This window comes from Oncorhynchus tshawytscha, linkage group LG14, assembly GCF_018296145.1.
Source record: "Oncorhynchus tshawytscha isolate Ot180627B linkage group LG14, Otsh_v2.0, whole genome shotgun sequence".
Lineage (NCBI taxonomy): Eukaryota > Metazoa > Chordata > Actinopteri > Salmoniformes > Salmonidae > Oncorhynchus > Oncorhynchus tshawytscha.
This window is the reverse complement of record NC_056442.1, coordinates 28,500,452-28,644,630: the sequence shown is the minus strand read 5'-3', so window position 1 is coordinate 28,644,630 and position 144,179 is coordinate 28,500,452. Positions and strand designations below refer to the sequence as shown.

The following is a 144,179-nucleotide window of genomic DNA, read 5'->3' as shown; positions in this document are numbered from 1 at the left end:
ATTTGCTTATCTTGCCAATGAAAAAGTTATTTGAAGTAGTTTACAATATCAGTGGGCTTTGTGATGAATGAGCCATCTGATTCAATGAATGAAGGAGCCGAGTTGGCTTTTTTCACAAATATTTCATTTAAGGTACCCCAAAGCTTTTTACTATCATTATTTATATTGTTTGTTTCATAGTGTAGTTTATTTTTATTTTGTTTAGTCACAGATTTCTTAATTTGCAGTACGTTTGCCAATCAGTTGGGCTGCCAGACTTAATTGCCATACCTTTTGCCTCATTCCTTTCAACCATAACATTTTTCAATTCCTCATCAATCCAAGGGGATTTAACAGTTTTTACAGTCATTTTCTTAATGGCTTATTAGTAACTAAGTTGTATTCGGCGCATGTGACAAATACCATTTGATTTGATGTGTGCATGCGTGCATTCTTTCTGGTTGCCTCAGTGGGGTCTTTACTCCACAGTGTGAGAGCTACTGCACAAATAGAGCTAATAGCGTCAGTGGACAGTTGTGTTCCCAGCCGTGTCTCCTGAGATGTGGGTGTGATGGTCACTACAGCAGAAGTGCAAAGGGCTCTGATTACTCCCTACTCCCTCTGCTGCTTCACGGTTATGACAAGCTCTCTCTCTAGACCGTGAGACCCTAACTTCCTTCTCTCTGCGGGCCCACAGGAGAAAAACAAAGGCTCTGAGAACCAATTACACCCACAGAGAAGCCTTCTCAAGTGAGATAGCAATCCTCTATCATACAAAACAGTCAATACTTTTGTCACATAAGAGAAAATAACAGAAAGACTATACCAGATACTAGCAAGCCCATAAGACCACAAAAACACATTACCAAACACAATTCATACCATTCCACTTTTACATGCCTAACAATAAGTCAACTTTTCCAAATACGTGATGTCGAGGCAGGCAATTCAATTTGAGGTAAAGAACTTGTCCCCCTCCACCAACCCACTAGAGTGAGATAATAATTTATCAATCTGCCCTGATAGGCAGTCTCTGTCCAACTTTACATTAGGTTATTTGGTCAAAATGGGTAAATAGTTCCATTAGACCCACAGGGGAGGCATTTCTCAGGCTGCCTAATTGAGGAGTGACAGGGCAAATGACTCACGTCCTGTAAGGGGTCCCAGTGGTGCCATTAACATCCTCATTACAGTTGGCAATGCTTAGTGTTTCAGTCCTTCGGTTCTGTAAGCATGTCCAACCTCTGCCCTGTTTACATGGGACATAAGGAGTTACCTTGTTGTTCACTTAGAGACATTCCTAATAGTACTGTAGGGTATAGTCAAGTCAAATATCGGTATGAGCAAACTGATATACTGTGTAGGCCTATTTGCTTGACGTTTGTAAATATATAAATCAATACTAAAAACAAGAAAATCAATACATGTCAAAAGCAGAAGCACAAGAGTTTCTCAACAGCTTTTACAGTAACCTGCACAGATACAAGACAAACACCAGACACGAGAGGGAGTTAAAATCCTGTGAGAAGTAGAGATTATGGGGAGAGAGGGCGTGAGAGGAGAGTCTCCTACTGTCTCACTGTTTCCAATGGGGTTCATTCATCATCCTGAGAATCCACATGCTCAACATGTTCGTCGTGGAAATGTAGCCATGTCTGGATAGATCTTGATGGATTACCTGCATACTTCAGATCTGGTCCAAACTGAGACAGTTCAGTGAACCCCGGCAGACCCGGGTTCAAATACTATTTACATCTTTTAAAAACTTTTTTTTGGGGGGGGGGTTGTATTGCACCAAGCTCAATTATTGCAAGTACTATTTGAACCCAGGACTCTTCACCGGCAGTTGTGTTTCACTCAAAGTGTGAAAAACTCTCTGGACACACCCTGAATACACTGTTTCAGTAGGAATGTAGATATGCCATTAGTGAATACAGTTCTGGGATTCTATTATGGTAGCATTCTGTATTCTACTAAGCAACTAACCCATCAGTGTGCCTCATCGTAGGCTACCTCATACAAATACCCATACAATCACAATGTCTTTTAGTCAACATGTTCAATCAAACAAATCTTGCCCAACAAAGTGCTGTTTATGCAAGAGTTTGACAGACGTGTGCTTGTGTTGTCCAACAAGCTTTTTACATGCCTGCAAGCACCACTTAAGTTATCTATAATAACAGTCAAGAGCTGTCATTACAATGGGCACTCAAGATCATGTGCTGTGAAAATCACAAGGGTGTGAGGTAATATACAAATAAAATGTTATGTCACATGCTCCGAATACAACAGGTGTAGTAGACCTTACCTACAAGCCCTTAACCAACAATGCAGTTTTAAGAAAAATAAGAGTTGAAAATATTTACTAAATAAACTAAAGTTTAAAAAATAAATAACAATAACGAGGCTATACTATATACAGGGGATACTGTGAGGGGGTACTGGTTAGTCGAGGTAATATGTACATGTAGGTAGGGGTAAAATTACTATGCATAGATAACAAACAGCGAGTAGCAGTAGCGTAAATCTTGTTTTTTAAATCATTGATATGTTGGATTTACATCTCTATCTCAACCAAGAATATAATTAAATCAAATCAAACTTTATTTAAAGTGCATTTAAAGTTTGATTTGATTTAGTCCTATTTTTTTACTCGGTTGAGATGGAGACATGAAACCAACATATAAATTATTAAGCTGTAGACAAACTGGAATTAAAGGCAGATTAAGTCACTGGCACAGATGTAACTATCCAAGCAGAAGATACATCTCCTTCAAATGTTGATACTTGGCTGCATGGACGACCAAACACAATTCAATATCCATTTAGTCTACAAATTAATATGTTGGATACGTGTCTCCAGCTACACCAAATATCAAAGTTAAAGACTAGGACTAAATCTAAGCAAACTTTAAATGCACTTTAATTAATTTAGTCCTATTATTTAACATAGATTCTTGGTTGTGATGGAGATGTGAATATTAAAGACTAACTTGAACTCAACCAAACCTTGAAACCCAAGGGCCTAAGCATATACAGTGCCTTTCGAAAGTATTCAGACCCCTTGACTTTTTCCACATTTTGTTAGGTTACAGCCTTATTCTGAAATGTATTTAAATGGTTTTTCCCCCCTCATCAATCTACACACAATATCCCATTATGACAAACCAAAACCAGGTTGTTAGAAATATCACATTTACATAAGTATTCAGACCCTTTACTCAGTACTTTGTTGAAGAACCTTCGGCAGAAATTGCAGCCTCATACCTGTTGGGTATGACGCTACAAGCTTGGCACACCTGTATTTGGGGAGTTCCTCCCATTCTTCTCTGCATATCCTCTCAATGTAACGGCGTTCGTCTGTTGAAAGAGAAGCGGACCAAAATGCAGCGTGGTGGTTACTCATGTTCTTTAATGAAGATGAACAAACGAACAATACAAAAACAACAAACGTAACGCGAAAACCTATACAGCCTATCTTGTGACAACTAACACAGAGACAGGAACAATCACCCACAAACACACAGTGAAACCCAGGCTACCTAAATATGGTTCCCAATCAGAGACAACGAGAATCACCTGACTTTGATTGAGAACCGCCTCAGGCAGCCATAGACTATGCTAGACACCCCACAAAACCCCAAGACAAAAACGCACCACAAAAACCCATGTCACACCCTGGCCTGACCAAATAAATGAAGACAAACATAATATTCTACGACCAAGGCGTGACACTCAAGCTCTGTCAGGTAGGATGGGGAGCGTTGCTGCACAGCTATTTTCAGGTCTCTTAAGAGATGTTCGATCGGGTTCAAGTCCGGGCTCTGGCTGGGACACTCAAGGACATTCAGAGACTTGTCCCGAAGCCACGTCTGTGTTGTCTTGGCTGTGTGCTTAGGGGTCTTTGTCCTGTTGGAAGGTAAACCTTCGACCCAGTCTGAGGTCCTGAGCGCTCTGGAGCAGGTTTTCATCAAGGATCTCTCTGTACTTTGCCCGTTCATCTTTGCCTTGATCCTGCCTCGATCCTGGCAACCCCGTAGGGATGGTGCCAGATTTCCTCCAGATGTGACGTTTGGCATTCAGGCCAAAGAGTTAAATCTTGGTTTCATCAGGCCAGATAATCTTGTTTCTCATGGTCTGAGAGTCTTTAGGTACCTTTTGGAAAACTCCAAGCGGGCTGTCATGGGCCTTTTTACTGAGGAGTGACTTCCATCTGGCCACTCTACCATAAAGGCCTGATTGGTGGAGTACTGCAGAGATGGCTGTCTTTCTGGAAGGTTCTCCCATCTCCAAAGAGCAACTCTAGAGCTCTGTCAGAGTGACCATCGGGTTCTTGGTCACCTCCCTGACCAAAGCCCTTCTCCCCAATTGCTCAGTTTGGCCGGGTGCCAGTTCTAGGAAGAGTCTTGGTGGATCCAAACTTCTTCCATTTATGAATGATGGAGGCCACTGTGTTCTTGGGGACCTTCAATGCTGCAGACATTTTTTGGAAACCTTTCCCAGATCTTTCCCTTGACACAATCCTGTTTTGGAGCTCTACTACAATTCCTTCGACCTCATGGCTTGGTTTTTGCTCTGACATGCACTGTCAACTGTGGGAACTTGTATAGACAGGTGTGTGCCTTTCCAAATCATGTCCAATCAATTGAATTTACTACAGGTGGACTCCAATCATGATCAATGGGAACAGGATGCACCAGAGCTCAATTTCGAGTCTCAGAGCAAAAGGTCTGAATACGTATGTAAATAAGGTATTTTTGTTTTTTATGTTTAATACATTTGCAAAAATGGCTAAAAACCACATTTTCACTTTGTCATTATGAAGTACTGTGTGTAAATTGCTGGGGATTTATTTTCATTTAACCAGTTTTAGAATAAGGCTGTAACGGAACAAAATGTCGAAAAAGTCGAGGGGTCTTTCCGAAGGCACTGTATGTATTGTCTATTTGTAGTTGAACCTTGGATTTTTATTTATTTTATTTTATTTCACCTTTATTTAACCAGGTAGGCAAGTTGAGAACAAGTTCTCATTTACAACTGCAACCTGGCCAATATAAAGCAAAGCAGTTTGACACATATAACAACACAGAGTTACACATGGAGTAAAACAAACATACAGTCAATAATACTGTAGAAAAATAAGTCTATATACAATGTGAGCAAATGAGGTGAGATAAGGGAGTTAAAGGCAATAAATAGGCCATGATGGCAAAGTCAATACAATATAGCAATTAAAATACTGGAATGGTAGATTTGACAGTAGATGAGTGTGCAAAGTAGAAATACTGGGATGCAAAGGAGCAAAATAAATAAATCAATACAGTAGGGGAAGAGGTAGTTGTTTGGGCTATTTATAGATGGGCTATGTACAGGTGCAGTGATCTGTGATCTGCTCTGACAGCTGGTGCTTAAAGCTAGTGAGGGAGATGTGTTTCCAGTTTCAGAGATTTTTGTAGTTCGTTCCAGTCATTGGCAGCAGAGAACTGGAAGGAGAGGCGGCCAAAGGAGGAATTGGCTTTGGGGGTGACATGGGAGATATACCTGCTGGAACGCGTGCTACGGGTGGGTGCAGCTATGGTGACCAGTGAGCAGAGATAAGGCCAGACTTTACCTAGCAGGGTCTTGTAGATGACCTGGAGCCAGTGGGTTTGGCGACGAGTTTGAAGCGAGGGCCAGCCAACGAGAGCGTACAGATCACAGTGGGGGGTAGTATATGGGGCTTTGGTGACATAATGGATGGCACTGTGATAGACTGCATCCAAGTTGTTGAGTAGGGTGTTGGAGGCTATTTTGTAAATGACATCTCCAAAGTCGAGGATCGGTAAGATGGTCAGTTTTACGAGGGTATGTTTGGCAGCATGAGTGAAGGATGCTTTGTTGCGAAATAGGAAGACAATTCTAGATTTAACTTTGGATTGGAGATGCTTTATGTGTCTGGAAGGAGAGTTTACAGTCTAACGAGACACCTAGGTATTTGTAGTTGTCCACATATTCTAAGTCAGAACTGTCCAGAGTAGTGATGCTGGACGGGCAGGCAGGTGCAGGCAGCGATCGGTTGAAGAGCATGCATTTAGTTTTACTTGTATTTAAGAGCAGTTGGAGGCCACGGAAGGAGAGTTGTATGGCATTGAAGCTCGTCTGGAGGGTTGTTAACACAGTGTCCAAAGAAGGGCCAGAAGTATACAGAATGGTGTTGTCTGCGTAGAGGTGGATCAGAGACTCACCAACAGCAAGAGCGACATCATTGATATATACAGAGAAGAGAGTCTGCCCAAGAATTGAACCCTGTGGCACCCCCATAGAGACTGCCAGAAGCCCGGACAACAGGTCCTCAGATTTGACACACTGAACTCTGTCGGAGAAGTAGTTGGTGAACCAGGCGAGGCAATCATTTGAGAAACCAAGGCTGTTGAGTCTGCCGATGAGAATGTGGTGATTGACACTGTAAAAAGCCTTGGCCAGGTCAATGAATATGGCTGCACAGTATTGTTTCTTGTTTCTTCTTCTTCGATGGCGGTTAAGATATCGTTTAGAACCTTGAGAGTCGCTGAGGTGCACCTATGACCAGCTCTGAAACCAAATTGCATAGCGGAGAAGGTACGGTGGAATTCGAAATGGTCGGTGATCTGTTTGTTAACTTGGCTTTCGAAGACCTTAGAAAGGCATGGTAGGATAGATATAGGTCTGTAGCAGTTTGGGTAAAGAGTGTCCTTCCCCTTTGAAGAGGGGGATGACCGCAGCTGCTTTCCAATCTTTGGGAATCTCAGACGACACGAAAGAGAGGTTGAACAGGCTAGTAATAGGGGTTGCAACAATTTCGGAAGATAATTTTGGAAAGTAAGGGTCCAGATTGTCAAGCCCGGCTGATTTGTGGGTGTCCAGATTTTGCAGCTCTTTCAGAACATCATCTGACTGGATTTGGGAGAAGGAGAAATGGGGAAGGCTTGGGCGAGTTGCCGTGGGGGGTGCAGTGCTGCTGACCGGGGCAGGCGTGGCCAGGTTGAAAGCATAGCCAGCCGTAGAAAAATGCTTATTGAAATTCTCAATTACAGTGGATTTATCAGTGGTGACAGAGTTTCCTATCCTCAGTTCAGTGGGCAGCTGGGAGGAGGTGCTCTTATTCTCCATTAACTTTCCGATGTCCCAGAACTTTTTGAGTTTGTGTTGCAGGAAGCAAATTTCTGCTTGGAATAAGTTAGCCTTGGCTTTTCTAACTGCCTGTGTATATTGGTTGCTAACTTCCCTAAAAAGTTGCATTTCACGGGGGCTGTTCGATGCTAATGCAGAACACCACAGGATGTTTTTGTGTTGGTTAAGGGCAGTCAGGTCTGGAGAGAACCAAGGGCTATATCTGTTCCTGGTTCTAAATTTCTTGAATGGGGCATGCGTATTTAAGATTGTGAGGAAGGCATTTAAAAAAAAATATGGGATGAGGTCGATATCCTTCCAGGATACCCGGGCCAGGTTGATTAGAAAGGTCTGCTCGCTGAAGTGTTTCAGGGAGCGTTTGATAGTGATGAGTGGAGGTTGTTTGACCGCTGACCCATTACGGATGCAGGCAATGAGGCAGTGATCGCTGAGATCTTGGTTGAAAACAGCAGAGGTGTATTTAGAGGGCAAGTTGGTTAGGATGATATCTATGAGGGTGCCCGTGTTTACGGCATTGGGGTTGTACTTGGTAGGTTCATTGAACATTTGTTTGAGATTGAGGGCATCAAGCTTAGATTGTAGGATGGCCGGGGTGTTAAGCATGTCACAGTTTAGGTCACCTAGCAGCACGAGCACTGAAAATAGATAGGGGGCAATCAGTTCACATATGGTTTTCAGCTGGGGGCAGAGGGTGGTCTATAGCAGGCAGCAACGGTGAGAGACTTGTTTTTAGAGAGGTGGATTTTTAAAAGTAGAAGTTCAAATTGTTTGGGTGCAGACCTGGATAGTAGGACAGAACTCTGCAGGCTATCTCTGCAGTAGATTGCAACACCGCCCCCTTTGGCCGTTCTATCTTGTCTGAAAATGTTGTAGTTAGGGATGGAGATTTCGGAGTTATTGGTGGTCTTCCTAAGCCAGGATTCAGACACGGCTAAGACATCCGGGTTGGCAGAGTGTGCTAAAGCAGTGAATAAAACATTAGAAGGCTTCTAATGTTAACATGAATGAAACCAAGGCTTTTACGGTTACAGAAGTCATCAAAAGAGAGCGCCTGGGGAATAGGAGTGGAGCTAGGCACTGCAGGGCCTGGATTCACCTCTACATTGCCAGAGGAACGGAGTAGGAGTAGGATAAGGGTACGGCTAAAAGCCATGAGAATTGGACGTCTAGGACGTCCGGAACAGAGAGTAAAAGGAGCAGGTTTCTGAGGGCGATAAAATAGATTCAAGGTATAGTGTACAGACAAAGGTATGGTAGGATGTGAATATAGTGGAGGTAAACTTAGGCATTGAGTGATGATGAAAGAGATATTGTCTCTAGAAACATCATTGAAACCAGGTGATGTCATCGCATGTGGGTGGTGGAACTGAAGGGCTGGATAAGGTATCATGAGCAGGGCTAGAGGCTCTACAGTGAAATAAGCCAATAAACACTAACCAGAACAGCAATGGACAAGGCATATTGACATTAAGGAGAAGCATGCTTAGCCGAGTGATCATAAAGGTCAAGTGAGTAGTGAGGTTGGTTGGGGACACGACGATTCAGACAGCTAGACGAGCCATGGGTATCAAGCTAGCAGAAGATGGAGGTCTGTTTTTAACCACCCTGTGCATTTCCGTCGGTAGATTAGTGGGTTCCGTGTGGTAGAGGGGACCAATCCAATTGTCAAAATAGTTATAGTTATAGTGGCACAAGAAGATTGTTTGATAGACCTGTTCAGATAGCAGCCGATATGCTCAAGACAGCTAACGATTAGCGTGCAGTTAGCAGATGGGCATTCAGGTTACGTCGCGATGGACGGGCCAGTTGAACTCCCTCTGGCAGATAACGTCGGCATTCCAGTCGTGAAGCCCGGTGGGGCTCCGCATCGGCAGTAAAACGGGTCTGGATAGGTGATTGTAGCCCAGGAGTGGCTGATGGAACTCTTCAGCTGGCTAGCTCCAGGATAATTGGTGTTTGCTCCGGAATCGACGTTAGCCAATAGTCACTCGGATAGCAGCTAGTTAGCTGCAAGATCCAAGTGTAAATCTCCAGAGCTTGCGGTAGAAATACGGTAGATATGGAGAGAAAATAGGTCCGGAATGCTCTGGTCTGAGTCACGTTGTACAAAACTGGCGATAGCTTTCCGAGCTAAAGGATAGCTGATGACCACTAGCCGTGGTTAGCTGAATACTAACGTTAGCTAGTGTTTTGAAGTTGAGTTTCTAGAAAAAATATACAAAAAGATATGCGAAGAAAAAGACAAAAATAAATAAAATACATACACATGGGACAAGACGAGGACAAAGGACGTCTGACTGCTATGCCATCTTGGAGACCTTGAAGAAGCTATAGAAATAGAATATAAACGCAATAGAAGCGTTGTTTCTTGTACGATTGTCTCTTGTGTCTTTAGAGGACTGTTTCACTTTGATGTCCTTGTTCTTCTGTCCTTATTTTGTCTTTAATTTCTTCTGTTAACTAGATATTCTTTGTTATTCATTGTTAGCTAGCTAGCTATAGGGTTGAATTGAAACAATAGTTGTTGAAGACTTGTAACTGCTATAGGCCTAAATAGTATAACTGATTATACATGACTTTTAAACTATGGTTACATTTCATTTGCTCTGTTAAACCTACCCTTTGGAATGACTTCAGTAGCAAAAGTGAAAATATTGATTTAGTAGCCCTTTCCCGCAGTCAAATGACCTAGTGGCCTCATGGATGGAATGTTAACATTTATCATAATTAATAAACAATATATATGTTTTAAACGCTGGAAATCCGCTGTTGCTATGTCAATGTGATGTGTAAAGTGTAATGCAAACTGGGATGCAAACTCAAAATTGAATATATTTCAACTCTATGGCATGGCACATATTTATTTTTGTTAAGCCCATAACCATGTGTGTGGGGTGTATACTTTTGTTTCAAAGTTTAAAAAAATAAAACTACCAGGAAACACTCAGTGACCCTGGTTCAACCGACTGCAGTAAAAGGTTAAGAGATCTCTCAATAATAATTCTCATGATAGCAGATTGGTAGTAGTCAGTGAGAAATAACCAAACAAAGCAGGGCTTGGTTTAAACCTAGGATGAGAGACCAAGTGAATAGCTGTAGATAGATCAACTCTCCAGTAGGAGGTGCTTCCCAGACTATTACATTTTCTTCCTGATAGTGGAAACAAAGTTGAAAATCTGATTTAGTTTTAAATGTACAAATTCAACACATTTTATACAACGTACAGTACCATTCAAAAGTTTGTAGACACCTACTCATTGAAGGGTTTTTCTTTATTTGTACTATTTTCTACGTTGTAGAATAATAGTGAAGACATCATAACTATGAAATAACACATATGAATCATGTAGTAACCAAAAAAGTGTTAAACAAATTCAAATATATTTTATATTTGAGATTCTTCAAAGTAGCCACCCATTGACTTGATGACAGCTTTGCACACTCTTGGAATTCTCTCAACCAGCTTCACCTGGAATGCTTTTCCAACAGTCTTGAAGGAGTTCTCACATATGCTGAGCACTTGTTGGCTGCTTTTCCTTCACTCTGCGGTCCAAATCATCCAAAATTATCTCAATTGGGTTGAGGTCGGGTGATTGCGGAGGCCAGGTCATCTGATGCAGCATTCCATCACTCTCCTTCTTGGTAAAATAGCCCTTACACAGCCTGGAGGTGTGTTGGGTCATTATCCTGTTGAAAAACAAATGATAGTCCTACTAAGCGCAAACCAGATGGGATGGCGTATAGCTGCGGAATGCTGTGGTAGCCATGCTGGTTAAGTGTGCCTTGAATTCTAAATAAATCACTGACAGTGTCACCAGCAAAGCACCCCCACACCATCACACCTCCTCCTCCATGCTTCACGGTGGAAACCACACATGCAGAGATTATCCGTTCACCTATTCCGAGTCTCACAAAGACCAACAAATGCACATTTGGGCTCATCAGACCAAAGGACAGATTTCCACCAGTCTAATGTCCATTGCTCGTATTTCTTGGCCCAAGCAAGTCTCTTCTTATTATTGGTGTCCTTTAGCCGTGGTTTCTTTGCAGCAATTAGACCATGACGGCCTGATTCACACAGTCTCCTCTGGATAGTTGATGTTGAGATGTGTCTGTTACTTGAACTCCATGAAGCATTTATTTGTGCTGCAATCTGAGGTGCAGTTAACTCTAATGAACTTATCCTCTGCAGCAGAGGTAACTCTGGGTCTTCCTTTCCTCTGGCGGTCCTCATGAGAGCCAATTTCATCATAGCGCTTGATAGTTTTTGCGACTGCACTTGAAGAAACTTTCAAAGTTATTGAAATTGTCCGCATTGACTGACCTTCATGTCTTAACGTAATGATGGATTATTGTTTCTCTTTGCTTGTTTGAGCTGTTCTTGCCATAATATGGACTTGGTCTTTTACCAAATAGGGCTATCTTCTGTATACCACCCCTACCCTGTCACAACACAACTGATTGGCTCAAACGCATTGAGGAAAGAAATTCCACAAATTCACTTTTAACAAGGCACCCCTATTAATTGAAATGCATTCCAGGTGACTACATCATGAAGCTGGTTGAGAGAATGCCAAGAGTTTGCAAAGCTGTCAAGTTTAACACTTTTTTGGATACTACATGATTCTATGTGTTATTTCATAGTTTTGATGTTTTCACTAATATTCTACAATGTAGAAAATACAAAAAAATGAACAAAGACCCTTAAATGAGTAGGTATGTCCAAACTTTTGACTGGTAGTGTGTGTTGAAACCATGTTGATTCAACAAGTTTGTGCCCAGTGGGAATACTCTCAGGCCATTCGTAACCATGGTACCAACACACCAACACAGTCACTGCTGAAGTCATAGTACACAGAAACCTTGATTCTTCTATTATGAGATGAATATCAGTGTTCTCTGTGTGCTCTGTTTTAATCTCAATGTTATGTTTTGGTTTACAGGGATTGAGTCACCATAAAAGACTGGGCCTAAAGAGCTGTGGTCTTTGCTCAGCTCTTCAGTTGCTTAGAACAAAAACAAACATCTATGATGAAAACAAAACATTGACACGTACAGTATTTCATCATCCCCCCCAAAAATGTGTCCCCTGAGATCGTCTATGACAAGACAGGCAGTCTACAAAGAGGGCTGTCAAGTGCAAAGGATGTAGACACTACGTTCTTCTGCAAGCTTGTGTGGTTATATTCTCAACACAACATTTGTTTTTGGAAGATGTCAAAGCATAGAAATCTCGTTGGTACTGATTGTTGAACCCAATAAACCAATGATTGGCAGTCTTGAGTTGCCAGTGCACATACATTAGGAATTTCTGAATTGTCTTGGTAATTTTGATATAATTAACTAATGGCAATCAACAGAGGAAAGGATATCTCTCGCAACCATATAAGAGGGAGCATAGCACCAATCATGATAAGGCATAGGCGGGGGTTAAAAAGCCATGATTCTGTTTGAATGTGATTACGCAACAAGGAAATGAGCTGAATTCTACTGAATTTAAAAAATGATGGTGCATAATGCCACTGCTCATTAGAATGACTTCAGAGTGAGCTATGTCAACAAGGCTGCACACAATTGATGCCCAGATAAAATATTTATATATTTTTTAAAGTGAATTTGGAACAAGCCTTGAGCTTCATCCCACATACAACATTCTCAGTCAGCAAAGCTGTGCCACAGACAGCAATGGGGCAGGAAATGGAAGAGCAGCTTATGAATCATAGGGACTATACAGCCATATGACTATCTTTCATAGCATGTTCAGCCAATTAATTGGACCTCGAGGCTCATCTCAAGAATGGGCTTTGATGTATGACCCTTTGTGATCTGCATTAAGACTTTAAGGATCAAGTCATTATGAATACACTAATATTGTCACATGCAGTATTTTTCACATTTTGCATGTAAACGTATTGTTTTCCCGTTAAATCAGATATGGGTCAAAGATATGAATAGCTAAACTGTTAAACTATAGGAGTACTATTTGTGCCGCACATGTGTTCCAAATAAGCTCGACACCAATGACATCATACCAGAATGCCTGTGTTGCATCCCATACGGTTCCAACAAGGTTCTGCCCAAGAGCAAAGGGGTGACACTTCATCCGATGGAGAAAGAAATATAGAAATATATTTTCTGTGAAATACATTTCCTGTGTTAAATTGTGTTAGTTCACCGTTTCTATCAAATCTTAGGTCAATGTCTTGTAAATCTTCCACAATGAATATTTAATGTGAGTGTGACTTCCTTGAACTTGTGCAGATGAGAATGTGGCCTTCGTGTCTGGACATTATCCAAACATGCATGAGTGACCCCACCTGGTACCGCTTACAAGCCTTAAACCAAAACATGAATTTATAATTGGGTAGGCACTAACACCTGGCATAACCAGTTCAGCTTATAAACAGCAGGGGAGAACTAAGCGATCAGGTTTTTATTGCTAACACCTGCCCCTTATGTGCCAGAGGTGCAATAAAGCACAACACAATTAACCTGTGAAATATGAGCCCTGTTGTGGCAACTATGTTACGACTCTGATACCTCAACTCCTCATTTGTGAGTAGAATTATTGTAATGTACAGTAGGTTCATTTTTCTTCTCAATAAAAAATGAAATATAACAAATTGACCTACTGTTTTATATGGTGCATTACTTTTAACTTCATCTAATCGATTGGTAAACACTATTTTATACATGATAGTACATTGATGTACTTCGGCAATTTCAATAAAATTGCATAGTAAATGAGTGGTTTTTGTTATTATATACTGTATATACTGTATCAATGGAATGGGGCTGTCCTCAACTGAAGTACAGTACTATGTAACTAGACTGAGGACTCACACTAAATTCTTCAACTGCTCTGTCGCTCACTACACACTTTAATCTGAGACTGCCATCATTGAAGTTATTTGTGGTGACGAAGGGCGTTGTACATAACAAAGTCATCAGCGATTGGATAGTCTAACCAATCAGAGCACCACGTGTGTTCTGGCTCTGGCCTAACTGCCAGGTCGCAGTTGTAAATGAGAACTTGTTCTCAACTGGCCTACCTGGTTATATTTTTTGGACCAGTCAGACGTCCCCGAATGTGTTCGCAATTCAGTGCAGGGTCGGGGAGGTACACAGATCCATACTCATTGCAGAGAAGAAACTAATGTCTGTGGGTGTGGCGTAGCGTTGGCCAGAGTAAGGAGTCTGAGTGGCCAGGCAACTATCAAACAACATGTTAATACAAAACTGTTACAGTGCTAAAGTGTTACCCAATTACCATACCATGCACTTTCAGTCAGTCTTGGGGGGGATCTAAAGATCTTCTAACAAAGCTTCCTATCGTTACAGGGAGACACTACTTCTTCACTCTTAGAAAACATTTGCTATCTAGAACAGATAGGAGAACCTTTTGAAGAACCCTTTTTGGTTCCAAGTAGAACCCTAATGAGTTCCATGTAAAACCCCAGAGGGTTCTACATGGAACCCAAAAGAGTTCTACCTGGAACCGAAAATGATTTATCAAAGGGTTCTCCTATGGGGACAGCCAAATAACCCTTTTGGAACCCTTTTTTTCTAAGAGTGTACTGCCAGAAGTGAGTGGCGAAAGGAAGGTAAAATAAATCATAGCTCGAGGCGAGGCCATTCTTAGACTTCACAGAACAGACATTGAGGGAGTGTGTGTGAGATTGATCCCAATTGCAAGCCTTAGCATACCTTTAGTGTTCAGTCAACAGTGAGAGCTCAGAATCCCACTGAGAGGAGGAAAGAGAAAAAAGGCTTTGGTTTCAAACAGTTTGTTAAAGGACGGCTAGAGCATACACAACCTCACTGATTAACCAAGACAAGAGTTGTATTAGTGTGTATAGTCCCACTATGGTTCTTTAACGCTACAAAGCTTTAGTCTCTAGGTTTGAAGTCCTGAATTCATCCAAGCCCAACATCAAAACCAGAACCATGTTTACAGAAGCACATTGCAATACAAATTCCAGGATATATCTTTTGGTACAGTATGTTGAACAGAATATCATAAATTGTAAAGAGGGATAACATTGTAAATAGGCCTATATGAATAGACAAATATAATACGTTTTTTTCCAAATATATAGTATTCAACACACTCATAAGTGGAACATTATGAAAAAGGATAAGACAAACTTTTAAATTCAGACTGTAAACAAGATGTATCTTGGATGTTGAGGAGTATACTCTTAAAAAATGGTGCTATCTAAAACCTAAAAGGGTTGTTCAGCTGCCCCCATAGGATAACCCTTTGAAGAACCCATTTTGGTTCCATGTAGAACCCTTTCCATTGAGGGTTCTACTTGGAACCCAAAGGGTTATACCTGGAACCAAAAAGGGTTCTACTTGGAATCAAAAAGGGTTCTCCTATGAGGACAGCCGAAGAACCCTTTCGGAACCTTTTTTTCTAAGAATGTAGGCCAGTGGAAGGTTTTAAAGACACAGCGATGACTACAGTCGACACAGTTTCCACTCTGGGCTTTTCCATTTGAAGAGAACATGATAAATGGGTGGCATTTTGCAACACTTGGCCCATACATCACTGACAAAACTTATGTTACTGTATTTGAGTGTTACCTGAGTGTGGGCACGTTCGGGATGTTCCATCCCATTACTTTGAAAAGCTTCAACTTACATTTCTCAAAATGACAGTCCTGAGAGTGAGAAATGGTGTCCTGGAGCAGATCCAGAGGGAGTGTTGTTTCAGGCTGGTGGAATCTTACTGAACTGTGAAATGACGTACAGGGGTGTACATGCCTGATAGGACGTCACTGGTGGCCAAACTGTTAAAAACATTCACATAAATGGAACTAGCTCACAGGAGGCTCAATCAACATATTGGAGCCGAGACAATACTGAGAAATGTTCAACATTCCAGGATGCCCAAGTAATTTATCAAACCTGGTGAGCTGTTCATTTTAAATATGGGGATCTGAAATGTGTTTTCAAAGAGATGTGAGCACTTTGAAGATGATTTCATTACCATTGGAATTTGTTCCACGTCAGCAAAGATTTGAGGACTCAACAGGCCCTCACTTGCTGTACTCCACTGATACTCCACTGATACACTCACAGATTCCCATGTACTGTACTGTTTCGCTTACCAATAATCTTTCAATTTCTCTCCCCTCCGAACACGGGCCAGATTCCACTGTCCGAGCCAAACAATGTTCCATACAGAAATTAGATATTAGTTTGGCCTCCAAAGACAGTGTAATGTTGCTTACATCCCCATATGCCTGTCAAAAGTTGTCATGGATCCCCCGGTAATTGCTGCTCGTTCCGTTCATCAGCTCTGGAGGTCTACGTCACCGGCCTTCTAGGCGTCACTGAACTAGATTCATTACCACCAACCCCGGACTGTCTTGTCTTATTACGCACACCTGGTTCCCATTCCCCCTGATTAGTATGTGTATATATGTGCCCTCTGTTCCCCATTGTCGGTTATTGTTACCATGTCCGTTGGTCTTGGGAGCACCTGTGCTGTTGTAGCGGCTTCCATGCTACGTGTAATTGTGCACTTGCTTTACGGGTCGCGTCCCGTGTATTATTTAAAGGTTTACACCTCGCTCTTTTGTTTGGGTGGAGAATATAAAACCCCCTATTACGTAGCATCAAGAGGACTGTCTCTCCAGACTCGGCAGCGCCATGGACAGCATGCTGGCAACCATCCTGCATTTGGAGGGGAATGTGCAGTCCCTCCAGTCTCCAGCACCGGTTCCGGGACCAGCCCCCACTACCTGCCTCCATCCCATCTGAGCCGGTCTTCAGAATACCCCTGTCTCTCCCGGGGGTTTTGATAGCGCGCCAGTGAAATGCAAGGGATTCCTTCTGCAATACAACCTGTACCTCGCTCGCTACGTCAAGGGTGTCTCAGGGAGAGACAGGGTTGCCACCGTCATCTCAACACTGACCGGACGGGCCCTGGACTGGGGTGCCACGGTCTGGGAAATGGGCGGACCCACGGTCGAGTCCTACGAACACTTCACCCTCCTCTTCCGCTCGATGTTTGATCATCCTGTGAAGGGCCGAGAGGAGGGTGAGCATCTACTCCGACTACGCCAGTGATCTAGGACCGCCTCAGAGTTCGCTCTGGAGTTCTGGACCATCGTGGCCTCCACGAGTCAGCTCTGGTCACTGTGTTCCGCAGCGGACTGCGGGAGGAGGTACAGATGGAGATAGGCTGCCGTGATGACAACCTGTCACTTGACCAGCTCATCAGCATGGCGATTCATTTGGACAACCTCCTGCGGGCCAGACGTAGACCTGCGCGGGAAACCAGAGCCCGTGGCTACACCTGCTCTATGGCCAGAGTCGATGGAGGTGGGTTCTGCACGTTTTCCCAAGGTAGAGCGTAGGAGAAGGAGGAATCTGCTCCTATTGTGAAGAAAGGGGTTATTTCTGACCGACCTGCCCTCTATCAAATAATCGGAGAGGAGGTGACAAGCCAGGGAATTCTCCTGCTCCACCCCAGGTAGGATGCAAGATCTCCCCTCCTTTTCTGTCAACTCAACCAGTGTGTTTTCCCATAAAATTCCCTGAATACCCTAGCCACTCACTTCCGTTAGCTCTGATTGACTCCGGCGCTTCCGGAAATCTTTTAGAAAGTGCACTGGCCACTGCATTACGCATTCCTTTGGTTCCCCCAGTCAACCATTCCGGTTCAAGCCCTGGATTATCGTCCAATAGGGACAGGGCTCGTACATCAATTCATTGTTCCCGTTTCTCTGCTGACCCATGACATTCATTTAGAACAGATCACCTTTTTGATTATAGGCACCCCGTTGTGTTAGGTCTCCCCTGGTTGAGTTGGCAGACCCCTGTTATTTCCTGGTCTGAGAGGAGACTGCTGGGTTGGTCGCAGGAGTGTCAGGGGAGGTGTCTCGTGGTGTCTATCAACACCACTATGGTGGAATGTTCGAACCACGCCCCTCAAGTGAAGTTATCGGATGAATACTAGGATCTGCATAGGGTTTTCTCTAAGACCCAGGCTACACGCCTGCCTCCTGGGTCTGTGCCATTGACTTGCTGTCTGACGCAGCCCTCCCGAGAGGACACGTCTATCATCTCTCCTATGCGGAGACCAAGGCCATGGAGACATATTTACAGGAGAGCCTCCAGTAGGGTTTTATCCGCCCCTCTATGCCTCCTCAAGCTTCTTTTCTGTTAAATAGAAAGATGGGGGACTGTGCCCCTGCATTGATTATTGAACTCTGAATAAATCCACCGGTAAGTTCAGTTATCCTTTAACCCTCATCCCAACCATCGAACAAATTCACGGGGCGCAGTACTTCATGAAACTGGACTTGAGGAGCGCCTACAATCTAGTGCGCATTCGTGCAGGCGATTTATGGAACACAGCCCTTTCCACGACCACGGGCAATAACTAGTATCTCGTAATGCCTTTTGACCTGTCTAATGCTCTTTCAGTCTTCCAGGCCTTTATTAACGAAGTGTTTGTTTTGCCAGCAGTCCGTGTTCTTTTATGGGCTACTTCATATCCACGGGGGAGTGGAGATGAAGCAGCAACGCGTCAGCGCAGTCATGGCCCATCCCCAACTCCGTGAAAGCAGTCCAGCGATTCCTGTGGCTGCCAACTATTTCCGGGGCTTCAGCACGTTGGTTGCGCCTCTTACCTGAGGAGGTCCTCAGCTTATTCGTTGTACGGCAGAGGCGGAGAGTGCGTTCGAGGCACTGAAGGCATGCTTCACCACTGCTTGCTGGCACATCCCGTCCCTCACTTCTGTCTCAGCGCACCAGAACCCCTCAAAGGCTGTGGCCTTGCTCCTTTTACTCCAAGCAGCTGAGCTCCGCCCAGAGGAACTACAACGTAGGGGGACCGGGAACTCTTGGCTGTCAAGAAGGCTCTGAAGGCGTGGAGGCACTGGCTGGATGGATCCAAACACCCTTTCCTGGTGTGGATGGACCACCACAACCTGGAGTACATCAGGGCAGCGAAGAGGCTAAACCCAAGACATGCCAGGTGGGGCTCTATTCTTCGCCGGGTTCCAATTCACGCTTTCTTAAAGGCCAGCCTCGAAGAACGTGAAGGCGGATGTCCTGTCTCGCCTCTATGACGCAGAGGAGAGGGAGAAGAGACCCCATCATCCCTCCATCCCATATCATAGTGCCAGTGGTGCGGGACATGGATGCCAACATATGGCAGGCCCTGCACACGGAACCCACACCTGCATAGTGGCCGGAGAACTGCACATGCATGCCCACGGGTGTGCGGGACCGCCTCCTTACCTGGGCAGATGGCGCCTGTGTCGGGTCATCCTGGGATAAGTCATACCATCGCCTTCCTGACTGAGAAGTACTGGTAGCCTACCTTGGTTAGGGATGCCCGGGTTTACATCTCTTCCTGCTCCATCTGTGCCCAGTCAAAGACACCCAGACACATCCCTTATGGAAGATCCTTCCCCTGCCGGCTCCACAATGACCCTGGTCTCACCTCTCTGTGGACTTAGTCACTGACATTCCCCATTCCCAGGGGAACACCACCGTTCTCGTTGTTGTGGACCGGTTATCCAAATCGCTGCCTGGGCTCCTGTCGGCCATGCAAACAACGGAAGCTCTTTTTACGCACGTCTTCCAGCACTACGGGATCCCGGAAGACATTGTGTCAGATTGTGGCCCTCAGTTGACATCATGCATATGGAAAGCGTTCGTGGAATGCCTGGGGGTTATGGTTTCTCACCTCTGGGTACCATCCTCAAGCTAAAGGGCAGGTGGAGAGGGTCAATCAGGAAGTGGGCAGGTACCATTATTATTCCTTCCTGTATTATTATTTGACCCTGCTGGTCATCTATGAATATTTGAACATCTTGGCCATGTTCTGTTATAATCTCCAACCAGCACCTCCAGAAGAGGACTGGCCACCCCTCATAGCCTGGTTCCTCTCTAGGTTTCTTCCTAGGTTCTGGCCTTTCTAGGGATGTTTTTCCTAGCCACCATGCTTCAACACCTGCATTGCTTGCTGTTTGGGGTTTTAGGCTGGGTTTCTGTACAGCACTTTATGACATCAGCTGATGTAAGTCGGGCTTTAAAAATACATTTGACTGATTGGTTCCTGAGATGTTACTGTCAGGACCGGCTGGGGGAGTGGGATTTTATACCTTTAGCTGAGTACGCACAGAATTCCCTCTGCCACTCCTCCTCTAACCTCACTCCTTTCCAGTGCGTGTTGGGGTATCAGCCGGCCCTGACACCTTGGCATCTGAGCCAGACCGAGGCCCCTGCAGTGGATTAGTGGTTTTGGCGTGCTGAGGAGACCTGGAACGCTGTGTACTAAGGTCTCCAGGGGGCTGTGCGTCGGCACAAGGAACAGGCCGACCGCCACTGAAGTGAGGCCCCTGTCCTCTCTCCAGGCAACCGGGTCTGGCTCTCCACCCGGAACCTGCCCCTCCGCATGCCCTGCCGGAAGCTGAGACTGCAGTTTGTGGGGTCGTTTAAAGTCCTGAGGAGGGTTAATGAGGTAAAGTACCGTTTTCAACTCCCTACTGATTACAGCATTAACCAGACTTTTCATATGTCTCTCCTCAGGCCAGTGGTGCCTGGTTGCCTCGCTGAGGCTGGACCCAGTGATGCCCCGCCTCCTCCTCTGGACATCAAAGGAGGTAAGGCGTACTCGGTCCGTGAAGTTCAGGATTCAAGGCATTGGGTGGGGCGTCTCCAGTGTGAGCTCCTTTTGATGTTGTAGCGGCTTCCATGCTACGTGTAATTGTGCACTTGTTTTATGGGTCTCGTCCCATGTATTGGCCACCCCACATAGCCTGGTTCCTCTCTAGGTTTCTTCCTAGGTTTTGGCCTTTCTAGGGAGTTATTCCTAGCCACCGTGCTTCTACACCTGCATTGCTTGCTGTTTGGGGTTTTAGGCTGGGTTTCTGTACAGCACTTTGAGATATCAGCTGATGTACCAAGGGCTATATAAATAAATTTGATTTGATATTATTTAGAGGTTTACACCTCGCTCTTTTGTTTGGGTCGAGAATATAAAACCCCCTATTACGTAGCATCAAGAGGACTGTCTCTCCAGACTCGGCAGCGCCATGGACAGCGTGCTGGCAACCATCCTGCGTTTGGAGGGGAATAATATTACGTATTCTTGCGCTTGTCTCCTATCATTATACAGCATGACAAAAGTATTGCCTACAGTGCAATTGGAAAGTATTCAGTCCCCTTTGCTTTTTTACACATTTTGTTACCTCACCTATTCTAAAATGTATTAATGTTTTTCCCTCATAAATCTACACACAATTCCCCATTATGACAAAGCAAAAACAGGTAATCATTTTTTGCAAATGTATTACAAATAAACTGAAATATCACCTTTACTCATTCAGTATTCAGACTCTTTACTCAGTACTTTGTTAAAGCACATTTGGCAGCGATTACAGCTTCAAGTCTTCTTGGGTATGACGCTACAAGGTTGGCACACCCATTCTTCTCTGCAGATGATCTCATTCTCTGTCAGGTTGACTGGGGAGCATCGCTGCACAGCTATTTTCTATTTTCGATCGGGTTCCTGATACGGCTCTGGCTGGGCCACTCAAGGACATTCAGAGACTTGTCCCAAAACCACTCCTACGTTGTCTTGGCTATGTGCTTAGGGTCGTTGTCCTGTTGGAAGGTGAACCTTCACCCCAGTCTGAGATCCTGAGCGCTCTGGAGCAGGTTTTCATCAATTATCTCCTTGTACTTTGCTTCGTTCATCTTTCCCTCGATTCTGACTAGTCTCCCAGTCCCTGCCAATGAAAAACATCCCCACTGCATGGTGGTGGAAGCATCGTAGGGATGGTATTGGCCAGGTCATGAGCAGTGCCTGGTTTCCTCCAGACGTGATGCTTGGAATTCTGGCTAAAGAGTTAAATTTTGGTTTCATCAGACCAGAGAATCTTGTTTCTCATGGCACTTCTCCCCCGATTGCTCAGTTTGTCCGGGAGGATAGCTCTAGGAAGAGTCTTGGTGGTTCCGAACCTCTTCCATTTATTAATGATGGAGGCCACTGTGTTCTTTGGGACCTTCAAGGCTGCAGACATTTTTTGGTACCCTTCCCCAGATCGGTGCCTTCGACACAACCCTGTCTCGGAGCTCTACTACAATTCCTTCGACCTCATGGCTTGGTTGTTGCTCTGACATCCACATCCACTGTCAACCATGGGACCTTATATGGACAGGTGTGTGCCGTTCCAAATCATGTCCAATCAATTAAATTAAGTTGTAGAAACATCTCAAGGATGATCAATGGTAACAATACACACCTGAGCTCAATTTTGAGTCTCATAGCAAAGGGTCTGAATACTTATGTAGGTTTTCTAAAAAAACTTTTTTCACTTTGTCATTATGGGGTGTTGTGTGTAGATTGAGAAATGTTTTATTTAATCGATTTTATAAGGCTCTAAAGCAACAAAATGTGGAGAAGGTGAAGGGGTCTGAATACTTTCCGAATGCACTGTATGTACACCCACAATATTATGTGGTGGAGGTCCTGAATTCAAATCAACAAAACAGTTAATGATTCCCCAAAATAAACTTTAGGAACACTTTATTTTAGGTCAAAATGTTTAACCTTAACTAGGTTTACAGGCACAAGGAAAATATGAGTTATTCCGTCATAATATACTCACTGCCAACAAAAGGTCTTTCCCATTTTGCAGTTGTGGATGAAGTCATGAGTAAATGTAGTGGGGCATTAACTAACTTAATATTAACACTTTCTATTAACCAGCTGTGTAAAAAAAACCCACATAGCATCATAATTAAAAATGTGTTTAATTGTATTGCAACACAGTATTGTAAGGTTCTGTATTTATTTTCTTAGTCAACAATGTGTTCTGTTTCGGTGTATTCTTGAATGTAGCCCTGTTCCTTTGTGTTCTTGAACATAGCCCTGTCTTTCATTTCTTGTCATTGATTTCACCTGTGTTATTTACTCACCTGGTCTCATCAGCTCCTTATTTAGTTCAGTTCATGCTGTTTGTTCCTCTGTGAGGTGTTGTTCGTTTTGACTCTACTAAGCCTTTTCCTAGCTCGTTTGTGAGAACCAGTTATAGCCTTCAGTCCTAGTTTTGATTCACGTGCCTGTTTGCCTACCTGTGTATGACCATTGCCTACCTGTGTATGACCATTTCCTACCTGTGTATGACCATTGCCTACCTGTGTATGACCATTACCTACCTGTGTATGACCATTGCCTACCTGTGTATGACCATTGCCTACCTGTGTATGACCATTGCCTACCTGTGTATGACCATTGCCTACCTGTGTACGACCATTGCCTACCTGTGTACGACCATTGCCTACCTGTGTACGACCATTGCCTACCTGTGTACGACCATTGCCTACCTGTGTACGACCATTGCCTACGTGTGTATGACCATTGCCTACCTGTGTATGACCATTGCCTACCTGTGTATGACCATTGCCTACCTGTGTACGACCATTGCCTACCTGTGTACGACCATTGCCTACCTGTGTACGACCATTGCCTACCTGTGTACGACCATTGCCTTCTGCGAAGGTGAAAAAACACCTGCCGCGCTCTGCGAGTGAATCTACACATTTTTCTACCTGAGTGTTCATTACAAGCATTCATATAACAAATGCAATTTTTATACTTTGATATGTCAATCTCCATCAGTTTCAATTTCAACCGTGGAAAGTATCTACTATCCAGTGTCAAGGGGGTTAACCTGAGTACACTAGGAATGCTACACTAATACATGCAAGAAGTTGGTGTATGGAGGAATGGTTTCTCTGTCCGCTATGGGATACAGAAGGTCTCAATAAATTAACTACATTAATTTACCCTAAATCGCCTTGCGTAAATATTGTAATACCCTCTGTCAAAATGTACCATGAATAAGTACAGTTGAAGTCGGAAGTTTACATACACTTAGGTTGGAGTCATTAACTCATTTTTCAACCACCACAAAATTCTTGTTAACAAGCTATAGTTTTGGCAAGTCGGTTAATTGTGCATGACACAATTAATTTTCCAACAATTGTTTAAAGACAGATTATTTCACTTATAATTAAACAGCTTGGAAAATTCCAGAAAATGATGTCATGGCTTTAGATGCTTCTGATAGGCTAATTGACATGATTTGAGTCAATTGGAGGTGTACCTGTGGATGTATTTCAAGGCCTACCTTCAAACTCTGCTCCTTGGGAGCAATTTCCAAACGCCTGAAGGTACCATGTTCATCTGTACAAACAATAGTATGCACGTTTAAACTACATGGGACCACGCAGCTGTCATAGAGCTCAGAAAGGAGATGCGTTCTGTCTCCTAGAGATGAACGTACTTTTGTGCGTAAAGTGCAAATCAATCCCAGAACAAGAGCAATGGACCTTGTGAAGATGCTGGAGGAAACCGGTACAAAAGCATCTATAGCCACAGTAAAACAAGTCCTATGTCGACATAACCTGAAAGGCCGCTCAGCAAGGAAGAAGCCACTGCTCCAAAACCATCTTAAATAAAAGGCAGACTACGGTTTGCAACTGCATACTCCTCTAGTCTGATGAAACAAAAATATAACTTTTTGGCCATCCCAATCGAGAAGCACAGGGGTGGCAGCATCATGTTGTGGGGGTGCTTGGCTGCAGGAAGGACTGGTGCACTTCACAAAATAGATGGCATCATGAGGCAGGACAATTATGTGGATATATTGAAGCAACATCTCAAGACATCTTTCAGGAAGTTAAAGCTTGGTCGCAAACGGGTCTTCCAAATGGACAATGACCCCAAGCATACTTCCAAAGTTGTGACAAAGTTACTTAAGGACAACAAAGTCAAGGTATTGGAGTGGCCATTAAAAAGCCCTGACCTAAATCCTATAGAAGATTTGTGGGTAGAACTGAAAAAGCGTATGCGAGCAATGAGGCCTACAAACCTGACTCAGTTACACCAGCTCTGTCAGGAGGAATGGGCCAAAATTCACCCAACTTATTGTGGGAAGCTTGTGGAAGGCTACCCAAAACGTTTGACCCAAGTTAAACAATTTATAGGCATTGCTACCAAATTTCTGACCCACTGGGAATGTGATGAAATAAATAAAAGCTGAAATAAATCATTCTCTCTACTATTATTCTGGCATTTCACGTTCTTAAAATAAAGTGGTGATCCTAACTGACCTAAAACAGGGAATTTTTACTAGTTTTACTCTGACTTCAACTGTATGTCTGAAAACATTTTAGATGCTTGCACAATTCTGTGTCATACAGTACATTCAGAAAGTATTCATACCCCTTCCCTGTTTGCACATTTTGTTACATTACAGCCTTATTCTAAAATGGATGATTTAAAAAAAAATCCTCAATCTACACAATACATAATGACACATTTTGCAAATGTATTAAACATAAAAAACAGACACATTATTTACATAAGTATTCAGACCTTTTGCTACGGGACTCAAAATTGAGAATGTACTATTGATCTGGTGAATTAAATACATTCTTACCCCATTGATTGGGTTATGCCCCACCAATATGCATTGCTGTGTGCTCTAATTAAGCAATAAGGCCCAAGGAGGTGTGGTATATGGCCAATATACCATGGCCAAGGGTTGTTCTTACGCAAGACGCAACGCAGAGTGCCTGGACACAGCCCTTAGCCATGGTATATTGGCCATATATCACAAAACCCAGAGGTGCCTTATTGCTATTATAAACTGGTTATCAGCGTAATTAGAGCAGTAAAAATAAATGGTTTGTCATACCCGTGGTACACGGTCTGATATACCACGGCTGTCAGCCAATCAGCACTCAGGGCTCAAACCACCCAATTTATGATAACAGATCCCTAATGTTTGATTACAACTCTTCAAGCTGATGTAAGAGTGAGAGGAGACCTTTCCTATTCTTTTCCCATTGGACGATATACTTAGAGAGTTAGGCTCTGTTAAAGTTAGAGTAGAGTTAGGCTCTGTTAAAAAAATATAAAAAAATCCCCCCAAAGTATTAAAAGTGTGCTGTTGAACAACAATCAGCAAGCAACAAAAGTTAGATTTTCCTCCAACATACAATGTGTGATTATACAAAACACATAAGACAAAAAAAATTTTTTTTTATTAAACAGACATCAGCGAAGCCAACCTGGCTGCCAAAATGTGAAGTTAATGCACTCTCTCTCCACTCAGATTGAAATACACAGTCACATTCATATTCATTTAAATCTCACCCTCCTAAATGTAACAGCACGAGTGAAAATGCACTGTATATTATTCAAAATATCTAAGATCCAACACCGCCTACAAACTTGTATCAGGAAACAGATGCTTACTAGCTGGAGTGATTTTCCACCAAACCCAGGAAAAAACAGCCATGCCAACTCTTCTGCTCTGCTCAGTGAAATACAATGAATTCACTTCTGCCCATTGCAAGCCAGTCTATTTAGCTGTTCTGAGAAATCATTCTGTGGTGTAGTCAGCTGTTAGCCTGTTAGGGGTGCGTGACTGAGGGGTAGCAGAGAATTGGACGAGATGTACAAAGCTGCACTGTATGGTGCTTAACACTGCCAAGCCAATGTAGGCAAGTTAGAATTCGGGGCAGCTACAAGAGAAATGAGAAAGGAGATGAGAAGACCCTCCCTCTACAGACCACCATGGGCCATCTACAACAGGTCATCTAGTCATTTGGGGAGGGCAGGAACATAATTCCAGTTGGATAAAAAAATACAAAGAGCCTTCATTTAGGGATTAGTTGTATACAATTATTTAATTGTGGAAACATAGCGAAGAACAGCTTACATTAGCTCTCTAAATGTATGCCTTGAAGTCAAATATGCAGAGTGTACTAAACATAAGGAACTCTTTCAATGACATAGACTGACCAGGTGAAAGCTATGATCCCTTATTGATGTCACTTGCTAAATCAACTCCAAAACATGTAGATCAGTGGTCACCAACCTTTTCTGAGTCAAGATCACTTTCTGAGTCAAGATCACTTTCTGAGTCAAGATCACTTTCTGAGTCAAAATGCAAGCCGAGATCTACCGCTCAAAAAGTAAGCCTTTGCAACATCAACCTATTAAAACCAGTACTGTAGCAATGAAGTTTCTGCAGTAGGCGATAGGCCCAATATATTATCACCGCATCTTGGCTTTGCTTGAATTGCCCTGCAAATGCATTGTAGTTCAGCCCATTTTTAAAAAGCTATATTTAAACATTTGTGGTAGCCTATATGATCACAAAGGTAATGGATCAGTTGTTGTATTACTTGTGAGCCACAGAGTGAGCATACATTTAAATTGTATTTTTATTTTACTGGGCTGATGGAGCCTACATCTGATGGTCAGTCTCAGCGAGGGAGAGAGCAGCAGACTGAGGGTCCGCCTCTTAACGTCCCTCCGCTCTCCCTTTCCTCCACTGACACTGACCAAAAAGGGACACAGTCTTCCAGCTGATGGCGAAACCCGAGTCGCACCGCATTGTTTCTGTTATTCCTATTAACAGAGAAAGTGAAATATTCTTCAATATTAAAAAAGATCCATGCCGCTAATAATAACAACACAAGCCTATAGATAGACTTTCCTACTCATTCATTATATCTGCAGTGCTGGTTGTAGCGCTGAGGGGAAGTAGGAAGAATGTGCAGCCTTATAAAAGTGTTAAATAGAAAGTGTTGACAGTGGTGCGTAAGAACTTAAACATGAACTCACTCAATAAAACAGTAGCTCTTTGCTGTATTTGTTGACAGTCTCTCTAGTCATAGTTTAAAACGTTTTGAAATCTCACAGTCTCAACTATGTTACTCCAGACATGGTGATCTGAGCCATCCGATTGGCTAACGGTAGGCCTATAGTGCTGGTGTAGATGAAGGGAGGAGAGAGGATAAAGAATATTTTTTAAGCCTTGAGACAATTGAGACTTGGATTGTGTATGTGTGCCATTCAGAGGGTGAATGGGCAAGACAAAAGTGCCTTTGACCGGGGTATGTGTTACATCTAGCTTAGCTGTCAAAGAACGCACATCTGCACAGTTTCACATTGCACATCACTCTCTTGTTTAATAACGTGCCACTCATTCTGACAACCCATTCATCCGTAAAGCAGCTCACTGTCGTAAACCATAACAACATACAGTATGACGAACAGCACATCGTACCATACATAACACCCGCCCCCTTTCCAAAAACAGGGACTGGTACCATATAGAAAAATGTCCATAGGGCAAGAACCTCGAGTGAAACCTGTAAGAAAGTTACATTAACCCTTAAACGGAAGAGGTAAATAACGACTCTCCGGGCCTCCCGGGTGGTGCAGTGGTCCCAGAGACTCTGGGTTCGAGCCCAGGCTCTGTCGCAGCCGGCTGCGACCGGGAGGTCCATGGGGCGACGCACAATTGGCTGGTAGGGATATCCTTGTCTCATCGCGCACTAGCGACTCCTGTGACGGGCCGGGCGCAATGCACGCTAACCAGGTCGCCAGGTGCACGGTGTTTCCTCCGACACATTGGTGCGGCTGGTTTCCGGGTTGGATGCGCGCTGTGTTAAGAAGCAGTGCGGCTTGGTTGAGTTGTGTATCAGAGGACGCATGGCTTTCGACCTTCGTCTCTCCCGAGCCCGTATGGGGGTTGTAGCGATGAGACAAGATAGTAACTACTAACAATTGGATACCACGAAATTGGGGGGAAAAGGGGGTAAAATTCAATAAATAAATAAAATAACCCCCCTTGGGGAGCCAGAGGCTGGGGCTCAGGTGGTAGTAGTGGAGGAGGTCCATCAGGTGGCATCTCTGGTCTGGAAGTCAGTTTTGTGGGCATTTGTGTTTCTTGAAGAGCAGGGACTTTTCCGAGGCGGCTGGCGTGCCAGCGTGATCCATTGCTCAGCATGAAGGTGGCGAACCCCAGTTCGCGAACCCATGCAAGGGGTCCGAACAGAATGGGGCCATTTTGTTACACCGCTAAGGTCTTCAGGCTCGGACCCAATCTGACACTTGGACTATTGGCTTCTTTACCCTGTGTGCCTTGTCTAAACACTGTTTCAGTCCTCTTTGGTGCCTGGTCACTGCCTGCTTTTCTTGGGTGTGGTTCTGCTACTCTCTGTGTTCTGAGTCTGTCCAGTGGCAGTTCCATCTCACAATCTAGCATGAGAGATGCCGGGGAGACGTGTGTTGTTGTGTGTTTGCTTGTTCTGTAGTGCATTAGCGTTTGGTTCAAAGCCGTTTGGAACGTGCACCCCTGGACCAGGTGCACTCTGATGCCGTTCTTCAGCGTTTGGTTGAAGCGTTCCACCCCTCCATTAGCTTGTGGGTTGCAGTTGGCTATGCGGATGTGCTTGATTCCCCTGTTGCTGAGATAGGAGGAGAAGTCGACAGAGGTTAGTTGGGGCCTATTGTCCGTGGTGAGGCTGAAGAGTAGGCCCCACCTTGTGAACAGGCTGTCTAGGATGTCCACAATGGCCTGTGTTGTGACAGTTCTGACAGGAACCACTTCTGGCCACTTAGAGTGGAGGTCATATGCCCCCACCAGGAAGCTCTGATGGTGAGGGATTGCGTTCCCATGGATCTCGCCACAGATGTCCAGCTGGATGTGCTCCCAGGGGCAGGACGGTCTCAACACTTGTTGAGACCAACACTTGTCTTTTCACATAACGTCCCCTCTATCAGCTGATCCCTGATGATCTAGTCCTGAAGTGTCCCATAGTTACAAGAGCTAGCCAAATCCCTCAGATTAGCCACGTAAACTTTGAATGGACTCATCCAGGCGTTGGTGTCCTTCCCGTAATCGGTAGCATCAGAGGAGCACTCGCTCTTTCCCGGCGAAGTGGTTCCATAGGAGGCTGACTGCAGCGGTGAATGTTGGAGCCGATCCAAGCGCTCTGAAAATCCTTTGCCCCTCTGTACGGAGGCAGTGACGGAGCAGTGCTGTCCTCCACTTGTCGGAGACTGTAGAAAAATCTATAGCTTCGAGATAAATGTTTAAACTTTCAAACCAGTTATTCCACGGGACTGGAGGTTCGCCAGGCACGGCGAGGAATGGTGCTGGTGGTGGTGAGCTGAATTCAGCTATCTTCGTCGCCAATGTTATATCTATCTTAGCTGTCAAAGAACGCACAGTTTCACATTGCACATCACTCTCTTGTTTAATAACATGAGCCACTCTTTCTGACAACCCATTCATCCGTAAAGCAGCACACTGTCGTAAACCATAACAACGTACAGTACAGAGAACAGCACGTCGTACCATACATAACAGTATGGTAGTAGGTGCCAGGCGCACTGGTTTGAGTGTGCCAAGAACTGAAACGTTGCTGGGTTTTTCACGCTCAACAGTTTCCCATGTGTATCAAGAATGGTCCATCACCCAAAGGACATCCAGCCAACTTGACACAACTGTGGGAAGCATTGGAGTCAACATGGGCCAACATCCCTGTAAACTGCTTTCAACACCTCATCGAGTCCATCCCCCAATGAATTGAGGATGTTCTGAAGGAAAAGGGGGTGCAACTCAATATTAGGAAGGTGTTCCGAATGTTTTGTACACTCAGTGTATGTGGGCTTTCTTTACGAGGTAAAACTGTATAGTTACCATTCTAAAAGTCCCCAAAATAATCTCCTGCCAGCACTATGAGTCAATGGAACACTCGTTGCATAATGGGGTTGTGAAAGTGAATCCCATATGATGGCATGTGTAAATCGAATTATGATTTTAATGGCATCACCACTAAGAGTATGTAAAAATGTGCTCACCTCTAACCCTGACAAGCACATGGACTAAGTTATGAGAGAGTAGGATACATTGAAGCTATTGTGACGGAGGTGTTAAAAGGTAACTTAAAATCTTTTCAATGTTAACAAAGGGTGTCCTTTTGAATAGCATTAAGACAGTGTCTTTCTGTTTTACTCCAAGGGTTAATTGGGGTGAAAGGCTATTTATGATTTGTAAAAATGTAACTAAATGTATTGTATCATTCAGAACAAGTTTGTAAGGTTTCATGTGCTGAAGTCACAGAAATGTCTTCGTAAAGTCAACAGAAAGAAATCTATATGTTCTTGCATCAACTATTACAATACTAGTCATATACAGCAGTTCCTTGCTCATGGACTACATGCAGTTATTCAGATGATCCACTTCTTTTTCCATGATAGATGTTTGTTCCACAACTCCACTCAGGTTCGCCCCTCCTATAGAATATCTCCTGGGTGGACCTGGAGGTGCGTGAGTGTCTGTCTGCCAGACACACTGAAGAGGAGTTTCAGACATCTTTTCTAGAACGACTTAAAGTGAACTATTCATCAAGGAGGGGGGTGGGTTTGGGCAAAATGAGTGTTACCCACCAGATAGATATCAGGATCTGTGATGCAGCCTAAAATGGATGCTGTTTACATGTAGGTCCTCAAGCCGTCATTGTGTAATTGAGCACAGTTGGTGATATTCTGGGAAAAACCACAACTGTTTCTTCTCGTAAGTAGGAGCTCATTGTTCATTTATTGCCGTACATTGTTTAGCTGGATGTCAACATATTACATCATTTGCGTTTTCTGAGGACTTTCTTTTGTATTATTGAAACAATTGAACATGTTGCATCCCCCAGATTTGTACGTTTTCTGCTGAAATTAGGAATTGAAAGAAGAAAACACTCAGACCATCAAACTTTACAAAATAATATGACAATGTTTTGGTCCTCTCAAGGATTGAAAGTGAGTGTCACACCCTTATCTGTTTCACCTGTCTTTGTTATTGTCTCCACCCCCCTCCAGGTGTCGCCCATCTTCCCCATTATCCCCTGTGTATTTATACCTGTGTTCTATGTCTGTCTGTTGCCAGTTTGTATTTTTGTCAAGTCAACCAGCAGTTTTGTCTCAGCTCCTGCTTTTCCCAGTCTTTATTTTTCTCACCCTCCTGGGTTTGATCCTTGTCTAGCCTGACTCTGAGCCCGCCTGCCGTCCAGTACCGTTGCCCCAGCTCTGGATGATTGACCCCTGCCTGCCCCTGACTCTGAGCCCGCCTGCCATCCAGTACCGTTGCCCCAGCTCTGGATGATTGACCCCTGCCTGACCCCGAGCCTGCCTGCCGACCTGTACCTTTGCCCACCTCTGGATGATTGACCTCTGCCTACCCTGAGCCTCCCTGCCGTCCAGGACCGTTGCCCCAGCTCTGGGTTACTGAACCCTGCCTGCCCCTGACCCTGAGCCTGCCTGCCAACCTGTACCTTTGCCCCACCTCTGGATGATTGACCTCTGCCTACCCTGACCCTGAGCCCGCCTGCCTGACCACTCTGCCTGCCCCTGACCCTGAGCCTGCCTGCCGTCTGGTACCGTTGCCCCACCTCTGGGTTCCTGACCCCTGCCTGCCTTGACCTGTCGATTGCCTGCCCCTGTTGGATTATTAAACCATTGCTAATTTGACGTTGTCTGCATCTGGGTCTTACTGTCATACCTGATAGAGAGCCACAGTAGATTGGCTACTTACTTAGATTAGCCCCCAAAAAATCCAGAGACACCATTATCAGGCCTCAGAAATTGCATCAATAAGAGTTGTGGGGATCTTTTTTCGTCAAATGTTGCCTCTGGTTCTATGTTGATAGCTTACTGTTTTGTTCAAGTGTTCATGCACCAAGTCAAAGTCATATCCTGCTTGTGTGAAGACACACCAGCAAATCCCAAAGCTGAAACAGACATCCTTCATAGCTGAAGTGTCCACTTTATTATATATTATTTTTTCATGTCTGATATTAATGGACAACAGAACCATACCAGGAATGTGTCCCAGTGGCCCTTGATTCCTTTATGGTAAATGATGTCACGTTGTGTGATAAACCTAGCAGATGCTGCTGCCTTGTCAAACCATTAAAACACTCCGCTTTGCAAAGTATCAAATCTCCGAAAATATTGGCATTTTCTCACCATTTCACAAACACATTGAATACAAGTATAATTAAATAATGTGTTTATATGCACTTGAGACTAAGTAAATAATTGAGTGCATTAAAAAATAACAAGTTGTTCAACTTTCGGCTATCAAATCAAAGTTTATTTGTCACGTGCGCCGAATACAACAGTGAAATGCTTACTTACAGGCCCTAAACAACAGTGTGATTTTTAAGTAGAAAATAGGTATTAGGTGAATAATACATAAGTAAAGAAATAAAAACAACAGTAAAAAAGACAGTGAATAATAACAGTAGCGAGGCGATAGCAGTAGAGAGGCTATATACAGTAGAGAGGCTATATACAGTAGAGAGGCTATATACAGTAGCTAGGCTATATACAGTAGAGAGGCTATATACAGTAGAGGCTAGGCTATATACAGTAGAGAGGCTATATACAGCAGCGAGGCTATATACAGTAGAGAGGCTATATACAGTAGAGAGGCTATATACAGTAGAGAGGCTATATACAGTAGAGGCTATATACAGTAGCTAGAGGCTATATACAGTAGAGAGGCTATATACAGTAGAGAGGCTATATACAGTAGTAGAGAGGCTATATACAGTAGAGGCTATATACAGCTAGAGAGGCTATATACAGTAGAGAGGCTATATACAGTAGCTAGAGGCTATATACAGTAGCTAGGCTATATACAGTAGCGAGGCTATATACAGTAGAGAGGCTATATACAGTAGGCTATATACAGTAGAGAGTAGCTATATACAGTAGAGGCTATATACAGTAGAGGCTATATACAGTAGAGAGGCTATATACAGTAGAGAGGCTATATACAGTAGCAGTAGAGGGCTATATACAGTAGAGAGGCTATATACAGGCTATATATACAGTAGCGAGGCTATATACAGTAGAGAGGCTATATACAGTAGAGGCTAGGCTGATAGTAGAGAGGCTATATACAGTAGAGAGGATATATACAGTAGAGAGGCTATATACAGTAGAGAGGCTATATACAGTAGAGAGGCTATATACAGTAGGGCTATATACAGTAGAGAGGCTATATACAGTAGAGGCTATATACAGTAGCTAGGCTATATACAGTAGAGAGGCTAGGCTATATACAGTAGCGAGGCTATATACAGTAGCGAGGCTATATACAGTAGCGAGGCTATATACAGTAGCGAGGCTATATACAGTAGCGAGGCAATGCTAGCAAACACTAATTGTGTGTATGTAAACTCGCCACTGGGAATGTGATGAAAGAAATAAAAGCTGAAATAAATAATTCTCTCTATTATTATTCTGACATTTAACGTTCTTAAAATAAAGTGGTGATCTTAACTGACCTAAAACAGAGAATTTTTACTAGGATGTATTTGGCTAAGGTGTATGTAAACTTCCGACTTCAACTGTAGGTATGGTTAAAGTGACTATGCATATGTGATAAACAGAGAGTAGCAGCAGCGTGAAAGAGGGGGGAGACAATGCAAATAGTCCAGGTAGCCATTTGATTACTTGTTCAGGAGTCTTATGGCTTGGGGGTAAAAGCTGTTGAGAAGCCTTTTGGTCCTAGACTTGGTGTTCCGGTACCGCTTGCCATGCGGTAGTATAGAGAACATTCTATGACTGGGGTGGCTGATGTACAGTATGCAGTGGATCCTTGTGTGGTTGAATTGTGTTTTTTTATTTGTCAATTCAATACAAATTTGATGGTATTAAACTGAATGTTTCAGTGTGAATCAGATAAACGAAATGTGCCAATCATTGTGTAAGTGATTATTCAACATATGCCTTCATTTCTTTTACTGCTTATATGCAAAAGTGTTCTCATTTTGACTTTTCAAAATACAAAAATGTATTAAACTATTAAAGAGAGTGCAAAAAAAATATGTACTGAACAAATATGTACTGAACAAATATGTACTGAACAAATATGTACTGAACAAATATGTACTGAACAAATATGTACTGAAAAAATATGTACTGAACAAATATGTACTGTGTTTGGTACCCAGACCAAATACGTCAAGACTAAAGCATTGCTATTGACGTATGGAATTCACTGACAGGCTCCTTCAAAATACAGCATGTGTTGAAACATGACCATGGCGTCAGTCAAACTGCCGAGAATGGTCAAGCCATTTGTCTCAGAGCATACCATGTCATTTCACTTGCATCCTGTATAGCTACATATCTCGGTCTAAGAATTTGAGATTGGTTACATTTAACCAGCCCCATCCCTCACCACTCACATTAAGCATCTCCAATCCAAAATTAAATCTAGAATTGGCTTCCTATTTCGCAACAAAGCATCCTTCACTCATGCTGCCAAACATACCCTCGTAAAACGGACTATCCTGCCGATACTATAATATAGCCTCCAACACTCTACTTAGCAAATTGGATGCAGTCTATCACAGTGCCATCCGTTTTGTCACCAAGGCCCCATATACTACCCACCACTGCGACCTGTACGCTCTCGTTGGCTGGCTCTCGCTTCATATTCGTAGCCAAACCCACTGGGTCCAGGTCATCTACAAGTCTTTGCTAGGTAAAGCCCTACCTTATCTCAGCTCACTGGTCACCAGAGCAGCACCCACCCGTAGCACACGCTCCAGCAGGTATATTTCACTGGTCACCCCCAAAGCCAATTCCTCTTTTGGCCGCCTTTCCTTCTAGCTCTCTGCTGCCAATGACGGGAACAAATTGCAAAAATCATTGAAGCTGGAGACTCATATCTCCATCACTAATTTTAAGCATAAGCTGTCAGAGCAGCTTACAGATCATTGCACCTGTACATAGCCCATCTGTAAATAGCTCACCCAACTACCTCATCCGCATATCCCCAATTATTTTGCTCCTTTGCACCCCAGTATCTCTACTTGCACATTCATCTTCTGCACATCTATCACTCCAATGTTTAATTGCTAAATTGTAATTATTTCACCACTATGGCCTATTTATTGCCTTTACCTCCCTAATCTTATCTCATTTGCACACACTGTATATAGACTTTTCTACTGTTATTGACTGTATGTTTGTTTATTCCATGTGTAACTCTGTGTTGTTGTTTGTGTCACACTGCTTTGCTTTATCATGGCCAGGTCGCAGTTGTAAATGAGAACTTGTTCTCAACTGGCCTACCTGGTTAAATAAAGGTGAAATATATCTATATATTTTAAAGTTGTTATTCAAATCCCAGATTGCCCCTCAAACAGCTGACATAAATGATCAAAATATTCTGATATCTATGTTTATTTAGAGGAAGTCAGTATAGTATGTGGATTTATCCATGCATATTATCAAGGTAAGAATGAAAATCTGTTCCACTTTATTTGTAAAACACATGTGAGAGTCACATTTATCAGTTCATGAATTATTCATAGCTTAAAGCTGTATTTTTTGAATATTACATGCATTTTAAATAGCCACTCTAATTTAATAAAGTACCAATGAGACATTATACCCTTGGGTAACTTTTAGAATGAACTAAACAGTCTTATTTGACAGTAAAGCTAATGTCCATGACTAAGTTTTGTCAAAAAAATACCATGCTGTTTTAGGCCCTGTCGAGATCATATTGTTAGATTTATAGATGGAATGTTTGGATTTCGACCAAAGGCCTTTTTCCAACTAGTCACGACCTTGCTCACATGAACAACAAGGCTTCAAAATGTTATTGTCCATTTGCACTCTCTTGAATAACAACTATGTTATTCACAAATGTATTTATTGCTGAACACATCCACAGATAAGTCAATGAGAAAATATATTCTCATGTAAGGTTCAATAATCGGTAGTCTTTTTGTTTCTCCACAAGTTATTCTTAGTTATTCTTAGAACATCCAAAAGAAAGAGCCACAATAGCCCGGATCTACAAACAATGCTCAAACCCTCAATCCCAATGGCTACATTTCTTTGAACTGAAAGAAATATTCTTTGAACTGAAAGAAATACATTATTCTTAAGAATTCATGCCCAAAGTGAATACTGAGAAAAGAAATTGAGAAAATGTATTTTTTTCTCTCTTCACATTTTTGGCGAGGACTCTCAGGCCAGAGCACCCTCTTGTTTTGTCAACTGATAAGGATCAGTCAAAAGCAGCAGACCTGCCACCCTCTCTCCAACATAATAGGCTCCATGGAATGAGAGGTCAGAGAGCCACGGGTGACTTTAAAACAGTGGGAAAAATCAGAAGATATCAGCAAATATCATATTGGTTCCACTCAAGGTGTTTTTAGAGTATGGAGAAGGAATTTGGAACTTAGGGTCTCACAAGAACTTCGTGAACTACAACTTATTTGTTAAAGTTGTCATCAGCACGTGTGCTTCACAAATCATCTACATGAAGCAAAGTCATGCTACATAAAGGATGATATGTAATGTCATTACATATGGTCGTTTGCCAAATCGGGCATAGCCCCATTGCCACCCATTGCATTTGCTTGTGAATGATTTCTCAAGCATCTAAATAGGTCTTATAAAGGGATTAGGAAGGCTTCCCTAAGCCTCAAAAGTTGTAAATTGTGTAAAAAAAAACGTTTACAGTAGATAGCTAGTTTTTCAAGAAATAAAACCGCTGACCTATGGCGATTGGTGATTCCACGTTAGTATAAAACTTTCATTCAGTTTCTCCAACCTTCAACCTCCTGAAGAAATTGGATGAAATTCCAGGGACTGTGAAAACAATTTCAGAGTGTCATGACCCCAATGAACATGTGTTTTCACAAGAGAGAGAAAAAGTATCTCCATTTACATGATTGGGGTGTGGTATTTCTGGGTCACTGTCCAGAAACCAAATCGTAAGCGTGCAAAAAAATCATTAAGACAAGACATCCATCTTCATCTAAATTACAGTGTCTACCACTAGCAGACATTCATTGACCATCCCTGGAGGCTCCCTTGACTTTTCCTCCTGATACTCACTGCACCATCTGCTACTCCTGAAGGAACATATTTTATGGGTTTGTGATCATTTCCCCAGGAGCCTCAAAGCCTACCAATTATCAAGAAAATAGTGTTCTCACTGTCTCACCTTCATCAGAGCTAAGCACCACACACCCTAAGTGCAGCCCAGTAAAAAACATGAAACAACTGGCTTGAACAATGCAGAGAAAATGAATCTGAATAAGCTTCTCTTCTCTATAAGCTTAAAGGCTGGAGCTATGGGATGCCTGGTTAGGGCGGACCTATTTCCCCTACAGTGTGTTGTCAATGTCATGGCTACTCACCATTCTAGAGGTTGGGGTTGGACACTTCTGCTGACAGTGGATGTCTTCAGAGGGAAACTGTGGAGAATTCAGTTAGTGTCTTCAGAGCGAAACTGTGGAGAATTCAGTTAGTAGGATAGATCAGCTGCCTTGCACACACAGGCTTTTTTACTCACAGCTTTCAGGGTAGAAGCTTGACATGTTACTACTGGACATTTATAAATGGAAATTTAACGTAGTTTGCACTCTTGAGCAAATTGTTTTCGGTTTTGGCCATTTTCGCACTTGTTGCTGAGGTGACAAAATAGAAGTAAAAGATGTTGTAGTTTTTACTTTTAACAATAATAACAATATATTACAGAGTAGATGAAATGACCTCACATACATGTATCTCTCCCTCTTTTCATTTTGAAAAATAAACAGCCACCCGCCAACCTTGCCGGGATCTTTCCTAAATGATCTCACCCTTGTGGCATTTTTGTGGCAATTTTTTTCTAAGTCACTAAAACAAAAACCTCTGTCACTTGATACTTTATGAAATAACTTACAATGTTTTTCATAGATGTTCATAGTGGGGTTAATACGCATCTGGGTGTGGTAATGCAACAGTCATATCGTGATGTCATCCGGGACAAATTTACTGGAGAACAAAATGTATTCAGAATTGTATTCCGATGTCTAATGCGCCAATAGCCTATTAATGTCTATAGCGTGTTGTCAATTTAACAATAGCTTGCAGTTGAGTAAGACAAGCACTGTTGAAGAATTGTTGCAAGAAGTGTAAGCTGAGCAGGTATGCTCTGTTGAGAAAAGACCAATTGTACTGTTTGTTGTCATTCCTGCCATTTTAAGAGTGTCCCCACTGGGCACAGACGTCAACTCAACGTCTATTCCACGTTGGTTCAATGTAATTTCTTTGAAATGATGTGGAAACAGCATTGATTTCAACCAGTGTGTGCCCAGTGGGTCTCCTCAAGGGTCACGTAAAAACATGGTAAGTAAGAGCAATTTCAGGATGTTTGCTGAAGCGCTTTTCTTTGGAGAGCTGTTTGTGGCTGACGTGATACATGAAGGTAATGCAGAAACGTTGTCATGGGGTGATTGACAAATGAGGACATGGTCACTAGTTGTACGCTAACCCCTTGTAACTGCCAACACATACGTAGTATGACTAATAGTTCAATGAAGGGGGGGGGGGATCTTTGATCGTGGGAACCCCCCCTCTGTGAACGTGATGGATGGAGAGGAACATGTACAACACATCAAGAATAAACATGGACATGAATCACTTGATGTCAAGGGAACCTGTGGCTGAACCAAACTCACTCTTCCAGTTCTGTCTGGGACAACAAATTAATGCATGTGAGCATTTGTTTATTTAAACCAGTCATGGCTGGTAAGTTAGTGGGAGGACATGTGGGAAACAAGGACTATTTTTTACAATGTTTTTGATGGTTTTTAATGTTTGAAAAATGCAGTGGTGTAAAGTACTTAAGTAAAAAATAATTTAAAGTACTACTTAAGTAATATTTAGGGTGTCTGTACTTTACTATTTATATTTTTACCAACTTTTACTTTTACTTCACTACATTCCTAAAGAAAATAATGAACGTTTTACTCCATACATTTTCCCTGACACACAAAAGTACTCGTTACATTTTGACAATTCACACACTTATCAAGAGAACATCCCTGGTCATCCCTACTGCCTCTGATCTGGTGGACTCACTAAACACAAATGCTTTGTTTGTAAATTATGTCTGAGTGTTGGAGTGTTCCCCTGGCTATCCATCAATAAAAAAATAAACAAAAAAATGGTGCCATCTGGTTTATACTTTTAATATTTAATTACATTTGAGCAATTTCATTTACTTTTGATACTTGAGAACAAGTATTTGATACACTGCCGATTTTGCATGTTTTCCAACTTACAAAGCATGTAGAGGTCTGTAATTTTTATCATAGGTACACTTCAACTGTGAGAGACGGAATCTAAAAATCCAGAAAATCACATTGTATGATTTTTAAGTAATTCATTAGCATTTTATTGCATGACATAAGTATTTGATCACCTACCACCCAGTAAGAATTCCGGCTCTCACAGACCTGTTAGTTTTTCTTTAAGAAGCCCACCTGTTCTCCACTCATTACCTGTATTAACTGCACCTGTTTGAACTCATTGCCTGTATAAAAGACACCTGTCCACACACTCAATCAAACAGACTCCAACCTCTCCACAATGGCCAAGACCAGAGAGCTGTGTAAGGACATCAGGGATAAAATTGTAGACCTGCACAAGGCTGGAATGGGCTACAGGACAATAGGCAAGCAGCTTGGTGAGAAGGCAATGACTGTTGGCGCAATTATTAGAAAATGGAAGAAGTTCAATATGACGGTCAATCACCCTCGGTCTGGGGCTCCATGCAAGATCTCACCTCGTGGGGCATCAATGATCATAAGGAAGGTGAGGGATCAGCCCAGAACTACACGGCAGGACCTGGTCAATGACCTGAAGAGGGCTGGGACCACAGTCTCAAAGAAAACCATTAGTAACACGCTACGCCGTCATGGATTAAAATCCTGCAGCGCACGCAAGGTCACCCTGCTCAAACCAGCGCATGTCCAGGCCTGTCTGAAGTTTGCCAATGACCATCTGGATGATCCAGAGGAGGAATGGGAGAAGGTCTGATGAGATAAAAATATTTATTTTTGGTCCAAACTCCACTCGTCGTGTTTGGAGGAAGAAGAAGGATGAGTACAATCCCAAGAACACCATCCCAACCGTGAAGCATGGAGGTGGAAACATCATTCTTTGGGGATGCTTTTCTGCAAAGGGGACAGGACGACTGCACCGTATTGAGGGGAGGATGGATGGGGCCATGTATCGCGAGATCTTGGCCAACAACCTCCTTCCCTCAGTAAGAGCATTGAAGATGGGTCGTGGCTGGGTCTTCCAGCGCTGACAACGACCCATAACACACAGCCAGGGCAACTAAGGAGTGGCTCCGTAAGAAGCATCTCAAGGTCCTGGAGTGGCCTAGCCATTCTCCAGACCTGAACCTAATAGAAAATCTTTGGAGGGAGCTGAAAGTCCGTATTGCCCAGCGACAGCCCCGAAACCTGAAGGATCTGGAGAAGGTCTGTATGGAGGAGTGGGCCAAAATCCCTGCTGCAGTGTGTGCAAACCTGGTCAAGAACTACAGGAAACGTATGATCTCTGTAATTGCAAACAAAGGTTTCTGTACCAAATATTAAGTTCTGCTTTTCTGATGTATCAAATACTTATGTCATGCAATAAAATGCTAATTAATTACTTAAAAATCATACAATGTGATTTTCTGGATTTTTGTTTTAGAGTCCGTCTCTCACAGTTGAAGTGTACCTGTGATAAAAAATGACAGACCTCTACATGCTTTGTAAGTAGGAAAACCTGCAAAATCAGCAGTGTATCAAATACTTGTTCTCCCCACTGTATATTTAAAACCAAATACTGTTAGACTTTTACTGAAGTAGTATTTTACTGGGTGACTTTTACTTGAGTCATTTTCTATTAAGGTATATTTACTATTACTCAAGTATGACAATTGAATACAATTGAACCACTGGAAAAATGTTTGAGGATGACTGTCTCCCTATTTTCCCCAGGTGGAGCCTTCACTAAATGAAACACATAAAATATGTGCTTTGTTTCCTAATCAGTTAAGTGAAAAATCTGATTAAGAGAAAGTTAAACAAATAAAATCTAGCTAAATAAATATATTTTGCACATGGCATCCACGCTTTGTCCACACGTAAAATAGCGGCACAGAGGGAGAAGGCATAGAAGACTGTAGAGAAATACAAGCCTTTCTCTGTATATCAACACCCACAATTAAAAAGCCATATCAAATCCGAGAGAACACTGTACATAGCTTCATCATGTTGTGATGCATATTTGAGAGGAAATGTCACTCAATCAAGAAATTGCGCCAGACACAGCATTGTGATGTCTTTAGAATTTGCCAAGGAAAATAACTCACACAGGAACTGATCAAACATACAATAGAACGATGCCAAGCACTTTGCAGTGTTTGCATCAACAACAGAGACATCAGATCCACTGGAGACGAGGTCCCTGCAGTATTAAGGAATCTGAGTTTAGCTGTGGACTGTGGTGTAAACGTGATGGGCTGGTGTAAACAGTCCCCATGTGGTTCTGCAGCTGTGCAAACCAATCGCGCTACCATCTGTCCAACTCAGACAATCTCATGATGTCATCGCAGGTGAGGTCACTGCTGTCACTAAGCAGAGTGACCGGGAGTAGCGTGCTGTCAGTCAGTAGCGGACACAGGTGCGGGGACATGCTCAATGCTCCAGCCCAGCCGCCTCACTGCAGTCTTTACCGACCGGCCAAAAGCAACAGCTCACGGCTGGTTGGGTTTTACTCTCCGTCAGACGTCCCCCCACCCACCACTTTCCACAAAAAAAGCCAACATTTCCCCTTTCTGTGTCCCAGGTGAACAAATATCTGCACACAGGATTTAGTGGAAATTCGATTACCCTGAAACAGTGGAGGAAAGAGAATGTCTCGTAGGGTCATGAGGTCAAAGGCTCTTGTTCGCCCAATCATCACAAAGCAGTGTCATTATTATCATTCCATTATTTATCCTCAGATGTTCCCAGTTGAACGTGACATCAAAAATACATTATTGTGTTTGTAAACTGGTGAATAAGTCATTATAGCTAGATCACTTCTTTTTTCATGACGACATCAAGTCATGTTTTGGTTCTTACAGTTGAAGTCGGAAGTTTACATGCCATCCAGGACCTCAATATCAGGCAGTGTCAGAGGAAGGCCTGAAAAATTGCCAAAGAATCCAGCCACCCAAGTCATAGACGGTTCACTTTGTTGCCGATCGTCAAACGGCACCGGAGCTTCTGCTCTCGGACCAACAGCTTCTACCTCCAAGCCATAAGTTTAAATAGCCGGACTGCTAAATAGTACATTTATGGTCCCCAAACTATCTGCACTGACTCTATCTTGTACTGACCCTACACACACTCTGTAGACTATATACACACACCATATACACACACTCTGTAGACTATATATACACACCATATACACACTCACTAGACGATATATACACACACTCACTAGACTACATATATATACACCATATACACACACTCCGTAGACTATATACACACACCATATACACACACTCTGTAGACTATATACACACCATATACACACACTCTGTAGACTATATATACACACCATATACACACTCACTAGACGATATATACACACCATATACACACACTCCGTAGACTATATACACACACCATATACACACACTCTGTAGACTATATACACACCATATACACAAACTCCGTAGACTATATACACACACCATATACACACACTCTGTAGACTATATATACACACCATATACACACTCACTAGACGATATATACACACCATATACACACACTCCGTAGACTATATACACACACCATATACACACACTCTGTAGACTATATATACACACCATATACACACTCACTAGACGATATATACACACCATATACACACACTCCGTAGACTATATACACACACCATATACACACACTCTGTAGACTATATACACACACTCACTAGACTACGTAGATGGTCAGACCGGATATAAAGACGTATGTTTCTGGTCGCTAAAAAGACGTTAACAAAACTTCCTTTCCCAACTAATATACAACGTGGCCTGGACTTCACAAAAACTGTCCTAATGACGTCATTGCAACCAGTTTGGCCCGCTAGGGTTAAAGTATTTATATTTTCTAAATGTGGAAGGCAATAATCCTCAGCAGCTTTGCATTCCAGTTTGTCCCTCCCATACAAAATCAGTTGCTTCTCCTACGTAGTGATCACATCTTGTGTCGTTTCCAATACGCCAAGGGCTAAAGGAGACCCTGAGCAATCCGCCCCAGGCATCAGTGACTGTCAGCTCAAGACCTTTGCACACTTCCCACTGCATGAGCCACAGCCAGAGTCTGATCAGTCAGGGAGGAAACGTGACTGACTACTGAATAATCTCATCCTCCAGATTAAACTAACTGTACACGCATCTGAAAAGCTGCTTTCTGAAGCCCAGCAGGTACAGCAGATATTAATAGTCGAATCAGTGATCTTGTTGGAGGTTGGTTTGGAAGGCAGTTAGTTGAGAATGGCCAAACAGGCTGATGTCAACATTTAAGGTATATATTGTATTACGATAACCTGATTACTACTACCAATATTCAATGTTATGTACTGTAGCTACATTTCTATGAGCTGGGAGATTATTTACATTTACCCTCCTATATAAGAGTGTTGATAAGCAGCTATGAAGCCACATAAAGTACGAGAGAGAGAGAGAGAGAGAGAGAGAGAGAGAGAGAGAGAGAGAGAGAGAGAGAGAGAGAGAGAGAGAGAGAGAGAGAGAGAGAGAGAGAGAGAGAGAGAGAGAGAGAGAGAGAGAGAGAGAGAGAGAGAGACCTATTTATTAGTTTATTTTAATATCAGAAGCCCCTGGGCCAGATACAGAATGTGCCGTGTTCAAAGGGGAGAGAGAGAGAGAATTGTTGAACTACAGTATACTGAACTAGTACTATTGAAAACCATACAATGAAAACATGTATGGGACACACACATTGCTTAGACGTGTCCACTGTGATATTCCCTCATACAGTGAAATGATCCATGCTTCACATGTCCTGCTTTGTGTACCTCTCTTCTGATTGGAAATCAATATGATAATAACTGACCTGACCTTAAGTCCTTAACCCTTAAGTCCTCTAGGGACACTGACCAAATATACCAGCATTTTCCCACCATGCAGCTGGGGGCCCTCAGCAGGTGCAGCTGATTAACAAATCCTACTCTCTTAAGGATAGTTATGAGAGGGAAAAACTCCCTTCCCACTGAGAACATTTGCTTTTCGTCCATTTGGTTTTAATCCAGGAGGAATAGAGAGCTCAGCTCAGCTGGGTTGGACCCTATCAGTCATCTAACCTCCTGGCTCAACCAAAGAGGAAACTATACTTTCCATCACAGGCTGAAGAGTTATCAGCTAACTGAATTAGACAAGCTTTACCTAAGGACTTTATCAGACCATGACAAGTGTAATGTAAATGAGAAATGTTGAGCACACTACATATTTCAATTGAAACAGAGCTATGGAGTGTAATTCTAGTGTTAAAGCTCATGTCATGTGTCATGTAGCATAATGGTCAGATCTAGAATCCCATTGGAGATGTATACTGTATGTGCTAAGATGTTGTTGAAAATGATTTAACATTTCATTATGAACAAACGTGTATGCGGAATTGGTTGAATTCTGAGGTACTCAACAAATCGTCCACGAAAGAATGGTATAAACACTGGACGTGGACCCTGAATGTCTTGGTTAAGAGGGCGGTCTAGGCTGCTTATCTCTGTGGTCTGTTTTTAAAACCCTCTTTGGTTTAAAAGATCTCTCTAGATCTCTGGAGATGGCCATTGTCACTGAAATGAAATGCTGATAGTTGCTTTAAGAAAATACTGATAAAAGGGGAAGCCTTTTAGCTCAGCGCCACGTCCCAGAGCCTGTGTAAGAGAGCATTGCTATATATTGAGAACATGCATTACACTCTCGTAAACACAAAATGGCATGACACATACAATGATTAAAAAGGCAATCTGCAATTGATACATCATTTTTTTTAAACTTAAATTAATGACATGTACCCACTGATTCTTGATAACTTATAAAATGCCTTAGAAATGCCTCACGGGCTTAGTTCAACTGTCGTACCCATCAGAACCCAAAATAGAAACTTGTTTAACTCTGATGTTTGTAAACAAAGTAAATGTAATGGTTAAAACTATCATTTTGATATCATGGATGGTCAGTGCTTACATCCATAACTCTGTTTATGTGGTTACATTTCTCCAGCGCCATCCCTCATCTTTTTACCGAAACCGGGGCGGAGAGATGCTTTGTTATTGTTTCAACTGCTGATTGAGGCTTTACGGTGAGCAATTTGGCATGAGTATCAATATGAACGTATAGTGTTATTTGACCCGTTTATGGCAAATGGAATTACGTTGAGCATTGCCATATCTACAGTCTATTGCCCAGCTGTCACAGCTGCATTTTAGCTGATGCCTACGGTCTCTGACTCCTGTGAGACCACAGTTTAGTTATGAATGCGTATACATGTTGTAAGTAGCCTCTTCATTTCCTATTCCGTCCACCAATGGTAATACAGCAGCAGTCATCCTGATATAGGAAAAGTCCATGATATGACTTTTGACTCAATATCCTCTCCTTATTATGTAGGAAAGAGTTTGAGGGGGAAGCGTATGCTTCCTAAAGCTACGGCAGCTACAGCATGTGATGTGTATGGTGAAGTAGCTTGCTGGAGCCTTGTAGCATTAGGTCAACTGACTTGGTGGAAAAGTCAGAGCATCACCTCATCAGATTGGGAAGCCAAAGGATCCAGTTTGTCTTGGCCCTGTATAGTCACAACTCAACTGCTAAGGAAAAACACTGCAAATATGGGCTGGATGACACAACAGAGTTACATGTCATGAATATTGCAGTAAATCAGCACACAATGGACAGATGCAGGAAAAAATGCTGGACACATGCTGGAAATACAGGATTCAAGCATTTTGAAGAATCTTTATTAGCTCCTCCAAGCTAATAACTAGGCTTTGGCTTTGAGGGCTAAAAGAGACCATGGTTCGAACCCCAGTCAGTTATACAAGGACACCCTAATTGACCTATTGAGTGAATATTCCAATAGTATTTCATTCCGTTTCACATTGACGTTTCTTTGCGATTACTAAGACTACAAATAAAGCTTTTGCCATATTGTCTGATGAATATAGAGGATTTTGAATGATTCTTTTAATGTCTTATTCTACGGGAGTGACAAGAAAAACAGCATCTGTGACCTTGCAAATAACTGTCTAATCAGTCTGCTACCCTGTCATTCATCAAGTGTAACAAGAGTTTAACTCTTTCTCTAAATACTTACCTCATTCCCTTCATTACTGGCCCCATTCATTTTTTTATTTAACCTTTATTTAACTAGGCAAGTCAGTTAAGAACAAATTCTTATTTACAATGACGGCCTACCAAAAGGCAAAAGGCCTCCTGCGGGGACGGGGGCCTGGGATTTAAATAAATAAATAAATACAATATAAATACAGGACAAAACACACATCACAACAAGAGAGACACAACACTACATGAAGAGAGACCTAAGACAACAACATAACAGCAAAACATGACAACACTGTTAACACAGTAAATGGATCAGCTGTACTGTTCATGACACTAGAGCTGTCACCATTACAATCTCTCAAGAACATGTACTTTACCTACTGTAAACTGTACATGATTAGTGGTCATTCAACAGCTTTTCAGCTCTCCTCCAACTCAAACAAGCACCTCAAATCAGACCATCGAGGATGTTGATGACTTTTGCTGTCGTTTTATGTTTTGCTCCTCTTCTCCCCCTCACACACGTCTCAAAATTAGCAGAAACGTTCACATGACTGCCACTGTTGATGTGTCTAATGTGCCTGTGAACGGATCGGTTCACTTTCCCAGAGAAAACTGTCTCTCTGTGACTCATTGCCTCACTGGCCAACAATGTGATATGCAGGAGCTGTGATGGAGCAGCATCTGTTTAGGCCACTCAGGATTAGCAGGAGGGGGAGAGATCAAATTGTACTTGTCACATGCGCCGAATACAACAGGTGTAGACTTTACCGTGAAATGATTACTTAAGAGCCCTTCCCAACGATGCAGAGTTTTTAAAAATCTGACAAAATAAAATAGTAGCACAAAAGGAATAAAATACTATATACAGGGGGTACCAGTACCAGATCAATGTGGAGCTATATACAGGGAGTACCAGTACCAGATCAATGTGGAGCTATATACAGGGAGTACCAGTACCAGATCAATGTGGAGCTATATACAGGGAGTACCAGTACCAGATCAATGTGGAGCTATATACAGGGAGTACAGGTACCAGATCAATGTGGAGCTATATACAGGGAGTACCAGTACCAGATCAATGTGGAGCTATATACAGGGAGTACCAGTACCAGATCAATGTGGAGCTATATACAGGGAGTACCAGTACCAGATCAATGTGGAGCTATATACAGGGAGTACCAGTACCAGATCAATGTGGAGCTATATACAGGGAGTACCAGTACCAGATCAATGTGGAGCTATATACAGGGAGTACCAGTACCAGATCAATGTGGAGCTATATACAGGGAGTACAGGTACCAGATCAATGTGGAGCTATATACAGGGAGTACAGGTACCAGATCAATGTGGAGCTATATACAGGGAGTACCAGTACCAGATCAATGTGGAGCTATATACAGGGAGTACCAGTACCAGATCAATGTGGAGCTATATACAGGGGGTACCAGTACCAGATCAATGTGTAGCTATATACAGGGAATACCAGTACCAGATCAATGTGGAGCTATATACAGGGAGTACCAGTACCAGATCAATGTGGAGCTATATACAGGGGGTACCAGTACCAGATCAATGTGAAGCTATATACAGGGGGTACCAGTACCAGATCAATGTGGAGCTATATACAGGGAGTACCAGTACCAGATCAATGTGGAGCTATATACAGGGAGTACCAGTACCAGATCAATGTGGAGCTATATACAGGGAGTACCAGTACCAGATCAATGTGGAGCTATATACAGGGAGTACCAGTACCAAATCAATGTGGAGCTATATACAGGGAATACCAGTACCAGATCAATGTGGAGCTATATACAGGGAGTACCAGTACCAGATCAATGTGGAGCTATATACAGGGAGTACCAGTACCAGATCAATGTGGAGCTATATACAGGAGTACCAGTACCAGATCAATGTGGAGCTATATACAGGGAGTACCAGTACCAGATCAATGTGGAGCTATATACAGGAGTACCAGTACCAGATCAATGTGGAGCTATATACAGGGAATACCAGTACCAGATCAATGTGGAGCTATATACAGGGAGTACCAGTACCAGATCAATGTGAAGCTATATACAGGGGGTACCAGTACCAGATCAATGTGGAGCTATATACAGGGAGTACCAGTACCAGATCAATGTGGAGCTATATACAGGGAGTACCAGTACCAGATCAATGTGGAGCTATATACAGGGAGTACCAGTCCCAGATCAATGTGGAGCTATAACCATTTAATGAACTATTTAGCACTCTTATGCCTATTTAGCAGTTTTATGGCTTGGGGGTAGAATCTGTCTCTGAGCTTGTTGGTCCAGGAGACGATGCTCTGGTACCATTTGCATGACTGTAGCAGAGTGAACATTCTATGGCTTGGGTGGCTGAAGCCTTTGGCAATTTTTCGGGCCTTCCACTGACACAGCCTAATATCGAGGTCCTGGATGACAGGGAGCTCGTACCCAGTGATGTACTGAGCACTCACCACCTGCTGTAGAGCTTTGCATTCGAGGTCAGTGCGTTTGGCACACCAAGCAGTGATGTAGCCAGTCAAGATGTTCTTGATGGTGTAGCTGTAAAACTTTGAGGAGCAGAGGGCTCGTGCCAAATCTTTTCAGCCTTCTGAAGGGGGAAAGGTGGTGTCATGCCCTCTTCACGACGGTGCGGGTGTGTATGGACCATGTTAAGTCCTTAGTGATGTGGATACCAAGGAACTTGAAGCTCTCGACCTGCTCCACAACAGCCCTGTCGATGTGGATGGAGTGTGCTCTCCTATAGCTCACGATCAGCTCCTTGGTCTTGCTGACGTTGAGGGAGAGGTTGTTGTCCTGGCACCACACTGCCAAGTCTCTGACCTCCTCCCTGTAGGCTGACTCATCGCCGTCTGCCTGCCACATCATGCCATCAGCAAACTTGATGATGGTGTTGGAGTCGTTAGCTGCCATGCAGTTGTGGGTGAACAGGGAGTACTGGAGGGTACTATGCACACACCCATGAGGGGCCCCCTTGTTGAGGGTCAGCGTGGCGGAAGTGTTGTTGCCTACCCTCACCACCTGGGGCCGGCCCATCAGAAAGTCCAGGATCCAGTTGCAGAGGGAGGGTTTCAGTCCCAGGTTCCCTAGCTTGGTTATGAGCTTGGAGGGGACTGTGTTGAACGCTGAGCTGTAATCTATGAACAGAATTCTCACATAGTTATTTCCCCTCTTGTCCGGGTGGGAGAGGTCAGTGTGAAGTGCAATTGAGATTGCGTCGTCTGTGGATCTGTTGGGGCGGTATGCGAACTGGAGTGGGTCTAGGGTGTCTGGGATGATGGTGTTGATGTCTGTCATGACCAGCCTCTCAAAGCACTTCATAATTACAGATGTGAATGCTACAGGACGATAGTCATTTAGGGAGGTTCCCTTGGAGCTCTTGGGAACAGGGACAATGGTTTGAAAGTTTTTGGGATTATAGACTAGGGCGAGGAGAGTTTGAAAATATCAGTGAAGACACTTGCCAGCTGGTCTAAGCATGTTCAGAGAACCTGCTCTGGTATTCTCTCTCCTGGTGTTCAGAGAACCTGCTCTGGTATTCTCTCTCCTGGTGTTCAGAGAGAAGGAGAGAGAAGGAGTGAGAAGGAGAGAGAGAAGGGAGGAAGAGGACACACACCAACACCCACAGTAGATGGAGAGAAAACTGGACAAGAGAAACAGACATCAAACATCCATCAGAACAGGGAGACAACTACACTTTATGACATCAGAGGGCTAGTATGGCTTGTTGACCAAACTTCCCCACGTAGGTGTGCCAGAGAAGATAAGACATTATTCAGTTATCACTGAAACCTTTGCCCCGCCTCTTACTGTATATTCCCCCATAGAGAATATCACTGGCTTTTGACTGCTGAAACACGTATGGTACAACTTCCAAGCTGTTCAACATTGTGTTATTCCTGAAGTCTGTATTCCTACGTTTATCTATGATCATGATGATAGTACAACTACAAGTATCATCAGGAGTGCAGTGAGTGTAATAACACTGGCAAGGTATACAGTTCGTAACGGCTTTGCTCATATTGTCTGCGGTACTGCTTTGGGTAACTGTCAGCTACGTATTTCTCCAGCAAATAAAAGAGGGAAAGAAGGACAGATGAGGTTTCTGTTCAGGTTTTGTTTTCAGTTATGGGATGGGAAACAATCCAAGGGGAAGATTGGAAAACGTTATGTGGCGAATCAGTTTGATTTAAACTGATATATGAATCCCTCCCCGTTATGGATCCAGAGATGTATAACAGATATTACGTTAGACAACTGTCTTCATTCAACCTGAGGTCCAAACTGTGGGGGGAGAGAATGGAGTACTGCCCAGAATGGGTGGTCTGTCCATAGAAATAGACTACCCATTGGTCAAGACACAGTCTGAGGGGCTTTGTCCCTTCTAGTAAATATTTTCTAAGGGTCTGTTTTGCTCAACTGTCTCGACCAACGATGTATATAAACCCTAGACTGCTGATCTTATGTATTGGCCATTGATACGCTTTGAAGCAGCTCTCCATAGGAATGAATGGAATTCTACAATATTTCAATTAAATGTTTCAAGGACAAAATTACATTTATTTAAGTATTATTTTGCTATAGTGGCAACAGTAGTAGACATTAGTCATCTCGAATATTATACTTTAAGGATTTTTACCAAACATATTTAAAAAAAACGTCATTTGTATGTTTAGCTCACATAATATAATTTAAAGTATGCATTAAGGTGTCTGTAATAGAATACATGTTTCAAAAATGAATGTAGACATGAATAAATGCATTTCTATAGCTTCCAAAATGTTTTTTACAATGGTGGGGGAGTGCCAAGATGGAGGCTTCGACACAGCGCCCAATACAGTCATCTAGTATATACATAAACCATTGATCTCAAGTCAATCTAACTTTAACATTTTAAATAAGGACCCAAAACTTCCAATTATTTTCTGTGATTGAAACTCCTAGGCCAGCTGAGCCTGTCCTGACCTGTCTGTTAGAGAAGGATGATTGAAAAAGACAGCCGCTGCCGCTGAGAGACAAGAGAGTGGAATTAATTGGGAATTCAACAAACACATAGCAGACTCCTGAGAAGCAGCAACTCCACTCTTGCAGATGGTCTTGTCAGTGGCACGACTATATCCATACAGTGATGTACCCTTTGGAAGTGGAGATCATTTAGCCTGGTCCCAGATATGTTTCTGCTGTCTTGCCAACTCCTGGCATGATCAATGGCAAGACAGCACAAACAGAACTGGGACTAGTCTAGGTATCATTTTGGGGGTAAATGATGACTGATGCTTCGGGTGAAGGGATAAGGGTTACTTTGTAGGATGATATGGGAAGTAGAGTGGATTTCAATGCAGCAGGTTAGGTTTGATCAGGACATCTGTCACCAGAGGAAAGGCAGATGCAATACATGACTGTGCCTCGCTAGAGCTTTTGAACTGCCAGAACCAAATATTTCCCATTTTATTTCATCAATTCATCACTTCTGCCAAAAAGTGGCAGCATGCAATTTAATTTAATGTATTTTTTTTTACTCCATCTGAGGGGGAAGATTTCTACCTTCTACAGAGTAAAATGTATTAACTTCTACATGAAAGTGTTTTTCCCCCTTATCATGCAACTCAGAACCAAGTATCAATTGTACAAAATGCAACTGACTTATATAGAAAGCACATCTTTGCTATTCTTCCATAACAACTCTAGACCAAGCACAGTATCATAGGATATAGCGTCTGCCTGAGGACATGCCAATAGGATTTCACTTGTGCAATAAACTCTTAACATGACAGCGCTGTGCAGTATCTGCTCTTTGTCGTCAATTGGCAGTTACCAGTTAACGCTCTGCTCAATCTCCCTTTAAATGGCCCTATGTAAATCTTTCCTGAGATCAAGCTGCAGCCTGATAGAGTCAAACAAGGTTCAGGCTTTGATCATTGACCAATCAGGAGCACCATAAAGTCAGTTGCCATCTAAGAAGTCTGATAGCCATCAGGTCTCCCAATAAAAGAGCCATTTTTATAGGAACAAATTCTATCCAAATAAATCCTGTTTTCTTTCTTTGGTTTGGCTCTGGGGTCAGAGTCATTTGGGGTCACGGTAATGGCACCAGTCATTCATGAGTTAACCCCTTCTTTGCCTTCTACTACCCATGCACTGATAGCTTGGCTTGGGGAGGAGCTGCACAGTGGAGCAAAGGTAACTACATTTTGTGAAATGGATGTCAATTTTGAATCCGTGTGTGATCATTAATGTCTCCATTTTTTTTAATCCTAAAAGGTCCCTTACGAGCAATAAAGAGATGGACCAGAGATGAAATGTATAAGTCTTCTCTATGACAAATGAACTTGAATTTAGATGATCATTTGCCCAAGATTCCTATCATGGCTGATGCATTTCTCTTTAATTGACTAAAGAGCAACAGCTGAGACATCACGAGGAGTTAGATTAACGTGGTATCATAAATCAACAATTCACTTACCTTGATTTTAAGTGTTAGTACAAAGGCACAATAGTATAGGCAGGTACAATTGGATAATACCCTGAACGGAAGTTGTCACACAAATATGCAAACATCAGGCAATACTGTGTCAGTTCCAGCTGTATTCAATCTGATCTATGAAATTGTATCACATGTAAAGTTCTGTTGTGTTATATCTCTAGCTAGCAATAGTGAACACTAAACTTGTCAGTTAGAGGACACATTCTTCCAACACAGGCAACTACCTCTGAAAAATCAAATAATAGCAATAATGAAGACCCACAGACCTGCAACGAGCAGTCGCGGAATCCTGACACTGTATTCTTCCACTGTGTTGTGCTGCACATGAAGATAGCATTGATTGTGGGTTTCTGGACTGTCTTGACTATTGCATAATTATTTGAATTTTTATTGGCTGCCATTTTGAATTTCCTATTTACTTAAACAAACAACCCACTGGGCACACACCGGTTGAATCAACTTTGTTTCCATGTCATTTCAATGAAATTACTGCAACCACAAATACAAAGATGGATGAAATGAGTCAGGTACTTAGCTTTTCAGGAGAGCAGTAGGTTGAATAATGAGTATGACTAATGAGCTGCATGATCATCGGCCAATACAAAGTTCTGTGATCTGTTTGGGCTTTTCTCAAACATGCATTACATTCTATGCACCTGTTAGATTTGGCAGCAATAGTGATGGATTCCATACCAGACCACCACTGTTCAGCCAAACCTAATGACTGAAACTAAATTACCATCTAATGATCTGTTATGAAGGAATATTGAAATTGCTAAGGGCATTTTCAATATCGCAGGCATTAGCCCTCTCATTATGTTGGAGCAATCAAATCAAATATTGTCCATTCGAAAAGACAGGTGCAGTCAATTATGGGAAGAGAAGAGATTGTGGTCACAGCTGTGAGTGAGAGCATTTTCTCAGTCTATGATTTCCGGCCGCATTGCGACACAGTCAAACTGATATTTGCATCTGAATCCTCTGAATGAAACGACTGCATTCCTCCCATCTCTCGGCATCAAATAAAGTACAACATACAGAGTACAGTGATGCTTAGCTGATTTGTAGGCCCAAGGAGGGTAAAACTGCTTTCTGAACGGATTATGAGTATTTAAACATTCTAAAAGGAGGTAACTGACTGCCTGATAGAAGAGATGAGAAGATAGGGTCACAGGTGGATCCCAATGTTTTATGTTTTATGATACAGCCTCCCTGTTGTCGATACATAAGTCATGTGGAATTGCACTAAAACCCAACTATTTGACCAGAGCTCCCCCTGGGGGGAAATGTGCTCACTTACAACCAAGAAAAATTATATGAACATAAAGAGGGGCATAAGTCATTTATTTTTGCGTAAAATATTGTGCAGGTGTACATAAAGGATGTTTAATTTTTTAAAACTTTTGTGATATCAGGGGAGAACTAGTGTTTCATTACTTACCAAGATAACTAACAAACCAGCACAGTACAAAGAATCACACCCTTCTGTATTTTCTAGTTGCAATGCAAACTATTTACCAAGCTTAATCTGAAGATACACTGATACTGGAAAAGATACACTGGATACTATCTGTGTAGCTACTACAACTACAATATAGAGCAGGGAGTTTGTCAATCGACATACTGTACCGTGGCCATCTGACAGGAAGATAACCACCAGAGGGCACTGTTGTACAGCAAAGTGACCCTCCTCACCATCTCCTACTGTCACATACTTAATGAACACACACCCCCGCCAGGGATCACATAAGTCAGAGTGTGTGGCTCAATAAAGACACAGTCATGGTCTCATGGATGACTGAAGTCAGGGATCTTTAAACTAATGGTATAGTGTGTTTCATCGACATTACAACAACATTTAGTAGGATAGGCGTGGTATGGTATGCAGCAGTGGTGTCATGCGTTAACCATTTTATGTAAAAAGGAAATCATTTTGGATTATTTCACCAAGAATAAGAGGTAGGTTTAAAGGTAATATATATGCTAAACTATGTATACCCGTTTATATTATAGCATATATCATGCTCATAGATTCGATGTATAAAGTCACTATTACAATGAACAGGAGAGAGGTTCAAATAACAGCCGCAATGTTAGACACATTATACAGAAAAACAAATAGGTTACAAATAAGTCCACCAATGTGGTATTACTAGTAAGCGAAGCGAGCTTAAAAGACTACCTCAAACGTCCTTGCTCTTCTGTCCCGTGAAATTTCTGCCTGGCACGTGTGTCTACATAAAGATCGAAAAGAAAACTAAAGAAAACAGGCACAGTGTGCCTTTCAACACTGCCAAAAACCCAAAGCGTGTCAAATAATGTTGGTGATTCAAGCTCTAGGGATTTCGTAACTTTCAGTGAGAACATATGTTGTCGATGTAATTGAGGACATGAAGACTGGTGGGTTTCCTGCTGATCTTAAACAAGTCTTTCTTCTCTTTACTCTATTACAACTCTATGCTGTGTGCCAACAACAAATACCTGTGGGCACCATCCATCTGGAGAGCCCCGTCCATGCACGCCTTGCATCAATGCTATGGCCTTAGTTGTGCCCAAAACCTGAGCAACTAATTATATTTTTCAACTTACTGCTTGCTCACTTGGGGAAATAGCCGTCAGGGGTGAAATAACATAAAAGTCACCTTTGGAAATGACAGAATGAACCTTACAATTTTTATATATATATTTAAATGTAAAAATGGAGACATACTATTCTATATCCTCTCCTCTCTAAATTGTTGATTTATTCTCTCCTCTCTCCTTTGTTTTTTCCCTCTCTCAAGGAAGTTATTCCATGCTGGGAAAACAGACATGCATTTTCTCCCCCAAATGTTCCAGCTATCTGCATAGTGAAAATCGTACACTTTTCAATATCCTTGCTTCCCTACTCAATGTCCCGCCACAGTAAAGGAGCTTCATCGATTCACTTGTTCTACTCTCCAGTGAAGAAGAAGCTTCTGTATGGTGGTGGGGGATGGGGAGGAGTACACCCCAACAACCACAGGCCTCGCTCTGGATATGTGAGAGAAGATAGATTGGCCTGAAAGCCTGCTTCCTGGGGCCTACATTTTACTGACATAGAAGCCTCTGACAGCTAAAAGCTGGAACCTTCTCAGTTGCCGCAGCGACCCAGGCCTGACAGTCTATAAATGTGAGGTTATGGTGGATCCATGAGTGTCTCCTTTCAGCCCAACACTGAGTCTGTGTCCTAATGGGTCATGGTCAAAAGTAGTGCACTAAATAAAGAGAGGGAGGGTTGGAAAAGTGCAGTCACTGTGACGTGTGGCCTGCAGAGGCATGTACTCTATGTACTGTAGATAGTCAAACTATTCCCTGGCTCACCGCCACATCACAGAGACCCCCCACAGTTTGACAAAAGAGGACACTCAGAGGATGAGTCCCAAATGGCACCCTATTCCCTATACAATGCTCTACTTTTGACCAGGGCCCGTAGAGTGAACTATGTAGGGAATAGGGTGCCATTGGGGACACAACAAGCATATCTCTCCAGGAATAGCTGGCCAATTCAATAGGACAGGGCCTCTTAAGGCAGAATCCAATTCAAATAGCGGCTACCTCGCATAAGATAGAGAGAATACCGAGATGTTAAGCCTACTCATTCATCATAATGTAGCAAACATTTACAGAGTGAAAATGTTAATATGACATCTTTATAACTACATGTAAACCTTAACATAGTTCACATTGTTTGTTTGGACTGACACACACACACACACACACACACATGCACACGTTGATTATGTTTGAATGAGGGACAACTTCTTTTTCGGTCCTTTATGTCGGTTGGACAATCAGAACCCATTGGCTTGCATAACGCAGTTCAACCTTTACGTTGTATAATGCACAGTTATTTGCCTTTCTGCAAAAGTTAAACACGGGTTCTGCTTCAGTGAAGCCATGGTCAAGGTTAGCTAGGCTACACTAACCAGCTTTGTCTGTCCATGACTATGGTGTAGGGGCTTGTCCACCCATTTGCGTCAGATCCTCACATGGGAGCTTTGAGTTTTGTGATGTAAGTACCCATATTGAAATATAATTATTATACCATGTCAGTCATATTGTGTGTACCCATTAGTGTTCCGGTCGAATTGCTGTGGTCTAAGGGTCATTGTCCCTTCTGGTAATCCTATTTCTATGCATACCACTTCCCCTGGTGTGTATAATATGTATAGAGTGTGATATACCACTAGATAGCTTCTGTGTATGTTTAAGGGGGCAAGCCAAGCCTTAATGGTTCAGAAAACCGCCCTCTTAACCACAGTTCCAGACCAGAACTACTGTGTATAGCCTAGTCAGACAAAATGATTCCCTTTTATCATCTCCACTTCACCCAGCTGTTGCGTAACATTCAATCTAATCAAAGCTGTCACTGAAACGTTCACGAGAGTAGAGGGAGAGGGGAAAACTGTGGAAACACGATATAGATCAGTTGATGTGGATCCCAGGCACCTCATGGAAACATTGACAGAGAAAATATATCTAAACATTTGCCCTTGGTTGGATGGGAGACTTTCATGATAAACAAACCTAGAACGTAAGTGCCTGTTGGGGAAACATTTAGCTAATCTCCATGCTGGATAACAGGCGCAGAGATGACGATGATGATGGTCTTGGGTGAGGCTGGAGATGTGGGTTGGCGGTAGTCAACTTGATTTGCCAATTGTGTTTAGTATGTGTACTTTGAGAAAAGATCATTCATGCATGAAATAATCGTCTGACTTGTCATATTGGGCACATCAAAGGAGGTACCTAAAAGACCATGTGACAATGACCCTGTTTGTTATCAGGTTTGACAATAGATTTTAAGAGCAAATCCTTATTTTATCTCCATTGGATTATACTTCATGGTCATTTAATGCCATTCTGTAAAAAAAATGTTTGGTATTATACAAGCAAGCAAAGAACAATCGGTACCAAGGGTCTGTTCTGATTTTAATTATGATAGGTCTACAGATTTCATCCATTTTCCTTATTGCCATTGGAAGTGAACCATTTGTCTTCAGGGCACAGCGGGGAACCTGGCAAGGCGCTTCGGCAGATTTCTTTTTCTTTTTTCACACTGATCCATAACAATAGAATTTTGAATAGTTGGATTTTTGATTTCAAATGAATATGCAAACTTAAACTCTCCTTCTCACAGTGGGCCAGAAAGCTGTGTGTGTGTGTGTGTGAGAGACTGTGTTTGTTTGCACTTGTGTGACTGTTTGCATGCACGTGTTTGTTACAGCTATCGTTTTATAAGAGATCACTTGAGAACATGAGTGATGAGGCTGCGAGACTCACACCATAGGGTGAGTTTCTTTGGATTATTCAGTAAACATATTGGTCTAGTCACAGTGTTCGTGCAATGCTCCGCCAATGTAGTATAATATTAGATTGTGCTTTTAGACTCCAGAGTAGGCCATAAACATCAGAATGTACCACTCCTTTGGAGACAGCAAATCTAGACCAACATATTTGGCTCTCATTGATTGGTGGTTGTATGCATTTGGTTTTGTAACTTCAACAAGGGACCAATGCTAAGACCAGGGTCATGTGAAGTTGGCTGAAACTGGGAGGGACGACCTGGACTGAAGAGCGTCTGCTAAATCAATTACCTGTAAGCCACCAAATTTCTATTTCCGTTGAAAAACTTTTTAAAAACTGTTTCAGATGCATGTCCCAATGAACACAGACCAGATTTGCATGTTCTAATTCAAATATTCCTTGATAACACTGCTATTTTACGCTTACGTGTTTTGGCAAAGCAGGCCCTGCACAGAATACCATTGTTCCCCGGTCAACCGGGGCTCCCCTCCTTGACTCACCATATGGCTTTGGCTAAAGATGGCGTCATCAGGATCAGGGCATGGACGCCTTGCAGACAGTGTTTTCTCTCTTCACACCTGTGTTAATTTATGGTGTAGCCTCTCGTTTGATCAACACAGAGAGACAAAGGCCAAACAAAGCTCTCAGGTACAGAGGCGATGACTGTGTTTGATGTTGCAGCTCTGGGCCATTGTTTAAAGAAGATGGATTACCTATGTTCCATTCATGAACACATTCTGGCCCTTCTTAAATGGGGACGTGCTGGCTATATGGCTCTGAGTTATAAACGATTTAGCCAATGAAAACGCTCAAATCAAAAGAAACTACTGGGCCTTAGCCTTAATGACCTCACTGTTACGGTCTGGAGAAAATGTGTTTGCATTCATGTTCATGCTGATGACACTAATGTTAAATGTTGACACTAACGCTGAGAAATAGAATGCATTGCTATGTAGTTCTAGTGTATTGTACAGTTGTCATAAACATGCGTGAGCACCTTATAAAGGCTTATCATCTCACAACGATTCAAACTATTAACAACCATTGTGTCGTCGAGGCAATCTCCTACAAAGAGAAACAATGTTTAATTAGGCTTATAAGATATAAAAGCACGTACATCAATTAATTAATTTTTTTGCCTAGTTTGATATTGAACAACAAATGGTATACACTTTAGGTCATTTTATTGGTTTTGGAAATTATCAACACCAGCAAATGTAAAACCTTGTGATGGAGTCCAGTTATAACACACTGACAGAGTTACAGAGTCACATTCAAAGCATTAATATGTACAATTCCACACTCAAAAAGCCTTCACTGGTGTAAACTGAATTGGGATTGTAATGTCAAATCAGACATGTAATTAAGTGATAAATTGTATTTTCTCAATTCCCTCCCCTCTGACCTTCTCCTCCAATGTGTTTTGAGAAGGAGGCAAGGTGATAGGACGAGGAATTGAGGAAAGACGATTGAGAAAGACATGAGGTGTTGACAAAAGGGAAGTTCGGGAGAAATGGCGAGACTTCAATGGAATAGCAGCTAGCAGCCATTGCGTGCAGATCCCTTCTGACGAGAAATCAAATAAATGCCTAACAATACCACTTCTGTAAGTTAATTCATCACTGATAACTTATTTTTATCATGGGGTAAACAAATTATTGTGTCTATTATGGCACCATACAGAGTACATAAGATAATTTTGTAACTTTTTTTTGTTCAGTACTCAAACAACTAGCAAAAAAAGCCACGTAACAAACTGACAGATTTGCAATGTGTTCCATGTGAAAACGGCACTCACAATTTTGTCAAATTAGTTATGTGTTGAACATGAACATTTCATGTGATGTGATACATTTGAGGACAGGACAACTGTCTTGCTACCCCTAATGTTCATCACAAAGGATTCAACAGGAACAGAGGTAACAGCTAGGAACGTGTTCAGGAGGGAATAAACATTACAGCACACAACATTCAGCACAACATCAGAACACACCTTGTCACTGGGGTTTGCTACTACTTTGTGACACGATGTACAAAAGGCATGTCCACAGACTACATAGTAAAGACAGACGAGACCTCTTCCAGCCATGTTTAAGGCAATTTAAAAGCATTTCCTACAGGTATTAATTCTCCTCGGTACCACTGGTATCCCTGTCATTCTTTTTGAGCAATACACATTTTCACAGAAAGCATCATTACAATCGAACAAACAAGTTAGACACAATCAAATAAATCACGTTAACAAGAATACAGAAATAAAGAATGACTGCAATATTATGTTTTTTTAAGACAAAGATGAGAGTGCAACGGATTGTGTAGGACACATTGGACCTCTGACATCAGACGTACGCTACTATGCTGCCTGCATGAGCTTTACCTGGCGTCAGACCTACTGTACACATATAAAGGCAATAATAAGCATCATCAGTAAGAGTGAGGAATGTCAAACACGGTGAACATCTTGTGTCACGGAATGCCAATGTTGAGGAGTCTTTGTGCCAGTTTCACAGACATAAGTTACGCATAGTTAGGTGATTGCACACCAGCATGATCCAACAAAATATTTGGGTCATCTCAGATTGTTCTGCCAATTCTCACATAAAAACTTAATTGGGAGGAAGGATGTTTCACATGCTTTTTTGAGAAAAGCCATTTTAGGCCCTTTTAAGACCTACCTATACATGCCTCCTGTAAGACCCTATGATCTGTGAACAGTATGTGGTACAAACATCTTGGTGCCATTATCCTCCTTATAGTGTGCTCTTAAATATGGAGTATGTCTAGATTTAAAAATAATAATAATCACATTAATTGTTTCAACATTAACAACATTATTATAAATATCTCAAAAGTACCATTTTTGATTTAACTTAGACATATTGTTTGGAACAACATGCTCTTAAAACACATCACATTTCCAGAGAGGGCTCTCTGCTACTTTCAAAGAAATTATCAATGATATACATCGAAATGTACCGTACATTATAGGTCATTAACCAAATCACACCCTCCTGTAGGATTGCACATTCAGAAAATGTTTGTGATGCTCTTAAAATGTATCATAACTTTAAAAAGTAGCAGAGACCCCTGAAAATTGGATGTACTTGTATAGTATATTACTTAAAACCACCATTTCGGGCCCGTGGGAAAAGCGGCCATCAAGAGCTTCAAAGTGCAGTGGCCTTCATCATACAAGTTCAAAACGTGCGAGTGACCACTTTAACAGAAACGTATCAGTGGACCATATCAGTACAAGCCAGGCCTCAGGAGGATCCCAGGAGTAAGGGGAGTACAGTATTAATGCAACACAGCACATGTGCTGCTCGGTGTAGAGCCAAGGGGATCAAAAGGAATAGGGGCATATAACAGAGTACACAAAGGCAAGTCATCCCGAAAGGGCAAAGCACGACACAGTAAGCCTAAAGTGGAGGAAGAAATCTAATTGGACTTCTCCAAAACCACTAGCGATTCTAGTAAACTTCTAGCTCCAACAGGATACAGAAAGACCACGAGGGATACCGATGGTGTGAAGTCCATCTGAAATTAGTTTGGTACAAAGCTGGAGGTTTTAGGAAGCAGGAAAAGGGTGGATTTGGGTAGTTTGGTGTGTTGGGCTTTTTGAGATCAGAGAGGTATTCTGATCAAACAGAAAACAGGTGTTGGGTAATCAAAGCTGCTCCGGATGTGTGGCCGATGTTTGAGACCCACAGACGTCATGGACTAAATCGGAGACAGACCCGGATGTCCTCGGATCCAAAGTTTCCGTGGTGAAGGTGGCGACACATGAATAATGGAATTTATCCAGATGCACCAGGCTGGACTTTCATCGGGGGCTATTCACTGACACAGTTGATTAAACGTGTGTGTGTGTGTGCGCGCGCGCGAGTATCTCTCCCACAGCTTTTATGGTGGTAGTTTCTCTGCGTTTTTGGACAGACTTTGCAGCAGGGTTTTCTGAAAGTGCTCCTCAGATGTTTCAGGGACGAGGAACTCGAGGAGAAGGTCCCAGATACAGTAGACCAGGTGTCTGTACAGGGTAAGAGTCACAGGTTAAAGGTCAGGAGTCTTCCAGAAATCTGCTGTCCAACATTTCCTCTCTCCAAAATTATACACAATTTCATTCTGGCAAGTTACAGGTGGACATTTTAAGTTTGTTTAAAATGTTGAAAACTTCATTTGTGGCTAGCGAATTTTACAATGGGTCAAATTACAATCTGATATTTCTGCAATTGTGTTGCAATTTCCCCCATTTACATCAAAGCATGATTTAGGCGAAAGCATACAGGCCAAGAGCATATACCGGCCGACGCTACGGTCACAAGACGCAGGCCTCCTAACTGTCCCTAGAATTTCTAAGCAAATAGCTGGAGGCAGGGCTTTCCTCTATAGAGCTACATTTTTATTGAATGGTCTGCCTACCAATGTGAGAGATTCAGACTCGGTCTCAACCTTTAAGTCTTTACTGAAGACTCATCTCTTCAGTGGGTCATATGATTGAGTGTAGTCTGGCCCAGGAGTGTGAAGGTGAACGGAAATAAAATACAATTCAATAATGTTTCAAACACTACAGGGAAAGGCTCTGGAGCAACTAACCGCCCTTGCTGTCTCTGCCTGGCCGGTTCCCCTCTTTCCACTGGGATTCTCTGCCTCTAACCCTATCACAGGGGCTGAGTCACTGGCTTATTGGTGCTCTTTCATGCCGTCCCTAGGAGGGGTGCGTCACTTGAGTGGGTTGAGTCACTGACGTGATCTTCCTGTCTGGGTTGGCGCCCCCCCTTGGGTTGTGCCGTGGCAGAGATCTTTGTGGGCTATACTCAGCCTTGTCTCAGGATGGTAAGTTGGTGGTTGAAGACATCCCTCTAGTGGTGTGGGGGCTGTGCTTTGGCAAAGTGGGTGGGGTTATATCCTTCCTGATTGGCCCTGTCCGGGAGTATCATCGGATGGGGCCACAGTGTCTCCTGACCCCTCCTGTCTCAGCCTTCAGTATTTATGCTGCAGTAGTTTATGTGTCGGGGGGCTAGGGTCAGTTTGTTAAATCTGGAGTACTTCTCCTGTCTTATCCGGTGTCCTGTGTGAATTTAAGTATGCTCTCTCTAATTCTTTCTTTCTCTCTCTCGGAGGAGGACCTGAGCCCTAGGACCATGCCTCAGGACTACCTGGCATGATGACTCCTTGCTGTCCCCAGTCCACCTGGCCGTGCTGCTGCTCCAGTTTAAACTGTTCTGCCTGCGGCTATGAAATCCTGACCTGTTCACCCGACGTGCTACCTGTCCCAGACCTGCTGTTTTCAACTCTCTAGAGACAGCAGGAGTGGTAGAGATACTCTTAATGATCGGCTATGAAAAGCCAACTGACATTTACTCCTGAGGTGCTGAGTTGCTGCACCCTCGACAACTACTGTGATTATTACTATTTGACCATGCTGGTCATTTATGAACATCTTGGCCATGTTCTGTTATAATCTCCACCCGGCACAGCCAGAAGAGGACTGGCCACCCCTCATAGCCTGGTTCCTCTCTAGGTTTTGGCCTTTCTAGGGAGTTTTTCCTAGCCACCGTGCTTTTTCACCTGCATTGCATGCTGTTTGGGGCTTTAGGCTGGGTTTCTGTACAGCACTTTGAGATATCAGCGGATGTACAAAGGGCTATATAAATACATTTGATTTGAAGAGGACCAAAACCTCCTACAAGGTTCAACGAGCCAAATTAGATCAGCAATGAAATCCTTACAATTGAGACAACTTTCTTGATTCTAACAGCATGTTTCAAACACTACAGGGACTTAGTTGAGTCGTAAATATATTATACTGTACCTTACGCACACACACCTTATTTGAACATTTCAATAAGAAGATTGTGACACATGCTGCTATAATCAAAACTAACGTATCTTAAGAACAAAGGGCTGGCAATGTAGAAATCATCAGCTTTACCCACTGGAAACGTGTCGGGAAAGAGGTATATAATATCAAACACGCTAGAAAACTTGGCTGATGCCCACTGATCCAAAACCAGCTCATCACTTGGCTTTAGAACCCTTTATCAATACCTCATGTCATGTTCCTTCATAATCTATTGCAAGACCATGATGTCAGGCTCTTTAAATCATGGCCAGACAGACAGACAGGTAGTGTACGTTACTTTGTTGTGTGTGTGTGTGTGTGTGTGTGTGTGGTCACCTGTTTATGTAAGGGTCCTGCAGAGATTCCAGTGCAGTCTGCCAGCTTAGTTGGTATTTGTCTGAGCCCAGCATATCTGAGAGAAGATCTGTAAACACAGAAGAGTACAAATATAGGACCGTGAGGCCACACAGGACTCAACAGGGATAAGCTAAAAACCATAGCTAGTTGGATATAGTAAGACCGGTAGTCCCTGAAATGGCTTCTTAGAAAGATCAATAGTTCATTGAAATTATTTAATTTACATTAAAGCAATATCAACGACTGTAATACTGATTAATTGTATGTTTGCAGAGCTCGATAGGAATGAGTGTGTATGGGCCAGGAGTTTTTCCTGATCATGTGCTGTACTGGACTCCAGACCAAAGTTATAACCTGGTTCCTTTTTCATGGTCAGGTCACAAGGTCAGGATAAACTCCTGGGTCATGTTTATTAGTAAAGTTCATGAAAAAAATGTATACAAATAATTGGAACGGAAAAAGAAATGAGTGTTTCTTATTGAACAAGTCCATAATCCCCCGGTTTCAGTCCATTTCCTTCCATTTGGTGCCTAATGCCTCTTCATTAGTGATCCCTTACCTGGCAGTAGTCTCATGAGGCAGTGCAGAGACTGCTCCTTGGTGTCCTCCTTCTGTTGGTGGCTGCGCTCTGGGCGGGGCTGAGCTGGTAGGCTGCCCCCCGGCCACACAGCCTCCTGGAGCACCCGCAGGTAGATCACCCAGTACTGGGTACAGGTCAGGTTAGCCACGCTCACGTCAAGCCACCTGCAAGGGACAGACAACACACACATCAGGGATGTGATCAGGACAACATATCATAGATTGTATCTTTACTGATTTACTGTCTATTCAGAAAGTATTCAGACCCGTTGACTTATTCCACATCCTTTTATTTTAGCCTTATTCTAAAATTTATTAAAACATTTTTTTCTCCATCAATCTACATACAGTACCCCATAATAACAAAACAAAAACTTTTTTTTAAAAACATTTTCGCAAATGTATAAAAAAATAAAACACCACATTTACATAAGTATTCAGACCCTTTACTCAGTTTATATATATATGAAAGATGAACAGATCGGTCCTTGATGAAAACCTGCTCCAGAGCACTCAGGACCTCCGACTGGGTTCCTGAGCACAGGCTTAAACCCTGAAATAGCTGTGCAGCGACGATCCCCCATCCAACCTGACAAGAGCTTGAAGGAATCTTCGGAGAAGTATGGAGAATATATATTGGGAGTTTTTCCCATACTTCTCCGCAGATTCCTTCAAGTTCTGTCAGGTGGGGAGCGTCGCTGCACAGCTTTTTCCGGGTTTAAGTCTGTGTTCAGGAACCCAGTCGGAGGTCCTGAGTGCTCTGGAGCAGGTTTTCATCAAGGACGGATCTGTTCATCTTTCCCTCGACCATGACTAGTCTCCCAGTCCCTGCTGCTGTAAAACATCCCCACAGCATGATGCTGCCACTACACTTCACAGTAGGGATCCCATCTCCACAGAGGAACTCTAGAGCTCTGTCAGTGACCATCGGGTTCTTGTTCACCTCCTTCACCAAGGCCCTTCTCCCCCAATTGCTCAGTTTCGCCAGGCGGCCAGCTCTAGAAAGAGTCTTGGTGGTTCCAAACTTCTTCCACTTAAGAATGATGGAGGCCAAGGTGTCCTTGGGGACCTTCAATGCTGCAGACATTTTTTGGTACCCTTCCCCAGATCTGTGCCCAAACACAATCCTGTCAGGGAGCTCTACGGACGATTCCTTCGATCTCATGGCTTGGTTTTTGCTCTGACATGCGATGTCAACTGTGGGAGCTTATATAGACAGGTGTGCCTTTCCAAATCATTTACCACAGGTGGACTCCAGTCAAGTTGCAGAAACATCTCAAGGATGATCAATGGAAACCGGATGCACCTGAGCTACATTGAGTCCCATAGGAAAGGGTCAGAATACTTACGTAAATAAGTATTTTTATGTACAGAAATATCGAAAAACCTGTTTTCTCTTTGTCATTATGGGGTATTGTGTGTAGATTGAGGAGGGGGAAAAAATAAGGCTGTAACGTAACAAAATGTGGAAAAAGTCAAGGGGCCTGAATATTTTCTGAAAGCACTGTAGAGCTGTAAAGATAGGAGGTCAGTGTGGGAGTAGGGTAAATGTTCATGAATAGAGGATGATGGCAGAGAAGCAGAAATTCCTGATGAATCAGGGAATATCACATCAGTAAAATTATCAGGACAACATAGAAAGTGTCACTGAGTATGAATAGAGGATGACGGCAAAAAAGTAGGAATTCCTGATTTAGCAGCAAAAAGCAGCACATCCCTGCACGCTATACAACAGATATGTGAGAGGCTATTCCAATGGAATAATTCCAAGAGTGCAAACCCTCCATGTCTGTCATTCCTGGTAGGCTCAACCAAATGCTCAGCGTATTTGGAAGATTTAAAATACTAGGCTATTTGGACACGAGACGGTATTGCCTTTTGCTTGGTTCGTGTAGCATGTGCCAAACCAGCAAGCGGACGTGAGACAGCCTTGACATTCATCCAGACTGCACATCTACAGCATTGACAAGCGAAGATGTACCTGTGGAACTCATTTACGTGGTGAAATACCACCTGGCTGCACGGGTCAAGGCACAGTGCAATCCCGATGTCATCACAGTTCCTTTCGTTGAAACATCAATTTACTTCTGACAAGGTAAACCGTCCACTTCTGACAAGGTAAACCGGCCACTTCTGACAAGGTAAACCGGCCACTTCTGACAAGGTAAACCGGCCACTTCTAAAGAAAGACTTTGTGTATGGCGATACTGTCACATAGAGAGGATATTTAACTCCCAACGAGATTAAAACCCAGACTGACTTACATAATGTAGGCACAGAACGCAACAACCCGCCATCCACATAACGTGCAGAGGTTTTTTGAGCACAAGGTAATGGCCGTACAACGATAACCTTATAGAAATACAGTAGATGGTATTAATCAATTAAACGAAAGCAGACCAAAGAACGTGCCATGCCTGTAAAATGATCGGTGCGTTTCCAGTCATACACACACAGGGAGAGAAGATTTGCTGGTTGTCTCGAGTAGGACTTAAGCAAAGAGAGAACACAAAAAGTGGTTGTATCCAGACTGTATTCAATTGGATGAGAGACTTGATCAAAATCATGCAATAACACTCTGCAGATGTTACATAATACTGTAAAATGCCACTAGAATATGTTCAACAGAATATGTCCTTCAAGGCAAAATGTCATTTATCGTTCATGGCACATTTGATGTTCCTTTAATTGAGTTATTTCATGACAGGATCTTTCGTCCTGTGTTGCCACACACTGTGGAGGGACATGGACGGCCCTTGTTCGTGTTCTTTTCACTACCTTACACCTTCTCATTGTTAATATGTTTCATAACAGCGAGGCTGGCCTCCCAAACCAATGCATGATGACATCTGTGTGGAACCATGATATGGGACTGTGAGATAATGTTACTATAAAGCCTATGAAGGATTGCCTGCTAAGAACCTCTGGCAAGATTGATGTGAGCAATTATTATCGTTGCACATATGTTGTATGCCTTGGAGGGAGAGAGAAGATAAGTTAATAGGAAAAATACATTCCAATGAGAGAACTTCTGAGTTCAACTAACAAATAACAATGACTAGGAGTTCTGAGAAAATACAAGTTACGTAACACAAGTAATATGGATTCCTTACAAAAATGTGTTGCACATTGAGCTCAATACTTCCTTGACTGAAGAAACTGTCATTTATCACATAGCAGCTATGAATTCTGGGAAGTGGACCTTGGCATTTTTTTGCCACGGATCTCCTACTCTTCTGAAGTTAACTCTGCAGTTTTATTTTAGCCCCCTCGGAAGGTGGACAATGATGAGTGTTCTGTTCAACGCCACATACAGTACCGACCGGAGGCAAGCGCATTAGCCTAAATCATGGTCGCCACGACGACAAAACAGAGGAGGCAAGCGCATTAGCCTAAATCATGGTCGCCACGACGACAAAACAGAGGCGGCAAGCGCATTAGCCTAAATCATGGTCGCTTACGACGACAAAACAGCGGAGGCGAGTCGAAAACACAAAGACGTGGGCACGAGCTGCCAAGGCCAAACATACTTTCTTTCAGCCAAACATTATTTTTTCCCCTCATTTGGGAAAATCTTTGGACATTGCGGCAGATCCTGCTGAAAGCATTGGGAACCTCCCAAGTCTCCCCAGTCTATAATGTCATGGGAGGGCTGGTCTGGTCTGGTCTGACATGCACGCGGTCGTGGTTTATGTCTTGGGGAAGGAGCAGTCACTCCAGCTCCTCCTACCCAGTCACTGGGGAGATTTATAGCAGCCCGACTGCACTATTTCATCAGGAAACACGGAGGCCCTGGAAACAATCCGAGCGGTGATGTCTTTCACAGTCGGCATCAGAGTAAGTCATGTTCACGTTGAAATAACCTCGCCCTGACTCGGTGCACCTGGTGAAGGTCTCCTGCCATGAGTAACCATGCAGGGAAACCAACCGAATAAGTAAGTCTACACAGTGGGCGATGTTGTCTCTGGAAAAGATCGTGCATCTTGCTATATCGATGAACGGCACCCAATTCCCACCACCACATACTTTCAAATCAAATCAAATTTTATTTGTCACATACACATGGTTAGCAGATGTTAATGCGAGTGTAGCGAAATGCTTGTGCTTCTAGTTCCGACAATGCAGTAATAACGAGCAAGTAATCTAACTAACAATTCCAAAAAAAACCTACTGTCATACACAGTGTAAGGGGATAAAGAATATGTACATAAGGATATATGAATGAGTGATGGTACAGAGCAGCATAGGCAAGATACAGTAGATGATAGAGTACAGTATATACATATGAGATAAGTATGTAAACCAAGTGGCATAGTTAAAGTGGCTAGTGATACATGTATTACATAAGGATGCAGTCGATGATATAGAGTACAGTATCAACGTATGCATATGAGATGAACAATGTAGGGTAAGTAACATTATATAAGGTAGCATTGTTTAAAGTGGCTAGTGATATATTTACATCATTTCCCATCGATTCCCATGATTAAAGTGGCTGGAGTAGAGTCAGTGTCATTGACAGTGTGTTGGCAGTAGCCACTCAATGTTAGTGGTGGCTGTTTAACAGTCTGATGGCCTTGAGATAGAAGCTGTTTTTCAGTCTCTCGGTCCCAGCTTTGATGCACCTGTACTGACCTCGCCTTCTGGATGGCAGCGGGGTGAACAGGCAGTGGCTCGGGTGGTTGATGTCCTTGATGATCTTTATGGCCTTCCTGTAGCATCGGGTGGTGTAGGTGTCCTGGAGGGCAGGTAGTTTGCCCCCGGTGATGCGTTGTGCAGACCTCACTACCCTCTGGAGAGCCTTACGGTTGAGGGCGGTGCAGTTGCCATACCAGGCGGTGATACAGCCCGCCAGGATGCTCTCGATTGTGCATCTGTAGAAGTTTGTGAGTGCTTTTGGTGACAAGCCGAATTTCTTCAGCCTCCTGAGGTTGAAGAGGCGCTGCTGCGCCTTCCTCACGATGCTGTCTGTGTGAGTGGACCAATTCAGTTTGTCTGTGAATATGTTTCTAAATATGTAATACAATACAGTACTTATTACAGTATCATTGATGAAAATGATGCAACACAAAGTGCAATAGCTAACCAGCCACTCAACATCAGTGTTGGTGGATGGAATGCAGGCCTCTCTGGGATAACAAGAAGACAAAAGCTGCACTGGTCCAGACAAACCATTTAAGGGCTGACGTTGGACCACAGCTAATGTAAGGAGATGGAACTAAAAAAAAAGCGAGTTGTTCGGAATCAACAGTAGTACATTTTATTCCTACTGCTGACACGTCGGGCCATTTATGAAGTGCAGTCCATTTTGACTGGCGGCGGCTTTGACAGGGACACGCAGCATTAGCAGAGAATACATTTCTCCACCTCAGGAAGAATGGGGGGAAAAAAAGGGGTTACTAAAGCTCTCCCGTAGCCAGCATGTTTAAACAATCCCGTTTCAAATTCTAATAGGTGCCTTGATTTCTTCTGACACTGCAAAAACATCAACATGACAACTATGTTTATTTTGAAGTGCCTAATTGACATGTGAAATTCGCTGGGAAAAATTGACACAGCCCACGATGTGGTGTTGTTTCGGGTGGGCAATGGAAAGTGAGAAAGACAGTTAATTCATCGTCTGTGACAGACAGAGACCGACCCTGATGCACATGCTGGGAGGAACCCTTTAATATCAGCAGATTTGGAGCATATTGGCTCTGCTAGTTGATTATCATTTCTCCTCACTGGAGTCCTTGTACTCACTAGCTGTTTGAAGTGAGATGATAGAAGTAGTGGACCACTCTCTCACCTTCATTTAATACCTTGACACACACAGGGTTAATGAAAAAAATGAATGGAAAAGCATCTCCTTGGCTTTTTTTTAATGTAGAGTCTACATTAAAAAAAAGGCAAGGAGATGCTTTTCCATTCATTTTTTTCATTAACCCTGTGTGTGTATAGACAGGGGTGTCAAACTCATTCCGTGGAGGGCCTAGTGTCTGTGTGTTTTTGGTTTTTCCTTTCAATTAAGACATGGACAACCAGGTGAGAGGATTTCTATACTAATTGGTGACCTTAATTCATCAATCGAGTATAAGGGAGGAGCGAAAACCTGCAGACACTTAGCCCTCCGTGGAATGAGTTTGACACGTGACGTAGACGATTATCAAAATGAGGACTTTAGGATTGAGAAGTCCATCATGAAGAAGGCCCTATAGCACTTGAGAATGAAGAACCTGTGCTTTATTGTTAGGGATATTCTGCCATGGCAGTGGGATGCGAACCTGTCAAACCAGTTTAAAACGCGAGGCCTGTCTGGGTTCAGACTAACACTCATTCCATGTGATCTGTGTAAAACCATCCGGTGCCAATCACATAAACTGTAGTTGTTATTCTAAAGTCTTGGGTGAAAATAGCACAAGAACTTGGGACTCGGCAGCCAATAGTAAAAACACTTTTTCAAACAATAATGTGGAGGAAGACATGAAAGTGTTTTTATGGAGCTCAAACAAATGGGGAAAATAAAATGACTACTTTCTCTGACGTCGGACTCCAGCACAGCTGAACTAGCAGACATTGCGTACTAATTGAGAAATAGCCGCTGGATTAAAAAACACATTCAAATCCTGCATCAAACTTCAGTTTAAATTACGACAACGCTTAAAAATCAGCTAGATGACCTAAGAAAAATATGATGCATTTCCACTTCACTCAAGACTCAAAATTGCATAGAGTTAAAATCACCAGAATCAAAACATCGAACAAAAGTCAGAATGATGGATTTGAAGCATGTCCAGGGTGCAGGTGTTAGTGAATGCAGGTGTACTGTGTGTGCACTGGGTAATTAAACAAAAAAAGGCCATCGTCCATCCATCCATCCAACTGCTAGTTGAATTCCCACAATGCTGTTGCCAAACAGAGCAAGATGCCAAGGCAGCCAAAGAGCTGAATTCCATCAATCTATTTAGCTAGCAGAATAATCAAACTGGGAATGGAGGTCTGTAGCCAGCCTTTAAACAACTCATTACATGTTAACAGACTGTTCCACAAACCCAGAGGCACACTGGACTGAGACAAAGTGTTCCTCCTCAGTGCAACGGGTCTGCTTTAGCTCACAGTTATCATTAGCATCAACAATAGTAAAGCCTATGTCATACACAACAAGAGCATTTTACTCCTCAAACACCTAATACAAGGTCCAGGGAAAGATTCCAAGGGTCTTAAAGGGATACTTCAAGATTTTGGCAACAAGGCCCTTTATCTACTTCCCCAGAGTCAGAGGAACTCGTGGATGCCATTTTCATGTGTCTGTGTGCAGTTTGAAGGAAGTTGTTAACTAGCTTTAGCTCAATGACTGGAAGTCCATGGGTATCTGCTAGCATGTTAGTAGATACCCTTAGACTTCCAATCATTGCGCTAACGTTAGTTTGTACTGGACACAGACATAAAAATAGTACACACGAGTTCATCTGACTCTGGGGAAGTGCCAAAATCCCGAAGTATCCCTTTAATGGAGGACTCATTTGTTTGTAAAAAAACGAAACACAACCACACGGACGTAATAAAGAGTGAAAGACAAACAAATAAACAAGTATTTACAGTACGGCTGGTAATCCGAGAGCGCCGTCTTTATCCGCCGGCTACATCCCCAAAGTGGCTCCAGATGGGCTGTGCTGCAAAAACACGCTAGCCTTATAATGAACGAACATGGCCTTTAGCTACAGACCAACAACACTGGCTGGAGAGGGGGACAGCTGGGGATTACTTCTGACCAAAGAGACCACCATATCGTACAACAACAAAATGCATGCTACTCCTCAGTCCAAAGACAATAGAAAATAGTATGGCTAGGCCACCGCTAACTGCCAATCACCTGAAACACAATGCCATTCTCCATGTATCAGAGCGCTAATGACACATCCACAAAACGTCTATTTGGAACTTTAACCATAAGCAAAAAGAAACAACTTAGGAGCTTGAGTTGGGATAAAAGGTCTTCCGACAGACGGATGTCATCTCATCTGCGTGACACCTTTCTTCCTCAACAGCGGTAAAAGCACCTCTACTTCAGTCAGAGGCGCTGCGGCTGCATCTCGACCCTGATAACATCTCTGCACATCGATGTGAAGCCAAGAAATTGTGTACTCTGGGTCTCAATTAGTCTCAGCCCTCAAGGCCAAGTGCTACATCAGAAGTTTGTGTAAAGTACAAGAGGAGAGATCTCTGGCTTAAATCAAAGCCAAGCCAGAGTTTACATCTCCGAAAGAGGAGAACATTGGGCAGATGGCCTGAGCAATAAGGCGCATCATCGAGGGGCTCTTGAGAGTTCTGTCTCTGTCTGACGAGTCCTGTTGGATGTCTGCTAGAGGAAACTCAACTGTCTATACGTCCAGAAGGGGGGGGTTTAAGGCTGATAGTTCTGTGTGATGAGGGGTGTGGGGGACAGGGGCATAATTTTCAACTTATAAACAGTCAGGATGTTGCCCCCCCCCCCACCATAAAAAAGCTGTGTCCTCTTCACTTGAGAGCTCACAGGGAAGAGCACATATTTTTTTCTTATGACCCAACATCTTGACTGTCCATAAATTGGAAAGGACTTACGGGAAGTCTGCCGCTGTATGACTCATGTTAATTACAGGCCCAGCAGAACCTCATAAGGAAGAGAGGTTGGGGGGCTGACAAATAATGACACAGCAGAGTGGGGGCTATTCAGTGGCAGTACTGGGGCATCATTATGAAGAGCTTTAGCACTGCAGGCATACTATAGACACGCACTACTTGGCTCACTGCAGCTCCCACTAAAAGGGGCTTAGGGGGCAATGTTAGAATTCTCCTCTGGATCTGACAATGCCTTGGAGGGAGACTCATGAGACTGTTAAAAACCAGGGGTGGATATTGTGTGTGAAGTCCTGTGAACACGTGTGGTTGCACATAGGCCTGCGAGCACAGTGTGATCATCAGAGGGAGACCGATAGCTTGGTGAACACCTCAAATAATACCTATTGACCTCAACAGAACACACTGTTGTGGTTCTACATTGGCCTATTAGGCAAGCTTAACAAATTGCTTTCAATCCGAATCTGTAGTAGAGACATGGAGAGCATTTCATTAAAACTCACACGATGCAATCCAAAATCCCTTAACAATCTCCCTCTGTTCTTTGCACACAAATGGTCAAGAGAGGTAAAAATACTAAATGAAAAAGGATGGTAGAACAACATGTTAACAAAGATTCAGAAGCCTTTTGCGAAATATTTTAATTACAGAACCATAGACTATCAAGGGTTAACTATAACTTGATAGCTCGAGCTATTAAAATGCCATAGTTATCTTGTTGCCAGAGAGTTCTTTAAGTTTCTTAAATTCATTATAATGGCAGTCTCCTCTGTGATTGTTCATGGAATGCATTCAATACACTTCCAGTGTTGATATTACAGCACAAAGTGCTTGGTAAAAATAACCACGTGGCAGACTTGAGCTGTGCTTACCGTAACCACCTCCAAGAGTGGGAAGTCATTTGGATGGGACAAAATAAGCAGTCGGCCAAATTGGCCAATGTTGTAATGAAGTGTTAGTAAAAGCCCCACTCTATACAGCCGACTTCCTGGTAAGAATGGAGGAGTGTGATCATCTGGGGTGCATTTCTCTTCAAATAGATCCATCTCCACTGTGGTCTTTATTCTGAAAACCTTGTATGGTGTCTGGTGTCCTAATCATTCTGGCATGCCTGGGTAAGTGAGGAGAGCGCTGCATCAGAGAACTAGTGCTTACCAGACCTGGGTTCAAAAAGTATTTGAAATATTTTGAATACTTGTGTTTGCTTGAGCCTGCCTGGAATGTGCCAGATGGGTGGGGTTTGCACTCTTAGAACTATTTCAGTGGTCCCATTCCACCAGGCGAGCTCAATCAACCACAGCTTAAGTATTGGAAAGATTTCAAGCACTATTTTTTACACCCAGGTCTTGTGCTAACATCTTCCGTTGAAACCTCTGTTGAGCCAATTAGCATCCAAAAGGTGTCTGGCAGACTGAGGCCTCCAGGCAGCCTTCAGACTCCAGGCGGATCGTGAGCCAGAAAGGCCAGCAGTTGCAGGAGCAGCACAGTATAGTAAAGTATTACCTAGTTCTCCTCTGGCCTCCACAGGCATGTGATGCGTCTGTTTCCACTGAGGCCCAGGCTGACCTAGCCTAACCAGGTATGGTCTGGCATCATCAGATCACCGTCTACATCCACCATCTACCCCATCCGTGCTATGTCGGTGTGTGTGTGTGTGTGCACGTTTGACTATACTTGTGAGTCCCAGAAGACCTCACAAGAAAAGTGAGGAAATTTTGCTGTCCTCCCTTGTACAAATACAATTTTGGGGTTCGGTTGTGGTTATAATTAGGATTAGGGGTTTGTGGTTAGGTAAATAGGATTTTGAATGTGGATCAATTGTTGGTCCTCACAAATATAGTAAGACATATCTCTGTGTGTGTGCATCTGCGTGTGTCTTGTGTGTGTCAGGGGCTGTTTTTATTGGGAGTGTCGTGGCACCGCATTTCATCGGCTGGTCAACACACTGACATCTAACGTTACCGACTGTGTGTGGCTGGGGCAGGTTTTCAGAAAGGCTGATTTCACAGTCTAGTGCATCGCGCCAGGGACAGTTAGAGGCTGCGTCTCTCCAACATCCATCTCAAAGTGCCCTTTTCCTGCTAATAGTCTCTCAGACTGAAGATCATATCCCCTTTGATTCACTTGCACATAGGGCAGACTTCCTTGAACCAATTTCTGGTAACAATGTAAGTCTATACCAACGATTGTGGTCTGGAGGACCATGGCATTTAAGCTACCATGAAAACCACCAGAATAATTCTCTCATTACAGACTATCTAAAAGATACTCAATTACAGGAAATGGGATAGAGTTGAGAAAGATTGGATACTGCAATGCAAAACAAAGAAAGTATAAGGAAAATGTTATACACCTAACATTCCAATAGGATTTGGGTAATGGCTTGACACCTAACACAGGCAACACAGCTCATAGAAGTCAGAAACAGTATTTGCATGCCTGTCGCATGCCTGTTGGATGAGTTACTTTGCCAATAGCTTGTTTCTATTCATCGTTGTCATTCGCAAACCCTTCACTTCCATACATATTAGTAAAGGAGAGTGATTGAATATATGCAGCCTATGAGACAGTTATAGAAGACGTAGTAGCAGACCAGTCAGTCTGGGTGAAATACACGTCTCTCACATGAGAAATGAGAGGAGGAACCTGCCAGACAGTATTCCTCTCTGTTAGTAATTACTTGTGGGTTGGGGCTTGCCAGGACAGAGCAATTTACGGCAGCAGGTGACATGTCATCCTGAAAAGAAAATCACCCAGCAGAATTTCCTTGTGGTCATAGCGGCACACGACGAGAAGAATACCAGGAGCCATGAGCGACCGCCAGCCCAAGATAAGCACGGACCGAGAGAGGGTGATGGAGAGGAGCTGTACTCGCCAAGATCCCATCCTTACGAAAAAAGATTGCTGTCAGAGTGCAGGATCACTGCAGTACGTGTCAGTATAAATGCAGTATGCTGCATCTACAATACCACAGACCAACTTTGGGAAACACTGGTATAACCTACTAGGGTAATCCAACATTTAAATACACATGGCTCTCTTTAACTGAGCTTTAACTAACACATGGTTGTACCTTGCTCGTACTAACTAGCCTACAGTATAATTTGACTTTAGAACTCAGATGCTACACATAATAAATGATTCAATACAAAGAAATACCAGTGAAGGCAATTACAATCAGAGCCCAATCAAAATAACTTTAACTGTTTAATTAATTAGTTTCAATTCCTTCGTTTAAGAGAATATCGATTGAATGCTTGGCCAGGAATCAGTAATAAAGAAAACAGATGGCCAGTCAGGCTAGTATATGCATAAAAGATTGTCAAGTTGTGCCTGCAACTATTCATGTTGTTGACACTGGGCTGCATTGCTTTAGCTGAAGACTACCATTTTTGGTCAAAGGAGCATTGATCCGTTTGAACTAAAATTACCCAACAACTTTTTTATGAGCCCGAGTCACTGCAGAACTATGCCTTTGGTTTGTCGTCACAGAGCACGTCGTCCCCATGCAGCTCAGGTGGAATAAAAAGGCTAGCTGAAGTGTGAACAGAGGCATTAGCCTACCTCTGACTTGTGTTTATCGCTTATCAGGGCTAATTTTACCCAGCCTCAGATCGTGTTGCTGGTTGTGCACTTTACAGGAAACAAACAATATAGGTCCCCTGGACCTAGCCACTGTCCCAAACCGCTAACTTTCGTACTTTTAAACCAAAAACCAACAGGAAGTCAATATGTCTGATATAAGCATGTTTTAAATTGCAAGTATCCTACAGACACAGCTAGCTGACTGAACTCGGGGGGGATACAGCATAGAACAATGCATTTCAGAACGTTTACTTCGGCAGGGGGGAATAAAACTCACCAAGACTTGATCCTTGCCTGGCAGATCACTAGAACCCATACAGGGTGTCCGGACACTTTCCGCCAGCCAAGCTGTTAAGTAGTGGTGGGTAACGATGGAACCAATGCAGCCTGGTCCAAACCTGATTGCAACATGGTCACGAGGAACCTTCCCTCCATCAATGGACTTTCCATTGGGTACAAGTTCAACACTGATATTGCTCATTGTCTTTGTCTCGGACAGCATGATCACACTGTTGAAGAGGGTGCCATGTCAGAACAGACTGTTGGGGATGTCACACCTCCTCAACGGAACAACGAGTGATAAGGTTACATAAACAGGGCTCTTTTCCATTCCTGCTCTGACAAATCTGCTGGAAACCAATGGCCTGACCACCAGTGCAGTGGACTCAAACAAAAGTTGGGCGCCTGCAATGGGGTCTTCCTCCACCCCTCCTTCACTGCTGGGTGAATGACTCATAACTCAGAGTATGAAGCACAGGAAGACCCTCTGTGCAATGAAACTAACCAGCACCACTGTTAGAAACCACCACCTCTGAAGGATGCTTATTTTGGGGCCAATTATTTAGGCTAAACAGCTGAACTCACCCTGGCTGTCAATGAAAAGCATTCACCATTAAAGAACAACAAGGCCTCACACTTAAAAAATCAGCTTTGACACCTCCCCAAAAAGACGGCTAATGAAAAATGTTAGTTGAGAGAAATAAAAAGTTAATACGGAGACAAGGCGGAATGCATAACAGGACACCAACAGAAAAACATTGCCTTGAAACAGCTGGTGTTTTTTTAGGTGCTAAATAAAAAGAATTCAAGCAAACTATTGGGTAACAGTAATACACATGTAACATTTTGGGCCTGTCCACCAGTATACTGGCAGGACCCATCATTCCATCTTTCCCCCTCCGAAAATGGATGTCGGCTGTGGAATTGGCGGGAAGCCCTGCGGTACACTACAGTGCAAATTACCCATTTGACATGGCAAAACATGTCACCGCACGGATCTGCTCCACACATGACAGCAGAGCTGGAGAGCCGGGCTGTACAAGCTGTGGTCAGACTGGTTCTCAACTGGGTTAAAGATGTAAAATGTACAGTAGAGTTGTTTGCCACCTCACCTCCACCACGAACAAGTGCTCCATTCAACGTCCTGAGAAAGAAGGCAGTGTGGTGATGGAGTCGTAGGGTATTTCGGGTGCCACTCCAGCATGGAACACCTGTACTTTGTCTATTCTGTCAAGGGTCATACTTGGCTTGCTGTCGATTCATTACCCAAATATGAAGTATTTTCTGGACTTGGGGAGCAAAATGTTCCACACTGGAATATGTTATCAACTGTGCTCAGCTGAGGCAAAAGGTTGCACCGAAGTTAAGCTACTTCATTCAACTTGACTACTGGGAGGTTTCAATCATCACTTCATGTACCACCGTTATGTCATGCCAGTAAGACTGACATTGGATGCTAGAACAACAGTCCAGTACTATATAGGCATGCCCCTGTCTCAAACTAAAACTACAGGTGTCAGAAGTGGGATCCAAAATGATAAAAAAGAGGAAACTATCATTCTATTGAAGTGATAATAAGACAGGGGCTAAAGGGTGGAAATGAAAGAGAATGGCAAAACGGTACAGGCGATGTGATACAAAACAGTGGAGAAGGACACAGACACCTATTTCTCAACACCTCTTCTCACTTTGGAAATGCATCTGGACACATTTGAGAGCCATGTCGTGATAAAACAGATCTCAGATTCCCTTGGCTTAAGATGGTCCCTTAAGTACACTGATGGCTGAAGGATACTGCACAGAACAAAACAAGCATATCATCACCCTGTGGGACCACCTTATGGGGAAATGTGGCATATTTAACACTTACGACATTACCCACTGTTCAGAAACCAGACAGAGTGAAAGGACTGTTTGTGTGAAGTTCATATCTGTGTATATGAAATTGTTGTCATTCACAAAGCCTAAAGATCATTTTGCTGCTGTACCCTGTGAGGCTACAGTATAATGTCATTGAGAAGATGATTTTATCCAAAGAGAGTTACAAAACAGTGCATAAATTGAGTATGTGTGTATGTGATCCCTGCAGGAACTTAACCCATGACCTTGGTGTTGCTAGCAACACACTCCTACCAAATGTACCGGACAGTATATGAGGCATATTGTTCAATGCTATAAGATAGTCAGTCATTCCTTCGATGCCATTCCTCTGAAGATTGTGCTTGCTTCATGTACAGACAAAAAGACACAAATCTGGCCTCGAGTGGATTTTCCAGACGTCTGTCTAAGGGTGAATATTTTCATCTTAGATTGTCCCAGTTTCCAGTCTATAAAATTATGCATCTCCCTAACCAATGCCTTGGACCCCATTTACGAGAGCATGTCTCCAGCCAAATTCATCACACAGACGTTGTGTTTTGGAGGCCGGGCTCCATCCACTCGCGGTTCTTGATTAAAGCAGAGCAGACATGCAAGCGGTGCCGGTGACAGTCATGGACCTGGTTTCCATAGCCTGCATCTCCTTTGCATTTTACTAAAAGCTTATGTCATATTAAATAGGTTTAGCGCTGGTTTCTTGGCGTTTCAGTTTTGTAACTGTAAGTAAACAACTCAAAAACTCTGAAGTCATCGATGCACTGCACTGAGAAGTACTGCGAACCTTTAATCAAATTCGGTAGTGTCTCAAAAACCTGAACAGATAGACAGTACAGTCAACAGTAGCCAAAGCTATATGCCTAGTAACTGTTTAGCCTAGCTAACCTTTCCCTTGTTAGAGAATTTAAAGAGTGAAAGAATTCAAACGTGTTTTCCTCTACTGCTATCTCCAGAGGCTCTTAGGCCTGTCTGTTAGGGTATAGCTAGCATAGCTGAGCAACATGTAAAAAGATGAGAGGACTAGTCGCCAGTGAGAACAGTCTCTGCTGACAGACTGATGCTTTAAATAGCTCGGACCAACAACACAGGGGCCACTAATACAGGGCCCTCTTTCTTTAGGGAGGGTTAGGTGACTTAGATCACACAAACCCGAAAACATTGTATGCATGTTGAGTTTACTGCTACAGGGTCAGCTATACCCGTCTATGACCGAACCTCTGTGAAGTTGTTGCTGAAGGCATTCTCAGAGAAGGGAAGCCAACCAGAGGTATCTTGACGACACCAGAAGTACCTCTCTTTCCATTCAAGAAAATAAGTTTAATGAGCCTAAACTCAAAATGTCAACCTCAAAACTACCTTCTCAAAAAAGCAACATTCATTACATTAATCAGAATCCTTCTATTAATCTTAAAGAGAAACACAGTTTTTCCTCATAGAATTAGAATGAAGACTAGGAAGCGTCGACTTCATAAAACAGGATTGGTCTTGCACATGGCCAATCACATCCCAGTCTGGCTGAGGCTCAGCTCACACATCAAGGCCCAGGGGCCCCTGTGATACGATACTTTCCGATGCTCCTGTCGAAACGGAAACCCTCGTAAAAGTCGTCAGAGCGGCAAGAGTCAGAGGAGAAAATCTCATTAGGAAAAAAAGTTAGCCTAAGCATTATCACAGCATCACCGATATTTATTTTGAATGGAACTAGGTCAAGCGTTTATACACCATCCAGTATGCTTAATCTCAGAGTAGGAGTGTTAGTGCTGATATAGGATCAGTTTAGCCTTTTTGATCAGAATGAATATTTTACCTTTATTTAACTAGGCAAGTCAGTTAAGAACAAATTCTTATTTTCAATGAAGGCCAAGGAACAGTGGGTTAACTGCCTGTTCAGGGGCAGAACGACAGATTTGTACCTTGTCAGCTCGGGGGTTTGAACTTGCAACCTTCCGGTTACTAGTCCAACGCTCTAACCACTAGGATACCCTGCCGCCACAGAATGAATATGATTATATGGATGAGGGGGGGGGGCCTGATCCTAGATCAGCTCTGCTACTCTGAGACGCTTTGTGAGTACAGGCAGAGTTCTCCAAACTGCTTCTAATACACAAGGACTCCAGAAATAAATGTTGTCAATTAAGATGAAATGCATTATCAAGATACTATCATTAGGGTCTATCAAGCTTTAGGATAACTTGGTAGGCCTACTGATCATAGCAGAGAAGAACCTGCTGCTTCAAAATCAGTTTTCCCACAAAGAAATGGAAACAGACGCAACTAATTGCATAACACATAACTTTCTACAGAGGCACTGTGGAAAGTTATAGAACAGCAGGTTGAGGAAACTTGGAAATAATTGATTTTCAAAGTGATTAATACAGTGGGGCAAAAAAGTATTTAGTCAGCCACCAATTGTGCAAGTTCTCCCACTTAAAAAGATGAGTGAGGCCTGTAATTTATCATAGGTACACTTCAACTATGACAGACAAAACGAGAAGGAAAAAAAATCCAGAAAATCACATTGTAGGATTTTTAATTTATTTATTTGCAAATTATGGCGGAAAATAAGTATTTGGTCAATAACAAAAGTTTCTCAATACTTTATCTCAATACCCTTTGTTGGCAATGACAGAGGTCAAATGTTTTCTGTAAGTCTTCACAAGGTTTGCACACATTGTTGCTGGTATTTTGGCCCATTCTTCCATGCAGATCTCCTCTAGAGCAGTGATGTTTTGGGGCTGTTGCTGGGCAACATGGACTTTCAACTCCCTCCAAAGATTTTCTATGGGGTTGAGATCTGGAGACTGGCTAGGCCACTCCAGCACCTTGAAATGCTTATTACGAAGCCACTCCTTCATTGCCCGGGCGGTGTGTTTGGGATCATTGTCATGCTGAAAGACCCAGCCACGTTTCATCTTCAATGCCCTTGCTGATGGAAGGAGGTTTTCACTCAAAATCTCACGATACATGGCCCCATTCATTCTTTCCTTTACATGGATCAGTCATCCTGGTCCCTTTGCAGAAAAACAGCCCCAAAGCATGATGTTTCCACCCCCCATGCTTCACAGTAGGTATGGGGTTCTTTGGATGCAACTCAGCATTCTTTGTCCTCCAAACACGACGAGTTGAGTTTTTACCAAAAAGTTATATTTTGGTTTCATCTGACCATATGACATTCTCCCAATCTTCTTCTGGATCATCCAAATGCTCTCTAGCAAACTTCAGACGGGCCTGGACATGTACTGGCTTAAGCAGGGGGACACGTCTGGCACTGCAGGATTTGAGTCCCTGGCGGCGTAGTGTGTTACTGATGGTAGGCTTTGTTACTTTGGTCCCAGCTCTCTGCAGGTCATTCACTAGGTCCTCCGTGTGGTTCTGGGATTCTTGCGTGGAGCCACAGATCGAGAAAATCATAGAAAATCTTTGGAGGGAGTTGAAAGTCTGTGTTGCCCAGCAACAGCCCTAAAACATCACTGCTCTAGAGGAGATCTGCATGGAGGAATGGGCCAAAATACCAGCAACAATGTGTGCAAACCTTGTGAAGACTTACAGAAAACATTTGACCTCTGTCATTGCCAACAAAGGGTATTGAGATAAAGTATTGAGATAAACTTTTGTTATTGACCAAATACTTATTTTCCGCCATAATTTGCAAATAAATTCATTAAAAATCCTACAATGTGATTTTCTGGATTTTCTTTTCTCATTTTGTCTGTCATAGTTGAAGTGTACCTATGATGAAAATTACAGGCCTCTCATCTTATAAGTGGGAGAACTTGCACAATTGGTGGCTGACTAAATACTTTTTTGCCCCACTGTATATCTTCCAAATCACTGTAAACTTGCAACGTGAAATAAATAACGGGACTCTGTGAAATGTGAAGAAAACATCTGTCTCGGAGCAAAAGGAAAAACATTCCTTTAAAATACGAGCTCCTGACAGATGGTATTATTGTGAAGCCATTTGAAGGGACCATGACAGACACGTTTATAACTGCGTGTGTGTGTGTGTGTGTGTGTATTGCTATCCTTGTGGGTACCCGGAAATGTGTGTGTGTCTGTGCGTCTAGCCCTGAGTGAGAGCATGTCGGACTCGGAATGTAGGGAGAGGCGAAAGGTCATTGGAGAATTAGAGAAAAATCTCCCCTTGCTTGAGACTACACTTTCAAAAAAATGTCCGTGACACACAGAGGCATGCAAAGTGACAGGCTACTTGACCGCCAAAATAACGATTACCCTCCGAAGAGCCAACATACCTGTCCCATATGTGCGAGGAGAGGAGCGTGAGCAATTTGACTGGAGCGTGGAGCGAGTTCCCCAAAAGTTGGAGCAGCGGACTTCTCTCCCACTCCAATTTCACTCACTTCACGAGCTCAGGACATGCCCGGCCCAGCATGCATCTGTAGTCTACTTGTGTGCTGCTACAGCCCCTTGCTTTAGCTACTGTCATGGAGTTCACTAAATATTTTAATTAAGAAACTTATGAAACACTCCGGGGTTTAAATCAAGGTGACTTCCAAAGATCAGGAGGACCAAGAGCAAGAGAGGGAGTGCGGTGATGTGGTGTCCACAACTAAAGAACCATTATGGAATCTGAAAAGACATGTATCTCGAAAGCATGATGGTGTACTTACTACGTGCACTTGCTAACGGAAAGGAATGAGGTGGGTAGCTAGCAAAGTGTCATTATAGCAAAGTATTTATAATCAAAATCTGATCTCGTTTGGTTTGGTTGATTTTGGTTCTTTTATCTATAGAATATCATTGATTTTGGCCCAATAGGCCTGACATATAACCTCTTTCAAGGAGCTTTCTGTTTTGCTTGGGTTATTTTGCCTAAAAACCATTCGGCCTACCTATATATTTTATTCTTTTTTTTTTTTTACTCTGCATCCCTGCCCAGCCTGGCAAGTGGCCCAAAGGGTGTTTAGCATTCCTAGTGGCTCTGCAAGCGCGGAGAAGGTAAGAAGGCAAGCTCTCCAGGCACCATCGCATCAGCCACAGACTCTGGCCAAATTCGTGTTTCTAAAAGTGAATAGGCCTAAGACATTCTTCATTTTATTTCCTTGTAAGTAAGTCATAGCCTTTATGCACAATTTATAGACTATAATAATTGAATACAAAGAAATGTTGTTTAAATGCTGAGCGCTTAATGTTCATGCCAGCCTAGCGTGTCTCACTCACAAATGCTTCACCATTTATTTATTTGGAGGCTATAACCTTGAAATAAATCGGCTAATAATAATAAAGCCTAAATAATTCATTTTCGTTCCTTCTGAACGATGCTTCTTAGGCTCCCTGTCTGGCTCCTGACCTATTTAGAGTGTTTATATGCGGTTTAATATGACATGTAGCCCATTTGAAATGAGTGTTTTTTACTGTCACCTTTTCTTGTTTATTAAAATACGTTTCATTCAAATCATATGGTTTGGTTTCAATACTTCAAATCTAAATGATAGGTCCAGGTAATCACAAAATTGGTTAAACTGTGATTAATGAATGGAGCGAATCTGGAGCAGTGTTTTTTAGCGGGGCCGTTGTAAAGGAAGTGAGGCGCCGGAGTAGAGCACAAGCATCGTTCAGTGAGCGATGAGCGGGATTTCTGACCGCACAACTTCGCACACATGCTCTGGTCCCAGTACACAACATCGCTGATGTGCAAATTCTTTACGAGCTCAGAGATTGTACTCTTGCACATTAGAGGAACAGTTTCCAGTTATTCAGCAGAAACCACAACAACAACCACGTTGGCCCTTTTTATAAACTCCTTGAGATATGCAAGACCTTTACTTGTTTGACAAAATAATACTGGAACAATACTGTATCCACATAAGCCTTTTGCTAAATGCTTCATTCTAATAAGAGTTTGGGTGCACAGTAAGTCACACAGTCAATCTTCTGAAAAGGTCCATTTCGAAATGATAGGTTCCTGATTTCCATATGTTCTGATATACAGTACTAGATATGAGAGGTCAGTGGCTGACTGGTAAGTGGTGACAGATGTCAACTAGTTTTGGAGGACATGTGCTCTATGGCGGTCCATGCCATAGAAATAGAATGGAGTAGAGTAATAATTATATTTCTATGGTCCATGCATCAGTACAGTACCTGTCAATGAGGGTTCCAAATAGCAGCCGGATAGTCTTCCGGATGTTGTCGGTGCACAGCCAGCTCCACTGGTCCTTCATTAGCAGACACATGATGTCTAGGGCCACGTCAGCCAGGGCCGTCTCCGCCACTGTGGACAGTGCCACAACACACACACACACACGTAAATGACACGCATGCACACACACATATGCACACTTTACAAAGTATCCCACATTCTTGAAACAAGCACAATAAACACCATAGGTTTGAAGCCTTGTGTATGTATCACTATTTTACCATGCATTAGCAATGGTCCAAAGTAAAATCATTTATAGAACGCAACTGCATCTCAGTTTTCAACCAAAAATACAAAATAACATTCTGGCTATGAAATATGAAAATCACAAAACACTAAAGCCTCACGTAAGAGTTGGATATCTACTGTATGTCAACATTATTGGCAAAATTTGTCAGAGGAAATCTGTAAAAAGTAAAAAACCTATGATACACACAATGTCAAACATTGACATTAACAAACAGTAACCTCTTGCTCCTGGACAGATTTCTCAGCATAGACAAAAAAATACCCCCAACAAATGTTTGCCAATACTTCCCTCTAGTGGTGACATTATAGTACTGCATGGGTATGCTGGTCACATTCAGGTTAATTTTTCAACCTTGAAATGTTCAGAAGTGATCTGGATGTTTCAGACCCGTCTGGTCAGTGAGAGTGAGCCAGACGGCTCACCATGAAAGTCTGGCCCACATCTGAAACGCATCTCCTTCAGACAAGACAATGAGCAGACGTTAAACATGGAAGCCCTAGCAATTTGGATTCAATTAAAAAGGAACATGCTCATTCCAATGTCGAGTCGTGGGAGATAGTTTCCATATGAAGTCAATGAGATCACCATTTTTTTCTAAGGCCATTCACTGGATCAGAGACATACAATAGACTGCTGGTCTTCCATGTGTGGAGATGGAAGTAAGAGGCAAGATCAGTTAGAGGACCTAAACCTTCGGTCCACATTCTAAAACACTGAATATTCATAGACCGGGCCAGAAACTGAACTTAAACCAAGTAAGAAAAGTAGCAAATCCTGTTTTTATGTACAGTAAAAAACATAATTTCACAATGAATGAGCCAGTCAAGCTCAGTCTGGAGTAGAAGATGTGGGCGGAATTGTGCTTCCCCCGACTCCACAGTCACGCCACTCTGTCCGTCTGTCTGTCCACACAGTAAGAAGCATGCATTCACGCACGTACAAACAGACACTGCCGGGATGAACAGAAAGCGGTCATAACGTAAAGATCCATTATCACAAGCCAAGATTTTTGCATGAACTTAGTTCCTGTATTGAACTAATGGGGCATTGAACAATATTGTGAGAGGTGTCATTATGTAAGTTCACGCACCCACAACTTCTAAAATATCCACATTCTCTGCACAGTCCTTACCAGAGTCTTGAATGGATGCACCTGCTAAATTATTCCGCGTGCACCCACAGCCTCCAACTTCTCCTTTGAGGCCTGGACAGCCTTCCCTCTCAGCCTCTGCGTCACACATCACCGCTAGTTCCTGCTCCTTAATAAAGGCCTCTAGACCAGCAACCGACAGGCCGTTAAACCCCTGGAAAAAGAGAAGCATGACAAACATTCATGTGTTTAAGGATTAAAAACTCTTATAACAAAATGTCATGCAACAATCGTCACTGTAGACGAGAGACCACAGTACAGTGAAGTACTTACTGTGCTCCCCTCATCTAAGCAGTATAGCACTTTAGGCCTCATATCAGACACATTAAGGACTGGGGTGATTTTGCTGGAGAACCTTAGCCGGGACCTGTAAACAGACACACATATCGAACTATATAGCAATTCATTTCACAAAATGTCACGCACATTTCATAATGAAATAATGTATACACATATATACACACACACACACACACACACACACACACACATATCCACCTATCCCATCCATCCACCCACCCACCCACACCAAGTGTACAAAACATTAAGAACAACTTCCTCATATTGAGTTGCACCCCCTTTTGCCCTCAGAACAGCCTCAATTCCTCAGGGTATGATCTCTACAAGGTGTTGAAAGCTTTCCACAGGAATGCTGGCCCATTTTGACTCCAATGCTTCCCACAGTTGTGTCAAGTTGGCTGGATGTCCTTTGGGTGGTAGATCATTCTTGATACACACGGGAAACTGTTGAGCGTGACAAACCCAGCAGCGTTGCAGTTCTTGACACACTCAAACTGGTGTGCCTGGCACCTACTACCATACCCTGTTCAAAGGCACTTCACCCTCTGAATGACAGTTTACCCTCTGAATGGCACACATGCACAATCCTTGTCACAATTGTCTCAGAGCTTAAAAATCCTTCATAAACCTGTCTCCTCCCCTTCATCTACACTCATTGAAGTGGATTTAACAGGTGACATCAATAAGGGATCATAGCTTTCACCTGGTCAGTTTATGTCATTGAAAGAGCAGGTGTTCATAATGGTTTGTACACTCAGTGTATATATTCAGGGTTGGACTTGAAAAATGTAAATACAGATTACATGAAAATAACTGTAATTTGTAAAATAATCCATTGGATTAATCAAATTGAATAATGTAAACTGATTACTTTTGGATTAACACCTTGGTAAATCAGCATCTGCCTCGTAAGTTTATCTTGCAGAACAATCAGTTCCCTCTAAAGCTTACTGTACTTCCGAGTATAAACATTTCAAGAATATATTATGACAACATTTTGGGACGTTTTGGTGTTCAGCAGAAGTTTTTTGGGCTGTTTGAGCACACAAAATGTTGTCTTGAAGCTTGTCGAAGTTCGGTAGCCGAAGTCTTCGCCCCTTTGTCAGTGATTGGTCAACACTAGGGATTCTTCAATGAAGTGTTGTCATTCAACGGCAGATGACTAGTTTTCATGCAAATCTTTTCACCTGAGAAATATGGCACCAAACATCTTAGCTAGATGTACAATTGTTTGACTAAGACCTCCAATGCAAAAACATCTAAATGATTTACAAATTTATTGAGTTATCTTAGATTAATTTAGACTATTTTGAGGAAGTGTACTGGCTATATTGTTGATACAGCATCTCAAGAGGGACAAAAGCAAAGGACTTTTAACGGAGTATGCGAGTAGACGTTCACTTCGCCTAGCCGAGCTCTGCTAGGAGCAAACTGACCTTATATATGCAGACACCTTTACTCTGCCCACTCAACCCCAGAATCCTTGGGAAAGTGCTGGCTCAACTTTTTTAATGCATCTTCTTGATGAAATGGCATCACTAACACGTCAGTGTTACTGTCAAGTTCCAGAAAAAGCTTTTCCAACACTCATTCTTTGATTGTGAAATTATGGGCCTAAATCCTCCCACGAAATGGTAATGTCTGGCCCACCCTTCATGTAACAGTCTGGTATGACTTCCAAGACAGACAGATAGGTAGATTTCAGTGTACTCATTTCCACTGAAACTTGAGATTTAGCAGTAAGTAGTGGTTTGTCATATCTGTCATGCCAGTTCTTGGGAAGTGAAAAGGGTGTTGACTCATCAAAAATGAACTTTATACACAAACTTTTTTTGTGACTTTTTTTGTGGTGAAAAACATTCCTGTGAAACGAAACTAGGCAGATTTCAAAATAGATCAGAGCAGAAAGGAAAAGCTTCCATTCCCACTGAAAGGTGACTTCTAAGCAGTGGGGGCTCAAAACAGCTTTCAAAGATCTGCCATTTCTGTGTGTTTGAGGCAAACACTTACAGCCCAAATCCTGATATTAGAAGAAGTAGTGCAATCAGCTGTTTTTAAGAATGTAACTGTAATCCAATTACACATTTAAAAAAATTTAATCTGGCCTGATTACAGTTACATAAACATTTGTATGTGATTACCTAATACATGTAATCCATTACTTCCAACTCTGACTCTATTATTGAGACACCATTTATTGTATTGTTCTACAGAAGGAGGAGTTCATTTGACTTACTTGTTTTTCTTATCTGAGGAAGGCTTTCCCTCAGAGTCTCCGTCCATGTCTTCTGTAGGGCTCTGTAGCTCTGAGCGAGGAAATGCCGTCTTCAAGGTATCCACAATCTACAGAGCCATTTGTTCACACAGTTACATTCCCCTACGAATTTACTGTATTTGGACAGTGAAACAAAAACGTTTCTATTTGGCTCTATATTCCAGCATTTTGGATTTGAGATCCAATGTATTATATGAAGCGACAGTGCATAATGTCAACTTTTATCTGAGGGTATTTTCATACATATGTGTTTAACCGTTTAGAAATGAACACACTTGATGTATTTAGTCCCCCTATTATAGTGTATTAAATTGAGTAAAAGGTTTAGTATTTTTGTCCCATATTCCTACCTCGCAATGACTATATTAAACTTGTGACTCCACAAACTTGTTGGATGCATCTGTAGTTTGTTTTGGTTGTGTTTCAGAATATTTTGTGCCCAATAGAAATGAATGGTAAATCATGTATTGTGTCATTATGGAGTGACTTTTACTGTAAATAAAATGATATGATGTTTCTGAGCACTTCTACACTGCTGTGGATGCTACCATGATTAAGCATAATCGGGAATGGAACGTGAATATTGAAAAAACATTCTAACTTCTCACCATTATCATTTACAGGGGAGGTAAAATGTTTGGGAGTGCGTTATTGATGCCTCTTAAGTTCCTCACTCTCTGCATTGAGGTTTTCTGTACAGGATCTCCTTGTTTCTAATGCATACAGGCCTAGTTAATTAAAGTGATTATCAATAACACATACCTTGTCTATGTGTGATACAATGAACGGCTTCTTGACAAAGGCAATTCTTGCATCTGTATTAAGAGCAAGGAACTCCTGCATTTCTTCACTGTTGGCAGTTTCGGGTATAGCACAAAGTTGCTGAAAAATAGGGGAGATGAGTGTTAGTTTTCAAGTAACAATAAAATAACCTTTTATTTGTCACATTCTTCGTAAACAACAGGTGTAGGTAGACTAACAGTGAAATGCTTGCTTTCTGTTAGTCTACATCTGTTGTTTACGAAGCACGTGATGAATAAAATAGTATTTGATTTTGTAATGTCATGAACATTATGTTAATTCATCCAAATAAATTTCACTCAGATCTACAGTTGAAGTCTGAAGTTTACATACACTTAGGTTGGAGTCATTAAAACTTGTTTTTTAACCACCCCACAAATTTCTTGTTAACAAACTATAGTTTTGGCAAGTCGGTTAGGACACAAGTCTACTTTGTGCATGACACAAGTAATTTTCCAACAATTGTTTACAGACAGATTATATCACTTATAATTCACTGTATCACAATTCCAGTGGGTCAGAAGTTTACATACACTAAGTTGACTGTGCCTTTAAACAGAAAATTATGTCATGGCTTTTGAAGCTTCTAATAGGCTAATTGACATAATTTGAGTCAATTGGAGGTGGACCTGTGGATGTATTTCAAGGCCTACCTTAAAACTCAGTGCCTCTTTGCTTGACATCCTGGGGAAATCTAAAGAAATCAGCCAAGACCTCTGAAAAAAAATGTGTACCTCCAAGTCTGGTTCATCATTGGGAGCAATTTCCAAACGCCTGAAGGTACCACGTTCATCTGTACAAACAATAGTATGCAAGTATAAACACCATGGGACCACGCAGCCGTCATACCGCTCAGGAAGGAGACACATTCTGTCTCCTAGAGATGAACGTACTTTGGTGCAAAAAGTGCAAATCAATCCCAGAACAACAGCAAAGGACCTTGTGAAGATGCTGGAGGAAACAGGTACAAAAGTATCTATAGCCACAGTAAAACGAGTCCTATATCAACATAATCTGAAAGGCCGCTCAGCAAGGAAGAAGCCACTGCTCCAAAACCGCCATAAAAAAGCCAAACTACGGTTTACAACTGAACATGGGGACAAAGATTGTACTTCTTGGATAAATGTCCTCTGGTCTGATGAAATAAAAATAGAACTGTTTGGCCATAATGACCATCGTTATGTTTGGAGGAAAAAGGGGGAGGCTTGCAAGCCGAAGAACACCATCCCAACCGTGAAGCACGGGGGTGGCAGCATCATGTTGTGGGGGTGCTTTGCTGCAGGAGGGACTGGTGCACTTCACAAAAAAGATGGCAATATGAGGATGAAAAATTATGTGGATATATTGAAGAAACATCTCAAGACATCAGTCAGGAAGTTAAAGCTTGGTCGCAAATGGGTCTTCCAAATGGACAATGACCCAAAGCATACTTTCAAAGTTGTGAAAAATGGCTTAAGAACAACAAAGTCAAGGTATTGGAGTGGCCATCACAAAGCCCTGACCTCAATCCCATAGAAAACTTGTGGGCTGAACTGAAAAAGTGTGTGCGAGCAAGGAGGCCTACAAACCTGACTCAGTTACACCAGCTCTGCCAGGAGGAATGGGCCAAAATTCATCCAACTTATTGTGGGAAGCTTGTGGAAGGCTACCCAAAACACCCAAGTTAAACAATTCAAAGGCAATTCTATCAAATACTAATTGAGTGTATGTAAACTTCTGACCCACTGGGAATGTGATGAAAGAAGTAAAAGCTGAAATAAATAATTCTCTCTACTATTATTCTGACATTTCACATTCTAAAATAAAGTGGTGATCCTAATTGACCTAAGACAGGGAATCTTTACTAGGATTAAATGTCAGGAATTGTGAAAAACTGAGTTTACATGTATTTGGCTAAGGTGTATGTAAACTTCCAACTTCAACTGTATATGGCAATGAGAAATATTACATTAAAGTGTATAATACATGCAGTTTACAAAGTACAAAACGAACAAAAAAATATTGTTTTAATTCCCAAGGCTTGAGTTAAGATGTTACCAACCTTGAGGAAAGTCTCGAGCAGCCCTTTCCTGGCCTCAACTTTGTCACTGTCCATGTTACCAAACGGCAAGTCTGGAAATATTTTCTTTGGTCCTTTCACATCTAAACCATGTTAGTGAGATCAGTTAGAAGCTGTAAGAAAGACAACCAGTCCAGTTCCACATGACACATGGAACTAAAACGCCTGAAAACGCCTGTCATTGTTCAGATAACAATACTCACTTTTGATGAGTTTTCGCAAGTCTGATTTCTCCTCCAAGCGGGTCTGTAGGTTGAGAAACTCACTATATCGCCGGTTGACCGTGTGATAGGCAACTGGCTGGATAGACCCTGGGATATTAGAGTCCATTGCTGTTTCATACTGAAAGACATATGTTTTAGCACAAAACAAACTAGATTAATATAGACAAAAATAACCCCGAAACTTCCCTTTCCACTACTTACCTTTTCTTTCCTCTACTTGGTGTTCTGGCCTTAAAACCAACACACCTCATCAATGATCAGAATAAGTTGTTTTAGCAGCGTATATGAAGACACATATGTAACCTAGCATATTCAAACCACCAACATGTAATGTTCTCCATACTGTTCTCCAAACATTAAACAACAAACAAATTCACCTTGCAATAATAACTCACCTTGACCGTGTAGAGAGTGTACGGGTGCGAGCCGGTGCCACGGTGCTCCTTGGCCGTGATGGTCCCGGGGATTCGAAGGTTCTGGATGATGATGGGGCCTTCGGGGCTGCTGAGGGGCTCGAAGCTGAAGGAGGGCAGGGGAGCCATGGGGGAGGAGGTCTGCAGAGGGCCACTCACCGACGCCGTCAGCCCGTTGGAGTGGCAGCCCACCGCAAGGTCTACGCTCAGCAGCTCTCTCTCTGGGCTAGTGCCGCTGTCCCTCATCTCCAGGTCCTGGAGGCTGCTGAATCTCGAGGGATCGTCCTCGGTCGTGGTGCACAACACGTTAGCGAAGGCTTCGGGGTGATCCTGTTGTTCAGAGACCAGGACTTTGGGGTAGGAAGTGACCTCGGCTAGACCAGAGTAAACCCGGAGGTCATCTTCCAGATCCATGACGCTGCTGATGTCAGTGGGCGTGGCACACTCTCGAAACCGGTCCGACAGCGCTTCCTCTGCACCAATCAGAACCAGGGACTCCATTGAGCTCCTCTTGAAATCTGTCAGAGGAGAGTCCAGGTCTGAGTCGGTCTCTTGGTAGAACGGGTTGGATTTGACTGGTCTCAGGTAGTCCATTGGGCAGATACCAATGTACTGTCTAGCCTGTCGAGGCTCTTCTTCCTCTATATTATTCTGAGGGCAGTACAATTCTGCCGAGTCGATGATATCGTAAGCAGCCAACTCGGGTGTGGCAGCCTCTGTGTCGTTAGGTGTTTCTGATAGGATCCTTAAGGGTAAAGAGCAAGGGACCTGAACGTCTTGCTGGGGCTGATCCTGCTCTAAGACAGTGAGATGTGGCAGTGATGGTGTTTTTGGTGGTTCTGAGGCTTTGGGGGCTTGCATACTTGACTTGGTGAAAATGGAAACGATTAACAGGTTCAGCCAGTCTGGATCCGATAGTTTCGTAATGAAGGGGAGAAGGACATTGCACGTGATGAGCTCTCCGACCACAAACCTTCCCGTTCGGGTTTCCAGGTGAGGCAGTGGGACAAGGACATGCAGCAGCAGGTCAACAATAGCCCTGGCGTAGTTCACCTCCATGGCTGAGCTCTTCACAGCTGGGTGAGGTGTGCAGACCCGGGAGTATGCTTTCCAGAGGCTGTTCTCTCCATCCGGTTGCCTCTTCAGCTCGGCCATGACTTCTTTGGCTCTCAGGTAGCTCTGAAGGTGGCCGCCACACAGGTCCAAAACCCTCTGGGTCAGGACCTTCCTGTCCACTCTTCTTGACCGATTCTTCAGCTCCATCGCCATGGAGTACATGGCACTTTGCACCTCGACCTCAAAGTGCCGCTCCGAGGACACTATGCAGTACCAGGAGGACACAAAGTCTCTGATTATCTTGCGCACGGTGGTCTGTATCTCGTGGTCTAGCTGACGCTCACTCTCAGGCAAAGGAGGGACCCTTTCCAATGTGATGAACCGCTCTAGGTGAACAACTCTGTTGGAGTCCAGGACAGCCTGAGATCCCAGCCAGCCTCCCATGACCACCAGGAGGCTGGTGAAGACACACAGCAGCCATACATTCACCAGTAAATGGAAGAGAATCAGCCATGTCAGAAGAGCTCCAAAGCCCAGTAGGCTCCTCTGACCCAGTAGCTCCGCCATGGTCCACTGAATTGGGCCAACAGTCTCGGACTGAGTGTGAGACATGGCTCTTCATATGACTTTTATATTCAGTGTCTACAAAAAATAAATAACATAAGTAACGTTAGATTCCTTTTACATTATCTACCTGGCAACACAGACATAGCTAGTGAATTTATTATCTGTGAAAAACTACATTTCTTCTCTGAAACCTACAGGAAGAATTGGTATTATTGCCTGGTTAGCTGAGTAGCTCTGGCTAGTAGCAGCCAGTGGAGTGGACCTAGCTAACGTTAGCTTGTTGCCATGTAAAAGTGACAGTCCACATAGCTAGCTTCATCTAACGATTTTGTAATGACACATTGACTTTACAATTAACTGATGATATATTATATTATTGATATGATGAGATGTCTGGTTATTCACGGTGGGGGTGAGAAGCTACTGTTAGTTTGCTAGCCGGGTCGTCTTTCCTTTCGTTAGCTTGCTACAGTAACGTTAGCTAGCTAGCCAAGCTAAATGACCCTTGCTAAATTTACCTTCGTCAAATGTACCCCTAGCTTGATGTTCCGGAAAGTACGACAAGTAAAATGATACAAGCAGTCATGGCAACTGTATCACTTGCAAGAAGCTGGCAACGTCTTGTTTTCTTTTTTTTGACAGCTCCATCAGTTTGTTTACTTCCCGTATCTCTTGACCAGGGTTGCCAGGTCTACAAAATTCTAGTCAATGACGTCTCAAAACTGATGCAAATTTTTCTCTCCACAGCAAGAGAGTTGCCACATTAATCCAATAAACCCTTTTTCCATAACGCTATGGAGCGAATTAAGGAATGTCGACGTAATTTGTAACTACGTAGGCTAAAATGCAAAGGCTGGTTTTCCATCCAAATAAGAATTATTCCGAGTTTAAATATACAGTACCAGTCAAAAGTTTGAACAAGCCTTCTCATTCAAGGGTTTTTCTTCATTTGTACTATTTTCTACATTGTAGAATAATAGTGAAAACATCAACAATATGAAATAACACATATGGAATCATGTAGTAACTAAAAAGGTGTTAAACAAATCCAAATATATGTCATATTTGAGATTCTTCAAAGTAGCCACCCTTTGCCTTGATGACAGCTTTGCACACTCTTGTTATTCTCTCAGCCAGCTTCATGAGGAATGCTTTTCCAACAGTCTTTAAGGAGTTCCCACAAATGCTAAGCTCTTGTTGGCTGCTTTTCCTTCACTCTGAGGTCCAACTCATCCCAAACCATCTCAATTGGGTTAAGGTCGCCCCCTTTAAGGGATCCTTGAAGAACCTGTTGACCTTGGGGTTCATTTTTTAACTAAACCCCCACATAACAATAGAACAATAATTTAGTTGTCAGTGTTCTTCATGATTTTAGTGGCAAAGCAGAATAAAAAATCAAAATAATGAGGTAAACTCCCAGCAGAGCCCCAAGTCCAATTGGTATATCCTCTTCCGTGTTGATGTAAAATGTCTTGATGTTCTCCGTATCCATAGCCAGAATGATTATGCAGTGCATGGTGATCTAACTGGTTTCCTGTTATATCATCAGAGGTGTAAAGAGGGGCTGAAGTCTGTAAATCCAAAAAGTAGTAATTATACAGATGTTTAACAAAACATGCACACGACAGTATTCATACCTTGGTTTTTGTGGTAAATGTGGATGAAAAAAACTGTTTTGATAATGGTTTTCATACACATACCTTGTCCATAATGTAGAGGCCTATGTGATTTTCATTGAAGAGGTAAGGGAGGAGGACGGCATGTGATCTGCATAACATACCAATACCAATTGATATACCTTTGTATGCTTCCTCATCTGTATACCTGCAGACACAAACACAAAAGTGAGCAATTCAGTCATCGGCACCCAAAACAGCTAGCCTTCAACATATTCTTATAGCATACATATTCTTACCTCTTTGTTGATTGATATCCATAAAATTGTGTCCTTTTCTATTGTATAAAGATTTACACAAATGTGAAAAGATAGATCGTATTATCACAAAACAATATCAATTTAGATCATATAAGGGTTAACCCTTACCTTAAATTGAGGAGATCTTTACATTTTTCATTTAAATGCCTGGACCTGCACCCCCTTCAAATTCAAATCCAAATCTTTCAGTTGGGCAGTTAGGTTCCTGCCAGAACCCCTACCAACTAAGGAGGTTAATCGATGAACCCCACCTCCTATGGGGTTCTTGGAAGAACCTTTTTAGGGCAATTTTCAGTGCCAAGAACCCTACGGTTCTTTGAAGGACTTTGAGGATCTTACAAGAACCCTTGTTGAACACCTCATGTTTAGAGTGTAGTATAGTTCTTAATTTATTTAGAATGATATCATGTTGGGGGTTAAGACACTGGGATGATTCTGTATTCTGGAAAGCACATTTTCAGAATGTGTCACACTTGACCAATACCCACACTACCTGACGCATGAAAAGGTCCGGGCTGATGGAAACATGAAATGCCGGTACAATTTTATAAATGCTGACAGACTATTTGTTATTACAACATGGTGTGATATTTTTGTGTCGGTAAAATTAATTATGCAAGAAATGGCGGTGGAAAAACCGTTATGCGCCACTATTGACATAATAACCCTCATATCGAAGTAAACGTGGAGTCAGTCACACGATGATATGTTATGTGTTCCTCCCACTATGACAACGGAAAGCATGCAGTTTATTGGGCTACAGATTAAATACATTATGATGAGCTTCACAGGGTGGTGAATGTGCAAGTAATGTGCAAGGTGATGAGCTCGATGCTCCTTTGCAATTAATATCGAGGGTCTTATTCTGGTGACATGATGGTCGATGCTTGACTGCCTTTTAATCGTATAATGTAGGTAGTCTACTCGCACTCTATGTGAGAGCTGTTGGCTAGAGCACATGTGCCAAGACAACGCAACAGTTTTGTGACAAAACCATCAGTAGAGTTGAAAATGCGATGGAAACCCATTTAACTTGTATTTTTAATTTGGTACATGAGAATTTTAGGGACAAGTTCATTTTATGTGCACTACGTCACCATCACGCACAGCCTTTTATCCGCATAAAGTCCGTTTGATTAACACATCTCTATTGGGAAAATGCTCATATTATTGTATGGAGATTTTAGTATATTCGCATGAAAATCTGGAAGGAAACCTTTCTACTGTCAGCTTTTTTTTTCATGTTTAGGCTACACAACACCGTCCCTGAGCGTGCATTCACATTCTCTCAGGATGCTGAAAGAAAGAAATCATATTTATCTACTCCAGTTCCCGAGACAAAATTAACATTTGGTGTATACTTTTATTGCAAATAACACTTAATTCTGTAGGAGTTCATATTGTAAGAGGCTACATGTGAGGCCTTACAGTCAGTGTCCAGACTTCAGTCACTATTCCAACGATTAGGCCTAGCTGTTCCCATCTGAACTTCAAAGGTGCGCAAACCAGGGTGTCATATATTGTGATTGGCTAGTCTTTTACTGGTACGGCGCCTGATTATTATATTTTCGACCTAGACTCCAGGATCAGCTAACCACATCGTATGTTAAAGCATTCTGACAGTCGACACGTAGCACGCAGCCATTGGTTGATACATGCAACGTCTGAACAGGGGAACGCAACCAAATTCTTTAGTCATAAAGATGATAAATTAAATGCATTTTATCTGCGACTGCCACCACAGGTCATAGCTGCATCTGAATAAACATGATTGATCCCACTGCTTGGTCAGGTCACTATATGAAAAATGTTATTGTCTTGTCAGATATCCAAGATGATTCAATAATAATACTTTATTTAAAAACAGTCAAAGAAACAGTCATAATTAATCTGATATTCCACGTATTTGGGTTAGGTATAGAGAGGCAATTGAGTGTGCATGGTAGGCTACACTGTTAAGGTAGCCTGGGCCCTGTAGCATTGGGATGACATTGTTTACATGACATTATCTATTCTATTGCTATACTAATGTCCTTTAGCAATGTTCAGTTGTTCAGAGGCTGCTCAGATTACCTGAGAAAATATGCCACACAGGAAATCAATGTGGCACAATGAAGTGTGGAAAATGTCTATGAACTCAAATGCTAAGCTGTCGACTATACCCACAGCCAGTAAAAAGCCATCCAGGCAAATGTCAAGGTTTTAATCATGAATCAGTCAAGGCAGGTTTTTGCTCATTGTTCAAATAACCACATGGTGACTTATTACAGTATGTGAAGAATGTGAGCAATATTGTTGTGTAACTTTCAGCTACCCACAACAATGAGGTCCTTTAAAAATGTTTAAATGAAGCCATCTGTTTGAGCCAATCAGTTGTGTTGTGACAAGGTAGGGGTAGTATAAAGAAGATAGTCCTATTTGGTAAAATACCAAGATCATATTATGGCAAGAACCGTTTAAAATAGAAAAGCAAAACAACAGTCCATCATTACTTTAAGAGATGAAGGTCAGTCAATACGGAACATTTCAAGAACTTTGCAAGTTTCATCAAGCACTATGATGAAACTGGCTATCACCACAGGAAGACCCAGATTTACCTCTGCTGCAGAGGATAAATTCATTAGAATTAACTGCACCTCATATTGCAGGCCAAATAAATGCTTCACTGAGTAACAGACACATCTCAACATCAATTGTTCAGAGGAGACTGTGTGAATCAGGCCTTCATGGTCGAATTGCTGCAAAGGAACCACTACTAAAGGACACCAATAATAAGAAGAGACTTGCTTAGGCCAAGAAACATGAGCAATGGACATTAGACCGGTGGAAATCTGTCCTTTGGTCTGAGATTAGGTTTTCAACCTCTGTGTATTTGTAAGATGCACAGTAGGTGAACGGATGATCTCCGCATGTGTGGTTGCCACCGTGAAGCATGGAGGAGGAGGTGTGATGGTGTGGGGTCGCTTTGCTGGTGACACTGTCAGTGATTTATTTAGAATTCAAGGTACTCTTAATCAGCATGGCTACCACAGCATTCTGCAGCGATACGCCATCCCATCTGGTTTGCGCTTAGTGGGACTATCATTTGTCATTTGGACAATGACCCAAAACACACTTCCAGGATATGTCAATCAATCAAATGTATTTATAAAGGCCTTTTTACATCAGCCGATGTCACAAAGTGCTATGCAGAAACCAGGTGTCATGCCCTGACCTTAGAGATCCTTTATTCTCTATTTTGGTTAGGTCGGGGTGTGACTAGGGTGGGCATTCTAGTTTCTTTATTTCTAGGTTGGCCTGGTATGGTTCCCAATCAGAGGCAGCTGTCTATCGTTGTCTCTGATTGGGGATCATACTTAGGCAGCCTTTTCCCACCTGTTTGTTGTGGGATCTTGTTTGTGTATAGTTGCCTTGAGCACTGCATAGCTTCACGTTCGTGCATTGCCGGTTCACGTAATAAAGATGATGAACCCAAACCACGCTGCATTTTGGTCCGATTTTTACAACAACGTTCGTGACTCAGCCTTAAACCCCAAACAGCAAGCAATGCTGATGTAGAGAAACACAGTGGCTAGAAAAAACTCCCTAGAAAGGCAGGAACCTAGGGAGAAACCGAGAGAGGAACCAGGCTCTGAGGGGTGGCTAGTCCTCTTCTGGCTGTGCCGGGTGGAGATTATAACAGTACATGGCCAAGAAGTTCAAACGTTCATAGATGACCAGCAGGGTCAAATAATAATAATCACAGTGATTGTAGAGGGTGCAACAGGTCAGCATCTCAGGAGTAAATGTCAGTTGGCTTTTCATAGCCGATCATTCAGTGTTAGAGACAGCAGGTGCGGTAGAGAGAGAGAGAGAGAGAGAGAGAGAGAGAGAGAGGAAATTCTAGGAACAATAAAGATGCCTGCGTCTTGTGACCGTAGCGTACGTGTAGGACAAACCATCCACAGAGACAAGCTGATACCTTTCCGACAGATAAGATCTAAACTAGGCCAGAACTTGTCTGTGTAGACGAATTTGGGTTTCCAATCTCTCCAAAAGAATGTGGTGATCGATGGTATCAAAAGCAGCACTAAGGTCTAGGAGCACAAGGACAGATGCAGAGCCTTGGTCTGACGCCATTAAAAGGTCATTTACCACCTCCACGAGTGCAATCTCAGTGCTATGATGAGGTCTAAAACCAGACTGAATCGTTTTATATACATTGTTTGTCTTCAGGAAGGCAATGAGTTGCTATGCAACAGCTTTTTTCCCAAAACAATTGAGAGGAATGGGAGATTCGATATAGGCAAATAGTTTTTTATATTTTCTGGGTCAAGGTTTGGCTTTGTCAAGAGAGGCTTTATTATTCACACTTTTAGTGAGTTTGATACACATCCGGTGGATAGCGATGCATTAATTATGTTCAACATAGGAAGGCCAAGCACAGGAAGCAGCTCTTTCAGTAGTTTAGTTGGAATAATTCAGTAGTTTAGTTTAGTTGGAATGCAGCTTGAAGGTTTAGAGGCCATGATTATTTTCATCAATGTGTCAAGAGATATAGTATTAAAAAACTTGAGTGTCTCCCTTGATCCTAGGTCCTGGCAGAGTTGTGCATGCTCAGGACAACTGAGCTTTGGAGAAATACGCAGATTTAAAGAGGAGTCCGTAATTTGCTTTCTAATGATCATGATATTTTTGTCAAAGAAGTTCATGAATTTATCACTGCTGAAGTGAAAGCCATCCTCTCTTGGAGAATGCTCTCTTAGCTTTGCGACAGTATCAAAAATAAATGTTGGATCGTTCTTATTCTCCTCAATTAAGTTGGAAAAATAGGATGATCGAGCAGCAGTGAGGGCTCTTCGATATTGCACGGTACTTCCAGTTAGGTGTAGCGACATTTCAGTTCCAATTTTCTGGAATCTTGCTTCAGGTATTCAGGTATTTTCTGTATACCAGGGAGCTAGTTTCTTATGACAAATGTTTTTGGTTTTTAGTAGTGCGACTGCATCTAAGGTATTATGCAAGGTTAAATTTAGTTCCTCAGTTATCCAATTTTTGTCCCCTGACATCCTTGGGACTCTGGAAGGACATCTAGGAATCTTTGGGTTGTCCGAGAATTTATAACACGGCTTTTGATGATCCTTGATAGGGGTCTGAGCAGATTATTTGTTGCGATTGCAAACGTAATAAAATGGTGGTCCGATAGTCCAGGATTATGAGGAAAAACATTAAGATCCACAATATTTATTCCACCGGTCAAAACTAGGTCCAGAGTATGACGGTGGCAGTGAGTAGGTCTGGAGACATGTTGGACAAAAACCCCCACTGAGTCAATGATGGAGGAGGTCTTAATTCCAGTGAGATTGCTCGAGCAAACACTGCCATGTTTAGTTTTGCCCAACCTAGATCAAGGCACAGACATGGTCTCAATGGGGATAGCTGAGCTGACTACACACTGACTGTGCTAACAGCCTGATGCCTGGCCTGTACCCTATCTCATTGTGGATCTAGAGTAGTTAGTGATCAAGGAAAGTGATGGAGTGCTGCATCAGATGACCTAACCTGCACAATCACCCGACCTCAACCCAATTGAGATGGTTTGGGATGAGTTGGACCGCAGAGTGAAGGAAAAGCAGCCAACAAGTGCTCAGCATATGTGGGAACTCCTTCAAGACAGTTGATAAAGCATTCCTCTTGAAGCTAGTTGAGATAATTCCAAGAGTGTGCAAAGCTGCCATCAAGGCAATGGGTGGCTACTTTGAAGAATATACAATATATTTTGATTTGTTTAACACTTTTTTGGTTACTACATGATTCCATATGTGTTATTTCATAGTTGTGATGTCTTCACTATTATTCTACAATGTAGAAAATAGTAAAAATCAATAAAAACCTTTGAATGAGTAGGTGTGTCCAAACTTTTAACTGGTACTGTATACCTCATAGGCACAAGAAGCATGGAGCCACTGTACTACCAAATCTGATGAATCGGATCATAGTCTATACCTTTTGCAGTGTTGTAATAGTCTAGTGTGCTACAACTAGTGTTATAGTATTGCCGCTGCACACCACACATTGCTCTACCCCACCTGGGCTAGAGGAACACCTATGTGATAAGGCTGCTCATCGACTACAGCTCAGCATTCAACACCATAGTCCCCTCCAATCTTGACACTAAGCCCAAGGCCCTTGGTTTGAGTACCTCGCTCTGTAACTAGATCCTGGACTTCCTGACAGGCAGACCCCAGATGGTGAGGGTAGGCTACAACACCTCCCTCATGCTGACCTTCAACATGCCCCCCCCAAGGGTGTGTGCTCAGCCCCCTACTGTACTTTCTGTACACCCATGACTGCGTGGCCACACATGACTCCAACACCATCAATATGTTTGCCGACAACAAGACGGGGTTGGGCTGATCGTCAACGGGGACGAGACAGCCTACAGGGAGGAGGTTACAGCCATGGCACAGTGGTGCCAGGAAAACAGCCTCCCCCTCAACGTCTGCAAAACCAAGGAGCTGATAGTGGACTACAGGAAACATGGGGAAGAGCAACCCCCTATTGACATCGACTGGGCTGCAGTGGAGAAAGTCAAAAGCTTAAAGTTCCTCGGCGTGCACTTCACAGAGAACATGACATGGTCCAATCACACCACGTGGTGAAGAAGATGCAGCAGGCACCTGAAGAAATTTGGCCCTCGGACCCTAAACAAGTTCTAAAGCTGCACAATCAAGAGCATTTTCACAGGCTGCATCATCACCTGGTACGGAAACTAATCCGCCCTCAACCAGAAGGCCCTAATGAGGGTTGTGCGGACGACCCAATAGATTACTGGGGGTGAACTCCCTGCCCTCTAGAACATCTACACCAGGCAGTGTCTGAGGAAGGCATGAAAGATCGTCAAGGAATCCAGTCACCCAAGCCACATATTTTTCACTCTGTTACCATCTGGCAAGCGGTATTGGAATATCAGGTTTTTGACCAAAAGGCTCCGTGACAGCTTCAGCCACCAGGCCATCAGACTGCTGAAAAGCAAAACCTAGCTGTCTCCCTGCACAGACCTGCACCTTAGAGACTGCACTCCTAGAAAAAAGGGTTCCAAAGGGTTTTTCAGCTTTTGCTGAAACCCTTCTGGGTTCCATGTAGAATCCTATGTGGAAAGGGATTCTACATTGAACCCCAAATGGTTAACCTGGAACTAAAAAGGTTCTTCATAGGGTTATGGGGACAACCCTTTAGGTTCTAGAGAGCTCATTTTTTTCTAAGAGTATATATGCATCTTAGAAAAAGTTTTCACTGACTACACACAAATTTACACACACACACACACACACACACACACACACACACACACACACACACACACACACACACACACACACACACACACACACACACACACACACACACAGTCACACAGTCAATGCTGCTGTTCTAATATATACTATATACTCACTGCCACCGTCATACATCTTATTTTTGACTTGACTATTTTCATTGTTATTATTGATTATTGATAAATGTACGTACTGCACTGTTGAGGGAACTAGCACATAATAATTTTGCTGCACCTTTTATACCTGCTGTAAACTGTGTTTGCGAAGAATACATTTGATATGACTCATGTGGCTCTACTTCCGCTGTTGAAATAAACTACTCTAGAGGTTCATCGGCTGCTCAGATGACCTTAAAAAAGATGCCACAAAGAACAGCAATGTGGCACAATGTAGCGTGGGAAAGGCTTAAAGCTAGAATCCTTAAAGCCTACATCATAATATTATATGATTCTGGAAGAATATAATCTCAAAATAAAACCTAAATTCCTTGTGCGCTTAGTTCAATTCTCGTACCCAATCAGAACCCCAAATATAAGCTTGTTTTACTGAAATGTTTGTAAACTATGTCAAATTAAACAAACCCTGTATAGCCTCAAAACATAGTTAAAATGATAATTTTCACATAATGCATAATGGTCAGTCCATGTATCCATACTGATGGGAAGTGAACTGACAACTGGAGGGTTGCTGGTATCAAATCTTAGATGCCATTGCCTGCCGTTGTGCCCTTGAGCAAGGCAATAACAGCTCCCCGGTGCCTACTAAAGCAGCCCCCCGCACCTCTCCAAAACCTGTATGTGTGTCTTTCGGAGGGGTTGGGTTAAAAGCAGAAGACAAATTTCAGTAGAACCTTGTGTGCAATTAACCAATAAGTGATATTAATACGTTTGAGAGTGGTTATAGTTCTCCAGACCCATTGCTCAGCTTTTACTAACACAGAGGCAGTGTGTCCACTTTGTTATTGTTTCAATTAAGGATTCTAGCTTTAAACAGGCTCAAATGCCAATCTGTCTACAACACCCAATAGAATAAAATCCAAGTGAATGGCAAAGTTTATGTGCATCCCAAATGACACCCTTTTCCCTTTGCAGTACACTACTTTTGACCAGGACTCATAGGGCAATGTGGGGAATAGGGTGCCATTGGGACGCACATAATGGAGTCAAGGGAGTGCAAAACATTTGGGGAGATATATTTTCATCTTGTTTTTTTTTCTGTTCATCATGACCATTTTTGTTATAAAGAGTAATATAAAAAAAAACATAGCAATCAAGATATTATGCATGGTGAAAGGTGCATTGTGGAGCACATTCATTGCATTATCACAGTTAATGTGTTGCTGACTGTTTACATCACATCATTTAAAAGGCTTATCAAGTCCTTCTTGATATGTATCCAATTCTCAATTTACGTAAATAAAGGAATTCAAATGATGCAACCCTTTTGAAACGTTCGCGTTTGCTTTCGATTGCACTCTTCCTGCACTATAAAAGAAGACAGGCTTATCCAATTGACATCACAGTAAGGTGAGTAGACGTTCCGATTTATTTAACCTAACCTTCAATGTATGTATCCAATTAAATAACTCACTATAGAATCTTATCTTCTAATCTTAAAATATAATTTCTCTATCTCAGGTTAGGTAAGGCAAGGTGGACTTCAGGAGACACTAAAATGCACTATAAAACATATATTATGTTGGTGGGAAGGGGGAAATGAGGTATGCTGGTGAATAGTAAACCTCACTAATCTAATTTGTTCAGTGTGGTTGAATCTCGAGCCGGTGTGGGAAAATATTCCTTTCCGACCTCAGAAGCCCAAATAGCTCCCTCATTAAAATACGTTGGGTGCAATTTCACACATACCATGTGTGATTTCCAGTCTAGTCATTCATGGTAAGACGCCAACTTGTAAGAATCCTAGAAAAGATTTAGGCGAAGGAAAATAGCTAAGCTACATAGCTCAGAGATATTTGTTTCATTCATGCATATTGCTTTTGAGAAGTTACAATTGATGAAGGTGAGTAGTTTCCCATGAAGGTAGCCTACCTGTATCTCAGTTTAAGGGTGTAGGTCTAATGAGTTATACATACATGAATAGGTGTTTAAATGTAAGTTGTTATGCATGATTCGCAAATTAATGTTCTTAATTTAATTCCCAACGAAAACAAATGTGTAACTAGATTTTGCTGGGTTTTGGGAGGGGGGACTTTCAATGTTATATAACATTCATAATATTAATTTAATTTAGTAAAACAAAGTCAATCACATTATCTAGGCTACAGTACTCGCCTCCACGTTTCGCTTTAGGTTTCTATTTCTCCGGTGGGCGTCAGCATCACTAGAAAAGGGAAGGCAAGGACTCTGGGCTTAGGAGTCAAGATGATACCCTATGTGGCGTTGTGCAAATATTGTAAGTATTTTCCTTTTTATTCATCTGACTTTAGCTTAGTTATAATGACAAATTGACTTGTGATCAAAGTTTATAGCCTATATTTTTGTTTATTTGAAGAATTTGTAAAAATTCATTGTGTCAGGGAGTCCAGAAATACATTGGGACTACTGTCAGAACAACAAGTAGTGCTTCACCTTATGGACAGTGGTGGAAAAAGTGCTCAATTGTCATACTTGAGTAAAAGTAAATACACCTTAATAGAAAAGGACTAAAATAAAAGTGAAAGTCACCCAGTAAAATACTACTTGAGTAAAAGTCTGAAAGTATTTGGTTTTAAATATACTTAATTATTAAAAGTAAAAGTAAAAATCATTTCAAATAACTTATGTTAATCAAACCAGACGGCACGATTTTTTTATTTTATTTTTTAATGCACGGATAGCCAGGGGCACACTCTCACTCAGACATAATTTACAAACAAAGCATTTGTGTTTAGTGAGTCACGCCAGATCAGATGCAGTGGGGATGACCAGAGATTTTGCGTGAATTGGACAATTTTCCTGTCCTGCTAAGCATTCAAGATGTAATGAGTACTTTTGGGTGTCAGGGAAAATGTATGGAGTAGAAAGTACATTATTTTCTTTAGGAATGTAGTGGAGTAAAAGTAAAAGTTGTCAAAAAATATAAATAGTAAAAGTATAGTACAGATATCAAAAAAACGACTTAAGTAGTACTTGAAAGTCTTTTAACTTAAGTACTTTACACCACTGCTTATGGGGAATTCCAAATACAATACATTACTTTTGGAAAAACTTTTTGTTGAATTCCAACAACTTATTGGGAAGTAGAAAAGGGGATGTTGTTCAGGAACATTCTAAAAGTCATTCTAAATCTAGTTTTGTGATTTTGGGGTGAAAACAAGAATAGCCCCACAGACTGCATGCCATTCATGTATATTGTATATACTTTAAAAACATATATCCCTCTGTAGCCCTTTTTAAAAATACATTTTTACATGTTTCTTATATTTGAAGCCTGTAGGCCTATTAAACAATTACTTATTTATTTATTTTCCAGTTCCTGTCGCTATAGTTGTGGTCATAGTTTTCAGTGTCAATGGATACATTGAAGATCCTCTTTTTGACTGCCTGCAAGATTCAGACTATGCCGAACTCCATGAACTTGTGAACAGAGGTCTTCCCTTCACAAAGACACCTCATCGTATTGCCATCGTCGGTGGTGGTATTGCTGGACTGACTGCAGCAAAGTTTCTGGAGGACGCAGGGCACAAGGTACAGTATATTTCATAACATTTACTGTATCAATGTCAACACAATGAATAACATTGACATATGCTAATTTACGTATGATTGACATACTCAGAAATGAATTTAGTGTCAGTATTGTAATTATCTGGTTATGACTAATAATAAGCCTACAGTGTAAAAGGGGGAAACTGATATATTTTTGGGGGGACAAGGTGACTTTAATAGAGGCAAGTGGTCGAATTGGAGGACGGGTGGAGACCTACAGAAATAGAAGAGAGGGATGGTATGCAGAACTGGGTGCTATGAGGATCCCTAGCTTTCACAAGTGAGTTAGGCCTTTTGTCCTACCACATGAAATAGGTAGCGATCTCTTATCCCCTCTCTTCATATGTTATTGTTGAAAAGAGGTCAAGCATCCTCTCAAATGAATCATGATCGGATACAGGTGCATGTCCTATAGATTTGCATAAGAATGATAGCAGGTGTTTACTTTAACCATCAAAACAAAGTTAACTATGGCATTTTTCATTCAACAGAATTCTTTTATCATTTGCATTAAAAATGGGCCTTGGACTGAATCCATTTATCCAGGATGACATCAACACATATTACCATGTGAACGGGTTGCTACAGAAAACATATACGGTTAAAGAGAACCCAGACGTGCTGAACTATCCCTTGACTGACAAGGAAAGGGGAAAATCGGCTGGTCAGCTCTTCGACTTGGCCCTGTGGAAGGTGTGTGCAAAGAGAAGGGGGCTCCAAACACAGCATTAGACTCCTGTGGTGGAACACTGTGTAATGTTAAATGTTATTTTATATACAGGTACAGTGTGTCACATAACACAGTTATAACAAATACGTTTTACAAATTATTTGTTGTAGATAAGGGATGATATCAAGACAGCTGGCTGCGAGGCCATGTTGAGAAAATACGACTCGTACTCAGTCAAGGTAAGAAAACACTTGGTTGCTTATAGGTAACCATCAGACAAGATGCAGGATTATTGTTATAGGCTAAATTGGTATGCACTTTGCCTTATTCAGCTATTTTAATAAGTGTTGATTTCTGATAGGAGTATCTAGTGAAGGAGGGGAACCTGAGTCGTGGTGCCATGCGCATGATTGGAGATATCCTGAATGAGAACAGCCTCTTCTACGCATCACTTACTGAGATGCTGTATATTCAGTCAGATATTAACGACAACACTGTGTAAGAACAGCATTAGGCACATATAACCAAATTAGACACCCTGCCCTACATCTAGTGTTTTTTAAGTAGTGTATTAAAGTAGTGGAATGTTCTGTTTTTCAGCTATTACGAGATCACTGATGGGTTTGACCATTTACCAAGGGCATTTTACCAGGCCCTCAACAGTACCATTCTTCTCAACTCCAAGGTCCGACTCATCAGTCAAACCAGCAGCAACGTAACCGTATCCTACCAGGACTGGCGCAATCCATCCTCCCTGACCAACCTTACAGTAGACTATGCCCTGGTGACAGCTACAGCGAAGGCTACCCTCTTCATGGATTTCCAACCCCCGCTGTCACCCCAGAAGATGGAGGCCCTGCGGTCCGTGCACTACGCCAGCTCCACCAAGGTGGTCCTCAGCTTCAGTGAGAGATTCTGGGAAAAGGAGGGCATCAAAGGGGGGAAGAGCATCACAGATCTCCCCTCTCGTTTCATCTACTACCCTAGCCACAGCTTCCCAGGCACAGCTGGGGGGGCTCTCCTGGCATCCTACACCTGCTCCGATGACTCCACTCTGTTCCAGGGGGTCAGCGAGGATGAACTGAAGGCCTTGGTGCTGGATGACCTGGTAAAGATCCATGGGGAGGCTATACGACCTCTCTGCACTGGAGGGTTGGTGAAGAAGTGGGGGCTGGATCCCTTCAGCCTGGGGGCTTTTGCCATTTACACACCTTACCAGCAGACGCACTACGCCTCGGACCTGTTCAGGAATGAGAGCAGAGTCCACTTTGCTGGGGAGCATACGGCCCTACCTCACGCTTGGATCGAGACTGCCATGAAATCTGCACTAAGGGCAGCCAGGAACATAAGTAACCTGGCATGATAGACATCTGGGGCCTGGGGACATCGATTGTATTTTGAATAACTTGAGAAGCCATGATTAAAGGTTGAATGTTGACAAACGAAATGACGAAATTCAATGGCCAAACCAAAAACAATACAATTTTGTAACGTTTTTTAGTACTGTCTGATGATGCATTCGCTAGTATACATGTGTTCTGCTTTACTCAATATGAATGGCACAACATGATGAGATGAGTGTGGATGAAATGAAACAGAACTGAACATGTTTACTGGCCTATTTACAAGTACTCTTCAGGGCACATTGTTCATACCTTTTCCCCTTTCTAAACTTTATTATTTTTGTGTGTACTGTTTTAAAATGGCAATTTTGTTACACATACTAAAGTATTGTAGGAAAGAAAACTATGTCAAATGATGATGTCACACATACGTTACATAGATGTAATGAGCAGCATGGTGTAGGTGTAGTTCTTGGGCCTACTTTTTAAAAATGTTATTTTAATAAAGCCGTATTGCAACCAAAAACTTTGTGATTCCAATTGAGGCCTACCTCTTTAATAATTGTACTGTGGCATGTCAGCATATTAGGCAATGGTGTTAGGGGTTTGAGACATAAAGGAAACATAATGCACAGTTCTTTTACAAAATAAAAAACAGAGTCCATTTCCCATAGTCTAGCTCCCATCAATGGGCACCCTTCTGCACCATCTGCGTGAACCGGTTGGTTATAGACAAGGTAGTGTCAATGAAGCGGTCAACACAGTTCACGAGGCAAGTCTCTGTCCGTGAATCCAGTTTTGAACTCGGGCTCCCCTCCATGCACTTGTCCCAGCAGACATCTGTGAAGTTATGCACCTTCAAAAGAAGCAATGAATCAGCTAACGTTAAGTCAATTTCCGTATGGAGGTCTCAAAACAGAAATATATGATTTCGTAATCAACTTGCAATTTGGTTTGTCCATTCTGAGAACACGTTTGATGGTGTAATAAAATAACACATGCAGGACACAGTTCAAAATACAGTTAATGTAGCTAGCGTTAGCTAGCTAACTCCGTAGCATAGCTGCTGCTGTGTGTAGCTAAACTACCTACCTGGGCCTGAAACTGCGCTTTCTGTTGTTCAATTGCGATCATCCTTTGGAGCTCTGAAGCATCAGCCTTTTCTGACGAATTTAAATCAAAGCCGTCCATTGCAGTAACAGGGATTGGTTACAGTCGGGTTAATTCAACCAGTAGAGCGGAGAATGACCTCTGTAGGCTCGTGCGTTTTTTGCTCAGTGATTTGTTGTAGTTTGCTCCGTTACCAAGATAGTTGACTAACACACGAGTCATGACTCTCCAATAATTTCAATGTTCAGCCTTTTATTTAAGTAAGGCCAACCCATTTTTTTTAAAGCCACGATATGTAACTTTTTAGGCGACTTGACCAAATTCACATATAATTGTGAGTTAAAGATCTGTCATTCTCGTTGAAATCAATTCTAAGAAGCGGCAGATCTGTTCTTTGTGCGATATTTCTATGCTTCCCCTTCTAATGTTTTGTTTTGGCATCTTTTACTTTTATTTTTGTATACCAGTTTCAAATTGCTGAAAATACAATATATTTCACAACAGTTTAGATGATACTATACTTCTACACTATACTTGCTTGTTTTGTCACAAACTGAAATGAGGCAAACAATTCCATTTTTTTAGGAAATGGAGTGGTTTCTGCATATTACACCTTTAAAACAATCTAATGGATAGATTATGTTAAGGGGATAGTTCTCCCAAATTACATATTGGTTTCCTTACCCTGTAAGCAAGTATATGGACAAGGTATGGCATTTGAGGCACAAATCCAATGCAAGTCAATGGTACCTATAGTATATTAGCATTTTCACAGTGGTGGAAAAAGTACCCAATTGTCATACTTGAGTAAAAGTAAAGATACCTTAATAGAAAATTACTCAAGTAAAAGTGAAAGTTACCCAGTAAAATACTACTTGAGTAAAAGTAAAGATACCTTAATAGAAAATTACTCAAGTAAAAGTGAAAGTTACCCAGTAAAATACTACTTGAGTAAAAGTCTAAAAGTATTTGGTTTTAAATATACTTAAGTATAAAATTCCTTATATTCAGCAAACCAGATGGCACTATTGTATTTTCTATTTATCTAAGGAAAGCTTTTGTGTTTAGTTAGTCCGCCAGTTAGGAGGCAGCAGGGATGACCAGGGATGTTCTCTTGATAGGTGCGTGAATTGGACCATTTTCCTGTTCTGCTAAGTACTTTTTGGGTGTCAGGGAAAATGTATGGAGTAAAAAGTACATTATTTCCTTTAGGAATGTAGTGAAGTAAAAGTAAACATTTTCTAAAATATAAATAGTAAAATACAGATATGCCAAAAAACAACTTAAGTAGTACTTTAAAGAAATTTTACTTAAGTATTCACACCACAGCATTTTCACGCACCAACCTAAAGTATCTCAAAATGGATTCTGTATGGTGTGTGTGTGTGGCAGGCTTACAATGATTGCAAAAAAACAACATTTGAGAGTGCGCTGACCCTGGTGCTGGAGGGGGTACGCAGCTGGAGGTTGAATGTTTGAAGTGTTGCGGGATAATAAAAAGTTTGGGAACCTCTGGTGTAACTCAATTAAGTTACTTATAGATGATTTTGATATGAAGTACGGAAATGCAAAAATAGGTACCATTGACTTGCATTGGATTTGTGCCACAAATGCTTTTATTTTTTATTGAAACAGTGGCCAGGTAAACAAAACCAAAGCATTGATTGCTGTCGTACTTTATCCATAGACTGTTTCAATGGTAAAGAAACCAATATGTCATTGTGTAATTTGGGTGAACCATCCCTTTAATATAATCACTGCTATCTATTCAGATTAAAGGGGTAATCTGCAGTTGCTATATCCATTTTTGGATTTATAAATTAATGATGTACGGTGGTATATCCATAGATTTTTTTTAAATAATATAATTTCTACATGCCTATTGAGCTTAGTTCAACTGTTGTACCCCATCAGAACCCAAAATATGATCTTGTTTTACTCCAATGTTTGTAAACAAAGTAAATGTAATCAAAAACTGTAGAGCCTCAAAACATAATTCGAACTATACCTTTGATATCATGGATGGTCACTCCTTGCAACCTTGCTCTGTCTATTAATTTGAGAGTGGTTAATATCTCTAGCCCCATCCCTAAGGTTTTTACAGAGGCAGGGATTTAGCTTTGTTGTCGTTTCAACTAAGGATTGCCACTTTAAGATTGACCATTGCACATTTTTTTAAACCTTACTTCATTATTAGTACTGCCCGGGGATATAGTCTAGTAAAACAGGATTTAGCCTAGTTCTTATTTATTAAATCCAGAATTCAAAATGTTTATCGGGAGTCATGTTTAGTATTATCCTCAGGTAGTATAAGTGTTTATCATCTTACTTGAATGCAGCCTTTCTACAGGAGTTGTTAATGTCTGGGACCAGATGCATACCTTGTGGTCAACACATTGGGGTGGCAGGGTAGCCTAGTGGTTAGAGTGTTGGACTAGTAACCGGAAGGTTGTGAGTTCAAACCCCTGAGCTGACAAGGTACAAATCTGTCGTTCTGCCCGTGAACAGGCAGTTAACCCACTGTTCCCAGGCCGTCATTGAAAATAAGAATGTGTTCTTAACTGACTTGCCTGGTTAAATAAAGGTAAAATTAAAAAAAATAAATAATATTGCAATGTGCAGTCTTTTCTTTTTGCAGATCAACATTGTCCATAAAGTTTGCTAAAAATGTATATGTTTCTTATACATTCATTAGAAAAAGCCTATTAAACCAAGATCAAGCAAACATTTTGTTTGGATTAAAATGCAGTTTATGTGGCATATGCAAAGAAGACGAAGAAGCATCCGCAGTCGACTATCACCCAGTGCTTAAAAACTCTTGGTCAGCAGTGGACAAAACAGCAACTACACCCGGGTAAGATTTGTGTGACCTTGGTTGGGTAATCGTCATGGCGGCCATCGTCAGGATAAGTTCAGTCTGCCACAGAGGTGGCAAACGTAAGTGTCTTTGTGTTAATTCCACAATTGTGTGTATTTCATATCGTTGTTCTTGATAATTACAGTTTTGTTTTTGTCCAAAGTAACGTTGTACATACATATCGTAACTTGCTAGTAGCTAGCCAGCTAACGTTAATGATAGCTGATGGATGAGCAAAGCAACGACTTTTCAAGTTCATAGTGGCTCGGGGATTCGAACCAGTGATCTTTTGGTTACTTGCACAACGCTCTAGCCGGCTTCACTCTGCATTGAATCAGATCCGTTTACGGATCTTGTAAAGTATCCTGAATCAGCTAAAATGACCAACCTCGATTCTAAACACTTCATATCAGTTTTAGGCCTCATGCTTGGTAGGAACTAAGGGTTATGGTTAACATAATCTATCACTTTTCAAAATATTCTATATACATTTTAGGCTATTGTAATCCCACAGTGTGGCATTAATCCAATTCATCCAGTCATTGGCTGCCTATGTTTCAGTTTCTCGAATAGTTGCCATTACCTTATGTGACTGCTAGTTGTAGATACACTACTTTAAACAACTACCAAGACACAAGATGCACACAAGCAAGTTACCCTAAAAAACATATAAACCAGGTAGGCTACCCCTGATTGCTGACAACCACATAACACATGGAATGGTTTATTTTCATGATACTCCTTGAGGGAAGACTCATCCTCTGATTTATAAAGGCCTATGTGAAATAATATTCACATTTTGTAACTGAGCCATGTGTGAACAATTGACATTACATTATAGCTTAAGCCATATTGTTTTTTGTTGCTTTGTCTTATTTTATAGCCTACTTCTAATTGAACAGTAAATATTGTGATTTAGTTGAAATATTGTCATAGTTCATGACACTGATTTGTCTTCTCCCTACAGTGTTGTTTTATCGCAGCTCTCTGCTTGCACGACCCTTGGTCACACAGCAAAAGGACCAAGACCGGTCCTACCCGTTGACGGCAAGGATTCATGGATCCTCATCTCTCCGTGGTTTGTTGTTCCCACGATAAGAGTTTTGCTGATAGCCTACAGTTTGCCTGTAGCACTCAAAGATTAATAATGGGCTGTATGTGTTGCCTAAGAGGAATACCAGTCTTACCAGAACACTGTGGCCATTGTGTGTTTTTGTGATTTTTATGACTCCTTAAAGTAATCAATGTTCAGGTTAGGCTACATGTTATGTAAGGTGAGTGGTAGGCCTATATTATGATTAGAGCCTACAGCCCTACACCCAAGGGGATTCTAGTATTTTCTTCCTTTCTTGTACACTGAATTGTGTCATGTAAGAAGGACTTGAGAGAGTGGGGGTTAAGTCATTTGTCATGGAGCCGGTTAGTGATGTCCCACCTGGCATGTTGTTTGTGTGGTTGGTACTAGTGATGCACCGATATGACATTTTTGACTGATATCCAATATTTTAAGTTGACAAAAAAAACGATACTGATATTTAATATTTTAGCGGCCTTTTAAGCATTCTAGTACGGTTAAATAGTTAACACATGGATGCAGTGGTCTAAGGCACTGCATCTCAGTGCAAGAGGCGTCACTATAGTCCCTGGTTCGAATTCAGGCTGTATCACATCTGGCCTTGATTGGGAGTCCCATAGGGCGGTGCACAAATTGGCCCAACGTCATCCGGGCTTGGCCAGGTAGGCCATCATTGTAAATAAGAATTTGTTCTTAACTGACTTACCTGGTTAAATAAAGGTTACACACACCACACTGACCAAAAAGTTATTTTGTTGGCATTTACGTATGTCCCCATTACCAGTAAAACATAATCAAAACCTATTTCTTCCACTTACTCACTGTTCTGTTCCGTCGTTTCATTCTCAACCAGGATTTATTCATGCATGTCAAACAGTGAAGTTTCATCTCTGTCCGTGGCGCCTCTTCCTCGGTGCGCACAGTCAGTCTTTTTTCATCTTGTCCAGCTGTGTATGTAACTTTTCACGTAAACCCTGTTTCTTGTCTGCATTGAAGTAGCGGTCCTTGTACATAGCATCGAGCATGGAATCAATTGTTCACAGCCTGTGTGGGCAGTTTTGTTGAGCAGACGTTTCAATCCCATGACGGAGGGTATCACGTCTGCTGCAGGTGCAGTTGAAGAGCTTATTTCTCGAGTCAGTTATTCGAATGGAGCTAGCTAGTGTGTTCAAGTTTCAAACATGTTCTCAGTACTTTCCTCTGCACGAAATCCTTGATGACCCACTGTGCTGTCAGACTCTGCATGCTCATGGGGCTGATATCGCTGGGCCAAATGTCAGTCGTGACGCTAATAGCAGTGACGCTTTTACTGTGTAGCTCCGGGAGGGCAACATCTGAAAAATAGCGCACTTGTTAGTGTGTACCAGTGCTCGACCAGTCGGCGAAAGCCAACATCACCTACAACAGAGAACGGTTGATTGTCAAGGGCAATGAATACCGTTGTCTTGGCGTTAATGGATTTTTCCTTTGAGTTGTCTCGCTGAAATGTTCTTACTCTTTCAAATGACTGCTCGGTCCACACCGCAGACCTTGTGGGTTAGGTTAGGAAAGCTTTCAGCGAGACAACGGAAGCATGCACAGGAGCACCGGCTGTTCTGGATGACTGGGTGATAACGCTCTCGGTAGCCTATGTGAGCAAGACCTTTAAACAGGTCAACATTCACAAGGCCACGGGGCCAGATGTACGATCAGGGCGTGTACTCAAAGCATGTGCGGACCAACTGGCAAGTGTCTTCACTGACATTTTCATCCTCTCCCTGACCGAGTCTAATACCTACATGTTTCAAGCAGACCACCATAGTCCCTGTGCCCAAGGAAGCGAAGGTAACCTGCCTAAATGATTACTAGCCCATAGCAGTCACGTTGGTAGACATGAAGTGCTTTGAAAGGCTGGTCATGTCTCACAACAGCATCCACCCGGATACCCTAGGCCCACTCCAATTCGCATTCCGCCCCAACCTCAATCACACTCCACACTGCCCTTTCCCACCTGAACAAAAGGAACACCTGTGAGAGAATGCTGTTCATTGCCTACAGCTCAGCGTTCAACACCATAGTGCCCATGAAGCTCATCACTAAGCTAAGGACCCTGGGACTAAACACCTCCCTCTGCAACTGGATCCTGGACTTCCTGACGGGCCTCCCCCAGGTGGTAAGGGTAGGCAACAACACATCTGCCACACTGATCCTCAACACTGGGGCCCCTCAGGGGTGTGTACTTAGTCCCCTCCTGTACTCCCTGTTCAACCACAACTGCATTACCAAACACAACTCCAACACTATCATTAAGTTTGCCGACGACACAACAGATCACCGACAACGATGAGACAGCCGATCGGGAGGAGGTCAGAGACCTGGCAGTGTGGTGCCAGGATGACAACCTCTCCCTCAACGTGAGCAAGACAAAGGAGATTATCGTGGACTACAGGAAAAGGAGGGCTGAACACGTCCCCATTCACAGCAACGGGGCTGTAGTGGAGCGGGTCGAGAGTTTCAAGTTCCTTGGGGTCCACATCACCAATGAACTATCATGGTCCAAACACACCAAGACTGTTGTGAAAAGGGTATGACAAAACTTTTTACCCCACAGGGGACTGAAAAGATTTGGCATGGGTTCCCAGATCCTCAAAGTTATATAGCTGCACCATCTAGAGCATCCTGACCGGTTGCATCAACGCCTGGTATGGCAGCTGCTCGGCATCTGACTAATAGGAGCTACAGAGGGTAGTGAGTACGGCCCAGTACATCACTGGGGCCAAGCTTCCTGCAATCCAGGACCTATATCATAGGCGGTGTCAGAGGAAAGCCCATAAAATTGTCAGACTCCAGTCATAAACCTTTCTCTGCCACCGCACGTCAAGCCGTACCGGAGTGCCAAGTCTAGGACCAAAAAGCTCCTTAACAGCTTTTAACCCCCAAGCCATAAGACTGAACAATTAACCAAATGGCCACCGGACTATTTCATTGACCCCCCCTCAATTTGTTTTCTACACTGCTGCTACTCGCTGTTTATCTATACATAGTCACTTCACCCCTACCTACATGTACAAATTAGGTCGACCGATTTATGATTTTAACGCCGATACCGATTTATTGGAGGACTAAAAAAAAGCAGATGCTGATTAATCGGACGATTTTAAAAAATAAATAAAAATAATGACAATTACAACTACTGAATGAACACTTATTTTAATTTTATACATAAATAACATCTATTTGGTCTCAAATAAATAGTGAAACATGTTCAATTTTTGGTTTAAATAGTGCAACAACAGTGTTGGAGAAGTTTTTTTTTTTTTTTTTAAGTTAACGTTTAAGTTCCTTGCTCAGAACATGAGAACATATGAAAGCTGGTGGTTCAATATTCCCAGTTAAGAAGTTTTAGGTTGTAGTTATTATAGGAATTGAAGCATCGACTTTCTCTCTATACCATTTGTAATTCATATACCTTTTGACTATTGGATGTTCTAATAGGCACTTTAGTATTGCCAGCCTCGAGTTGATAGGCATGAAGTCAAACAGCTCTGTGCTTTAAGCATTGTTAAGAGCTGCTGGCAAATGCAGTAAAATGCTGTTTGAATTAATGCTTACGAGCCTGCTCCTGCATATCACTGCTCAGTCAGACTGCTATATCAAATCAGACTTAATTATAATAAAACACATTACGAGCCTTTGGTCATTAATATGGTCAAATCCAGAAACGACCATTTCGAAAACAAAACGTTTATTCTTTCAGCGAAATACGGAACAATTCCATATTTTACCGAACGAGTGGCATCCATAAGTCTAAATATTGCTGTTACATTACACAACCTTTATGTCATAATTGTGTAAAATTCTGGCAAATGAGTTCACCGTTCGGCAGGCGGCCCAAACTTCTGCATATACCCTGACTCTGCTTGCACTGAAAGCAAGAGAAGTGACAAATTCCCTTGTTAATATTGCCTGCTAACATGAATTTCTTTTAACTAAATATGCAGGTTTAAAAAATGTATATTGATTTTAAGAAAGGCATTGATGTTTATGGTTAGGTACATTTGTGCAAAGATTGCGCTTTTGTTAAATCATCACCCGTTTGGCGAAGTAGGCTGTGGTTCGATTATAAATTAACAGGCACCACATTGATTATATGCAACGCAGGACAAGCTAGTTGATGATACTACTAGGTTAACTAGTGATTATGTGAAGATTAAACTTATCTTATAAAAAACAATCAATGCTAGCTAGCAACTTAAATTGGCTCCTTGCAGCCACAAGGTCCTTTTGACGCTGCACTCGTAACAGGTGGTCAGCCTACCACGCAGTTTCCTCGTGGATTGCAATGTAATCGTCAGCCAAAAAGGCCAATTACCGATTGTTATGAAATCTTAAATCGGTGCTGATTAATCGGTCGACCTCTAGTACAAATTACCACAACTAACATGTACCCCCGCACACTGACGCCGGTACCCCATCGATATACTTTAGTTTATTTGGTTAATATTTTCTTAGCTCTTCTTGAACTGCACTGTTGATTAAGGGCTTGTAAGTAAGCATTTCATGGTAAGGTCTACACTTGTTGTATTCGGCGCATGTGACAACGTTTGATTTGTGTAGCGCAACATTTTCCCATGGCGTCATTACGTCATGTACCTACGTTATAGGTATGCACAGTTTTGCAGTTTTGTATGTCAGTTTTGCACATCGGAGTTAAACTAGACATCGTGCTGATGTCGATGTTGGCATTTTTAGCTAATATTGGCCGATTCCGATATGTTCACCGATTTTTATATCGTGCATCACTAGTTGGTACATAATTAGTTCCCCAAGTGGCAGGCCAGTGACATTTTAACAGGTTCACTGACCGGTGAAACAGGTTAGTTGGTCATGGCACTCTGAGGGGGCTATATGGTGTTTTAGTACAATAACATCCATTATTTAGGTTAGCTAACACATTGCATGATGTTTGAACTGTGAAGCTTGAGAACCTAAGCAACAGCTGGCCACGGGAGGTTGGTGGCACCTTAATTGAGGAGGACGGGCTCGTGGTAATGGCTAGAGCGGAAACAGTGGAATGGTATCAAATACATCACATGGTTTCCAGGTGTTTGATTCCATTTGCTCCGTTCCGCCTATTTATTATGAGCCATCCTCCCCTCTGCAATCTCCGCTGGTGTGTATAATAGAACCTGAAAGATATAAACTTCAACTGACTGGGACAATTGTTAAACGCAAAAACATCTTTAGGCTAACAGACAAACCTAATTGTTTCTATGTGCTAAAAACATGTTAGATTTATAGTAGGCCTTTACCTGCCTTGTTCAGCAGCAGAACGCCAGATATTTACCTTGTCAGCTCGGGGATTCAATCCAGCAACCTTTCGGTTACTGGCCCAACGCTCTAACCACTAGGCTACCTGTCGCCCCTCAATGATGAGTCTGTTTAAATGATGACCCTCTCTCTCCACAAGAGGTTAGTTCTGCATGTGGATGTATGATTGGATGTTTTGTTATTTGTCCTTTTGCAGCCGGCTCGGTGTCCAAAGCTGCCTCCCTGCATTGGACAGGAGAGCGTGTGGTGAGCGTACTGCTGCTGGCCTTGGGGCCTGCTGCCTACTACTTCCCCGGACCTGCTGTTGACTACTCACTGGCTGCTGCCCTCACCCTGCATGGGCACTGGTAAGACAAGTTTCCCCTCTAAAAATGTTCATTGGTTTAAAGGGCACTGGCCAGCTGTCTGTCTTATTCTGGTTAAATGTTTTTCCTTTCATATTTCCACTAAAGCGATCATTTCCGGACAAAATTGTTGTACATGTTCCGAATAAGCTCAGACCATAGTTTTTCAGCTTGAAATGTACTTGTGTTGTGACTACAGTCGGAAGAATTTATGGAGGACAATGGTGAATAGAGTAGGCAAGTGGTTGGGATAACTAATCAAGTCCATGTCCACTACATTTCTGCTCATGCAAAAACAGTTTTGTTCTTAGCATTTATTTTGCTTTCATTTACGAGAGCTTTTTGATTTTTGAAGAGGTGGGCTTAATGTCGCCCTGGGGCACTATGCCATTGCTAGACCACTGGCTAAATGAAAGTGGCAGGTTTAAAGCACAAATCCTAGTCATGTGTGGTGTTAATACCACTTAGGTTTTAGTTTGGGGTACTTGGATATCCTCAAGGCATGTCCCTCTGAAGACCAGCTAATTGTCAAACTTGTTACTGAGGAGTTGAAATGCACGCTCATATATATATTCTTTTGAACATCAAGATGACTCTTAAGAATGCTGGTCATGTGTGCTACTTTTGAAGTATGCAGCCATTTTTAAAACCGCGCTCCACATATGTTCCAGGAGATCAGTACCATTTAACTTCGCCTTACTTGCTAAGGCTGTGTGAGTGCCGCTATTTGAGCTGGAGTCATCAAATACCACCATTGTCTAGTTAACTGAGGAACACTGAGCACGCCTACGAAGCTCTGTCCTGAGACCATTGCTAAGCCAATCTTTTTTACATCTCTCTTTAGGCACTATTCAAGGATTTCACCATTCCTTAATGCTTACAGTTCTGTTTGTTCTCAATGTAATTGTATTGCTTCCGTCCCTATCCTTACCCCAACCTGGGCTCGAACCAGGGACCCTCCAAACACATCAACAACAGTCATCCACAAAGCCTCGTTAACTGTCGCTCCACAAAAGCCGCAGCCCTTGCAGAGCAAAGGAAACGACTACTTCTAGGTCTCAGAGCGACGTCATTGATTGAGCACTACTAGCGCGCACTGCTAACTAGCCATTTCACATGGGCTACATAAACAGGACCAGACACCCCACCCTGTAGTCTAAACAAAGAATAACCTAACTAAGATCACATGATGGTGCCTTGAGCTGTTGGTGTGTTCTCTGGTGGGTCTTCAGCCATCCGATGCATTTGTCCAATTCCCTCTCCCAAACATTACGCTGGGGAAGCCAGGACTGTGTCCTGTCAGGATGGCTATGACAAGTGGCGTAGGAGGGTTAACGCCAATGTTCCCTCTAAGCTGTGCAGCTCCACCAGAGAGAAGCACGGGATTAAACTACACTCAACTTTGTAGAGCAGTGGTCACCAACTGGTTGATTGTGATCGCCTGGTTGATCTCCAAGGCATTCCTATTCGATAGCCAAACATTTCTGTTAAAAAGCACCGGTAAAGCCTTGTGTTCCTTTATTTTTTTGTTCTCGGGCTGTTGGTGGTGGGTGCACCTGATTCAGCTGTCCAGCGTGCAGGGTATGTTGCCATTTTGAACCATTTCATGTCTGAAGGTACAAACTCTGCCTTTCCGGCTGGCTCGGAGAGCAAATCAAGTGCACTATAGGCCTACCGCTGGTCAATCGGCTGGATCAGATTACCGCGTCTGCAGTAACGTAGCAGGCTTAAAAAAAAAAAAGCAAAGTTGTTACTGTGAGACTTCAAAACCATGACTAGAGAGAGACTGTCAACAAATACAGCAGGTTTTAGGAGGGTTTTTTTCTTGCATCAAACAACATTTTAAGCCACCTCGTCTAAAGGACAAGTGGATAAACAGGTTCATGTCAAGCCCTGTGTGTTTTTTTTTTTCAACCAAAAGTCTCATGGAATGTAGGCCTACATTGCACACTACACATTGGCTGCTACTGTAGGCAGAATGGTAGAACATATTTCAATGTTACGGGATGCATTTTCTACATTGTTTTTGATGGTAGGCAACTCTGATAGGCCTACATTATGATCAAGTAGCCTACTTGGCCACTTAACTGTAACTTTTTAAAGCGGGTACAGCCTCAGTGTTCACAGTACACTCGTGCTGAAAGTTGCACAGACTTTTTAAGTTTGCGCTCAGACCTGGAATTTGTTCAGTGCCCCAAAACATTTGAGAACAATGGTTAAATGATTAGCCACTTTATTTTTGCCCTTGTTTACCAAAAATTGTATAGGGGGTGTAACTTATCCTTTTTTAGCACTAAATCACTGGCTATTCAGTAATATTGTGGTTCTAAGCAGTCTCATACATTTCTTGTATTGTCTTACCTCCCCAGGGGGATTGGACAAGTCTTAACGGACTATGTTCATGGAGAACCGAAGATCAAGATGGCCAACGCAGGCCTCTTCCTGTTGTCGACTGTCACCTTTGCTGGTCTTTGCTACTTCAACTACAACGATGTAGGCATTTGTAAAGCGGTGGCCCTATTATGGAGCAAATGAATGGACTGAGGTTTGGGATGGGGGGGGGGTGTGGGCACTGGGACACCGGCCATCTTGTTCTGGTATGATTGTAAACATTCAAGGGATTATGTACATTTCTATAAATATATAATTTCACAAGTGTTGTAATTCATGTTGAGGTTTGTTGTACTTCAACGGGCCTGTTAATGATCTGCTCCTGTTGATTTTATGATGTGGACTAAACTAAATATAAGTTGTCCTTCTGACCCCAATCAAACATGCACACACAGTGTATGCTGCCGTTTAGTGAAATGTTATACGGTTAACTTCTACCTGGGGCCTGTTAGAGGGTGCAATTTTACAGAACACTTCGATAGAAATGCATTTTGTAGATAGAATAGAGAATTGTCAGGTTTATTCAATGCATTTCTAGCTTCCTCTCACTGAGTTCACTCCTGTTATCAAACTGCTATATTCCAAACACTTTGTGTAATGCTTATGAGGAAGTATCCAGTGATTTACATATGTCCTTAATTTTAGATCTACAATGGCAAATTACTTAATCCCTTCTGTAATAAATTAATTTAGTACAGAAGAGATTATGTAGACATTGCATTCTTATTTGTGGTATGTTTTGTGTCCGTCACCAATCTGTAAATACCAGCTAGTGCCCTTCAAGACCATTGCAGTCAGCTTAGTGCCACACATTTAGTCTGTTTGACCTTGCAGTCTGATTTGATTGACAAGAACAAATGGGTGTGACCACTAGCAGTATTTAAACCCCATAGCCATACTGTTCTGGACTTTATGGGTCTGTTCAGAAGGGGTGTGATGTTAGAAAACGTTCAGATAGATATGCATTTTGTAGAACGTTTGTCATGCAGAATTGGGCATCACCACAGCTCTATTCATGACATTTCTAACTGCAACGTTCTAAACATTTCACCTCACTGAGCACAGCCCAGGTTGAGCATGTAGAAAAGTAGGCATACTGATCTGTACACCATTGCGCTTCCACATGTACCAACCCTGTTTGTTGTCAGTCAAATGACAATATCCTGGTTTTATAGTAATGTGCATAATTTACTTACACAGCTGTGCCTGGCATCACTCTTGCTTAGTGTATAAATGTTATGTTGGCAGGAATTACATTTTCCATTTATCTGATCATTTGTATGTATGAACAGTTGCAAAGCGTCAACAAGTCAAGTACAGCTGGCATCAAATAGGAAGTTAAGTCATGAGTGCATGCACTTGGTCAAAATGGCATCGTTTTATTTTGTACTGTTGGGAGTGTCGGCTGAAACAAGTAGAAGTTAAACAGCCAAGAAACATGAAGGTCTTGGTCCTACTACTACACATGTCTGAAAGCTCAAATGGCTTTGGAAAATCAACTGTTTTGTCTTATTAGGTCTCGATTTATACATGTCACCAATCCGTTTGGTCAGATTGTTACGCACAAATTAGCTTTGGGAAGAATGCACCTTAAACCTCTTCAGAATAAAGTGGATATTATAGATTGTGTTTGACAAGATTACAGATCTGTTTATGTATTGAGTGGATGGTGAACTACACACATGTAGAACGTGTCTGTGTGTAGGAAGTATTCTGATGAATTATTAACATTTCTTATTAGTAATTTGAACGACGTGTACACCGACTTAAAGTACTGCAGATATTAGTGTAATCATTAAACTAAGCAATCATAAGCTATTTATAATGGGTATTTAAGCATTAACACAAATGGTCCCTCATTGTAAAAATAACTTTCTATGCACTGCTGATGAGTTCAGTTGCTTAACAAAAGTACCATAAACTGTGTCATATTCCAGGATTTTGTAAATCCATATAAAACACTCAGTCCTCAGGGAGGTGCCTAACTTCATGAGCTCTGCATCTGGTCCAGCCTCAAAGCTCAAGTAGCACGGACCCGACCTGACTGAAATCTGCAGTTAGTTGTACCAAGAATTAGTTCCATGAAGAGCACAGCCTCATGTGAACAGCCAAAGATTGCTGCTGGAGGAAAATAGGGAAGTTTTTTTTTGGTTACCTTTGTCTTGTCAGTGTGAAGTGTGTTTGTGCAAACAGCTGGTATGAAGGTACCGTAATTATCACACCTGGGTCGTGTTCAATTGGGAGAAACTTTGAAATGGTCTTGTCTCATAAGGGAAACATGTTTTTTCTTGAACTGCTGAACCCAACTCAGTTGTCAACCCAAAGGCTAAAGAAACGTTTCAGTGTGTGTTTGTTGCTTTGTGGGAAGTTCAGCTGGACAATAAAGCCATACATGACATGTAACGTAGATGTAAGCACTGTTAATTTCAAAATGAATGCAAATGTCTGTATTCAAAATGTATATGCTGACCAGTGGTTTGGCAGAAACTCCTTTTTGGTTCCAATCCTTACAGCACATCATATAAGTTTGCTTAAAAGGTGATGACACAGTCAGAGAGAGTAACAGCCCTTCCTCTGGGCATGTCATTGTTTCTATAGAATTGGATATTGAACCGGCAATCATCTAGAAACCAGAAAACAAGACAAGATATGCATTCAACAAAGGGAAATGCTGTATGTCTTGCAGCAGTATGCATACAAAAGTGTTTTTGTCACATGATTTTCCCTGGTGTACAGTGGGGCAAAAAAGTATTTAGTCAGCCACCAATTGTGCAAGTTCTCCCACTTAAAAAGATGAGAGGCCTGTAATTTTCATCATAGGTACACTTCAACTATGACAGACAAAATGAGAAAAAAAATCCAGAAAATCACATTGTAGGATTTTTAATGAATTTATTTGCAAATAATGGTGGAACATAAGTATTTGGTCAATAACAAAAGTTTCTCAATACTTTTTATATACCCTTTGTTGGCAGAGGTCAAACGTTTTCTGTAAGTCTTCACAAGGTTTTCACACACTGTTGCTGGTATTTTGGACCATTCCTCCATGCAGATCTCCTCTAGAGCAGTGATGTTTTGGGGCTGTTGCTGGGCAACATTGACTTTCAACTCCCTCCAAAGATTTTCTATGGGGTTGAGATCTGGAGACTGGCTAGGCCACTCCAGGACCTTGAAATGCTTCATACAAAGCCACTCCTTCGTTGCCCGGGCAGTGTGTTTGGGATCATTGTCAAGCTGAAAGACCCAGCCACGTTTCATCTTCAATGCCCTTGCTGATGGAAGGAGGTTTTCACTCAAAATCTCACGATACATGGCCCCATTCATTCTTTCCTTTACACGGATCAGTCGTCCTGGTCCCTTTGCAGAAAAACAGCCCCAAAGCATGATGTTTCCACCCCCATGCTTCACAGTAGGTATGGTGTTCTTTGGAGTGTGTTACTGATGGTAGGCTTTGTTACTTTGCTCCCAGCTCTCTGCAGGTCAATCACTAGGTCCCCCCGTGTGGTTCTGGGATTTTTGCTCACCATTCTTGTGATCATTTTGACCCCACGGGGTGAGATCTTGCGTGGAGCCCCAGATCGAGGGAGATTATCAGTGGTCTTGTATGTCTTCCATTTCCTAATAATTGCTCCCACAGTTGATTTCTTCAAACCAAGCTGCTTGCCTATTGCAGATTCAGTCTTCCCAGCCTGGTGCAGGTCTACAATTTTGTTTCTGGTGTCCTTTGACAGCTCTTTGGTTTTGGCCATAGTGGAGTTTGGAGTGTGACTGAGGTTGTGGACAGGTGTCTTTTATACTGATAACAAGTTCAAACAGGTGCCATTAATACAGGTAGCGAGTGGAGGACAGAGGAGCCTCTTAAAGAAGAAGTTACAGGTCTGTGAGAGCCAGAAATCTTGCTTGTTTGTCGGTGACCAAATACTTATTTTCCACCATAATTTGCAAATAAATTCATTAAAAATCCTACAATGTGATTTTCTGGATTTTTTTTCCTCATTTTGTCTGTCATAGTTGAAGTGTACCTATGATGAAAATTACAGGCCTCTCATCTTTTTAACCGGATCCTGGACTTCCTGATGGGCCACTCCCCAGGTGGTAAGGGTAGGTAACAACACATCCGCCACGCTGGTCCTCAACACGGAGCCTCTTAGGGGTGTGTGCTCAGTCCCCTCCTGTACTCCCTGTTCACTCATGACTGCATGGCCAGGCTCAACTCCAACACCATGATTAAGTTTGCTGATGACACAACAGTGGTAGGCCTAATCACCGACAACGATGAGACAGCCTTTAGGGAGGAGGTCAGAGACCTGACCGTGTGGTGCAAGGTCAACAACCTCTCCCTCAACGTGATCAAGACAAAGGAGCGATTGTGGACTACAGGAAAAGCCGGACCGAGCACGCCCCCATTCTCATCAATGGGGCTGTAGTGGAGCAGGTTGAGAGCTTCAAGTTCCTTGGCGTCCACATCACCAACAAACTAACATGGTCCAAGCACATCAAGACAGTAGTGAAGAAGGCACGACAAAACCTATTCCCCCTCAGGAAACTGAAAATATTTGGCATGGGTCCTGAGATCCTCAAAAGGTTTTACAGCTGCTCCATCGAGAGCATCCTGACAGGTTGCATCACTGCCTGGTATGGCAACTACTCAGGCTTCGACCGCAAGGTACTACAGAGGGTAGTGTGTACAGCCCAGTACATCACCGGGGCCAAGCTTCCTACCATCCAGGACTTCAATACCAGGCGTTGTCAGAGGAAAGCCCTAAAAATTGTCAAAGACTCCAGCCACCCTAGTCAGACTGATCCCTCTGCTACCGCACGGCAAGCAGTACCTGAGCACCAAGTCTAGGTCCAAGAGGCTTCTACCCCCAAGCCATAAGACTCCTGAACAGCTAATCAAATGACTACCCAGACTATTTTCATTGCCCCCCCATAGTATATAGTCCTGCTATTGTTATTTACTGCTGCTCTTTAATTATTTGTTATTCTTAGCTCTTAAATTTTGGGGGATTTTCTTCTAACTGCATTGTTGGTTAAGGGCTTGTAAGTAAACATGTGACTGTAAAGTCTATACCTGTTGTATTCGGCGCATGTGACATGTGACTTCTGATACTTAAGTATATTTTAGCAATTACATTTACTTTTGATACTTAAGTATGTTTAAAAGGATATACTTTTGGACTTTTACTCAAGTAGTATTTTACTGGCTGACTTTTATTTGAGTCATTTTCTATTATGGTATCTACTTTTATTCAAGAATGGCAATTGGGTACTTTTTCCAGCACTGGTAGTAGGTGCCAGGCACACCAGTTTGTGTCAAGGACTGCAACGCTTCTGAGTTTTTCCACACTCAACAGTCCCGTGTGTATCAAGAATGGTCCACCACCCAAAGGACATCCAGCCAACTTAACAAAACTGTGGGAATCATTGGAGTCAACATGGGTCAGCATCCCTGTGGAACACTTGACACCTTGTAGAGTCCATGCCCTGACGAATTGAGGATATTTTGAGGGTAAAAGGGAGTGCAACTCAATATTAGGAAGGTGTTCCTAATGTTTGGTATACTCAGTGTACATGTTTTAAAAGTAACTGTTCAGTGTTTACAGATTTCTGTGAGATATGACCTATAATTAATTACAATATGAGTGAAATAGTTTTCCTTCAAAATAATGGTAATTAAGGTGTGGGTGAGAGAGAAAGAGGCGAAGCGAGAGGGTCCACTCCCGTCAATCTATTCACATGGGAATAAGCAGACCGCCTGCCTTCCCGCCTTTGGGACAATTACTCCCATTGTTAGGGCGAAGACCATCTGATTATTATATACAGCATCCGATGGCATCATCCTCTAAGAGGAAATAGCAAGTGTTTTTTGAAGTGTTTTTTTTTCTCCAATTTATGCTTTGCCACAAATACAAGTATAGGATGAGTCAACAACATTATTTGGGTATGAGTTAACAGAACGTGAGACTTTCTCTGGACAGTTACATTGACATTCTATTATTTAAGCTGGACCTAAAAAGCACATGGTCTAGGTAAGATGATCCACATGACTTTTAATTGTAAGAAATGTATATTACCTTTATTTTTGACATAACAAGGAATCAGTCCATACAGACAACATGAAGAAAACACAAAGACACAAGGAGCAGAGGGTGAAATCTCTGTCTGAGAAAGCTATGGACATAATTCACATTTAAAATCAGTAGTTTACACATGTGGATATAAAAAACCAAGTCAACCTTTCAAAGCACCACTTTACCTTGAAAAAATAATGTCCTCCTTGCCTACTACCGCAAACTCAACTAAAATTCTAAAATGGATTAAAAAAATTAAAAAACATCCTCAGCAATCTACACACAATACCCCATAATGACAAAGCAAAAACAGGTTTAGAAATGTTTGCAAATGTATTAAAATTTTTAAAAACAATGTGTTCAAACCCCTCGCTATGAGACTCAAAATTCAGCTCGGGTGCTTCTGGTTTCCATTGATCATCCTTGAGATGTTTCCACAACTTGATTGAAGTCCACCTGTGGTAAATTCAATTGATTAGACAGGATTTGGAAAGGCACAAACCGGTCTATATAAGGTCCCACATTTGACAGTGCATGTCAGAAAAAAACAAGTCATGAGGTCGAAGGAATTGTCCGTAGAGGTCCGATTGTGTCGAGGCACAGATCTGAGGAAGGGTACCAACATTTCTGCAGCATTGAAGGTCCCCAAGAACACAGTGGCCTTCATAATTCTCAAATGGAAGAAGTTTGGAACCACCAAGACTCTTCCTAGAGCTGGCCGCCCGGCCAAACTGAGCAATCGGGTGGTCACTGACTGAGCTCCAGAGTTCCTCTGTGGAGATGGGAGAACCTTCCAGAAGGACAACCATCTCTGCAGCACTCCACCGATCAGGCCTTTATGGTAGAGTGGCCAGACCGAAGTCACTCCTCAGTAAAAGGCACATGACAGCCCGCTTGAAGTTTGCCAAAAGGCACCTAAAGGACTCTCAGACTATGAGAAACAAGATTCTCTGGTCTGATGAAAACAAGATTTGAGGAAACCTGGCACCATCCCTACAATGAAGCATGGTGGTGGCAGCATCATGCTGTGGGGATGTTTTTCAGCAGCAGGGACTGCGAGACTAGTCAGGATCGAGGGAAAGATGAACAGAGCAAAGTAGAGCCTTGATGAAAATCTGCTCCAGAGTGCTCAGGACCTCAGCCTGGGGTGAAGGTTCACCTTCCAACAGGACAAGACCCTATGCACACAGCCAACACAAACCAGTAGTGGCTTTGGGACAAGTCTCTGAAGGTTGTTGAGAGGCTCAGCCAGAGCCCGGACTTGAACCCGATCAAACATCTCTGGAGAGACCTAAAAATAGCTGTGCAGCAACTCTCCCCATCCAACCTGACAGACCTTGAGAGAATGGGAGAACCTCACCAAATACAGGTGTGCCAAGCTTGTAGCGTCATACCCAAGAAGACTTGATGCCATAATCTTTGCCCTAAGTTGCTTCAACAAAGTACTGAGAAATGGTCTGAATACTTATGTAAATGTGATTTTTTTTAGTAAATTAGCAAAAATGTCTAAACCTGTTTTTGCCTTGTCATTATGGGGTATTGTGTGTAGATTGAGGTGAAAAAACAATTGAATCTATTTTAGAATAAAGTTGTAACATAACAAAATGTGAAAAATCCAGGTCTGAATCCTTTCCGAAGGCACTGTATGGCCAATATACCACAGCTAAGGGCTGTATCCAGGCACACCCTTAGCTGTAGTATATTGGCCATATAGCACACCCCCTCAGGCCTTATTGCTTAAATATGGAGCCCTACGCAATGTAACAACATTTGGGAGACGCACTGCGATGCAATATGGAGCTAAATTTGGTTCCTGCATGCCTCGGGAGGCTTCGCCATTGCGTCACACCCTCCATAGGGAGCCTCCGACCACAAGAATATATTTCCATTTAGTAGGAAACAACTTTGCCATCATGTTGTCAAATTTACTTTAGATTGGTGGCAATTTTGCCATTAGCTTGCAAAGTTAGTAAAACAAATATCGAGCACTGCTAATGCTAAGGTAGCTAACGTTATACTGTACCTAAAGTCAATGTGGCATAATCAAAATGACAAGGTTTTCCTAAATTTCATAGTATTTTCAAGCCACAGTAATGCACTTTAGACACAAATCACCGCACAATGAGGATGCATTGAGTAGAATGCTCAGTTGGGCATTAGTCCTAAAGTAGTGCAACTTATTAATAAACTGATAATGACTGAGAAATCAGTGTCAGTAGGATATTGGCATGAGTATTCGTCTCGGGCCAGCAAACTGCGCCAATATACAGTATCCTCTAAACACCAATTGAGGGCATTAACTTTCATACAACAGGTTACCAGCTTCTTTACATTTATTCATATTATTTCATCCTTCCATGAGATATTGTCCAGACACAAATCTAGGGTTGCTACCCAAGCCGTTCGGTTGCCAGATACACGACCCAGTCGTTTGTCCGAAATGTTATATTGTCATACTGGCTGGCAACGTTCTTATCCCTTGCTTGAGAGCTAGCCAACTACAGTTCATTTACAGTGCATCCAGATTAACAGCAAAGTAGCGGCATTTGCATTCATTTAAACTGTTTTTAAAACATCCATAACGAGCTAATGATGCACGATTTCGCCTGGCATAGAAAATGTGCTCTCTCTTCAGGACACTGTTCAGAGGAGCTAGCCAACTACACAGTTAAATTCACAAAAGTAGTGCCATGGGCCTTTAATAGTCTTATATTAGCAGACAGATATAGACGTCTGCAGCGCAGGCAAAACGTTTTTCCAGATCGAATTTCAATATTGAAAGTATGTTGCAAATGTCGAGTAACAGACAGCAACGTTTGTATACTGAACAAAAACATAAAACGCAACATGCAACAATTTCAAAGATTTTACTGAGTTACAGTTAAGGAAATCAGTCAATTGAAATACATTCATTAGGCACTAATCTATGGATTTCTCATGACTGGAAATACCGATATACATCTGTTGGTCACATATACCTTTAAAAAAAAGTAGGGGCATAATCAGAAAACCAGTCAGTATCTGGAGTGACCACCACTTGCCTCATGCAGAGCAACACATCTCCTTCGCATAGAGTTGATCAGCCTGTTGATTGTGGCCTGTGGAATGTTGTCCCACTCATCTTCAATGGCTTTGCGAAATTGCTTGATATTAACGGGAACTGGTACACGCTGTCATACACGTCAATCCAGAGCATCTCAAACATGCTCAACGGGTGACATATCTGCAGAGTATGCAGGCCATGGAAGTACTGAGATAATACCTGGAAGCTGAAAATGTGTACAGATCTTTGCGACTTGGGGCCATGTATTATCAGGCTGAAACATGAGGTGATGGCAGTAGATGAATGGCACAACAAGGGGCCTCAGAATCTCCTCACGGTATCTCTGTGCATTAACATTTCCATTGATACAATTAGTGTTTATTATCCATAGCTTAGGCCTGCCCATACCATAACCCAACCATGGGGCACACCGTTCACAATGTTAACACCAGCAAACCGATCAACCACACTATGCCATACACGTGGCCTGGGGTTATGCGGCCGGTTTTACGCATTACCAAATTCTCTAAAATGATGTTGGAGGCGGTAGAGAAATGAACATTAAATGCTCTGGTGGACATCCCTGCAGTCAGCATGCCAATTGCACACTCCCTCAAAACAGTGGCCTTTTATTGTCCCCAGCACCAGGTGTGGGATGTAATGATCATGCTGTTTAATCAAGACCATGATATGCCACACCTGTCAGGTGGATTGATTATCTTGGCAAAGGAGAAATGCACACTAACAGGGATGTATCAAATTTGCGGACAACATTTGAGAGAAATTAGCTCTGTGCATTTGGAGAATTTCTGGGATCTTATATTTCAGCTCATGAACCATGGGACCAACACTTTTCATGTTGTGTTTATATTTTTGTTCAGTGTACAAACTCCCATTGTTACAAACCAAATGGTAGGCTAAAAGCAAGGGGAAATCATGTCTAGATGCCTTTTACAGTGGAGATCAAGTTAATGAATTGGCTGGCTGGGCTGATGGGAGTGGATGAGCAGGGATTTCTCAGATGGAACAGAAAACAAGATTCCAATTTTTTGAGTCATAGGCTCACCCATGCGAAACATGCTTTTTAATTTGGCTTAGAACGCGTCTCAACCAATCACAATGCTTGTTTTGACCAACCCATTGTAGAAATATTTATGGATCGAGATAGCTGCCAAAAAAGGTTGAAGGTATGTATCGTTAGGATCGTAAGAAAAGCCATGCATGAAACATGAAACGTACACGTTAAATGAATGAACATTTACACATTAAGTTCTTACTTTAGTCTCCCTTTACTCGGTTACAGGTATTTTTCATATGGACAAATTTTTGTCAGTAATGTGGCACCTGCAAAGGGCATGAACCAAAGTTATCTAGTCAATCAAGCAACTCTAGCCCAGACGTTGTTTTGCAGCTTCCGGTTTCATTTCCAAAATAAAAGTCTAGAGCTTGTTTTAGAACGGCATTCAATAACAACGTTATACCAGTAGATGGCGTAGTATAGGCTTGGGCCTTCAGCAAATTACTTGTGTGAGAATGATACCATAAAGACACAGAAGAGCCTTGTCTAGAATAACCACTTGAGTTGAAAAATAGAAAGTAAATATGATTTAGGCTAGGCATATTCCGCTATCTAAATATGCCATGCTATTGTGTGTTATTTAATGGCCTTATAATTGAATAATGTATTTTTATAACCGCGTGGGGCTACTCTGCACATCATGTAACCTAATGAATCACACTTTTTCCCAATATTTGAGAGCACGGACTGCAGGCCTTATATTACTCATTTTGACTGTTGTATTAGTGAATTCCACTCTTATAGCAATTTGCATTGCACAACCCCATCATGCAGAGGCTATATCAATATATGAGACAACACAAAATCTTGATTAAGTCTTGGCTATAACCTGTCCTGAGTGAAATAGCCAAGGGGTCCCAAATGGTCAAGACTATCTATAGGCTATTCTTACTGCCAGGTCTGTTTCCCTATCAGCCACTGCATGGGCTTCTTCAACTATTTTGTTTAACATTTTTTAGAGGATATATTTAGAGTCCAGTGAGCTCAGGTCTCTTTTTAAAGGGAGCCCTATGTTAAAAAGTTATAAAACACAAAATCATTCTAAAATGATTCCGCAAGACACCAGTACCCAAAATGATAGCCGAAATTGCAATGCCTACAAATTGAAGGCCTATTTTGTATTTGGATTGGCCTAAATTAAACATTGAATTATTAAAGTGATAGGCTAAAGAACTTGAGCATTTAGATCATTTTGAATACACACATGATTTCAATAAACAAATGGATAAGACTGTTCTATTCTCTTTCATTTATTCTATTCTCTATTGCAACTCAGACAAATGACTGAATGGATGACATATTGACTGAACTGAATGAAGGATGACTTGAATGTTAAAATATGTTGGAATTTAACATATGCTCTGTATTTTATTTGGCAACTAGGCCGACATTAGGGTATAATGACTATGGCTGCATGCCTCCAGAAGGGCATCTCCTGAGGTTGAGGGTCCCACCTGTTTAGCAAAAAAAGCCTGTTTTGCATGTTATTTTGGCATTAATACATGTCACATATCAGTTTGCAAACAATGTAAAGAAACATATATATAATTGAGTTAATAAAGCTGCATTTAAACATGGTCTCCTTTTCTATTTCTTGAGTAAGGCAGTTCCAGAACGCAGGTGTATCATCCTAGCTCAGTGCTTTTTGTGGTGGTGGGGCAGCCAGCGGAAAATACGGAGCTTAGGGGGTTGGAAATGTTCTCTAGTTGCACCATGATTGGCTCAATGTTGGGAACACTATGTCACCACAAAATCTACGGGGAGAGCTCGAAACTTCAAGCCCCTTGGGTGCTGTCATGGATTTACATTAGAAGTGCCCATCCAAGAAGGCTCAAGGAAGGAAGGAATCCGTGGCTAACTGCAAGCATTGCAAACCAAGCCTGCTATTCAGTGGAGTGGATGTGTGGTGCAAGTCTGGGTTTAAGGGTCTCCTTTCCAACCTTAAGATAACCATTCAATATTGGCCATGATGTCAATCCACCATGACTTCTGTATCATTTCAAAACAACTGGAAACTCAGAACTAGGAAATCTCAGACTTCAGTGAGTACAAGACAACTGGGAACTCTGAAAGAAGCAACCGACTGGGAAAATACATTTTGAACGATCTAACTCGGAATCTTTCTAGAGCTCCGACCTGAAGATCACTAATGTCATGATTCAACCTTGTTTTTTGAAAGTTCCCAGCTGTCTTGAAAGTACCATAAATCCAGAGAATGCCAGACTTTGATGATAACATTTGCAGACGAAGGACTGCCGCACCACCTTCCTTTTCAAGTGAGCACAGCACAATTCAACGGCTCAGACACGAGAGGTATGTGGCAGGGTCTACAGTCAATCACGGACTACAAAAGAAAAACCAGCCCCGTTGCGGACCAGGATGTCTTGCTCCCAGACAGACTAAACAACTTTTTTGCTCGCTTTGAGGACAGTACAGTGCCACTGACATGGCCCGCTACCAAAACCTGCGGGCTCTCCTTCACTGTAGTCAACGTGGGTAAAACATTTAAACATGTTAACCCTCGCAAGGCTGCAGGCCCAGACGGCATCCCCGGCCGTGTCCTCGGAGCATGCGCAGACCAGCTGGCTGGTGTGTTTACGGACATATTCAATCAATTCTTATCCCAGTCTGCTGTCCCCACATGCTTCAAGAGGGCCACCATTATTCCTGTTCCCAAGAAAGCTAAGGTAACTGAGCTAAATGACTACCGCCCTGTAGCACTCACTTCCGTCATTATGAAGTTCTTTCAGAGACTAGTCAAGGACCATACCACCTCCACCCTACCGGACACCCTAGACCCACTACGCAATCGCCATCACACTGCACACTGCCCTAACCCATCTGGACAAGAGGAATACCCATTCTATGTAAGAATGCTGTTCATCGATTACAGCTCAGCATTTAACACCATAGTACCCTCCAAACTCGTCATTAAGCTCGAGACCCTGGGTCTCGACCCCGCCCTGTGCAACTGGGTCCTGGACTTCCTTACGGGCCGCCCCCAGGTGGTGAGGGTAGGTAACAACATCTCCACCCCGCTGATCCTCAAAACTGGGGCCCCACAAGGATGCGTTCTCAACCCTTTCCTGTACTCCCTGTTCACCCACGACTGCGTGGCCATGCACGCCTTCAACTCAATCATCAAGTTTGCAGGCGACACTACAGTGGTAGGCTTGATTACCAACAACGACGAGATGGCCTACAGGGAGGCGGTGAGAGCCCTCGGGGTGGGGTGTCAGGAAAATAACCTCACTCAATGTCAACTAAACAAAGGAGATGATCGTGGACTTCAGGAAACAGCAGACGGGGCAGTAGTGGAGAGGGTGGAGAGTTTTAAGTTCCTCGGCGTACACATCACGGACAAACTGAAATGGTCCACCCATACAGACAGCGTGGTGAAGAAGACGCAGCAGCGCCTCTTCAACCTCAGGAGGCTGAAGAAATTCGGCTTGTCACCAAAAGCACTAACAAACTTTTACAGATGCACAATCGAGAGCATCCTGTCGGGCTGTATCATCGCCTGGTACAGCAACTGCTCCGCCCATAACCGGAAGGCTCTCCAGAGGGTAGTGAGGTCTGCACAACGCATCACCGGGGTCAAACTACCTGCCCTCCAGGACACCTACACCACCCGCTGTCACAGGAAGGCCATAAAGATCATCAAGGACAACAACCACCAGAGGCACTGCCTATTCACCCCTCTATCATCCAGAAGGCGAGGTCAGTACAGGTGCATCAAAGCGGGGACCGAGAGACTGAAAAACAGCTTCTATCTCAAGGCCATCAGACTGTTAAACAACCATCACTAACAGTGAGTGGCTGCTGCTAACATACTGACTCAACTCCAGCCACTTTAATAATGGAAAAATGGATGTAATCAATTTATCACTGGCCACTTTATATAATGTTTACATACCCTACATTACTCATCTCATATGTATAAACTGTACGCTATACCATCTACTGCATCTTGCCATCTTGATGTAATGTATCACTAGCCACTATAAATAATGCCGCTTCATATAATGTTTTCATACCCTACATTACTCATCTCATATGTATATACTGTACTCTATAACATCTACTGCATCTTGCCTATGCCGTTCGGCCATCACTCATTTATATATTTTTATGTACATATTCGTATTCATTCCTTTTCACTTGTGTGTATAAGGTAGTAGTTGTGAAATTGTTAGGTTATATTACTTGTTAGATATTACTGCATGGGTCGGAACTAGAAGCACAAGCATTTCGCTACACTTGCATTAACTGCTAACCATGTGTATGTGACAAATACATTTGATTTGACAAGGTGAGTCCAAAAATGTATTGTATGCTGCTGCATAAATGATGTAATATGCCAGGGAGACATGTATACTGTAGCTAAAAAAGTAATACTAAGTGTATGCTGTGTAATAAGCGCATGTGCCTCACCCTAATAATTTGGTATCTTTTCCTCTCATTTTGACCACTGTTCTGACTTGGTGGTGCACATGTAGCCTATAACCTGTTTTAAAGAAATGTCATCATTGAATATTGTAAGAGCCTTCATTATTTATCCTACAGTTCTGACTTGGTGTACAGGGAGAACACTAAGAATGGCCCATGTTCTGAATTCTGTCACTGTACTTTTCAAAAGTGCTGAACAAATAGTTATTTTGACTACATCCGTCCAAGCTCGCTCATTAATGTCTTAATCGAAATTACGGATTGCTTCTTATCCACTCGTCGTCCCATTATGCCATAGTTTGCACATCTCAATTGTCAGTAGAAACCACATTTGTTTAAGCAACTTAGGCATATCAGCTATGTGGGCACCGTTTGTCACAGTTATTGTGCAATTCATATATTGTTTAGTATGGTGTAGTGGCTTTACTGGCATGTATCTCAACATTTTTGGGGGAGTTTACCCCACCAAGATTTACATGCTAAAATTGCCACTGCTTTTAGAATATTCGCAGGCAAGGTGAACTTTGTACAATATGTTGCAAATGAGATTACAGAACATGAAAGAGAAGATGTATCAGATGTTGATGATAACAATGTACATGTTACCATTGGTGTTCCTGTCAAAGGTGCACAAGGTATTACACCTGTGATGGGGCGGGGGGCTCAGTTGGCAAGCATGGTGGAACATTGTGATAGAGCGAGTCCTGTTACATACCCAGCAGTCAGTACTAGAGGACCAAGTGTTAGCAGTAGACAACCAGAGAATGATAACAGTGAAGAGTCTCAGAACCCCACAGGGCGGTGAACATGAAAACCAAACCCAGTTGCGAGTCCATAGGAGTTAGTCAAACAACTGGGCAGTTAAATAGGATAGCTGTGGAGTCACTCTTCATTTCTTGGTGGTACCGATAAAGACCGCTAAATATACTGTTAATTGAATTAACCATTAAAAGGAATTAAATATAGCCGATTGTACATCAAATCAAATGTTATGTCACATGTGAAGAATACAACTGTCACTTACAAGCCCTTAACTCTATTTCTTGAACTGCATCGTTGGTTAAGAAAATTGACTAAAAAAAACTCAAGTTTAAAAAGTTTCTTTTTTTTTTTTTTTTATAAAATAAGACTATATACAGTGGGGCAAAAAAGTATTTAGTCAGCCACCAATTGTGCAAGTTCTCCCACTTAAAAAGATGAGAGGCCTGTAATTTTCATCATAGGTACACTTCAACTATGACCGACAAAATGAGAGAAAAAAAATCCAGAAAATCACACTGTAGGATTTTTGCACATTCTTGGCATTCTCTCAATCAGCTTCATGAGGAATGCTTTTCCAACAGTCATGAAGGAGTTCTCACATATGCTGAGCACTTGTTGGCTGTTTTTCCTTCACTCTGCGGTCCAACTCATCCCAAATCATCTCAATTGGGTTGAGGTTGGGTGATTGTGGAGTCCAGGTCATCTGATGAAGCACTCCATCACTCTCCTTTTTGGTCAAATAGCCCTTACACAGCCTGGAGGTGTGTTGGGTCATTGTCCTGTTGAAAAACAAATGATTGTCCAACTAAGTGCAAACCAGATGGGATGGCATATCACTGCAGAACGTGTTATTTCACAGCTTTGAGGTCTTTCTACAATGTAGAAAATAGTAAAAATAAAGAAAAACCCCTGAATGAGTAGCTGTGTCCAAACTTTTGACTGGTACTGTACATAAAAAAATAAAACATGTTGACAGCCCAATATTATTTATCAACCAGGTTGTCCACGAAATAATACAATAGTAGACGTTATTTTATTAATGCCAAAACTGATTTCTATGCTTGTTTTCCCTTAATACTTTGGGATACTGGTGCACTTGTAGTCATAATGGCCCTATTTTGTTTAGGCAACAGTAGGCCTACATGATATTCTTCATAAGGTATTTCATGGAGCCTACATTACACAATTTTCTTCATAATGCTTTTAATGCAAGGCTCCACTTTTTTGTGTGCATTACACAATTTCTTACATAATGCAGTTTGTACAAGGCTACTTCGAATTTTATGAGGGTTGCCAGATTGAAGGTATTTGGATTGGTAATGGGGGATGGGGGATATATTTTTATGATGGTTATGATGATTTTTATGATGGGAAATTATAATACACACCATAATACACTTACACACACTCACTTTATTGTACTCATGACGTATGTATGAATTATTTGTCATCAAGTATTTATTATCTTTAACTGGTTAAATGTTTGTAGTTTCAGTAATGATTAAACAGTCGGAAATGTCTGCTGATTTAGCTTTTGGTATATTTGGCACTTTTATATATATTCTGTATTTCCACTGAAGAAAGCAACAATTAAATCAACACTACTGTAAATAAATGGGCACTACAGGTATAAAACAGAAATTGCTCTCTGTAAATAAATGGTGAGAAATACTCAGTCTGAAGCCATTCAGCTATGGGTTTCACAGCCCTATAATAATGATACAAGTTATATCAGCTTTTAAAAGGTTTATTTACAACCTCTGGGGTATAACATGTTGGGAAAAGTGGTATCGGAGAGTCTGACATATAACCCCTAACTTCAGTTCAGTCTTTGCCAATGAGAACCAAGAGGGGCCTAGCTTTGTCCTTCATGACTGGGAAAGGCCTTGATTCTAGGCCCTAGGAAATCCTACATCCATCTCATTAGATCAGAACAGGATGGATCAACAGTGATTCATGTTACTGGTTTGCATCCTAAAAAAAGGATAGTTGTGTTTAGCTGCGTAACACACTTACATTACTTGTCTACCGATATGCGGATCATTGTCAGGTTATTTGATATACAAGCTTCCGTAACAACAGAACACCACTTTAAAAAAACACGTTGTTTGTAAATGTGCAGAAATGTGCAAAAACAAGCATAGAAGACAGCATTGGCATTCATTTTAAAAAATAAGGCTACTATAATATTATAAGTATTTTGGTGACAACCTGGTTGATTAATAATATTGGGTTGTTAACATTTTTTGAATGTAAATAAATGTGGGATACAAAAAAGCCAATGTAGAACACCCTTGCCTAAAATGCATTGCTCCAATAACTTTCAAAAGATTGTTCTGAAGTTTCCCCCCCCCAAAAGTTTTTTTCCCTATAAATGAAGTCACACAAATGTGTATTTTCCTATGAATTAGGTCGCACAAGAATGTGAGACAAGATCGGAATTACATTTGATTGTTTTATAAACTCTAAAACAATAATATGACAACGAAATGGATATTTACATGTGTTAACTTTAGAATCAACTAATTCATTATAAGGAACTGGGTACAAGTTACACCACACTTTCAAAACAAATGTGCCTAAACAAATTGTTTAGAGAAAAATATTGTGAAATACACAATGTTCCTACAAATTGCTAATATTATATGTAAAGTACCGTTCAAAAGTTTGGTGTCACTTAAAATGTCCTTGTTTTGAAAAAAACTTTTTCGTCCTTTAAAATAACATCAAATTGATCAGAAATACAGTGTAGACATTGTTAATGTTGTAAATGACTATTGTAGCTGGAAAAGGCTGATTTTTTATGGAATATCTACATAGGCGTACAGAGGCCCGTTATCAACAACCATCATTCCTGTGTTCCAATGGCACGTTGTGTTAGCTAATCCAGGTTTATCATTTTAAAAGGCGAATTGATCATTAGAAAACCATTTTGCAATTATGTTAGCACAGCTGAAAACTGCGCTGATTCAAAGAAGCAATAAAACTGGCCTTCTTTAGACGAGTTGAGTATCTGGAGCATCAGCATTTGTTGGTTCGATGACGGGCTCAAAATAGCCAGAAACAAAGAACTTTCTTCTGAAACTCGTCAGTTTAGTCTTGTTCTCAGAAAGGAAGGGTATTCTATGCGAGAAATTGCCAAGAAACTGAAGATCTCGCACAACGCTGTGTACTATTCCCGTCACAGAACAGCGCAAACTGACTCTAACCAGAATAGAAAGAGTGGAAGGCCCCGGTGCACAACTGAGCAAGAGGACAAGTACATTAGTGTGTCTAGTTTGATAAATAGACACCTCCACAAGTCCTCAACAGGCAGCTTCATTAATTAGTACCCGCAAAACACCAGTCTTAACGTCAACAGTGAAGAGGCGACTCCGGGATGCTGACCTTCTAGGCAGAGTTCCTCCAGCTACAATAGTCATTTACAACATTAACAATGTCTACACTGTATTTCTGATCAATTTGATGTTATTTTAAAAGGACAAAAAAAGTTTCTTTCAAAAACAAGGACATTTCTAAGTGACCCCAAACTTTTGAACGGTAGTGTGTATACACATAATGAAAATATGTCTATCTATATACACACTAAACAAGGCACATTTTTTTTGAAAGCATGGTGTAATTTGTAACCAATTTGAAATGAAACATATTGAGATTATCATCAAGATGTTTCCTGTTAGGATAATGGCCATTGATTACTAAAGGAAACCTTATTCCATACATAATTAGCAAAGCTGATCAACTCAAATTTGTAGTCTCAAGGCTGTTGATTTAGTATGGCATAAACACCATACTATGAAATTGACAAAGATCTAACAGTCATGTCTGTAGTATTGACCAAAATGTCAGTTGGTTTGTAACTATTAAATATTTATTACATGCTAAATAGAGGGTTTGCTATATTGTGAACATATATTAATCAAAACTCTCACTGTGCAGTACACATCATATAATTGACCATCAACCGTAGGATAAATAACAGGGCGATATGAGAAGAAAATGAAAGCTCTTACAATATTCAACACAACATACACTTAGTGTTTCTTAGCTACAGTATACGTATCTCCCTGGCATATTACATAATTTATGCAGCAGCATACTAGAGATTTTTGGACTCACCTTGTTGTGCCATCTTCCTTCCAAGCCACTCATTGTTGAATTTGAGATTTCCAACTTGTTGTGTAACGTTATTAATGTCCAATGGCCAATGGGCACCGACACGTTTTATCTATAATTTCTCTTAATTATTTATCTTCATATGACAAGGATTGAAAAGGATTTGCCAGTAGATGGTCGACTTGATTCATGATGATGACTGCTAGCTAAGATTTTGAAAGTATGATGTTGACATGATCAGTCCAATCAAAGCTACTATAACGTGATTTGATGTCATTTTATCTGTGGCCAATGACCTTGAGCCTTCTTGGATGGGCACTTCTAATGCATCTCTATGTCAATACCCAAAGGGCTCAAATTTTTTAAGCCTCCCCTTAGACTTCGCGGTGACGTAGTTTCCCCATGAGTGACAGAACACTAAGCCAATCACAGCGCAACGCTCCATATTTTCTGCTGGCTTGCCCCACCACCACAGAAAGCACTGAACTGGGCTGAAACACCTGCATTTTCAAGCTGCCTTACTCAAGAAAACCAAAAATAGACCATGTTTGTGTGCGGTTTTATTAACTCATTGATATGACACGTATGAATGCGAAAACAAGTATTTTTTAGCAAAAAATGTGGGGCTCAAAACATGGGACCTGCCCTGAATGACAGGTCACCACTGGCTATGGCCTCACTGTGACACTAACACAAAGACATTGTGGTCACAGAATGCAAGTAGACTGAGCTCTGCATCTGCAGCTTTGCATATTTAGGATTTTGATGAACATCCTTGGGTACCCAAGAGCCTAAGCGTTGCCTATGAGTGATGCCACCGCACATAAAGTGGTAGAAAAAAGTACCCAATTGTCATACTTAAGTAAAAGTAAAGACACCTTATGTTACAGATACAGGTATCCTGTGTGTGTGTGCATTTCTTTTCTCTCCTTCTCCCCTCCTCACAGGTGGCAATCATCATTCCCCAATCAGTCATTAATCAGTCGCTAATCAGAAGACACACCTCCTCCTGTTTACATTACCCAATCACACCCCTTTACCTTGGTTTAAAAACCCATTCAGTTGTTTCCTCTGCAGCTTGATCTCTTGCAATATCTCTCTCTTTCTCTGGATTGAGCGCTTTTGTTTTGTTTTAGCACCTCCATATCACTTTGTCCCCACCTGTGAGTATTGTTTTTGTTATGGT

The 144,179-nt window shown here is 42.1% G+C and overlaps 4 protein-coding genes and 1 long non-coding RNA gene across 7 annotated transcripts; 3 read left to right on the top strand and 2 right to left on the bottom strand.

The window, feature by feature from the left end:
• The first annotated feature begins 55,479 nt into the window (after positions 1 to 55,479).
• Positions 55,480 to 60,110, top strand: LOC112266928. The gene is made up of 3 exons (XR_002956019.2): positions 55,480 to 55,670; positions 56,495 to 59,331; positions 59,483 to 60,110. It is a non-coding gene; the product is annotated as an uncharacterized LOC112266928 (long non-coding RNA).
• Positions 60,111 to 60,204: 94 nt separating this feature from the next.
• On the bottom strand, positions 60,205 to 96,246 carry snx19b (sorting nexin 19b). 2 transcript variants are annotated; one of them, XM_024444870.2, is made up of 12 exons: positions 95,931 to 96,228; positions 93,772 to 95,487; positions 93,356 to 93,494; positions 93,135 to 93,235; positions 91,055 to 91,174; positions 90,254 to 90,360; positions 87,991 to 88,084; positions 87,700 to 87,871; positions 86,260 to 86,389; positions 65,798 to 65,982; positions 65,218 to 65,305; positions 60,205 to 63,066 (listed from the first exon to the last, which is right to left on the bottom strand). In XM_024444870.2, exons 2-12 carry the CDS (start codon positions 95,455 to 95,457, stop codon positions 62,943 to 62,945), a joined length of 2,946 nt encoding a protein of 981 aa, XP_024300638.1. In that variant the 5' UTR covers positions 95,458 to 95,487; positions 95,931 to 96,228; the 3' UTR covers positions 60,205 to 62,942. The 2 variants fall into 2 exon arrangements, with proteins under 2 accessions (XP_024300638.1, XP_024300639.1); XM_024444871.2 differs by lacking the exons at positions 60,205 to 63,066; positions 65,218 to 65,305; positions 65,798 to 65,982; positions 86,260 to 86,389 and adding an exon at positions 86,403 to 87,023 and having other exon boundaries at positions 95,931 to 96,246.
• A 9,231-nt stretch (positions 96,247 to 105,477) lies between these two features.
• Positions 105,478 to 110,910, top strand: LOC112266925 (L-amino-acid oxidase). 2 transcript variants are annotated; one of them, XM_024444868.2, is made up of 8 exons: positions 105,478 to 106,190; positions 106,974 to 107,076; positions 108,136 to 108,350; positions 108,539 to 108,651; positions 108,863 to 109,064; positions 109,212 to 109,280; positions 109,403 to 109,539; positions 109,642 to 110,910. In XM_024444868.2, the coding sequence occupies exons 2-8, from the start codon at positions 107,046 to 107,048 to the stop codon at positions 110,402 to 110,404; spliced, it is 1,530 nt and encodes a 509-aa protein (XP_024300636.1). In that variant the 5' UTR covers positions 105,478 to 106,190; positions 106,974 to 107,045; the 3' UTR covers positions 110,405 to 110,910. The 2 variants fall into 2 exon arrangements, with proteins under 2 accessions (XP_024300636.1, XP_024300635.1); XM_024444867.2 differs by lacking the exon at positions 105,478 to 106,190 and adding an exon at positions 106,197 to 106,683.
• Position 110,911: 1 nt separating this feature from the next.
• Positions 110,912 to 111,702, bottom strand: timm8b (translocase of inner mitochondrial membrane 8 homolog B (yeast)). The gene is made up of 2 exons (XM_024444869.2): positions 111,477 to 111,702; positions 110,912 to 111,240 (listed from the first exon to the last, which is right to left on the bottom strand). The coding sequence occupies exons 1-2, from the start codon at positions 111,573 to 111,575 to the stop codon at positions 111,070 to 111,072; spliced, it is 270 nt and encodes an 89-aa protein (XP_024300637.1). The 5' UTR covers positions 111,576 to 111,702; the 3' UTR covers positions 110,912 to 111,069.
• Positions 111,703 to 114,309: 2,607 nt separating this feature from the next.
• LOC112266924 (succinate dehydrogenase [ubiquinone] cytochrome b small subunit B, mitochondrial) lies at positions 114,310 to 125,874 on the top strand. The gene is made up of 4 exons (XM_024444866.2): positions 114,310 to 114,431; positions 115,319 to 115,429; positions 120,933 to 121,083; positions 123,450 to 125,874. Exons 1-4 carry the CDS (start codon positions 114,383 to 114,385, stop codon positions 123,613 to 123,615), a joined length of 477 nt encoding a protein of 158 aa, XP_024300634.1. The 5' UTR covers positions 114,310 to 114,382; the 3' UTR covers positions 123,616 to 125,874.
• The last annotated feature ends 18,305 nt before the right edge of the window (positions 125,875 to 144,179 follow it).

Coding starts and splice junctions, on each gene's coding strand:
- snx19b (XM_024444870.2), bottom strand. CDS start 95,457: ATGTCTCACACTCAGTCCGAGACTGTTGGCCCAATTCAGTGGACCATG. Junction 93,495..93,771: donor ACACTCTCTACACGGTCAAG/GTGAGTTATTAT, acceptor TATGTCTTTCAG/TATGAAACAGCAATGGACTC. Junction 91,175..93,134: donor TGCTCGAGACTTTCCTCAAG/GTTGGTAACATC, acceptor CCTATTTTTCAG/CAACTTTGTGCTATACCCGA.
- LOC112266925 (XM_024444867.2), top strand. CDS start 106,648: ATGCATATTGCTTTTGAGAAGTTACAATTGATGAAG. Junction 106,684..106,973: donor AGAAGTTACAATTGATGAAG/GTGAGTAGTTTC, acceptor GTTTCGCTTTAG/GTTTCTATTTCTCCGGTGGG. Junction 107,077..108,135: donor TGTGGCGTTGTGCAAATATT/GTAAGTATTTTC, acceptor TTTATTTTCCAG/TTCCTGTCGCTATAGTTGTG.
- timm8b (XM_024444869.2), bottom strand. CDS start 111,575: ATGGACGGCTTTGATTTAAATTCGTCAGAAAAGGCTGATGCTTCAGAG. Junction 111,241..111,476: donor AAGCGCAGTTTCAGGCCCAG/GTAGGTAGTTTA, acceptor CTTCTTTTGAAG/GTGCATAACTTCACAGATGT.
- LOC112266924 (XM_024444866.2), top strand. CDS start 114,383: ATGGCGGCCATCGTCAGGATAAGTTCAGTCTGCCACAGAGGTGGCAAA. Junction 114,432..115,318: donor CTGCCACAGAGGTGGCAAAC/GTAAGTGTCTTT, acceptor TTCTCCCTACAG/TGTTGTTTTATCGCAGCTCT. Junction 121,084..123,449: donor CTCACCCTGCATGGGCACTG/GTAAGACAAGTT, acceptor TTACCTCCCCAG/GGGGATTGGACAAGTCTTAA.